Below are 129,691 nucleotides of genomic sequence, written 5' to 3' on the forward strand. Positions count from 1 at the left end.
CGCTTCTCCATTGGAATTCCTGGCGAAGCGATAGTCCGGCCCTTGGGCGGAGCAATTACCAGACAAGTACAGAGGTAAGCCCACGGCAAAACCAAGTCCGAGCCGAACACAATCGAAAACCCAGCTAGCGTGAAATATTAAGGCTCAAGCGGAATAACTGCACAGCAAAAAAAAATATAGATTTCAAATCTTCAAATGGAATTAAAACATCTCCTTTCACACATGGTTTTTTTAAGTGATTTATTTGAAAGGTGCTAAGTGATAATTATACAGACAATTAAGCCGCTTAAAAAGTAATTATAATTAACCGAAAGAAAAAACATTTTATGAGTGCACATTAAGACAAATCGTTTTGTTTCACTGCAACAGTTGAAGTCAATTAAAATGCATTTTGTGTTATAATCTGTTCTCTGATAACATAAAAAATATGTGTTGTATTAAATTTGATTGCAACAGAGTAACACAATCTGGTTGATATTTTTCCGAGTGCTGCTAAGACCTCTTCCCTTCACACCTGGCCACTGGCTGCGAAGGACTTTGACTCGGACGGCGGTATCCGACGGGACAGGACGAGGAGTCCTCCTTGGCATCTTGGGGAGACGGCACCTGCGGAATGCCGCCGACGTTCGCTGGAATCTCTGTGAAAAATATTTCTATGCACTCGCTCGGTCTTATCTAGCTCCTTTTCCTGCTGCGGATCTCTTCACCCCGGAGTCACGGCCATAACTCTGCCAATGCGGGGAGATATATAAATTTGCTGTGGCCAGACAGGTGTGTAATTTATTGATTATTCCGCTAGATATGCTCGATACATATATACATATATACACACATACACCAAGACACACTCACACACACACACTGCCCTCGTTGAACTCCCACTCACTTGTTTAGACATTTTGTCATCTTCAATTTGTGTCTGTCACTCCCGGGCTTCCTGGAGGCAGGCGACTGCTCGAGGGGATCTGGGTGAGTGCGGTGCATTTCCGAAAGTGGATTACAAGCTGAAGGCACTTGTAATCGCTGTGTTAAGCCAGCGAGCGATGGGGATGAGGGCTGGATGCTATTGAACCGGTCGGAACTTCCTGCTGCTGGCCCCCAAAAACTTGGCAGATGCCACTGGATTGCTGGCTGAATGCTCTTGGTTGCTGGCGTGGCATCCTCATCTATGTATTTGCCCGGCTTCGGCAGGCGGCGTTTATTGAGTTTTAATTGGATAAGTTATAGATGCTCATGTTGCATAAATTCCGCAGGCTCCTTTGTTTTGACACCACCAATCCGAAGGACCACGAGCAGCTGCACATCCTTGGGCGGAATTGTGCGGTCGTGCGTCAAATGCCGGGGAACGTGCAGCTCATTTACCTGACCAAGGAGACAGGGGAGGTCCCTTTTTTCCCTTTTCTTCAAGGACTACTGTCATCCCCACGTCAGCACAATCGATGAAAGTTCGCCGGGAATCTCGCTTAATTAATGTCAACTATGAAAAGCGTTTGCCGAGCTCATTTTCATTATATAAACGCAGCCACTTTGATTTCCATACACACAGCAGGGCGACGGGAAAAAACGCCGAAAACAAAAGCAATAAATATACAAAAGCTGGGGAAAAACAAAGGCGGCGAGAAGGGAAAACAAAGGAAAACATTTTACTGGCTTGTCGCTGTCTTTATTGCCGCCTAATCGCAATGGACCGCGCCGAAGTTGTTCTTTTTCCAGGCTGCACTAGGGCGGCATCATCAGTCATGCTACTTCATTATTATCGCTGACACTGCCACCCCCTCCCCCCCAAACACCACCCACCCACCGCTCTAAACACCCCACTTCCTCGCCCGCTTGTCGCTTATAATTCATTTCTATTGTGCCCCGGCTGAAAGTCCTTTTTGATCCAGCAGACTTATTTGTCTTGAGGAAACTCGCAGTAAAATTGCTTTTCCTACTACGCGCTCACTTCCTGTTGCCGCTTGTTGCGCTCTGCTCTCGAAAGTCTGGCGCTGACGCAACTTTTCCATTGTCTTGCCGCCTTTGTGAGGACCGGCCAAGTCGCAAGGATCGGTGTTAATAGACGCCTGGCTGCCGGACTCGCCTGCAACAAGCAGCATCAGCAACAGAAAACAGCAGTAGAAGTAGCGTAAGCTTCGCTACACTGGCCAAAATATCACTGACACAATTATACAAAAAATAATATCAAATACTAAGATTTTTGAGAAATAAAAGAAGCTCTATACCTTACCAGCTAATTATAAAATGAACAAACCTATTTTTAAAATCCTATAAAATATACAAGTTGCTTAAGAAAAAAAGCATTTAAACTGTTATTAAAAAACCAAAGTCTTTTTTCTCTTTGTTTCACTATTATTAACTTCAAATTGCTTAATTATAAACTCTTTTTTTTTTGAGTGCCTCACCCTCAGCAGCGGACGCTTCAAGTTGGCTCTTCATTTGTCGCTCTGTGCTTATTGTCATTGCGCCCGGCTTCATTTTCTTGTGATTAATGTCGTCATTAACTGCAATTAACTTTTTTAGTTGCCAGCCGCGACAAATCTTTGCCGTTTTTGCCTGAACTTTGGTCGCCAACTTGACTGGCATGTTGAGCAATGTCAATTTGAGTCCTCCTCGCCATCCTTCACTGGACGTCATCAGTCATGTGTGTGAGTATGGGAGAGTTCTTACGGGCGACAACTTAATAGTTTTTGCCCTAATTATTTGTCAAGCATCCTGCTAATGGCCTGGGTCGACCTTACACCACCCACAGTTCTCAAAGTTGTTCGCAAAAATAAAAAGGGAAGCGCCAACAATTTTCGCCTAACGAATCTCACATGCACTCGACAACTCATTGGGGAAATTGCTTCTGAATGGCGGCTTGAATGGGAATCCACACATGAGCCAAGTTCGCTTCATTTCAAGGGAATTAAAGTTCTACTTATTTCAAAGTCGAGAAGAAAGACGACTTAGTGAATTTATCAGCTTAGTTGCGAAGGCAATTTTAATATTAAATACGGACTTGAAGGTTTACTTTTAATCTTTCTTGGCAATCAATAAGGCAATACAAACTAATTATTTAAGTACACATAATTTTAAAATCCACAGACTGCCAATGTACTCACCGAACCAAAATAAGATCGAGATTACTTTCTGTGTGATAGAGCCGAAACAACTTTGGTCCCGATTCGCGAGCCGTGGGCGAGAGTAATTCCACTCCGGGCAAGTGCACGAAAATGTCCTGCTAAGTACGAAATAAAAGCGTTACGTGTGTGTCCCGACGTGCACTTGCCGTGGCCATAAACTGGCCGACTTCCCGTGAGTGCTGGATTGTACGGATGGCGATGTACAACTACAACTGCGGCCTCGGTGAACTTATGTATTTACAACGTGGACGCACGCGTGCTCCACTTTCCCGCCGGCGGCGCAGCCTAGAATTATGCTACAAATTTTATAATTTCACACCTAAAGGAGGCGGAAGGGCAGCCTCCCAAAACGGAAATGGCTCGTAAAACAGCGCCAAACGGCATTGAGAAGTTTTACGCCACGGCTTTTGTTGTTTCACCCGCCAAAAAACTCCGCCATAGGTAGGTACTTTTTGGTTATTTTTTTAGTGCTCCGCCGCTCACTTACACACATACACACATACACTCGAACACTCACATTCACTGCCAGCTGGGACTGGCTTGCATTTTTGTGTTTTAACTTTCTTACAATAAAGTGATGTTATCTTGTGCTTGCCAGCTACTTTGCGGCTTAGGCAACAGGCATGTGGGCGAGTGGGCGTGGCAGCGGTGGTGGGTGGCGGTTGACAGGATCTAGGGGAAATTACTCTGTGCTTTATCGTGCATATAAATCTATTTGCTCAGGTGTTTTTAGCTGCTAATATGTTTGTGATGACTTTATTTTGCGTTTACCGCCAGCTTTGCCTTCATCTGGCTTTTGGCTCCCGGCATTGCTTTGCCAGTTTTCTTTATTTTCCCATCGGTCCGCCCACGGTCGCATTTTTCCTTTTAGCCACCTTATTTAGATTGGGCAAGGGCGGCAGCTTAGCTGTTTTTGGTTTTTTTTTTCGGTTGCCTTCTTGCCTTTATTTGGTTGCTTGCGCTTCGGAAAAGTTGTAAAAAGGTTTTTTGGCCCAGACCAGATGCGCTGCAGGCTTAAGAGAACCGCACTCCCGGAAATAGAGAAAATATTCCAAGGCTGCCTTTAATATTTCTGCACCCGGCCAATGTGGCGTATGCGCAATTTGGTTAAATACGTGACGTACCCCGGGCAAATTAAAAGGGACGGGCATTAAGCTAAATGTTTAAAGCACTTAGCCGGCATGCATGTTGACATCAGGCGGAATGAAATATTCATAGCGGGAAGCAAAAGCCGGGCCAATATGTGGGCTTTGGGGCTCGGGCTCCAAAAGACTCGGCAAGCTTTTAAGCCTTTTTTTAATGCCTTAACTACAACTAGACCAGGTTGTACAGCCCATCCCCACAGCCATTCGTAAGCACACACGCATCGCAGTGATGTCGTCGCGACCACAGAGCATTTGCTCAGGGGATTAACTCTAAAGATCTTAATGCCTCTATTTCGACGGTCTTAAGTAAACTTCCGACCAGGCCGGGTCCTGGCCAACAACAATGTGTGACAAGTCAAGCAGCGCCGGGCCATCATCCCACTCTCCTTGAGAGGAGTGAGCCCAACCGACGGCTACCCCTTGGTTTTTGGCTTTTTATTTGTGTTTGTATTTGGCCCAGTGTTTGTTTTGCCCACTGGTTCCTCCACTCATGCCGCCTTCCGACTTTCCTCAGAGAAAAAAATATTTAGAGAAATTTTAGTTATAAAAATTAAGATTTTTAAGATATTAAGTTGAAGAATTTATAACTGAAAAAGGACAATGAAACGTAAAATGTTTGGCAAACAATATTCACATACACATCAACAATTTGAAATTGTTAAATTATTTTTTTCCAGGATTTGTTTTGAGTGTAACTGTGATTCTAGCGCGGCTGCTCTTGTTGCTAAGCCTCAAGCAGCACTTCCGCATCCTGGCCTGTGTGTGCCTTGTTGTGGCCTTTGGGCCTCCTACTCATACTGGGCCACATATGCGCATTGTCACTGCCAAGTACCACTAATATTATTTACTTTTCGTTAGGTTGTGTTGTGCCAGCTCAATAGATAAACACGTGTCGCCATCAGCAATTTCTCTTCTGATGGGGGCGATTTGGGTTTGGGAACCCCACCTTATGCTTATGACATACCCTGTCATTCGTTGGAAAACTGCCGGAGGCAACAATTATGCCAAATTAAGTGCTGGAACTTTGCCTGCATTCTTTTGGCCCCGTTCAATAAGCCAAACTTTCCGCGAATCGAGAAAACGTTAAAATTGAAAAATCAAGCGGCAACGCGAAATAACAAGAAGCGAACAACATCCAGATGGTGCCCACAGCCAGCCGACAAGGCCGGGTGTAATTGAAAAATATAAAGTATCGCCGCAATCTGATTAAAATTACATTTAAATAATAACAACAAAAACAAGGCAGGAAAGTGGAGGCGGGAAAAAGGGCAGCAGCGAGCCACAAGCGAATTTTCTGTGATGTGCGTCAGGCACGAAACTTGCAATTACAGCTTGTAACGCGGTGCCAGGTAAAAAACTTTACAAAACTTTCCAATTGCTTTTCATTGAAATGTTATCGATAGTAAAGAGAAGGAAAAAATCCAAGGGAAAAATGACCGAGGCAAAATACAATACAGAATAAAGGGAAGAGGCTATCTGGTTAGAAGCCGCAGGTAAAAGTCTTTAACTTAACAAATTTAATAAGTACTTCTAGGAACCTCTTGCTTTTAAAATTTAAAGTGAATCTCTAAACCTTAGTTGTTTATTTAACTAAGAAAAAAATAAGAAAAGTACTTTCCTTTACTTATTGATTTATTAATAAATAAAGACTTAGCTTACAAAGTATGGGTCGTTTAAGGCTAAGGCTTTGATTTGTTGATGTGTGTGGTATACATATAAACAGATGTATGTAATGGTTTGAACAGACTTCTGAAGTTAGTGAAAAAGATGTAGCTCAACTGATTTTATTGCGAAGATAGTACTTGATGAGCTGAATGCATACCTCCGCATCTTCGGCACTGTCGTGGCCGGCCTCTATAAGTAATAACAAAAGTATAGAATTACTTCTTGAAGCTTAAGTAACAAATTAAGTATTAAATGATTAATTACACTTGTGATAGACTCACCGTTTTCCTGTATGATACGCTTCAGATTTTCGATGCATAGGGTCTTAAGAGCGCGCTTCTTTGGTGGTCCCATTTTATGAGGAAACAGCACCGAGGTGTCTACCACAACGTCATGAATGAGTTTAAGCGCCTTCAGGTCGCTCTCCAAACTGTGACCAACGAGCACTGTTTTGGCATGAAACATGGACATCAACACGGCTTGAACGTCGCGTATGTTGCGCGTCTCCTTCGCAAGCATGGTCTCTGTGATGCCCGAGTAGCTGAAATGGAATATGTTTTGTTACTAGAAAGAAATAAGGTAAACTAGCTAAACCTACGTGGTATTATAGTCTACAATCTGGTTGTCCGGCTTGACCAAGGCGTCGTAAACGCTGCGTCCATTTATGTCCACTACGGTGACGCGCGTCAATTCAATTCCATGAGTAGTGTAGCACATCTCGCAATCCAAAGCGAATATGTCCTTTTTGGTAGGTACTATTTCATCACCCCGCTCGATTGTTTTTACAAAACAGGTGAGCTTTTCCGGATCGTAGTAGTCGCTTACGTGGTAATTGGCATAGGTGCAACCTGGAGTGCCAGCTGGCTGCTGGCAGCAACGGTGCTGATTATCCGTAAATCCTCGCCGGTAGCCCGTGCTCTTCGGATGATAGTTGCACATGTCAAAGCCCTGATGCTCGTAAATGTCCAAGCTGAAAACCTTTCCGCAGCGGGAGCAGTAGCGTTCGCTCTGGTTGGGTCTTCTATTCGGACGGCAGGCGCGTATCACCGCTGAGCCGCGCTTTTCCCCAGGACGCGGATATCCATTCTCCACCAGCTGTTCCTCTGTCAGGCGAAGATCGAAGACCATTTCGTATGCTTTTTCTGCGTCCAAAGCATCGAAAGGTTCGCCATTGCCCAAGGAGCTTAGTTTTCTGAAATAAATAATTGATTATTTATTTGTTTAGTTAAACCATCTAAGAAATAATTGATACTATAAGTTGTATGCAACAATATTCCCGGTTGAAAATAAGAACCCACTCTTTTTTTCAACGCTCCATGAGGTGGTTAGCGCTCGCTTGCCGCCTAGCATCATTTCATGAGACACCGTCTTGCTGGCCACACTCGGTCTGTTTCCCGCCTCGATGGCCTCCTTGCGGAGCTTGTTGATCGCCAGCATGCAGCTGTTCTTGTAAATGGCAGGCGTGTTGCACTTCTTGAAGACGGCCAACTCCTCCACCTGGGCTCGTTCCCAGGCATCTGCTAGCTGCGGATAGATGACGGTGCAGTGCTTCACCATCATCTCGTAATACTGAATGCGCACGTTGTAGGAGATCTTAGAGCTGCTGGGTTCCAGTACAGTTGGTTTTTCTGCACTAGCATCGTTGGCCACCGGAGCAGCTTTGTCCAAAGCAACCGTGGGTTTGTGGGCCACTCGGCCGGCGCCTTTGAAGGATTGCGCAGGTGTAAAGGCGGGCTTCTTCTCGGCCTGCAGCTCCTCGATCTTCTTTTTGGCCCGAGCAATAGCCACTATGTTGGCCACGGGGGCAATGCTGCGAGCTGAAAAACATATAAAGTGTATTGTTCGTTTTTTCATGTTGTAAATATCAGATTACTAGTTATTATATTTTGAAAGCCTGTGGCTGTCACACACACCACAAGTAATAAACCACATAAGATTACACTACATGTTTTCATAGTCTTGCGAAATTTAGATTTTTGTTATCAGCCTGATGAAATTTACGCGTAAAAACGAAATTGTTTCTTGAAAGAAACATAATAACTATAAAATCGTACTCACCTGAGCGCACTGGAGGAGTCAAAGCACTTCGCGGGATGAGAGGCGTGAGATTTGAGTTAACCTTGGCCAGGCGAAGCTCTTCCTGCGCTTGGCGCACCCGCTCCTGGGCCTGTCTAAGCTGCTCGGCAGCAGCTTCGGCTTGCAGTTTTTCCTGACGGCGAAGCTCTGCCCGCCGTTCGAAGATCGCCTGCATTGCATTGCGAACGTGATTGGGCTTGCGTATTGCTACCGAAGGAGCCAAATGGGGCTTTATCTTGTCCGCGTTCTCGTGGGCCACCCGTCGCTTCTGCAGCGCCGCAGTCGCTGCTTCAGTGAGTGTGTCAATGTCCGGCGATGGAGCCTTCCGTTTGCGTGAGGTCTCAGGATTGCCTTCGTTGTTATCATCCTTATGCATCTGGGCGAATTTTTTCTCCATCTCGTCAAAGATCATCTCACACTGACGCACAATTTCCCCCTCCGAGGTGTCCATCTCGAAGTCAAAGTCCAGATCATCCTGGTAGTCATCAATGTGATCTGGTGGCGCCGCAGCAGCTTCAGTTTCTTTTTCCGCCTCTGGTTCGCTTTTCGATGGGCCAGTGGCGTTGCTGGATGACGAGCTGCTCTTAGATTTGGATCGTGAACTCGAGGAACTGGATTTGTGGTGATTGCTTTTAGAGGTGGTTGATGAAGAGCTGCTTTTGTGCCTGCTGGAGCTTTTCTCGTCGCGATGTTTGTCGGTGCTGGAGGATTTTTTGCTGGAAGAGGAGCTGGAAGACTTGTGCTTAGAGGAACTAGAGGTATGTCGCTCCTTAGAACGTTCTTTGTCGGTGTGAGATGACTTTCGCTTTCCCTTCTCCTTGTCCTTTTTATCCTTATCCTTTTCCTTGTCTTTGTACTTATCCCTGTCTTTATCCTTGTCCTTTTTTTCTTTGTCCCGGTCTCTGAACTTTTCCTTCTCCTTTTCCTTGTCCCTTTCTCGCTCCTTGCTGGACTTGTGATCCCTTTTGTGGGTCCTTCTTGCGCTCGTTGGCTGTTCCTCCGGCTCCTGCTGCTCTTCCTGTTCATCCTGTTCCACCTTAACATTCTGATGAATCTCCTCGTCGCCAAGGTCGCCCTGGTCTGGCTCTTCAATCTCCACTTGCATTTGCTCGTCAATCTCTCTATCAAGATCCGCCTGCCAATCGTCTGTTCCGTCGCCATTTGTGGCGGATGGCTGACCCGGGACATATTTGGGGGCAAGGTCAACGGTCGCCTCTTGTTTCTTCTTCGCCGGCGAGGCGTTTAGACCCGGCTTCTCCGGGTGGTATTCTAAATTTGACTTCTTCTTGGGAGCACTCAGCGTAATCTGGGGCAGCGGAAGAGAGAGCAGCTTGGGCGCCGGCTTGTACTCTGGCACGGAAGCGGGTTCCGCAGTAGGAGCGGCCTCCACATCGTCTGCAAACCGGAAGTAGTTAGCATTTAATGGAAATTAACTGGAACTTCTCACCTTTGCGGGCATGCTTAAAGTGACAAAAAGGACGACGGCAGGCCGATTCATCGTTGCTGTCGAAGTAAGGGCACAAGAAGCCCTTAAAGAGGCCAGTGGACGGCAGCATACCGGCTTTTGGCGAATTCTCGCTATTTATTCGAGTCGCTCAATAAAGCAAGCGTCCCAAATTTCCTTCTGTTCTCTGGTGTTGCCGTCTATTTCTTATTTCATCACTTGTCAGCAGCAGCTGTTTGTCGGCGTTGCCAGATGCATGCAATGAGATTTTGTTATTGTTATTAGTTTTTTGGTGGAAACATAACAAAAAACGAATACATAATACTTAAAGCTAAAATATCAACTATTAAAGTAAATATGTATATGGGAATTGAAAATATAAGAAACATATATATATATAAATAACTAGAGGTCCTGTGCCCGCTTCGCTGGTCAACACAATTTAACAACATAATAGTCAATGTTGCACGTCCAATTCCTATTCGTCTAACAGCAGGCATTATTTCAAATTGTTAAAGCTCGCTCTATTTTTTGTTTAAATATTTTTTTACCGACTTCATCGATACACAAAATCAACGCAGCTATGATCTTTTTTTTTACATACAACATTGTGTACATCTGTTGAGCCGCTAGCGACTTTTCCAGAAGGTTTTCCCAAAATTTTCTTATGCTTAAACCTTCTTCTGGTTCTAAGCTATCTCCCTACCAATTTTCAGCCAAATCGGTCAAGCCGTTTTCATGTGATGCGATTGCGCACATATTTTGTCTCCATTTTTATATATATAGATATAACTTTAAAGGCCTTTTCGGTCTCGTGTACCGAAGTATACAAAAATTATAAGTATTTTATAGTTTTTGTTGTTGTTGATACTATGCATATAAATAAAAAAAAAATAATCACGAAAAATTGAAAACTCTGGCAATCAGCTGATTGCACTGTTTATTTTCCACCGGGTATGACGCTTGTAAACAAAGTTTGATAATAAAATCATTAATTGAACAACGACAAATATCGGTCTCTTATCTACTTAAATGCACCTGATAACTGCAACGGCGGACTAATTGCTGCCGTTTAGGTAAATCATAAAGTTCAGGTACAAAATTCAACTGCCGGCCCAATGCGAATACATACATATGTGGGTGTGTCTGTCGGAATCACAATCTAGAAATCTACATACTCGCATATTGAAATGCAAATAAAACTGGGGCTTATCAAATGCCGACGCTGTCTGCCAGCCATCGGTAATGATTGTGGTGATATACTACCAAACTGAGTCAGAGGACGCGGGTGGGGGCTCCCGCGAATGCGATAATGCATTGAACTATGTACATATTTAGAGCTCCAGCGAGGTTTGCTGCGATATCGGCACAACCTTTAGATTCAGTCGTATCACGGCAGTCTAGCGAATCGGGTGTCTCCGGTAAAAGTGAATTCATCCAATTCATCAAGTCCAAAGGTCAGTTGCTGAGAAGTTGGCCAGTGATTTCACTACGGGTGCCCCGGCAATTCTGTGCGAATATAAATATTTATAAAGCGACATAATTCGGACTTTGCTCCGCCGATCGGGGAAGAAATTCGTGTGCCGGTAGCATACATTATGTTTACTTTGAATTGCACAGGAACACCACTTCATTGCATATCAAATTACCATTAACTTGTGATATTTATTTGCCGATTTAAGCAAACTGATTAATGTTTATCCTGGAATATACATATTTATTTATCAAGTTACTTGCACTGTTAATGTACCTAGGCATATATTGTTGGAACTTTGGACTCACTAAGCGCGAGAGTGGCTCTGCATATTTTGGTTTTTTTTTTCGAATTCTAATCTGGATGTACCTAGGCCTTTTTCAGGCCCCACACGCAAACTAATCTAAGCGATTCCCAATTGACGCCCGCAGATAAACCAATATGGATCGAGCAAGCCTATATTTCATGAATAAGGATGATAAGAACACGTATGATTTTGACGAGACTCTGCCCTCGCTTCCGCTGCCGGATCTAAAGGACACCATGGAGCGGTATTACGCCTGCATCCAGCCTTTCGGAACGAAGGAAGAGTTGGCTCAGGCGCGAAGGACGATTGATGACTTTCAGAATGGAGTGGGTGCCGAGCTGCATGAACAGCTCAAGAAGAGGGCGTCAACAATGAAGAACTGGCTAGGGACTTGGTGGGAGGACTATGGGTACCATCTCATTCGGATGCCGTTGCTTCCCTACCAACTGATGGTCATGCCATCTCAATTGGAGATGGTGGGTGTGCCGGAGACCCCGGAATACATGCTTAAGGTGAGTTTTCACTTCTGTGCGGCTCTGATGGCCTGTTAAAAAAGGTATTCTCTCTAATATCTAAAGCCCTTGCAACCCATGCTTCAGCAAAAACTTTTGAGAACTTATTGTGTTTAAAGAAACCGTTTTGTAATTGCATTTAACATTTGGTTTGCAAATTTCAATTACAAATTCATTTATATTAGCCTGAGCAAAGGAGCAAATTCATATAATTCCTAAAGTCTAAAGCTAAAATGGCTCATTATTTTGAATCTTCTTGACGAAGTCGTAGGCTTTACTAATTGACTGTATCATTTTGTAGAGCTTGGCTCGCCACATCTACCACACGCTTGAGTTTTGGGATCTAACCCGCTCGTCAAGCATCAAGCCGCTCTCGTCGAACGGTGGGAAAATCAAGTACTCATCCGCGCTGTACAAGCGCTTTTTCTCCACGTGCCGCGTTCCAGGCGAGGAGCAGGACCACATCGAAAATCACTTCCGTACGAAGGACGAGGGCAAGGGCCCGATTCACATCCTAGTCTCTGGCAAGGGACGCCAGTTTATCTTTGATTGTGTTCACGATGACGACACGATCCTGACGGCTCCAGAGATCCTGGTAATCCTGCAGCGGCTGCGGAGCATCCTGGATTACGAGCCCTTAGGCGATTGTGTGCCTACTTTAAGCCATGATGAGCGGACAACGTGGGCTCGCAACCGAAACAGGCTGAGGGAACTCTCGAAGGAGAACAAGGATACACTGCTGCTGGTTGAGAGTGCCAGCATGGAAGTTTGCTGGTACGAGCAATCGCCCAAGGACTATGAGGAGTCCTCGCAGCTGGGACTCTATGGCGACCTCCATTCCCGCTGGGCAGATCGCAGCAGCAGTATAATCGCCTTCCGCAACGGTCGGTGCAACTGGACGGGAGAGCACAGCTGCTACGATGGCACTGTCAGCATCAGTTTCGCTACCTTCATGCAGCTTAGCTTTATGGAGGTGCCGGAGCCTGACTGGTCATTGGCCGAGAACTCGCATGTGGTGGAGCTCAAGGAGCTGCAGTTTCAGCTTGATGATACCCTCAAGAGCGAGATAAAGCGCGTCCAGCAGGACATCGATGATAGGGTATGCTAAGTGGTAGAGTACTGAAAATCAATTATCACTTATTTAACTTCTTTACTTAGGGCATAGATGTTACATCCACTTTCACTGTTTTCGATGACTACGGCAAGGACTTCATGAAAACCCACCGTCTGCATCCGGACTCCTTTGTACAGGTGGTCATGCAGTGGGCTTATTACCAAATGCATAAAGAGTGAGTTGTTTTAAGGATTTCCAGGAAACAATGTTAACTTACTTCTTGTTCCACAGAATTGCTCCCACCTACGAAACTGCTCTTATGCGACAATACTACAACGGGCGAACGGAAACGCTGCGATCCTGCACTGGTGCTGTGGCAGAGTTCCTCAAGGCCTCCTCCAACAAGCAAGTCGGCGAAATGTCACTGGCCAGAGCCTTCCGCAAAGCCGTCGATGAGCACAAGCACTTCATGAACGAGGCCCGCAAGGGACATGGCATCGATCGCCACTTGTTCGGCTTGTGGTGTGCAGCGTACGAAAACAAAATGGACATTCCCGCCTTTTACGATGATCCGATGTACACCAAGAGCGGCGGCGGGGGCAACTTTATACTCTCATCTAGCACTCTTGGCTTCACTGCCAACGTCGGTTTTGTAGCGCCAATGGTTTTCGACGGCTACGGCGTATTTTATTCCATCACCTCTGAAGCGTAAGTTTAATCGTATTTATTGTTAAATCCCAATTGATTTCTTTATTCTCTCTCTCAGTGTGTTCATTAATACCACCGCTTATCGGGATAGCTTCAAGACGAGCGCCCGCAAATTCAACGACATGTTCAAGGAATCATTCCGCCGCATCAGCGTTTTGCTGGAGCAGCTGGCCAAAGAGTCAAAGTTGTGAAGCGCATTTATAATATTAAGAAGGGATTTAATTTTAAATAATGTCGCCACAAAAGTCCGGTTCTCGTTTTTGATTCCGATCATAACATTAATTCCAATTTTAGAACCAGAAAAAGATCCTGAAAATACTTTTCCTTGTTTTAGTTTGACTGAATCAACATGTTTTACAATTACTTTTTTAGCCCACCTATTGATCGGAATTTAATTGAGAACTTGGCTTTTAAAAGTAGTCTGTAAGTTAAAGTGTCAGCAATGTGAAACATTTCCAAGTGTGTGGTTTTGTGTTAAACGTTTATTTAAATTCAATGATCGATTAGTTTACGCAAATACATTTCTTTCGATAATTCATTCATGTTTCAACTCTAAAATGCGGCTAAATAAGCTAAGCGCCTAGCCGCTTTGATACGTTCAACACTTTTTGACTTTCAACTTAAAAAGCGAGCGCCGCAGCTGGCCCTAGAAACTACGTACAAATAAATTGGAGCTCGCGCCGGATTACATATATATACTCGGTCTATATACGAAAACTTTTCGTTAGTAAGTTCGATTATCTGGGAGCTAAATGCTAATTACAAATGGTTCTTACTGCGTTTCTACAATTGGTGCAGCACATCGAGTCGCAGACCCGCGGACAGAATGGGGGAAAAAAAAACATCGTCAGATGAGCTGAGTTTCGGAGCTGGGCCATCCGCACTAGTGCGGCGGGGGCGGAGGTCGGTAGTAGCCAGCGTGCGGCGGCAGCATTGAGTAGCCGGCGGAGGAGTGAGGAGCAGCGATCCTTTGACCCCGTCTCTGCTGCTGTTGCGTCGGCAAGCCGGCGTACGCCTGCACTCATTCCTGCCCAGTGGCCGGCACCGGCTGAAGGTTCTGCTCGGCAGCCGGAGGAGTAGCCGCCGCCGGCGCCTCATCCTTCGATCCCCCGCCCGGGTTGGCACCCTCTCCGGTGGCCTGAAAGGCTGAGGGTCGCTGCACAAACATATTATCAATGATGTGATCGATGTTGTCCGAAATGCCCTCCTCCTTGGCGCCGCCCTTGGCCTTGTGCTTCTCGGATGGCGGCAAGATGGGAATCGCGTTGGTGGGACGACGCTGGGGCAGGGCAGCTGGTCGGCTGGCGGTCTGGGCCGGCGGCACAAAGTAGGTGGTGCCGCCCACCGTGTTGTAGTTCTGGTATGGCTGAGTTGCCTGTGCTGCAGTCGGAGCCTGAGCTGCGGCCGGAGTGGGCTGTGGCACCACCCGGTGGCGCCGCCTGAGCGTAAGCTACCGCAGCCGGAGTGGTGGGCAAGTAGGCAGCAGTAGCCGGACTAACATACGGTGCCTGGGGCACGGCCACCGGCTCCGTACCGGTCACATAGTAGGGTGCCGCCTGAGCCTGTGGATATCCGGCTGCCGGCGGGGCGTGTGGCTTTGGTGGCGCTGGCACTGCCCCTCCGGCAGTGGGTGGTCCCAGTTGCATGGTCTGCAGTTGGGCCTGCAACTCTTGTTGCTGGTAGGCAATTTGCATCAGCATGTGAGGATCCTGGATCATGATCTGCGACTGCTGTTGCTGTTGTTGCTGGAGGTGCAACTGCTGCTGTATCTGCTGTTGTTGCTGCTGCTCCGCCAAGTGCTGCGATGCCTCCTGCTGGGAGCGACGCAAACTAGAGTAGCGTTTGGGCGCATTTCGCTGTTCCTGATGCAGTGGTTGTTGTTGTTGCTGCTGTGGCGCCTGACTTTGGCTGGCCAGCGAGTGCATCTGCACGCTGCCCACGTGGCTGGGATCGTTGCGCTGCTGCACCTGCTGTAGGCGTTGAGAGAGGTTCGTCGTGGAAAGAGGCGTTTGTGGCGGCTGCGGCTGCTGGGGCGGCTGTCGCTGCTGCTGCGATTGCTGTTGGTGATGAGGTTGCTGCTGTGGTTGTTGCTGGTTGGAGCGTGGAGTGTTCGGCTTCTGGTTTCGGTTTTCCAATTGGTCAGGCCCCCTCTCTCGCTCGCGTGGCTGCTGCCCTCGGTTGTTCTTCTTAAACTCCATGCCATTCTGACGCCCTGGGGCACCGTTCATCCGGCCAAAGTTTCGGTTCTTGGGCTCGCGGTCACGTTCCCGTTCGCGCTCTCTTTCCCTCTCGCGGTCTGGCTCCTGGGATCTGTGCGAATTTGAGCCACTGGCCAGGGGTTGCTGCTTCTCTGCAACCAAGCCTCCAGCACCGCCCGATCGTCGGTTCTCCTTCTCCTCGCGCGAGGATGAGGTTCGTGGGCCGCGCGGCTTTCTCTCGTTGAGGGCCGGGAAGTCCTGGGGACGCGGCGGCTTGCGCTCCTTGTTGCTGGCCTTCAAGTAGGCCTGTTCGTCTTCCCAGTTTCTTGAGTATTTACTTGGGCCACGCGTATATCGTCGGCGACGTCTGGCTCGAGGCGGTGCATCCTCGTTCCTGATGTCGTAGCCGTAGGTCTGCAGCAGTTCTGCCCTGGATTTGGGTGCCTGCTCCGTGGCCTCAAAGCGATCGTGAGACCAGCGATCGCCGCCCGAAGCTGGCTGCCACTTCCGCATAGTTTTGGAGGCCTGTGAGATCTGTGGCGTTTGGCCACTGGGCGCGGCTCCAGCAGCCGTCAGTCCGTTAAGCTCGCCATTGGGCTCCGCCGGCGTCTGGCCAGCTCCGTTCTCAGTCTCGACCAGGACTTCACCCTCGTTCTCCGCCGTTCGGTCGTCATGCTCATAGAAAGTTCCTCGTTTAGGGATGTACTGAGGATTGCTTCGATCCTCGTCCACCTTTTTCTGGGCCTCGCTGTCAGCGACGGAGCGGTCCAGTGCCTGCTCCCCTTCACCGTCGTCCGACTCGCTGCCCACCTCGTCCTCATCGGTCTCCGATTCCTCATCCTCCTCGCTACCACCACTGGCACTCCCGCTGGCGCTCTCCTCGTCATCGTAATCCTCGCCGCCCTCCAGATCACTGGCCGTGTCGTACTCCGAATCATGAGGATGCGAATTGGAGTTTGGCTCCTGGGTGGGCGAGGTGCCCGGCTCCACATCCGCGATAGCGTCAGTTGTGGGCGATGTGGCTACCTCGCTGGCGACAGTAGGCGTGACCTGGGGGATGTCGGTCGGGGGCGTGGCCGCCTTTGGTTTCTCCACCTCGGCCATCGCGGGGTCTCTTCGATTTTCTGCCTCGCTGCTGCTGCTGCTTCTTCTGTGCAAATGGAATGGGATTGGAATTCTAGGTGTCACTGAGTTCGCTTCGCCATAGCGCCCCATCTAAGCTCACCTGCGAATCCGCGTCAGTGACTGACTCAGCTATCGAGTGTGCTTTTTGGAACGGTATATTTTGCAGACAATCTAAAATTTTCGCTGAGTTTTCTCGACAACAACGCAATCAGAAAATAGAAAGTCTAGGGTTACCTTTTACCTTTCTCTTCGCCGAAGTGTTGCAAAGTGCCACTGCATGAGTACGTCAGGGATGGGCGCGAAAGGGAACACGCTGTTCAGCACTAAACCTAAAGTTAGCGGTTAAAACACGGGATTCATGCAACCCATCTAAGCGAAAATCTTATTAGTTGTGCATTATCCTTGGAAAAGGAAAATAAAGAACGACAGTTCTAAATTTAATTTTTTTTTGCTTTTTCTGAATATTTTTTTCCCCAATTTAATCCAGACCATGGTATTCTGGCAACACTGGCGATACAATCGACGGTTTATCATCGCTGGCCAGCTGTTGGTGGAAAGAGAGAGGAAAGCGGAGTTCGAATAAAGCGACAGACGGTTAATTAATATCATTCGGAATCAGAATCAGACAAATAGCAAACTCCTCAGAACCGGAAAAGATGTCGAAGTTTCTGGGCGTGCCGCTGAAGAAGCCGTCGGAAGTAGATGTGGTCAAGCCGCTGAACAATCTTATCCAGAGCACCTACAATGGAGCAACGGAGGAGGAGAAGTCGAAATATGCAGAGGCCGTAAATGAGTTTTCGAAACAACGCAATACGGCAATTTGGAAATTCTTCGAGAAGTACGAGGCTTCACTTGAGATTGTTTATGCGTGAGTATTTTCCGGACCCTTTGTAGCCTTTTCTCGGGGATCTCCAGATGAGTCACCCGCAGAAAAGTCGGTGCTAATCACACCCATTCCACCTGGTGCTTCTGTATTTGTGCGGCGGTCAGACATAAACAACCTATCGGATGACGTAGTCGTTTACTAATGGGAATTATTCGCCTCCGGGTATTGTTTCCTCGCTTTCATTCGCAGCTATTATGACCAGATTTGTGCTCTGGAAACAAAAATATCTGTAAGCGAACTGCAGATACCCTTTAAATGGAAGGATGCTTTCGACAAGGGCTCCATTTTCGGCGGCAAAATCAGTCTAAGTGAGTGATTCATCCGTTGCCTAAAGAATTTCATCATTAAACTTGTAATCAATCTTTAACAGCACACACCTCCCTGCTATACGAGAAGGTATGTGTCCTGTTCAACATTGCCGCCTTGCAAAGCAGCATCGCTGCGAACCAGCCGTTGGATTCGGATGAGGGCCTCAAACTGGCCATCAAGCTGCTGCAACAAAGCGCGGGCATCTTCCAGTATCTAAAGGGAGCCACGCCGGCGGCGGTGCCATCAGAGCCCACGCCCGACCTCAGCCAGGATACTCTCACCGTACTCCAAGCTTTGATGGTCGCCCAGGCTCAAGAGGTGTTCATCCTAAAGGCCATTAAAGGTAGGTAGAAAGTAATCACAATATCAAAAATCAAAACCACAAAATGACAGCCTTATCTGTGTGCTAATTTCCCTTATTTACATTTGGCGATAAAACTATTTTATCATCTTTATAGAAGTCATTGTTATATGCACAGATATTTTAAAACATAACAATTTTAATTTTGATAGGCCCCGCAACCATAAATGGCCTATAAATGTTTTATGAAAAGGCTATTTCAAGAGTTTATTTACCTTTTCACTTCCTATATTTGTTACTTGATAACGAATCTTGGCATGATTCATAAATGCAAGTGAAAGATAACATTTCAATCACAAAGCCAGTTCATTTTAATAAATTTAAAACATGATGATGTTATTCTACATAAATCTGGCGCATAACCATAATGTGTATCTCTTACAGACAACATGAAGGACCAGATCATCGCGAAGCTGTGTTGTCAGGCGGAGGAGTTCTATGCTGATGTTCTCCGTGCCATGCAAAAGGAGTCGGTGCGCAGTTTGTGGGAGAAGGAGTGGATACCCACTGTGGCTGGAAAGCAGGCCGGTTTCCATGCCCTCACCCAGTTGTACCAGAGTCTCGTATGCCGCGCCTCCAAGAAAATCGGCGAGGAAATCTCACGCTTGCGAAATGCCATTGATCTTTTCAAGGCGGCTCAGTCGCGTGGCGGAAACGAAACCTATTTGGACGAATACTTTAGCCGCGCCAAACGCAATCTGGCTGAGTCCACCAAGGACAACGAGTTCATCTACAACGAAATTATTCCCGATATAAGTACTTTGGCTTCCCCAGGCAAAGCTCAGTTGGCTAAACCTCTACCCATCGGTGTGCCAATGGCGGCAAACTTTAAGGACATCTTCACCAGCCTGGTGCCCGTTGAGCTGCATCGCGCTTTGACTGCCTCCGATATGCGTCGCAACGAGATCGTGAATGTGGAAATTATGAAGCTGCGTGAATCCACGCAGACCTTGAACGCCGTGCTGGCCAGTTTGAATTTACCTGCTGCTGTGGAAACAGCTGATGGCAACAGTGGACTTCCACCGTCTCTTAAAGATAAGGCCACTGAGGTTCGTCAAAAGGGCGGGATTGAAAACATTCAGTCTTTGCTCAAGGATCTTCCTGAGCTACTGAGCCGCAACCGCGAGATTTTAGACGAGACCGAGCGTTTGTTGGACGAAGAAAGAGATTCTGATAACCAGTTAAGGGCACAGTTCAAGGAGCGCTGGACTCGCCTTGGATCCGATAAGTTGACGGAGGTGTTCCGAACAAACGCGAAGAAGTACCGCGAGGTCATCACCAATGCCATCGAAGCCGACAAAGTGGTTCGTCAAAAGTTCGAGGCCAATCAGAAGGGCATCCAACTGTTGTCCTTGCCTCCCGATCAAATCCAGCAATCCCTTCCCTCGGCCAGCGGCAGTGTGGATCCCAATTGCTCCAGCGTGCAGCGCCTTAAGAAACTGATGGACGATGTGGAGACCATCAAGGCAGAACGCGAGGCCATCGAGTCGGAGCTGAAGGGAGCCACGTTTGACATGAAGGACGAGTTCTTGATCGCTCTGCAGAAGGATGGGGCTATCGATGAGCCTGCCCTATCGTTGGCTCGAATTGGCCAGGTGCTCAATCCCCTGCAGCAGCAGGTGCGTGAAAGTGTTGGCCGTCAGCAGTCTTTGGTTGCCGATATTCAGAGCGCCCACGGTGACTTTGTCTCCGAGACGGGAAGCTGCGGCAGTTCGCGGGACACTTTGTACCAGGAACTGGCCACCGCTTACGATAGCTACATAGAGCTTACCGGAAACCTACAGGAGGGCACCAAGTTCTACAACGACCTCACCCAGTTGCTGGTCGTGTTCCAGAACAAGATCAGCGACTTTGTGTTCGCCCGAAAAACGGAGAAGGAGGAGTTGCTCAAGGATCTGACCACAGAGTCCAGTCGCCAGGCTTGTCCCGCCACTCCGGCACTGCCCTCGCACTTTGCCTCCACTTCGGGTAGTGGCAGCGGTAGGAGAAGTCATATAACTTATGTAAAAACTTATTGCAAACAGTCGGTTTTTCCCCGTATAGATATTACACCTGGCTCCGCACCCAGTGTGCAGCCAGCGGCACCGGCGGCCAACATTCCGTATCCGGCCCAGGTGCATGGTATGCCAGTTCCCTACGGAGCCCAGCCCGGTATGCCCTATCCAGCCTACGTGCCCGCGCCCATGCCGCAGAGCTTTAATCCGTACGCCACCTTGCCGTATCCTGGCAGTAAGTTTTACGCCACAACTTCCCTTATGTACTTCCAACTAATGCTTAAAACTCTCCTGCAGATTATCAGTACCAGGGGTTCCCGCAGGGACCTCCACCCGGTCACTATGGCACCTATCCCGGCAGCTATGCTAACCAGCAGGGCGGCTATCCCAACCAGAAGCCACCGGGCTGGTAAACGACCCACTAGCCTAGCAAGTTCATGTCCACATGTGCACAGCATGTTCCGCCCAAGGGTCAATCGCATGGCAGAGCCTCAGATGAGTCTGGATGGTGGAGAGGCGAGATGGATGGTATTCGGCATTTAATGCTCCGTGTTCTGGTTCTGTTTAGAAATTGTATCATACATGTTGATGGCTTATTGGATTTTAATCTCATATATGCAACAATATTATCACGTATCACAGTAAACAAAGTTCTGTCTCTAAAATTATGTTGTGTTACTTTGTCGCAGTCTTCGGAAGAACTCCCGCTTCATTCCGGCAATCACCCGCGGAGCACACATGCTGCTCACTAAGAGTTCCCAGGTGGAGCTAATGGGAGTTGGTTCTAAGGGAGTGCTAGCAGTCTGGAACCTTTTGGAGTTGTTCTGCAACAGAAGCTTGTACTCCTCTGGGGGCATCACCTTCAAGGGACGCACAGAGTGGCTAATGCTTATCAGTAGGCTTTCACAATTCTTTTGGCTAATGTAATCGGTTTCCCAAAGCTTTCGATTGCTCTGCCCGCTCTCCATATTCTGCACTGCCGCCTCAAACTGAGCAAAAAGTTCGCTGGGTTTGTCTGAGATGTCATTCAGTTGATTGGGATTGAGCAAATACTGCTTCATCTCATCGTTTTCACCTTTGACAAAGCTCTCGACGATGTGTTTGACCAGGAACTCGTCCAGAGCCAGATCCATGTCCACCTTGAGCGGCACCCAATAGTTAACACTCAGCGATGTGGACATGGCCTCTACGTAGTGCCACCAGTGACGAGGAACTACCAGCACATCGCCGGCCTGCAGATTGCAATGGTAGGCCTCTCGGCCAAGTTCTTCATAGTGCTGCATCTTCTCCGGATCCGGCGCATAAAAGTTATCCAGGCAGTACACACTGGACTCCTCGTATGGAACTCTAGTGCTCTGTAAAGGTGTTTCCGGAGGGAAAAGCAGCCAGGACTTGCAGCCGAAAACTTGCACTACGATGTTGACGCCAAAGGTGTCATAATGACATGGCGTGTTGGCTTGCTCCGATCCCAGCCAGAGGCTAAAGTCATTGCCGTGCTCCGGAAAGCCGAAGCAGGAGAAATCGATGCCCTTTAAGCAACTGGCAGGAATTTCGTGGGCTCTCTTGTACTGGTAAGCCGCCCAGTGTGTGTGATCTTCCTCTAGGACGCCATATTCCCGCAAAAACTGTTGCATGCTAAGATGGGTGGCTCTCGTTCTCTTTCGCTCCCATTGCGGTGTCCTGGTGTCCGCTAAGGACATCAGCTCAAAGGTCGGCGGGTCGCTGGCCTCATGATCAAACCAGTCACACCAATCGTGCAGCGAACCATCAAAGCACTCCCATTCCAGCGGGAACTGTTCAAGGATCAGAGGTACACGGGTGTTCAGGATGAGATCCCTCAACTTGGAGCTATGTGCCATGTGTTTTATGTTTATTTTTCAATGATGCTTGCGACAGTGTGGCTGATACCCAACCCATAATAAAATAACCTTTGTTATGCTCCGGTCACTTTGGTTTACAATAGTGTCTTGGCGGGAATTTTAAGTTTTGTAGATGAACATTTTTTATAAATTTATAAACAATTTAAAAAATATAAGAGTGACAGTGATAATGACATGAAATGCCAAATGCTGATTTGGGTCTCTTTTTGCGATTCATGGAAAACTAGGAAAAATCTGACATGAACAGGGGTCAAAAATGGACCATCACCGATCTGAAAAATTCATCACAAATTTATAAAGGTAATGTTACTGTGATCTGATAAAAATTTTTGGAGTTCTGGAAGCTGATTTGACAAAGTTATGCGCTATAAAAATTCCATCTCGGGTCGAAATGAATTGATCGATTTAACTTTTACAGTTTCTTTAATAGCTCTGTCAATTTGCGCCTGCTCTTGATTCCAGTTGTTAATGTCTGGAGTGCAATGCAAATACGATTAGGCGAAATGTTTGCTTAATTAGTAAGAATTTCGAATTACATAATTGCAATCAAGATTGCGTGAATAACTTGTTCTGCAGATCGAGTTGTCCAGTAGTTGCAGATAGCCCGCCAAACTGCCGCGCACGCAAACGAGAGTCGTAGATCGTGTTCCAGATCGGTTTGGCTTGGTTTGGGTTGGTCTGCACTGTATTGGGTTGAGTTGTGTTGAGTTTGGACTAGGACTCTCGGCTCGACCAACACTTTGAGATAATTATTCTGATATGACAGGCGGAAATGGCGTTAACAAGTGGCAACGACTGCGACAGCGATAGCCCGGCATTTGTTGCACATTGGCCAAAACGAATGTTATCCGACATTTGATTGCCAGAACGGTTATCTGCAAAGCCTCCCATGTTCCCTGATGACGGCCATAAAAAATCAATGGGAGTCCAGTCCTCAAATCTCGGCGGCAGTTGAAGGCATTTGTCATAAAAGTGATTTACGTCTCATTCGCCTGGCTCTTTGCCAGCGAAACTACAAGTCATTAAATCTACTTAAGCCGCGCGCACTCAATATGCCACGGATACGGGTGAAAAGTTCAACGCTCGTGAGTCAGCAGCCTTAGAATCGGGAAGACATAAGCTGCAAAAACAATTATGCGCCAGAGTCGCCAAAAAAAAAAGCAACCAAGCAAAAATACAAACGAGAAAAGCGAAATTAAGAAGGAAGAACATACAACATTATTTATGCGGCAGTTTGGAGGTGCGCCGTCTGTCTGCCCGATTTTTTGTCATTATGGGGCTGTTACTTATGGCGACTTGGCGCTGTCTTATAAATATGTATCTGAATCTCTCTGTCTGCGGCATTATCTGCCGAATGAGAAACTGCGCATGCGCACGCTCCCGCTTCCGTTTGGCGGCCCAATCTTCAATCTTCCCATAGGGTTTAGTCAGAACACGCCCGGACTATAGCTTCTTATATAATTAGCTCGATTTTTGTTGGGTTCTTTTTTCGTTTTTTTTAAGAGTGTTCCGCTGCCTGGGCAACCAAAGAACTTGGCTTGTGTCGCTGTCGTGACAGCAGCCAAATTCGCCAGACACTCACCTTTTCCCATTCCACCGACTCGAAATTTACCTTTGTCCAAGTCAATAAACTCGCAGCAGACAGTTCCGCCCCCTTTTGGCTCTTTGTCTGACTGCCAGTCACCTGAAGGGATTCGCATTTAAAAATCAGTCAATATTTATTTATCAAAACAAAATCGTTCATGCACTTAAACCTAGCTTGATTATGCCATAATTTATTGCTTGCCGTAGTTGCTTAGCTAAATGCAGTTTGGGCTGGTCTTTCGGAGGACGTCCTTTATAGGTTTTAGTTTTCCGATCGAACCGATATGTCTTGTAGTCAATTCAAAATACTTTAAAGTTGGGTGTCATTTAATAACGCCCAAGAAAATATATAGTTCTTCTTTAGGATTTGATTTGTCAAGACGAATAAAAACTTTCTAAGGGATCATAGAGAGCTTTAGCTGTACTTGAAAAATATTTTGATCTGACTGAGATAAGAATTTTTAATACGTTAAACTAAAAATAAACTGACCCCTTCTGTGCTGATATGGTTGACCATTGATTGATGTTGGCTACTCCCTCCTTGGACCAGCCCATCTGTTATTGTATTCATTGCCGTTTTATAAAAATAGACTTTGCCGCTCACAACTGTTGGACAGTTGGCGAAGAGCTCAGATGTAGTCGGAAAAGGATTCCAAGCTGGAAACTGGACGGAAGAGGGGAAGTCCCCTTGCTAGAAGGATTGAAAACAGAACGCCCGGCACCGCAGTCTTTTGAGGGTATTTAAGGGGCTAAGTACAACCGTATTACGATATGATGTTCTGGTAGAACTGCGGCTTGCTCTGGTGCTCCTTGATGACGTAGAAGCCCTTCGGCTTCCCGTTCCCGGCGAAGTACTTGTGGAAACTCTGCTTGCTGACCGCCTGGGAGGGTGCGTAGTATGTGGGTGACTTGGGCTTCAAGGACTTCCGGTACTTGGCCTTTCCCCCGCCGGCACTGAAGCTCTTCTCGATTGTCTCGTTTTCCCAGGGCTGGCGCCACGTGGGCACACTCTGGATGTCCAACAGCCGGTTGCGGTCCGCCGCCGAGACATGGGCGAAGTGGGGCTTCTTGGCGAGAGCCTCCTTGAGGACGGGCAGGTTCCAGTGGTAGATGCGACCGGGGCGACCGTTCGAGCTGAAGGGAAACGAGACCTGCAATTGAAAGCGCACTGATTAGACAACATTACCCGTAGACCGCGACTGGCGTCCCATAAATCAGCCGTGCTCTGGCGTCTAAATCAGGAATACCAGGCGTACGCAGGCCCACTTCATCTAGCGGGCCCACTGCAGCGGGCTAAAAACAAATTGCATTTTTAATTGAAGCTCGGACTTGGTTAATGGCCTGCATATTAATTTCTGGTTCAGTCGTGAGAGCGTAATAATTTTCGTGCCAGTGCCTGTCCGACATCCACTGACATTGACACTTGCCGCATTAATTCAGCGCCTCGGCTTCACAAAGGCCATGTATTACAGCCAGGAATGCTGTATGTTATTGGGTTCATGGATCTCTCTGGACTTCCAGATACCCACTGCCTTCGCTGACCCTACAGAAGAAGCTATTTATAGTGCAGCCAGCCGGGCCCAATATACCCATTTCGGGGCATTGGGGGTAACACGCATAAAAATAGCAAGCTGCAACCGGCAGCCAAGTGGCATGTTCTGTTGGCCAAGTCTGTTGCCAAGTCTGCTCTGCCATCGAACCAAATGGGTAATCCATTTCGCTTCCACTTCCACTTCGTCTTGGGTGCTTCTCTGGATTCTCTGGATTCAGTGGATGTTGAGTCTTCTGACTGTTTTGCAATTTGTTTTATGCGCATGCGCGGCGATGTTTATCGCGGTCTAGGTCCAAACCTGGCCAGATCGCTAGACTTGGATGAGAGCCAGTTTGAGCAGCCATGGCCAGAAGGGGCCGTCGCCGACCATTGTGTGTGTCTATGGTGTAACCTAATGGAATCCCGTTTACCTTTTTCCCGTTAGCTTTCAACGCCGACGCCTCAGAAAGCGATGTTGTTGCTGCTGCTGCTGCTGCGGCTGCTGCTGAAATGCTTGATGTTGCTCGTGCGTCCGCCGATGTTGCTGCCACTGTCATCTTGTTGGGTGCGTTAGTGTTGCTCTTGCCACCACCCGACTTGTCCCTGTGATCCCCGAGGGAATTCTTCGCAGCGGGTCCTGCATAGTAGTGCATATTTGGCGGCAATTTGATGATGAACATGTGTGAATCATCGCGCGAGGAATGGCGTCGTGACTCAACCGCCAAACGCTTCCTGTTGTGGCTGTTGGGCGCCTTCACCTTCATGAAGCCCATTTGGCTGCAACGACCGAAAAGAGTTTGTTTTTGATGGTATTCGCCAGAGGGGGAAATTCTGTTCTGTTCTGTTCTGTTCTGCCGGACAGAGTGTCTGGCGAACGTAGTAAGCGTTTTCCATAAATATTTCATTACATAATTTATGGGTGGCTGAGTTGCACCAGACACGGGACTTTAATTAAACCCAAAATGGGAGGTCTGTACTTAGCTCGCCTGTCTTGTTCGGCAGTGAGAAAAATATAGCCTTAATCGCCGGGTATTATTCAAATTCCCAAAGAAGCGTAACTACTTGTCACACGTCCAAGAGTTACCTATACAGTTTTTTACGTCCCTATGATTACTTAATAAGACAGCTTAATTACGACAGTGAGTTATGGCTTAATTTTAGTTAGAACATACGCGCACTGAGAGCGAAGTGTTACAGCTTACAAAGATAATGGAAATAAATATACTTCATAGAAAATACATTAAAAATTATAAGTGGCTTTTATGATGAAATGTTTACTTTGGCACCGTAATGCTAAGAGGAGAATTAAATGATGAGCATATAAATAATAAGTACAAGGGGAGTATGGGCTATTCTTTTTATGGAAGCTATTAAAAAACACGAAGTGATTACAGGATATTTCTTTTAAAACTAGTGATTTATGGTTCTGTTTTTCGCCAGTGTGCCAACTCACCTGAGCAGCTTCTTGTTGAGTCCGTGAGCGCTTCTGGCCAGTTGTTTGGGCTGTTTGATGGCCGTCAGAGGACCCGCTCCCGTTCCTGTTCCCGCTGCCGCTGCCGCTGCCACTCCCGATCCCGATCGTCTGTCCAGCCTCTTGGTCTTGTGCATGTGGACCACATCCTTGGCCAAAACTGGCACTGTTGCCGCTCCTGAATTACTAACTCCATGTGCCATCGCAACCAGGCAGAGGAGGCAGTAGAACCTGCGGAGTCGAAACAGCTTTTATGGCCTTCGTTTTTATGCCCTAGGATTGCTCGTTTTATATGCGAAATTCTGTAAGGGATTAGGCTGCCTGCGGTTTTTGATTGGACCCCAGGTCCAAGGGTTCAGGTTCAGGGTCATTTTGGCGGCACTCGCTTTGACAGGTGAGATGGCCCGAGGTCTTCATTTCAAGCCGGTTCCGTTCCGTTTTTTATTCTCCATTTGGGCTGGGGGGGTCCCAACTTTAAATAGATGTTTTAACCCCCTGTGAAACTGAAACCACTACTCGCTGTTGCTCGAGTGTCAAGTAATAATAAGGAAGAAAGCGGAAAACAAAGCAGATAAAAATGCAAATAGGCACGTACAATTACAGGGAAAAGCGGCAAAGGGGGAAGGGGGGCAAGTGCGGATATCAAACGTTCTGGAGCTGGGAAACTCTAGAGGCATGGGAGCATTAGAGCCAGCAACATGCATCCATCTCCCAGGGGGTGTTGCAATCACCGATACCTTGCCTTTTAAATGCCACATTTTGCGATTATATTGCTGGACTTTCAGCAGGTCTTAAGGTCTTCCATCTAAGCTCCTTCTCCTCGTCGACTTTGTCAAGCGAAATGCTATTGACCGACTAAGCGGTGGGGTTCCACATATCCACAAGATACAGTACTATTTCTATTGCAGCCCGTTGGCGGTCTTGCGCTCGTTACAAATTATCATGGAAATTGGCTGGGCTTTATGCAATAAATGTAACCGAAGGCCAGCCGACGTGCCCGGCATTCTGAGCCGAGTCTCGGCCCCCAAGCTGCCGAACATATAATGCATGCAAAAATAAACTAAAACCGAAAAAAAAAAACAAGAATGAAGAACCTTAGAAGCCGAAGAAGCTGCATAAATTTCGAGTGGAAGACAGCGAGGAAACTGTGCCTCCAGGCGGGATTAGAGGCCAGTCAGGAGCTGATGGACTTGGACTGGAGTGGGAGCCCAATCGATTTTGTGGATTGCAAGCAAATCCATGGGAGCCCAATGGCAAGCGCCCAAATCAACACGTACTTAGCAGTGGCCACCACATGCTGCCATCGTCTGCAGTTGGGGCACCCAAACCGTATCCCATGCTTGTGTCCATGCCACATCCTCATCCTCATCCTCGTCCTCGTCCACATCCCGATTCCGATTCGAAGCAAGGCAAACAAACACCCCGGGCGGGTTGCTCCCACTCCCTTTGTGTCCTCTGTGTCTGCGCTGTGGTTTTTGTGGCCATTTTCATGTTAACTCGGTATTGATAAATTGCAGAATAAGTGAATGCATTTTTGTTTCTCCCTTTTTTTTTTTTATTTGTAGCCGCCGCTGCTGTTGTCCTCGTCCTGGGCCCCAACATATGCGGCATTTTTGAATTATTAATGAATTACCAGCACAAAGGAGCCCGCAGCCATACAACCCATGCAACAGCAGCAACACGAGGTTGCGTGTTCCTTCGAGACAATGTATCGCAAAGGGTTTCGTGTGAAAATTCGGGAAAAACGAGAACATCACAACACCTTTGAAAATATGAACGCACAGATATATAAATCAGTTTATCTCTTAGGAATATTAGCACTGTTTGAACGGCTTGTCAAAATTATAAGTTGTATAATAGTTGTGAACAGAAGAGGATCAGTTGAAAAAACATTAAAATGTTCGTTGATCTTAAGAAATTACTGAAGACTTGCAGTATGATTCCCGCGGGTGAAGTTATTCGTCGCCACAAGAGATTTAAGTGCGGGAAAGCAAGGTGAGTCCAGTTTTAGGGTTTAGGTTCATTGGTAATTAATCAATATTAACCCCGAAGTTACGTGGTTCACTACGAGCTGCAAAATGGGGAGCTGCACATCTCTCACATGAGGAAAATTCGACGAACTCCCACTTTGAGAAGCCAATTGCAAAAGCGTCTACTTTGTGTGAAGCGAAGGTTGAGTAGTGGGAAAGGACTTGGACCTAAACCATCAGTAACCTGCGAGGATAAAACTACTCAGACCTTCCTGAACAAAGACGTTACCTCAAAAATAGAGATGAAGTTGGAGAGCACCGCAAGTCAAACGGAGGAACAGGAATTTATTGATTTCAAACCACAAGTGAAATGTGTGGATGGTTTCACTCAAGCCACGCTGTTCAATAAGGGTTCCACTGTGATGGTGGAAAATTCCTCCAGTCAAACGCCTCATCTGGAGTGGAGCAGCTGCCAGGTGGACACTTCCGATTTATTAGAAACCATTCCCAAGGATCAGTTGATTTACAAACCCATCCAGCAAACTTCAACGATAGCAGTGGGAACAGAAGTAAAACTAAAAAACACATCCAGTCAAACCAAACACCAGGAATGGATCAGCACCCAGGTGGACACCTCCGACTTGATCCTGACCCATTCCCGGGATCAGCAGACATTGAATCCTGGCCAGCAATCGTTGAGCAGCCAGACAGAACAGCAGATCTTCAAAAATTGCTCCACTCAAGCGGAGGTTAATGCCAAATGTAGAGCCACACAGACCAAACTCGTTAGGAACTGTCTGGGCACCCAAACGGGTGTTTACTGTAGCAGTGCGGTGGTTCAAACCGATACAGACTGTCAGCACTCGAACACTCAGACTTGCGACGACGAGGAGGAGCTCATCAAGCCCCATCTCAATGCTTTGTATCTCATCTACGATTCCATCAAGAACCAGAGCGAACTCATTCACAACGAAGTTCTGGATGCTGTTAACCAACTGACTGATTTGACTCTTCTCTCGGTAAAGAACAAGTGCCTGAAGGAGGATTTGCCCCGAGAGGCGACATTGGAACCACTGACTCCTTGCGCAGAAAACCAATTCGGGGATAACTTGCCGAAGGAAAAACTCTTATCCGAAGCGGAGCTCAAGAAAGTTCTATTGAAGTACGGGACTAATAGGTATGAAATAAAAGTAGAAAAAATTGAACCCCATTTTGATTTTGAACCAGCTCGTTTTTCTTGACTCACAGATTTTTTCAACGAAAGAACAAATTACAGAATTAATCAATTGGCCGTAACAAAAAATAAAACGAAAATGCCCAGCTGTATTCATCTCATTTTAGTAGTTTTACATACGTCACAATCATTTACCTAAGGCCAACTTTACATACAAGCACAGAAATTAGGAAAACTAATTAAAGTTTGGAATTTTGCAACAATGTATGTTAGGAATTCCATTATTGCAGTTTCCTGTTTCCCACGCCCAATATGCAATTTATTTATTTTGTAAAGACATTTCGTGAAATTTTTAATAGGCTTGTGGTCTTGAGGCGAGCACATTTTAAAGAAGAGAAACAGCCTCGTAGACGTTTTTCTTGTGGGACACCTTTGGTGGAACTTTGCCAGACAAATAACAATAAAATGTCTCATCCTAGCTGATTTAGCACCCAACTAAAAGCCCTGCCTCTCCGTCCGCAGAGTCAGCAAATGCAAGAGGCTTCTGGCCGGTCCCTCGTGGAACTGTACGCTGAAGTGCAAGCGCTGTGGTCTCCACATGCACCGCAGCAGGAACCTATTGGCCAGCGGGTAGGTGACTCAGACGTCCAGCCACAGACTGCCCAGTTCACAAGGTCCCCATTTCCCCCTTAGAAACCAAGGAACCCAGACCGAAGAGGAGGAAGCGAAGGATACGGTGGCCAGGGAAGAGGTGGCCACGCAGACGGTGAAGGATCGGGTCCGCTGGACTCTGAAACGCAGCTAAGGAGCCCCAATCGCCCCAGACCTTCGAACTTACCCCAGCAGCCAGGCTGCCGTTCTCATCCAAGTGGCACTCATATTAAAGAACTTTTGTTTTGTGGTTGGCACTTATTGGATGTGATTTAAAGTAAATGTAACCGAATCAAAGTCTCAGAGTCTTTTCGTTGTGGCGCCAAACGCTGAAAAACTGCATCTAAAATTCGCGTGAGTAACGAGCGGGGTTTGAGTTTCGGTCTCGGAATTTGCTATTCGGATTCAAGTTCGCAAGTCAGCCGCAAACACGTCCGCACACGATAAAATCTCGCCAAAGACTGAATGAAGCGGGCCGGTCGTCGTTGTCGTTTGTGCCACAGAACAGAAACCACCGAGTGGGTCCGGGTATTTCAGCTTACTAACCGCATTGGATTGACCCTACTTTCCTTCCAATCACTCGGGTTCTCGGAAAGAAACCTCATCCGAAAAGCCATTAGGAATTCTTTTGGAAATTGGTATGCAAATAAGTATTACTACTACTAAAACTAGACTTATTTGTAAAACACTCTTGGTTAATTTTAAGGAATAAAACATTTCCCTTACAATATTTGCTGAATTAATTAGAAATCGATTAGTCATAAAAAGTAGTAATAATAGTAGTAGTAGTAAATCGTTAAGATAAATGTCCTTCATGGCTTGTGTAAAAATCAACAGCAGCTTTGTAAAACTGTATCATTTTTTCCTTACACACAGCTGATGTCGACACAATTTTAGCCGAATGAAATAAAATCCACATATTATTTATATAATTTTTTGCGTTGTACTTAAAGGGTATTTAGATTGCAACATCTTTAAAACAAGTCACTTTTCTTTCTTCTCTGTCTTTGGTTATTCGTGGAGTGGCTTCGACTTCGAGTTTAGAGTTCGGCTTTTTGTTTACGTTCCCGTTCCCCATTCCCCAATCCCCAGCCCGCTGCCCCTTTCCAATTCTTACCCATTTTTCCGACGGTATGCAAAAAGCAACAAACAACAATAACAAAAGTCACGCTTAACGACTGTGACGTCGTCGCGACTTGGCCAGGTTTTTTTAGCCCCTGCCGCCACTTCTGGCACTTCGGCCAGCAATGTTCCAGCATTGCTTTGTATGGACTGTGTCCAGTCTGCAGATCGGGACCGGCTTCTAAAAGCCAGGCCAAATAATAAACATGCAAGTGCCGCATGGCGTGGCATAGAAAAGAGTAAAGAGTGGCAGCCGAAAAGTCGAGAGTCGGGGTGTGAACGCCGAGACATCTGTGACATCCCAGGAAACTTGGCTCAAATCCAAGCCGGTAGCCTGGCCCGCTGATTGATTACCAGGACGGTCCATGGCCATGGGAAACGCCCCCTTTTCGGCATGAAAAGGGGTTGCAGTTTAATTGAGATTTATTTATGGTATGTGCGCGGCGAAAGACAAAAGAACCCGCTCTGCCCAGCCCATCGGCCAACCCAGGTCAGGTTCCCATCAGGAGGCACTTCCATAATAACGAGCAAACAATGCGCCGTGTTCCCGGGGATCCGGAGATCCGGGGATCCGGGGATCTGGCAATATTTGGACAGCGGGCAATCGAGGAACTCCAATTGTGTGGCTGCTGCTGCAACGGTTCGGGTTGAAAATTGGGCGGACGCCGCCTGCTTGTTATTGTCAATTGTTGGCTATGAGTGGCATTGGTTTTGGCTCTTTTGCCTTATTTTTGTTTTTGGCCTCGGTAGTGCCACTGGCAGCCTTTGTTGGACAAGTTAACAGATTGCAATTGCAGTCCCAGGTGGGGAGTGTGCATGAGTGTGCGTTTGCCTGCCTCTGTGTGGGTGACATTCTAACTGTCTGAATCTGGCCCGGAATTTGCGGCCATTCTCAACCCATATACTCGCCATTGATTTCTGGTTGGGGGCTAAGTGGCATGTTGCGGTCCACTCATACAGCAATTTTGGGCCATTTCACTTCAACTGGTGCACACAAAAAATAAAGCACCTCAACTTCATAAGACTTTCATGCTTTCTGATGGATGAAAATAATAAAGAAAGGAGTCCTCAAGTAAGGAATCCGATTATAAGTAAATGCAACAAGATTCTCATTATGAGCTGTATACATTTATTTTTTCTAAGTGGACTATACAAGATATCGAATACAGGGTAGTAGTGATAAGCAAGTAATTACCATTAAAATACCAATTGAACTGAATTTGAAAGTAATCCAAGAATTGTTTTCTCTGCAAACCTAATATCAAAGTGAACGCCCACCTTGAGCTGAGCTCGTTAAGCCCAATTAGGCATTCGGAATTTCTGGCTGGTCAGCTCGTTCTAAAGCGGAGCACAACTTTCACTTTAACCGCGAACAATGGCTACAAATTCGCAGACATGAACTTACATAAACTGGACAAAAACCACAACAAAATGGCGCAGACAGCGAGCAACAAAAGCAGCAGCAAAATGGCGTCTGCTTCCTTCCGGTCCACCGCCGAATGATTGAGTTGTGAAAAAGAAAAACGAGACACACACACACACACGCAAACACCCGAAAAAGAATCGAAGAAAAATGGAAGAGGGAAACTTTCGTTTCAACTTTAACTGGGCACGGCATCCTGGCCTCTTGGCCGTAAACCACCTTCCATAAAGCTGCCATAAAAAAGTGTGCTGAGAGGCAATCATTTCCGAGAAGTACCTGGTGCACCACGTACTTGCAAATTTCCGCAAGCGGCCGCCAATGATTAATGTAAATAAACGCTGCCCGATGGAAAAGCGCTGGAGTCATTCAAGAAAGCAGCTAGCCGTTTGCCAATTCTGTAGATCCAACCATGTGGGTCGTGAACCCGCCCGTTCGTCGGCCACAAAGAATCGAGGACAGCTCCGATCCACAAGCGTCGTGTGGGTGCACAGGTTCAAGTGGTGCGATGGTGCTGGTGGATCTGGCGGCGCTGATGGTCAGGTGCCTCGTTGGATAACCTCGATAAGTTGAAAATTGCCGGTATACATATAGATGCTGCAATTACGGCCGCCATGAGGCAGCAATTTGGTGTGAGCGAAAATCGGCCACGCCTACCGGCCACGATAATTAGCTGGGCGATCTAATGAGGAATTCGAAAGTGGCAACGCCTGCACCTTGGGATATGACAACAGTTTTTCTTCCTATTTTTTTTACTTACCATTTTTTTTTTACGTTTTTTTTCAGCTTTTTGTTAGCTATGCCAGGCATGTTCAGCAATTTCTCCGCTCGTTCAAACGGCGGCGGCATTTGCCTATGGCTTTATATGCCACGTCACTCCCGCCGCACATGCGCATTGCTCAGCCAGTGTGACAGGTGAGCCAGGGAAAACCTTTTGGCTTGGGAAACCTGGGAGCACGCGATCCAATCCGATCCGATCCAAAAGTAATGGAATGCTCAGCGCAAGGGTCATTGTCATCGCATGCAGACCGAGGTATCCAGTTGGCGGGCTGTAATTCAATTACTGCTGTCTGCATTCTCGGCCCCACACAGCGTCACCAAGTGCAGATATTCCCATTCAGGCGCAATTTAGCTAACGGCGGTTCTGCATTTAAGCCATATTTGGCTGGATCCGGTAAACGCTCTCCGTCGCCTTGATTGACAGCCGCAAGAAATCGAGGAAATTGAGGTGTTGACAGCGTGTCAACCGAAAAGGATCTGGCGAGTCCAAATAAAACTCGGGGGTCCACTTGATCGGCTATCGAACTTAGTCCCCAGCAACCAAGAGAGTTTCATTTCAAAATCATAAGCATTGCATTTGAACGTTTGCTGTTTTTTACACACATTCTTTCTAATAGCTTTATATTTTGTGAGCGTGCTTTTAAGCAAATAAGATCCCTTAGCTCAATAAAAAATAGTATTACGCTCCCTTTCCGAGAAATGCCTTAGCTATTGCTTTAAAAACATGCAGTTGTACGTGTTTTGCCAGATATTCGAGTACGTTGTTATTTTCTATCATAATGGTAGTGAATAGTTTTTATAGTAAGTATACGAAGTACATTATGTTTTGATGAACGAAACTAAAAAATTTGCAACAGCTTATCTAATTTTTAATTTTTATTGGTTTATATAGATAACGACAATTACTACCATTTTTAAACAAACGCGCCAAATCATGTTCTAAAAAAATACTAAAAATACCAAGTACATTTTTTAGGCCAAATTTGATATTGGTATTATTGAACAGTCCGGCGACGGTCACACTACAAGCCAATTTGGAAAATCTAAGCGAAAATTTTAGAAAAAATAGTGTTTGTGTATTGAAAAGCCTCAGAATTGGTGTGAAAATGACGTCGCTGGACCCGGCGCCGAACAAAACGTGGGAGCTGTCGCTGTACGAGCTGCAGCGCAAGCCGCAGGAGGTGATCACAGACAGCACGGAGATTGCGGTGTCTCCGCGGAGTCTCCACAGCGAACTGATGTGTCCCATTTGCCTGGACATGTTGAAGAAAACGATGACCACGAAGGAGTGCCTGCATCGCTTCTGCTCCGACTGCATTGTTACCGCATTGCGGTCTGGAAACAAGGAGTGCCCCACATGCCGAAAGAAGCTGGTCTCCAAGCGCTCCCTGCGCGCTGATCCCAACTTTGACCTGCTCATCTCAAAGATCTATCCAAGTCGCGAGGAGTATGAAGCCATCCAGGAGAAGGTGATGGCCAAGTTCAACCAGACGCAGTCGCAACAAGCGCTGGTTAACTCCATCAACGAGGGCATCAAGCTGCAGTCCCAGAACCGGCCACAAAGATTCCGCACAAAGGGTGGCGGCGGCGGCGGTGGAGGTGGCAATGGTAATGTTGCTAACACTGGTGGTAGTGTGGCGGCTCCTCCTGCTCCTGGTGCGCCCGCTGCTGTGGCCCGGAATGCTTCAAACCAACTGCATGTCCACGACACAGCCTCTAATGATAGCAACAGCAATACCAACAGCATCGACCGCGAAAACCGCGATCCCGGACACTCGGGAACCTCTGCGGCCTCGGCTGTTACGAGTGCCTCAAATGCAGCGCCCTCCTCGTCGGCCAACTCGGGTGCCAGCACTTCCGCCACCCGGATGCAGGTGGACGACGCCTCCAATCCGCCCTCGATGAGGAGCACACCCTCACCGGTGCCGTCCAACTCGAGCAGCACCAAGCCAAAGCGCGCCATGTCCGTGCTGACCTCGGAGCGGTCCGAGGAGTCCGAGTCCGACTCGCAGATGGACTGCCGCACTGAGGGCGACTCCAACATCGACACCGAGGGCGAGGGTAATGGCGAGCTTGGCATCAATGATGAAATTGAGTTGGTGTTCAAGCCACATCCAACTGAGATGTCCGCGGATAACCAATTAATAAGGGCGCTTAAGGAGAACTGTGTGCGCTACATCAAAACCACGGCCAATGCGACAGTCGATCATTTGAGCAAGTATTTGGCCATGCGGCTGACCCTCGACTTGGGCGCTGATTTGCCGGAGGCGTGTCGCCTGCTCAACTTCTGCATCTATGTCGCTCCCCAGCCCCAGCAACTGGTCATCCTAAATGGCAACCAGACATTGCATCAGGTCAACGATAAATTCTGGAAGGTAGGAGTGGCGTCTGTCTGTATTTTCTTAGACTCAATCTTATCATCTTCTTTCAGGTGAACAAGCCAATGGAAATGTATTACTCGTGGAAGAAAACCTAAGCGAAGCGAATGATTTTTAATTTTAAGCCGTTTATTTCCAAACTGGAAATATATTTCTAGATGTAGAGCTTAACAAGTATATAAAACATCCATAATAAACGAAAATAAACTTGATTCTAAGTAAAACTAAAACGGAAAAATTTTGATTTTTATAGTTTATATATTATGTTTAATATAATTTATTTCGTTCGCATTTAGAATCAGTTAAACTTTTGGTTATATCTAGTGCGCTACAGCATCAAAAAGCGTACAAAATACAAGACATGTATATATTTAACGTTAAGTAAAAATGTTCTGTTCCGCATCTGTGGGTTTAATTAGAATGTGAATGTATGATGAGCCTGGACTCTAGCACGTATCGGAAGCCAGTGAGTTTAGGAGGACGGTTTCCATTTCTTCGTTGTATGACTAGGACTATTCAAAGTGGTGATTGTGAATGCCCCAAGGCACTGGGAAAGGTTGAGGGAGCGAGGTTGAGTGCGGTTCTACAAAGGTACACTGAACACAAAAAGCTTTAAATTGCACCGACTGCATGTATATCATTTCGGCACCCGACGCATCTTATCGGCGATGGCGTCTCTGAAGTCTCGGAAATCGCTGCTGGCCTCAATCTCGTTGCGACATTTGCCCTGGATGCGATAGAGACCGCGATTGATGTCCGTCCGATCGGCGCTGAGCATTCGCCTGGACAGATCCTGCTCCAGATCGTAGGGCAGACCCATATCCACCAGTTCATCCACCTCGTCCTGAGTGAAGGTGCGCTGGTGCTCTGCCAAAAACTCGGCGCACTTCTCGTAGATCTCCAGGTACTGCTCGGCTTCATTTTTGTCGCCGGAGCGTCTCGTTTCCATGAACTTCTGCAGAAGTCTTGTGGCCTCCGGATCAAGAAGGGTTTCGTGAACACTGTTCGACAAGGTATAGATCCGTCGAACCTCGGAGATTGTCATGTCGCTGCACCCACAAAAGCATTTTATCAGCTGCACGGTCTTGTTCTATCGGAAATATATGTAAAACTTATGATTAGCCACTTCCTTTAACCATTTCTGAATGACTACGCACTTTGTACGAGCTGCAGGCCATGATGAATTTTCCTTTAATTTTAAGTGCTTACTCAACGGCAGGTGGAAACATACTCCTTTTATATTCCCGGTCAATTTATTGTTTGCTTTGCTCCACATATATATGGTCAATAACAAAGTGTGATAGCCAAAAGCTAAGTAAAAAATACGGTGTGTCTATTTTGGGAACTAGTTCTTCTCAGCCTAAAAGCGCTTGAAAAGCTACCCGCAAATTTTAAAATTGATGGATGATTGATGGGTGACCATTTCGGATTGATGACGAATAGTTCTTGTTAAATATATTTACATATTTGAACAAAAACTGTCAATCGATTTTTAAATTTGTTTAGTAAAAATTTTAAAGAATTACATAATTTATTAAGGGAACACATCAAATCAAAATTTTTAAAACAAAAAAGTAGTCTGTAATTTAACTCCTTCTACAGCTTGGACTTTAGTGCCTTCATTAGCTTCTCCAGCTTGAGGGCCTTCTGGAAGTCGCCGCTGATCTTCAGCTTGCCGGTCATGTAGGCAGGAGCCGCCTTCAGTTTCCCGGAGAACATGTCGAAGAAGTTGTTCGAGTTCATGGACAGCGTGGCGTCCGGAGAGGCAGGTGGTGTGCCGGATCCACAAGAGCCGGAACCGTTTTTCAGGTCTAGGAACCAGGTTCCTTGCTCGGCGCCGGTTATGTTAAACTGGAAGACGGCCTGCGTCTTGGAGACAATCTCAGGCGAAAGGAGAGATTCGATTTTCTGGAACAGCTGGGGTATCTTCTGACTTCCTCCGGTTGCCGGAGCTGCAGCGGCGCCTCCTGTCGGTGCCGCATCCTCCAACGGAGCTCCCTTCTCCTCCACAAAGAAATCTACCATCAGTTTGTCGGCATTCTCGCGGATGCAGGCGTAGTCCGTGAGATCCGTAACGCCCACGGATTCCAGAACCTCGTCGTCCACAAAGAACTGACCGGTGAACTGCCTGGGCTCGCGGCTCAGGATGGCGTAGGCGGCATCGGCCATGATCTCCGGCTTGCGAGACCACTGGGCGGAGTCGGGACCGGTAAGCATCTCGATGGCCGCCGTGTGGATGGCAGTGCGGGGCCATAAAGCGTTTACGGCGATTCCCTTGTCCTGGAATTCGGCAGCCATGCCAAGAACACACATGGACATGCCGTACTTGGCCATTGTGTAGGCTACATGGGGTCCAAACCACTTGGCCTTCATGCTCAATGGCGGTGAGATGTTGAGGATGTGGGCGTGGTTGCTCTTCTTCAGATAGGGCAGGCATTCCTTGGACACCAAAAAGGTTCCACGGGTGTTGATGTTGTGCATCAGATCGTAGCGCTTCATGTCCGTATTTGGGGTGTTCGTCAGCGAAATAGCACTGGCGTTGTTCACCACGATGTCGATGCCTCCGAACTTGGCCACTGCTGCCTCTACAGCACTTCGTACCTGTTGCTCATCCCGCACGTCCACCACACAAGGATGGGCCTTTCCTCCGGCCTTCTCGATTTCCTCAGCTGCCGTGTAGATGGTTCCCGGCAGTTTTGGATGCGGTTCCGCTGTCTTGGCCGCCACCACAATGTTGGCTCCATCGCGTGCCGCTTTCAAAGCAATCTCCTTGCCGATTCCTCGCGATGCACCCGTGATGAACAGGGTCCTGCCTGCTAATTTTCCCGTGTTAATCATCTTGTTCAAAGTTTATAAACCGTGCACTGTGAGATCTTGATTCCCACTGGTAATGGTGATAGTGCTTGAAATCAAAGATCCAAGAGAAAGTCCAAAGTGCAGATTCAACCGATTGATCCAAACAACAAGTCGTCGCGAGGGAGAGCGGCAGCGGCATCTGGCTCTCTCTTTTTTCTAAGTGGGGTCGTGCCCACTTTAGTGATGGTTGCGTGCAGTGTTGCCAGTTTAACTTATTATAAGCTAGTTCTAGCATATTTAAAGCTTGTTAAACTTCCATGTAGCTTATAGCTTGAAATATGGCTTATTTTTAAATTCATTTAGCATATTCTAGTTTTATATGTACATGCGACATCAACAGTTTGTTTTGTAACAAAAATATGCTTTATGGTATGAAAATATCGGAGCTTGTTTTTTTTTGCCGATGGTTATGTGCATTTCATATGTGAATTTATTTTTAATCGATATTTTGGCTGAAGTTTTTCCACCAATAATTTGGAGTAGTAAAATCTAATAAAGCGTTTGCTAAAATGCCGAAAGTAATAAATAAAGAAAAAGTACATCATGCTTATAAAAAAAATTAACTAATAATAATAACTAATTTAATTTAACTGCAAACTTTAAGAACATATTTATACGTAAAGTTTTAATAATAAGATTTTTGTTCACACTTACAAAAAATTATTATAAATTCATCAACAATCACCTTTAAATTTATGTTTTTTCTTTCGGAAACTTTCGAAATGGACATTTGAAGACCTAATCAAAAATATTGCCCCTATGATTTTTGCCACCCACATAAAAACATAATAAGGTTTCATGATTTCTCTAATTTGAGTGTAGCTTGTTTTTAAAATTTTTTTTTTTTAATTTAAGCTTATTCTAGCTTATTTTTTAAAAAATTTAAAAGCTTATACGGGCGCTCATCACCTGGCAACACAGATCATAACTATTATGAAGGTGGTCGCCGAAAAGTTTCTTTAGTTTCTGTTGAGCAGACTTTCTACTGGGCATTTGGCGATTCCAAATGAGCAGATTTTGTACTGGGCACTTGGCGATTCAAAATGATCAGATCCGGACCCCCCGGACACCCCCTGCGTTCACCCCTGAAACAAACCGTTGTTGATCTTACTTCAAATAACTGCCCTTAACCCATTCCAAGCACAATAAAAGCCATTTGCCTTTAGTTAGTTAAACGAACGCTGCCTCGACTAAACACTATTTATTTAAAAAATTAGTTCCTATGGAATGTACAGTTCGGGACGCTGGGCCATTGGTCATTCGGATTCCAGATCCTGGCCAGCTCCTGGTCGCGATTAGTGGCCTACCGACTCCGCTTCCTCCGGCAGGCGCCGCGACAATTGCACAAAAATACGATGAAGGTGACGAAGAAGACGAGCACCGAACCGAGGACCAGGGCCATCGAGGTGGTCTGGTCATAGCTGTCAGTGGGATCCAGCACGTGCTGCTGGGGTAGCAGCTCGAAGTCGACTAGCACTTGGGTGCCGTTGGGCGGCGGGCAGGGCTGCTGGACAATGATCTCCTGGTGCTGCACCTGGTTACGTGGGTATATATAGTATTTCAATAATAACGTATGGAATTAGAAATTCTTTTTGGAGAACACTCACCTGCTTGTTGCGGCACAACTGCAGTCCGGCGGAGTTGGACAAGGTCTCGGCACTGTACTCATCCTGCACCAGGACAGGAAGCAGCCATCTTTCCGGGGAGACGAACTGCAGCCAGGACCAAAACTTGGCCAGATTTTGTGGATGCACTAGGTAGCCTCCCACTGAGGAAACTGCCAGGCTAATTAACCCATTGACAATGCTGGCCCAAACCTTGCAGGGCAGCAGGTGGGCACAGAACAGGGCCACCGTCTGGATGAGCGTCAAGTAGAGCAGCATGTAGCCTGTGGATCAAAAGGATTAATTACCAGATAGTTAGAAAAATGATTATGGTAATGGCTGGCAGAAGAACTCACCCATGTACAAGTAGATGCCCGTGTCGCTGCTGTTGGAGTAGGTGTAAAGTCCAGCCATGCTGTGGGCAGGAAGTAGGTAGGCCAACCAGATACACAGACTGGGGAACAGGCCCAGAAGACTCTAAAAGATATTACATGTTAATAAAGAATTATAAGGATTTCTTACTTGGCTATGCAAAGTAAATCTCCCCACCTGCACTATGATGTAGAGACTGCGAGTGTATAATCCCAACCGGATGTCCCGCTCCGCATGACGACGATCCTCCTGCGTGTCCCGAATGGTGAGCATGACCAGTGGCCAGTACATCAGCACCATGACGCAATGGTGGTAGCCCAGTCGATCGTGGTAACTGAGCTGCGGATCCGAGGCCGGCACATCCCAAAAGATGCATCCAATGCAGAGGGAAAGCACAGCAGCTGAGATGAGCTTGCTGATCCAGGTGAGCAGCGATCCCGGCTGCTTGTAGCCAGCGAATCGTTTGATCAGGGCACTAATCTGGCCAAAGAATCCGGCCTTCAGGGTGAAGTTCGGCAGCGAGGCAGGCGGAGCAGCCAGCGGAGGCTCCGAGTTGATCTGGTCCCAGGCATTGGCCAGGGATTCAATGCGCGCCGAGGACTCCAGCATGGCGGCTGCCGAGAGGTCGTCCAGGGTGACCAAGTCCACTGGAAAAATATTCATTATTTTCTGACTTTATGCAATATATTTGATAGAACTCACAGTAATAATCCGCTGGGTTCTTGAAGGGCGGACAGGGATAACCCAGTTCACCCATGTGACGCGGCAAGTCCGCTCGACTGCCGGAGAAGACGGTCCTTCCGCCGGAGAGCAGCAGCACGCCGGAGCACATGGACAGGATCTCAAAGGTGGGCGGCTGCAGGGTCATGATCACGATGCGACCGCCGCTGCACCACTGGCGCAGGTACTCCACCAGGAAGAAGGTGTCGAAGATGTCCATGTTGCTGGTCACCTGGTCGAGGATCAGCAGCGAAGACTGCGCCAGCAGCTGGCAGGCCACGCTCAGCCGCTGCTTCTCCGAGTGGGTCAGAGTGGACACATTGGAGGCCCGCACCGTATTCAGCCCCAAGTCCTCGATGAGCACATCCATGCGCTCCTCCAGATCGCTGCGATCCAGCGGACCTCGCAGCGCAGCGTGGAAGTTCAGGGTGCACTGGACACTCATCCGGGGATCCAGCGAGGAGACCTCCAGGGCCGGCACATAGCTGCAGAGCTCCCGCAGACCGCGGCGACTCACCTGCTGTCCGTTGATGAGGATCTCGCCGCCCAGCCGCTCGCTCAATCCCGCCAAGCACTCCGCCAGAGCACTTCCCTCCCGCTGCGAGGTGGCCATGATGGCGAACAGGTCCCCGGCCTTGGCCTGCATGGAAACGCCGCGCAGGCAGGGATTCACGTCGAGGCAGTGCACCTGGATGTTCGGGTAGATGAGGCCCATGCCCGACTGCTTCCGGCTGCCCGGATTGTGGCTGATTCCGTTTCCATTGCCGTACTGCCTGGAGCTGCCGTACAACCTGGCCTCGTTGTAGTCGTAGCCCAGATTGACGCCATCCACCTGGCTCAATCCCGCTCCCAGCAGATCCGCCTCGCTGTGCGACCTGTGCCCGTAGTGCTTGCCGTACTGCTGCTGCTGGTGCTGCTGCATCTGGTGGTGGTGCTGGCCCACCGCGATGCTCGCCCGGCTGTTCGCCTGCCGGAGCGCCGCCATGGGAACGCCTCCTCCTCCGATTTGAGCCCTGGACTCCGGACGCGAGTGTGGCATGCCGCCGATGGCACGGAAGTCGGATTCGCTGCGGTACTTCCGCAGGTTCGGCGGCACCCTGCTGCGGGTCGTCTCGTTGTCGCTGCTGTCGTAGCCACTGCTCCCTGCTCCCGCCGGCACTCCCGAGCTGTCCCTGAACGCCCGGTTCACCCGTCCCCGTACTCCGCCCAGAGCACTGGAGCCACCGTGACCGTGGCCAGGTCCCGATCCCGGTCCCGGACCAGGACGATGCGAGCGCTGCGATCCGGCGTTGGGTGGAAAGACGCGCGGCAGTCCAAACTTCAAGTATGTGTACATATTTGAGCCCAGGGGAGATCTGCAAAATAAAGATATAATGATAAAAAATTAATTAAATATTCAATTTACAAATATATCTTTATTTTAGATGTATTTCAAAGCTTTAAGACGGAAGCTGATTGTATATTTTTTCCACTCAGATTAAATCATTCGTAGTGATAGTCATAAACTCCAGTGCTGAGCTCATAGTACGGCATTATTAACGCTTGATTATGCTAAGTAATTGTTTGCTTAAATTATTTGGGGATTACTCACTTGGGTCCGTAGCGCGGATGGTTTAAGATCGATTGAACTGTGGTATCGCGTAGCTGGAAGTTTCCATATGGCAGCGGTGATTTGTCCGAAGACCCGAGAGCCGAATCGGTGAAGTCAGAGTTCAGGTTTTGCCTATTAATGTGGGTATTTGATGGGGATGGAAAGCTAAAGTTAATAGAGAGTTGCACTGGGCGGCTGCAGTTGCGGTCAGCTGGACATGATTGGAGGGCTTGGCCGTGGTCTTCAATTAGCCATTTATGGCATCTGAACTTCCGTTCGACTGCGGTTAAGTCAACCGTCAAAACTCCGATCGACAGGTGTGGTTCCTCCACCTCGTTTCTTTATGTTTCCATAACCGCACCCATGTCTGGGTTGTCTGGAGTTGGGGATCCCCCACCTGTCCACTTAACCACCCGACGAAAACTCACCTGTAGATGGACCAGGCGTGCAGGTCCTCGGATGCCGCCGGTGGCAGCGGAGTATTGGGTCCGTGGGGCACCGAGTAGCGTCGCTCCTCGCGTGACATCTTCTTGCCGCTCGAAAAGTTGCTCAGCTCCATGATCTGCGGAACACATGGAGCACACACGAAAACAGAGTTAGACGGGTTAGAGAGTTCGGGCCAAAATCGTAAGCTAATTCCGACTTAAACTGGGTCAAGAATGCTGCGAGAATGGCATCGCCATTATAACTCATAATTTGCGGGAATTAACCTAATGACAATGCCCACACATCCACACGCAGTCGCAGTCGCATTTGAAGTTGGCTTCCGAATCGCGGAGTCGCATTCACAACCATTGTCATCGCAGAAGCGGAAATCGTGTCGGATTTGATATGAGGCGAACTTGAGACACACTAACAACGAACCAGTCTCTAAATTATTCGGCAATCAAATTTAAAGAAATTTTAAATTCCCACAAAATTCCAATTAATTACTAACCTCATTAAAGCTTGCGTTTAATATGATTCATTTGAGATGCACTTCCGATAGGTATTTCAAATTTCTCATTAAAGATCCGTGTAAAATCAAAATTATATGGTTTATTATCTGTTTAGATGTTTCTTTTACCAGAAACAAGATATACCATTTGTCTTGTAAAACACGATGATCTTTGGGTTCTTTTGTTGTTGTGCAACCTTTATAGCTCTTTTGAGAGTCTTAATCTGAGCAAGTGCACATAAAACTGCCAAGACAATGATACCTAATCGGGTGTCGTCTTTCAGACTTCCAACTTGCTATCTTGAGGAAAAAATTTAAAACGCCGGGCGGGAGAACAAAGAGCGGTTCATTTCGACACGGCCTCTGGGTTTTTAATTGCCAATGCAGGCCAAAAAAAAAAAAAAAAAAAAAAAAAACAAACGGAAAAAATAGAGGCAAAACTCCATGCAAATGAACCTCGGTTCGCTCTTCAGCATTATGCAACCGAACGAAAGGCAAACAAACCAAAGCAAAGTGCTCCAAACGCTGTCGCCGCATTCGGTGGACTCCAAAATGGATGCAGTGCAGCCAGCCGTGCGGATTTCCGTTTTGCCAGCCGCAAATATTACGTAGTCGCAGTCGAGAGTTCTACAAGTGCCAGATGCTCCGAAAACCCGGGCGAAAGTGAGCGGTTTTGTGGATACTCGAAAAGTAATTGCAATCTCCACCAGACAGCGGATAGCAGACAGCAGCCACCAGAAAGTGAAGCTGGAACTGGAGTTGGGATTGGGATTGGGGGGCGGTGCCCAGAAGAAAGAAGAAAGCTTGGCGGTGGGATTACGGCATTCCACTGCAGAAATGCTTTCTTTCGCCCGTCCAACAGTGCAGATTGCTATTAGATATTAAACATTGTTGCCACGGAACTCGGCCGGTGTATTAACACTTTTAATTGCGTGTTAAATTCGCTTTAATTAAAATCACTTGTGGCATAATCGCATAAACGGATTTTACTCGCAGCCCAACGCATTTTACTCGATTTTGTTTGCCTGCCGTCGTTTTTGTTTATTATCATCATTTCTTTCCCCCAACAATTATTTGCCTCTGTTTTTTCTTGGCCGTAACCGTTTTGCCTTTCAGCCAGCACTTGGCTCAGAGTGAAAGTGGAAGTCAGGGAAGGTGGTTTTAATGCCCGCGAGAGCCTGATACCATACAGCTGAGACAGCCAGGGCATCACCCATCCGCCATTCCGAGCTACCTACACGTATCCAGATACGGGTACTTAGCATATGCACTAAAAGATATTGCTCGAATGGATTTATAGGTAGGGATACGTAAATAAGAGCAATAAATAATTAAGAGCATGTGCAGATTAAGTGTCTTATGTGGCAACTAACTTAAATAAACGGATAACACCAAACTTTAATTGTATTCAATTTGTATTTAAATATTTTGAGTAGAACAAAACCATTTATTTATTTTAATTTTTGTATCTGAGAGTACGCTTTACAATTCTTCTTCATAAGAGTTTGAACTACTTTTAAGGAACTATATTTTTAGTGCTATATAGTTTTTTCCAGTGATCTCCCTCTGCAAACTGGGCAGTCTTCATATAGGGGCCGCGAAGAAAGAGATGTGCGGCATCTGAAGCGTCGCTTTGTTGTGCTGCCTGTAATGAATGAATGGTATTGGGGGCAATGATACGGCTGCGACCACGACAGCGGCATTGATTTATGCGATCACGATGCTTCGATATCTAAGTATCTCACAGTACGCGTATCTGTATCTCTATCCATTGTTCGCACAAGTGCGTGAGGCAAAAACATTGCGATAGTCTGCTAGAAACTAACAGCTGTCAGTGGAGGAAAGTGAGTAAATGATTGAAGTGACTTTTAGTTTGTAGCTAATGTCCCGCATTTGTATTTCAAACTATGAAAAACAAGCTCATTACGGCTTGCAAATTGAAAAAACAACAAAACTGCCACTGATTGATTCAATTGTTTGCTTAAATGGCACAAGATTTTTGAAAGCGTTATATCTACAGAGGTAATTGGTTGATTTTCGCATAGCTTTCTGAGATTCATTGCAGTGTGTGCTTGATTACTTAAGATTGCTTACTAAGCTGTTAACTACTCATTATAATTATCATTAACAGCACTGCAAATTTCCGCTTCAGCACGTTTTGGAATTCGGTTAAAAAGATGTTGACACGGCCGAAAATTTTGTTTTGTTAAGATTAAAAGCGTTTTTATATCTTGTATTATGATAAATTAATAAATAGCCAACTAAATCATTTATAAGAAGCTTTGTGTTTGTTCTCCTTTTATACAGATAATCCCAAAATAGAAAATGAGTTAACCCGATTCCCATGATTTAAAGTATCAGTTGGTCATTGTTTTCCGCTGCCTTTGGGTGGCCTTCTATCAGTATCCATTAGCCAAGCCTTAGCTCACTTTATCAGATTGCGGCTCTCGAAAATCTGAGCTTGCAACACTCAGCTGGATAAACTGGATGCAGCTGTGGCCAAAATCCAGGCGAATATCCGCTGACTGAGACAGTTACAGCTGCAGCCTGGCCGGAATTATATCATAGTCTTGATTGGCTGGTGGCTCATATAGCTTATGGCTTATGGCCAAGTGGGCCAGCCGATTGCCGATCGTTGCATGATCGGTCAGAGTTACGGAAACCAAAGCCGAAGTTAGCGGATATTTGCCTGTCAACGAGGCCGGCCGGCTGCTGCCTGGTGTGAATAAATCACAATGCGCTAAGTAATTGGCCAACGGTTATTGGCAATAGCTTAGCAGGTCGATTAGGCCAATTGGCAGCTTGCGACGGTTGGTCGGCTGACTTGGTTGCATATGCAGACGGAGTCCCGTTGCTGTCATTCTGCATTCCCGTTGGCCAAGAAGTCGAGAAGCCAGCAAACCAAGAGACCGAGAAGCCAGCAATGCATGCGTCAGTTGACAAGTCGAAAACCGTTTGCTGGAGGAGCTTTGCTGTTCGCTGTTCGCTATTTTCTGTTCGCTGTTTGCTGTTCGCAGTTGCACTCACATGACCATTGATGCAAAACTGCAGTTAGACACGAGCTGCGACTTGCACTCCGGTTTTTCGGTCACTGGTCGCATGTGCGCACATTTTATGATTTAATGGAGCGCGCCCAAGTGACTCCAAGTGGTCCCGGCCATAACAGTTAGTGGCTCTCTCTCTTGGCTCGATTTTATGGGTGATTTTGTGGGCTGTTACTTGGCTTTTACTTGGACAAGATGTGTGATTGGGCTGCAAACGAGCCCTGACCTGCGGTTCACTCTGCTTCGGCCATCCATCTCCATCCATTCCATCGCCATTCCCACGCAAAAGCCAATTAAATTGGGTTGCTGGGCTCTTCGTTTCACTGGCCGAAACTCGTTCCCCGGACAGGTAGACAACAGGTAGGTCAGCCTCCCTCCCAATTCAAAAGCTTCTCCCTGATTGCCGCCGACAGACTGACGAACTGACTGAATGACTAACTGACCAAGTGACTAACTGGCGGACTGACAGACTGGAAAAGCACTGTCCAATAAAGATATCGCTGGCCCAGTGAGAAAGTGAAACTCTTGTGTGGCATAATTTGTATCTGCTGCTGCTGCTGGCTCGGCACACGGGGCGTATGATAAATGCCTACAAAATATTTCGCGACTGCAGCGGAGAGACTGCCACAAAGTGGGTCGCAGTTGCAGTTTTGTAATTTGCGATTAATAAAACAAGGGAAACTGCACACACAACGAAGCTGGAATGCACTAAAAGTAGTAAAGATTTATTTAACTGGGAAAATGCATTTTAAACAGAGAAGACAAAAGCGTTATTTCATTTTCACAAAAACGTAGGTTCAAATAGGGAAATCCATGTTCGATTCTTTGAATTGAAGACTTTAGAAAGTTGTTCACAGGTGGATAAATTTCCCTTCATTATTAAATTGATTAAACGAATTAAAGAAACCTCCATCAAATTCACAGTTCATTCCTGAAGTTTAACTTTGTATAACTTAATTATGTTTCTTCAAATAGTTTCCGATTGAGTGTTTCAAGATAAAAGCAAACCCAAATAGAGATGAGAAATCCCGATTATGTGAGATATTTTGCCTTAAATAAATGTTTATTGTCTCCGTGAGTCATGAAGAAGCTGGTAGAATTCTTGAAGAAACCGCAAACTGTAAAGAGTCACTAATGTGTTAGCCAGAAACCTGAAGGGGATCACGTATGCAGATAAATTTAGACTTTAACTTAGCTTGGCCAAAGCTGGAATACCCTGTCTCGGGATTGTCAAAAATATGCATTCGAAGGAGGGCGGAACGAATGAAATGGGCGGCAAACGAGAGCCGATTTCGAGCGCTGACTAATTCCGCTGGCAGATGCAAATTAATAACAAACAAATTAAATGATTGCCAGCCCGTGGCCAACATTCCTCGGCGACAGAGCGGTTTGTTGAACCTGCTCGTCGTCCGGTTTGGCAAGATGAAATTTTTAGTGATTATGCCCCGGGAGGAAAGGCATTCGAGATGTTTTGTGTGTGTGTTAATTGAACACTCGGGTTCCCGAGATTTTCGTTCGCGTTTTTTGTTTGATTTTTTAGCACGTTTTTTTGTTGTGCTGGCCGGCAGAAGCCAGTATGCAAATCGCTGGCCACGTTGTGCCATAGATGCTCACGCTTTCCGCCGCCGAGCGATAGCAAATACCTCTGGCCTCCACGGCGGATGAGCGACATGAGCGACAGTCGGTCAGAGAGACAGAAGGCACGCAGCGAGGAAATCTCGAAGCGGCCCAGCTTTACGACTTGTGAAAGTTTTTCGGCTGCGTAAATAGATTATGAGTGGGCAAACGTCGGCGAAACCCGAGCAGAGATGGGTCCCCAGCCCAGCAGGTGAATGAGTGGTGCACAGCGAGAAAATAAGTGGTTGACAAGTGGTTTGAGCCAAAAACATTATCAATTTATGTTTCATTTAACACTAAATTATATCTCAGCTATAGGTTTAGAAATAGTAGCATCACTTCGAACCTACTTTATATTCATCTTCTTTGTTTCTTCTTTGATTGATTTCATTCAATTTAACAATGCCCAAAAATGTTAAAAGCTAACCATTACTCTTTGGCACGCTTCTCTAAAGTTCTGTGTTTCCTTTTATGTTTGTAAATTAATTCCAATCACATACACAACATGCGTAATGAAAATCTTTATTCAGAAATTGAATTTCTAAGTAAGTAAGTGAGTAAGCTTGACATTAATAGCCAATAAATATTTGAGGAATGACAAGATTAGATGATTAAAGCTGCTGATTTGTAAAATTACTAAACTTTGAAGCCTTGTTACCCCATAAATCAATTAAAAAAACATAAACAACTCAATAAATGTGATTTCAAAGATTTCCAGCACATGAACTGTCAACAAGAGAAGTGAGAACAAATGATTAATTAAACGGCGACTAATGGGAACCCAAAGCTGACCCGATTTGTTAACCATTCGCAGCTAATGGATCTGGGCCACGAATTAGGCAACATCCGCGGCTGTAGAAATGAGTTGGCCGACGAGCTGGCAGAAATGCGAGCAGAAGAATTCCGCTGACGTCGCGCTGACTGTGACCCCAAAAAGTCGAGCTAATGTCATGCCGTCAACGAATATTCGTCATGGCTGCATAGCCCCCACCGCCAGCACCACCGCCACCGCCGACTGGCTGAAATGCCGTCGAAACCAGCGCCAAAACCACCGAGGTGGTCTCATTTCAGCGGATCGGCTTTCGGTTTCCAGCGCTGAGCGTTCAGTTTTCGCTTTGCGGTTAGAAAACCCAGGCAAGGTCAGTTTTATTAATTGCCCAAACGGAATACGAAACTTTGCCTCAGTTTCGGGCATCTTTACAGGCAATTAACGCCGCGCACAAACCAAAACAAATCCCCGCGACCGACCGACTTGAAACAAAACACTTTCCTGTGTTGCAACAGACTTGTGAAAGTGGCCAACAATTGTGGGTAAAATTTGCATGCCAAAGCCACAGTCGATCCCTCCACTCCCCAGTTGACTTTACACGTGTGCCACCAGCAGTCTAATTGACATAAATTCCATGCCGAGCCGAAAACAGAAAAAATGGCAATTTTCCCTGCGTTGCCATTGCATGCATAAAAATGCGACAGACAGGCGTATTTGGCCAAATTCCCGAACACACCCAGAGACCCAAAGACCAAAAGACCCGGTATTAGGCGCCAACCACACACTCAACTCAACGGAACTGGTTTGTCTCACTTTTGGTTGAAAAATGTGTAATTCAACATGTCCCGAACAAATTACACGCCCAATCGCAAATTATTGCCATGAATTTTGATTTGCATGGAGCATAGAGAAAACAATATTGTATTTGCATAAATAAATGGTTTAATGTAAGAAACAAAATCTGTTTAAATTCGAACATACTTGTTTTTTATATAAATTTTATAAATTTAATACCATTTGGTATAGGTTTTTTCTATATATATTTTTCTATATCTGTGACATGGATTCGACGACCGATTTATTCGGATCACGTCGTCTGGCTGGCAGGGCAAGTATCCATGTCAGAGAGGGTCTCATCCGCGCCGATTCTGATTCTATGTCAGACTCATGTCTGCGCGGTTGTCTGTGAACTTTGAGTGAAGTGAAATGAAGTGGAGTTCTCGTTTTACGGCCATAAAAGTCACGAAGTGTGTGTAGCAGCAGCGTCGTCGGTAAAAATGTACTTTCTTCGCCTAATTATGCAGCTGTTCTGCTTCTGCTTCTGCTTTTGCTACAGCGGCTTCTTCTTCATTTTCGTTTCTGTGTTAATTTAATTACAATAAAAAGTAAATTAACTCGCTGAGGCCCCGTAGCGTATCTATCAATGGCCACAATTTTCATGGTCGCAGCTTTTAATGGCTTTGGCAGTGGGAGAGATTGGCCGTGCAGGTGGGGATCTCGAATTTGCATTTCCTGCTCGTTAAGTTTTCACTTGGCCAGCGGCCAAGGGTCTCCGCCGCATCATACCGCTGACTTCATCCAGCCGGAGATCATTAAATGCAGTGATTCATCCGTCTTGGAATAGCCAGCCACTAAGTTCAATTGAAAGCACATTCGTAGTCGTACAGATTGGGGAGACCGAGAGAACGAGAACGAGTTTTGGCCAACAAGATGCAGCCACACCTTGGGAGAACCATTCGGAAACCCGCCTAGACTCAAGACAAAGACCAGATACCACCACCCCACTCCAGATTCGAACTCACCACAAAGCCATAACTGACAATCAATTCAACTTAAGCTGGCTTTTTGCCGCGCCTCGCTCTTTTTTTTGTCTAGACTCTGCGTTGCTGTCTTAAGTCTTTTGATTTGTTTTCCTTTTTCTATTTCTTCTACCTTTTCTGTATTTGTTTCTTTTGGTCAGGAATTGAAATTGTCCAAATTGAATTACGATCGCTCCAAGATCTTGTCACCTTGTCCGCTTCTAAAAAGCTTGGTCTTGTTTAGTGCTTGGTTTTTTTTTTGTTTCGGGCCCAAACAGCAGCCACAAATCATCGGGAACCGTTAGCGGCTATAATAATACTGTTAACTAATTTACGCCACTGCGGCGGCAACAGCAATAACAATGGGGGAAAATCTAGAAAAACAAAACACCAAGTCAGCGCGAAGAACCAGAAATCATTTTGGGACTTTTTCAATGAGCCATGGCCTAAACAGCGGCTTAAACAGCGTTCTAACGGTCCGGCCACCATGACTTGGCTAATTAGGTGCGAGTAATTTGTGAAATGGAAGCCAAACGGAGGCTGGGAATTTGCATTGCAAAGGGCCATTCGAGGCATTAGCTTAACAATGATCTGCAGTCGGAGCCCTGAGAATGGTGCTAAAGCCCCGATCCGAAATCGCCATTAGCCCACGGCTCGTCTTCGTCTTCGATGGGAAATCAAGCTCCGCGGCACGAAATTTTGAAAGTGATTGTGAGCGCAGATTGGCAGCTGCATCGAAATTGCAAAATGAATGTGAAAGTTGCTTAGCCGCGTGGTTATTCTTTACGAGCAGATATGGCAAGAGTACACTCAGGAATAAAGTATTATTTCTTCACAAAAAACGTATCGGATAGACCTGCTACGGCTTTCACATCTTGTTCCATATTGAACACAAAACGAAAAACATATTTTTATGTCGGATCGGAATGTGTGAAGAATATGATAAGATTATATTATAATTGATTCGCTGACTAGCAATGTTATATATATGAATAAAAGAATAGAATTAAACAAGGAAGCACCTTTCATATATTAAATGGAATGTTGCAAAAAAAGAGAATCATAAATAATTTAAACATTTCAAAGGGCATGCAAACAGCACTTTTGTGGTTAAACTATAAACATAAAAACAAATAATGGCGATAGAACTCTATCGTGAGTTTATGTATGTTTTTACGAGGAAGTGGCCGGACCAAGACGATGCTGGCATCTGCGGGTAGAGCAAATAGCCAACGATCCCCGGAGAGCCAAGAACCCAACTTGGCAAAAGCAAAGGCAGCCGGCCAAACAAACAAACAAACTGAAACTCGTATCTGTGGGATACACACTTGCACACAGAAAGAAAACGAATGATACATTTTATTTCAAAACTCATAGGTTGGTTTTAGCTTAACAAGTTTAGAAGTTTATATGATAAGCTATTAATCGCTTTCGAAAAATATCAAAGGGATATTTAAAATGCTAAGATAAATATATATTTTCAGTGCTAGAGAGCTATCAAATCCACGAAACTATAAAAAGAAATACAATTATATAAAGCAAAATACATATGTAGAATGATAAATCATTGAAAATGAAATTTGATTTTCAATCCACCTGCTTTTCTCGCTGTGCAGCGGAGCAGTGAGCTGCAGAGAAAATAAAAGACAAGACAGGCCGCGCACAAGGCACTTGGCCGTTTGCGCGACTCCGGCTTTGGCTGGCACTTGGGTTCTGGTTTTGGCTCTTCTGCTTCTGCTTCTGCCTCTGAGTTTGGCTGTGAGCCGAGAAGGGCGCAGAGCGAGCGGCTGGGGAGCGTTGGAATTATGGTGGAGGCTAAGATACGATACATTTGCTAGACAAACCCGCTCGCGGGATCTTTGACCTGCGCTGGTGACGACCGCGCGAGCAGAACAGAGGAACAACTCACAGAACCAGAAGGCAAGACCGAAGGAAAAGAACGTGCAGCGTGGTGGATACTCGGCGGCTTCGAGGTGGCAAGTGCTGGTCGCTTTCGGCTGCCGTTGTCTTAATACAATTAACAGTAAATACCAGTTGGTTGGACTCTAATTAGCCGCTCAGCGACACTCACTCACTCACTCATTCATGGCTTAGATACGTTTTTCGTTATGTATCTGCAACACTTACATTACAATGTCGATCTGCTGGCTACACCGATGTCTGCATATTTCATTTAGACCATATAGACCATACACACACACACACTTGCACTGCACACACGTCACTTGTATTTTTTGCCACTTTTCGTATCTATTGGATATTCCGCGAGTCAACAAGTAAGCACATTTGCATGCACTTCCCGGTGGCCATTAAAAAATATATTCGCCTTTGTGTATATATACTTTTTGCCCGTTAAGCCGTAAACATTTCAATTAGATTTCCATAAGTGTTGAATGTTTTTTTTATTGTTATTTTCTGCTGGGAATTCTTTGTTGGGGCGCCGAAAGAAAAAAACAGAGTGACGCGAACCGCGGATCGGTGGACACAACTCTCTCGGAGCTCGGCTCGCAGCGAACTGATCTGAACTTGGCCTCGGCCGCCATCTTAGCCCGACTGCCTCGCCTGGAAGCGAGAGAGCCGATTTCCAGGCAGAGCGGGCCATACCAATTGGAAAGGCCTCTGCGGCCAGGCAACAGTTTCAGTTCAGTTGGAACAGCGCGCTCAGTTGGTTTGGACGTGTTCGCGGAGGTTAGCAGTGTTACAATAATTTTATTAATTTTTTTATGTGTAAAAAATAGTTGAAGTGCTGAACAGATAAACAAAAATTATAGTGGCTGTTTAAAATAAATATTACTACTATTAAAAGTTTTTCTGATTTTCATAAATATGTTTTAGTTTTTTCTAACAAAGTTTTAATTCTGGTTAGTTTTTCTCTCTACACAAACCACTCTCTAAATTATTCTCTCTTTGTATTTTCTCTCTATAAACCAGCTCTTATCCAAGCCTCTCTTTAGCCACGAACAGAGTACAAGGCCCAGAGAGCACAAGAAGTATAAACAAACAAAAGCAGCTCGCTCAGTGGTGGCTATGAAAATGATCGGCAGCGATTACGTACTGGAAGCACACAACATTTTCCACACCACCGAGGTAAGTTTTCTTCTCTCTTAACTCGTGGAAAACCCCTCAACAATAAATTTTCTTTGTTTTCTTTTGGTTCTACCAACAACAGGTCGATGGTGGTGGCTGTTTTAATGGAGCCGGCAATTCGGCCCTGGTGCTCAAAGGCGTAAATCTCACCGTGCACAGTGGCGAGGTTATGGCCATTCTTGGATCGAAGGGTATATAAGAAATTTTCTATCTTGTGAATTAAATAACTAAAATATTTTTAATTTTTAGGAAGTGGCAAAAGAGCTCTTCTCGACGTAATCTCAAGACGAGCTGATGGAGCCACTCGAGGTCAAGTGCTCCTCAATGGATCTCCCCTTTCGAAGGCTTTGTTCCAACAGCGTTGTGGTTATGTCACCCAATCCTGCACCTTTGTTCCTGGACTCACGGTGGCCCAGACTCTACACTACACTCCCACCATTGTAAGTAGTTATTAAATACAAAATGGAAACCGAAATACACAAATTTTAGGATATATTTAGTAAGACAGGTAATTCAGATATTTCAGTTGGAAGTTTTTAAATTTTGGAAACTTTTATAAGTTAAAGTAAGCTTGTATTCTAGATATAATTTCGTATTTTAAGATCTAATGGCTGTATGCCTTGTTCAAAAAGATTAAAATACCTACATGGGCACTCTTTAAGACGTATAAGGTGGTACTCAAGGTATTATTTATTGAAATGAGGTAGATTCGTATCAGTTATTCGTATAGAAGAGTATTTGGAAAAAAGTTCTACTTATTTAATGGTATAATACATAATCTCTTTACAGTTAAGTGGTTATCTAAAGAGCTCCAAGGTGCGTCAAGTGTTGGCTGACTTGGCCCTTTCACAAGTGGCCCACAAGCGCGTGGAGTATCTCAATATCAGCGAGGCACGTCGTCTGGCTATTGGTATCCAATTGGTCAGGGATCCTGGTTAGAAATTCAAATATCTCTTAAAACCATTTAATAATTTCATATTCCTTTCAGTGATGTTATTGCTGGATGAGCCCACACACGGATTGGATCCCTTGAGTGCCTATCTGTTGATATCCATTCTGTCCAACACGGCCAAGAAAACAGGATGTGGAATTCTACTTTCGCTGGAGAAGCCGCGCTCCGATGTGTTTCCTTTCTTGGATAGAGCACTGTTCCTCTGCCTCGGTGGAGTGGTTTATTCCGGAGGCACTCGAGCCATGTTGGAGTACTTCCACGGCATTGGATTTCCATGTCCCCAGCTGGAGAATCCTCTGATGTACTATCTCTGTTTGTCCACCGTGGACCGTCGTAGTCGGGATCGGTTTTTGGAGTCGAGCCAGCAAATCGAAGCTTTGGTGGAGAGATTCTCAAGAGAAACTCCCATTTCGGATGCGCCGTTAAATAATATGGGATCTGGCAAAGTGCCTCTGGCATATGGTAAGCCTGGAGAACTGAAAGTGTGGGTTATGCTATATCTGTAAGTATTTTTTAGAAAAAAATTAAACAACAGAAAATATAAATATTTCCTTATCTAGAAAACTACTAGCATCAACCTTCTCTTGTGGACTCGTGGGAATGAAAACACTATTCCTTCGCATGCTGCTACTTCCTTTGGCAATGAGTATCCTTTGGGCCTTTTACACAGATGTTGGAGTAGGTACACCAATACCTTATTTTAGTTATGAACTGATTAAAGTTTCCTTTCCAGGATGATGCCCATGGTTTCTTCACCAAGAACGGGATGATCCTTAATATTCTGGGTTTGTCTTACGGCTGCGGTATCCTGACCACCATATCCCTATGTAAGTAGTTTCCTCTACTCTTAATACGTAACGCCTTAACGTCTTTTTCCTGTTCTTCAGTTCCCATATGGCGTAAAAAGTTTTCACAGGACACCCCAGAAGGACTTTATTCTGGCACTACTCTTCTGATTGCCTACAACTCGGTTTCTATTCCCTTTTCCGCAGTATCTGCCGTGATTGCCAGCTGTGTTATTTACCCGTGAGTTTTGTTTTAATATTGTAAATAAGTTCCAAAATTACTTGATTTATTATTGCAGTCTTCTGTTGGATACAAAGTACAACAATGGCCTTGTCTTTGGCTATTTGCTGGTGGCCCTCTGGTCTAGTTTTGTACTCGCCGAACAGCTGACGATTGCCTTCCTTTTGGTGGTCAAGGTTCCTTTCAATGCAGCCATTGCAGTTACCTATGTTTTAGTCATCAGTATTGCATTGGCCAGTGGTACAGTGCGGTGAGTTAACAGCACATCTGTTAGATCTGCTTATAATTTATTGAATAATGTATATATTATATTTATTTATGTCATTTCTGTATTTAGTTCCTTCAAAGGACTCCAGCCCTGGTTGCAGGATAATACCAAGGGAACACACACACGATATGCATCTTCCCTGCTGCACAGCATCGCTTTTCAGTCGCGGAAACTCAACTGCACTCCCACCGCATCCGTGATTTGTCCCAAGGCAGCTGATTTTATGCACGAGCGTTTGGGATTACCAGATCCTGATGTAAGTATAATTCAAATATAACAACTTATCAGTTGAAAAATAATAATTCATTCACCAGGAAACCATCGATGTAGCAGCCTCTTGTGCATTTGCTGTGGGTTTGGCAGCCTTCAACATGCTAGTTTACCTATTTCCCATGCCGCGATGTGTTCGTCAGAAGTTTAAGGACTGAGGATTGTCAATTTTGCAATGCAATATTTAAACTATAGTTCTTCTAGATTTTATTTTAATTTAATAAAAAGAATCTCTGAAACTCATTAATATTTTAATGTAACCCATTTAAAAAAGGCTTTTTTACGAATTACATTTCATTTTATTTACAAGAAAACTTAAGGCTAATACAATTTCGTAGTGAATCCATTGAATATAAGACAACAAGTACAAAATAGTTCAATGCAATTTCTGAAAACAATCCTCCTCCTCTCCGGTCATCGTCGATACGGTTTTCGCTGCCAAATCGCTTCAATTCAACAATTGTCTAACGACTAAACATATATTCGCTTTATTTAAATAACTAGATACACGCATGGAAATTCATTAGAACGCATCTGAAACGGATTGAATGAATGTACGCGAGTGTTAATGTGGGTGTCAAGCGGTTCGTAAGTAGATATGTGTGGTGTGTGCAGATCTGATGAGCATGCTGTTTTCAGGGACTTTAAAATACTGTGGCACCTATTAAGTGGATGGTTTGGATTGAGGGGGTTTACTGGGTGTGTGTGTGTGTGGTTATGCAAGTGGTTAGTGCGAGTCCTGGGCAGGATAGCCGCTCAGTCCGTATCGTAGTAGGCGTAGTCGTAGCTGGTGTCCTCGTCCGCATGCGGAGGCCTCTTCCCAGCCGGCCGATCCTTCTTCTCCAGCTCCTTCTGCACCTTCTGCTCCTTTTTGCTCTTGCCCGACTTCTTCGACTCCACGGGTGGTGCACTGGTGGTGATGGTGGTTGTGGTCCGGGCCGTGGTCACCGGTCGTCGGGTGGTGGTGCTGGTCGTGGTGCTGCTGGTGCTGGTGGAGGAGCTGCTGGCCTGCGGACTAGATGCCGCCAGCTGTGGACTGTACTGCGAGTTGTACTGCTGCGAGGTCTTCTCCGCCTTGTAGATGTCCGCCCGCAGCTTGTTTATGCTGGCCGCTCCGAAGTTCAGCGACTGGGCGGTCTTGAAGAGCTCCTCCTCGTCGCTGAGGTCCGACTCCCTCTCCCGCTCCCGCTCCTTCTGGTACGTGGACTGTACGTGGCTGTGTGCCTGCTGGAAGCCGTGTGGTTGTCGGCTGGAAATCGCGGGAGCACTGGTGGTTGAGGTGGTGGAACTGGTGGATCGGTTGCGCAGGAAGCGAATGCGGTTGCGGGGGAAGTCATTTTCGTACAACTCCGGGTGGTACTGGCCGTCATCCTCGTCCACTGTGGAGTGGGGATTGGCAGTGGTAGATGGAGTCGCCGAGGTGGTTGCCTTCTTGATCACTCCCTGCGTGGGTCGGTGGGTCAGCTGAGTCTGGTAGCTCTGTTCGTAGGGCTTCTTGTACGTGGTGGGCTTGAAAGTGGTGGGAGTGTAGGGCTCCTTCACCCGCTGAGTAGCACTTGTGGTGGGGTAGTACACCTCCTGGTCCGCATAACGCTCGGTGGTGGCCTTGTAGGTAATGCTACCTCGACTGGTGAAGGATCTTGGCTTGGAACTGGGTGCAGAAAACGGAGCAGGTTCCTGGGCACCCACTCTAGTCACTTGAGGCTTGTGCCGCTGGTAATGCGGTTCCAAATGGTTCTGTTTGTTATTCTGCGCCACCTGGAAAGGCTGTGGCTTTTGTACCTTCGCCAGGTCAACAAACTCATTTTGATTGATGAAGTTCGATTCCTGGGGGCCCAGTTTCTGTTTTCGCACCGCTGAGGTGGTGGGCTTGCTGCGCTTCTCAAAGTCCTGGACTCCTTTGCCGGTTACCTTGGTGGAACTGGCTGGGGGAGATGTGGTCTTGAACCGATAGGCACCGTTGTTGGGATTGTAGGTGGTGGGCTGAATCTTCTCCTGGGTGCCAAAGTCATTGGAACCGAAGCTGAAGCGACTGGTGATGCTGCTGCTGGGACGAGGAGTGGTCACCAGACTGTAGGAAGGTCCCTTGGTTTGGGGAGAACTATCCAGGAAATCGGTGTTAAAGGTGGCATGCAGGGTGATCTTCTTCAGGGACTTGGTGGTTCCGGGGGCAGCGGTGCTCGATGACACGGGCGTACTTGGTCCACTGGTGGATCGCTGTGCTCCCCTTGTGGGCGTGACCCGCGTGGTCTTGCGCTGGTAATCCGAAAAGTCATTGGGCTTGGGACGCGCAGGCTCCTCGTCGTATTCCCGACCCCCGTGGCGATTGGAGAAGAAGTGCGAGCTGTGGGAACCCTTGAAGATATCATCTATGTCTTCTGCGGATGGGAACGTGATTAGTTTCTTGGAGGCAATGCATTTTGTCGGAGGCTCTATTGTTTCTTACGCTTCGAGTCGTCATTGTTGCCGTAATTGTGGTTGTAATAGTTGCGCTCCGTCGTGGTTGTGGTCGATGTGGTGCTGGTTGTAGTGGTGCTGCTGCTGGCCAATGTGGTTGGCGTGTAATAGGTGGAAATGGGTCGCTTGCTGGGTTGCGTGATCTCCAAATTGGGAGTCGAACTCGAGCTGGAGCTGCCACCTGTTTGGGCGTAATTGTTGCGGGGGCGTGACTTCTGTTCCCCACGACTGTTATGGTTGTTGTTGCTGTTGTGGTTGTTGTTGCTGTTGTGGTTCTCCTTTGAGCGGCGGATATCGCCTGCAATTACAGATAACCCTGGTTAAAATAACTCCAAGTCACGGATTATATTTTCTTGAAATAAGTCTTTGAGTTTTCTTTAATTGTTCTATTAAAAGATTATAAACTTGTTAATCCCGTATATCTTGAGTATAGGTTAATCATTAAATTAATTTATTTAACAATTATTTTAGTGATTACTTACCAGTTTCGGCACGTTGGAGGTGGAAAGTCCCCTCCTCCTCGTGGGCGGATTTGCTATCATCTCCGCCGCGATAGAGATCGTTCAGGTGACCATTGTCGTAGAAGGAGGTGGCCTTGTCGCAGTCCACGTCCACCCAGTTGGCGCAGATCTGGAGCTCCTGGTCGAAGGCCGTCGTGTTGGGACAGAGGAAGCGGTAGTCCTGCACCTGTTGGACAAACGGATTAGCTCTTCGGTGAAGGAGCTGCGCAAACACACAGCGAAAGCATGAAAAGCACCAAAAACAGCACCATTAGATAGGCAGAGCACATGCAAAATTCAATGTTATAAGTGGATTCGATATAGTGATTTCGATAAAGCCAAAAGCAATTAGGCCAAGAACCAGGCAGCAGCTGCAGCTCTGAGCCAAAAATCACCTAAGTAATTAATTTATGCTATCGATTAAAACCCTCTTAAATGGTATCAAGTTTACACATTGCTAACAAAAACAAATAAAATATTGATGAATTGTATACTCCGTTTAGGTAACGAATATTTTTAATCAAAGTAAATGGTTAAACAAAAGATATTGAGTACCTCATTAAGAGAAAGAAAATCATGAGAAACTAGGAAAGCATTTCTTGTAATCACTTTTTTTAATTAAGAGTCAATGGTTAAGGGGTGAGCTCTCATTTCTCGAACATTCCCTCGTTTGGTTGATTAGCTTTTATGATCGCCAGTGTAGATGCACACATCCAATCAGTGGCTTCCTTGTGAGGTGAGCTTAATGCCACAGCAACCAGAAGCACTCGTTGGCCTGTCGCAAACTTTGGCATTTCCACTTGCCATTTGGCATTCAAGATGGCCCGAGGGGGAAGCTTCTGAGGCCAGCTGAAGTGAACGTTCTCGATCTGGTTCTCGAAGCCACCGCTCTGTCCCATTGCGCACAGTAGGCTAATTGACAGGCCGAAATGTATTTCACTACACAGGCACACTCCGCACAACAAAGCAACACACACGTACAACACAACTAGTTTTATCGTTTTTGTTTTCGTTTTCGTTTTATTTATTTACTATGCATTTGAGCGACGAAGGGTGTCATCATGGCCGGATACGAGTCTATCTATTCAGAAGGCTTGTGGTTGCCAACGAAAAGCAGAATGAAGTTAGTGAAGAGGCAGTCGCTGAGGTTCTGGATCAAGTTCTCGGAGGTCGAACCAGTACCATCTTCAGCTGCGGCGGAGTCTCTTTCGACGATCCCGCGGATAAGGTACACGACATCCTCAGCGAGCTCTTCACCAGCGTTTACTCGTTGGAGCAGAACAAGGAGGTTCATGTTTCTGTTCGGCATGTTCAATTCAGCGGGAAATCGAATGACCCGTCCGTGTTTTTTAAGCGAAGCAGTCGTCGATTCTCCCGGGATCACTTTGTGGCCACCGATCGAGAGGTTCACGCCTACATCGAAAAGGTGATGGGAAAAGTAAACCAGGCAGATGAACTTCCTCACTTCATTTTCACCGTTTGTGTGAAGCAGACACGTGGCGGACAGTCTCGTAAATGCAGTGGAAAACTGCAGTTGGTTTACCTAAGGCAACTGGCGGAGGATTCCCCGCCACTCGATTCCGACACTCCCGTGGACACGCTGGTGAATCTGTTCCAGGCCCTCGCCCAGAATCCCAAGACACACATTCGGTACCACAACATTAGGTTGGTTCTTCTGCTGAAGCAGCTAATGGGCAGCGGTTCCCGCACTGTGCTCGTAAATTATTCGCATGCTCCGGAAAGAAGGGACAACCTGGTGGTCCCCACATCTAGTCCTTTGCCCAACCAAAGTCTGCCCGCGGATGTCTGGAGGGCAATGTTCAGGCAGGAGCGAAGGAGGTACCAATGCTTGAGGAAGAAGGTCCTGGGAATGGTGGAGGGCAAGAAAGACCTGAAGGAGTTTCTTGAGAGCCTGGAGGCGAATAAAACTCCTGAGGAGGAGGAAGAACGGCGTGACAAGGAGAAGCAAGAGAGCTACGTGGAGCAGATGTTGAAGGAGATTCGCTCGGAAGCGGTCAAATCCATTAATTTGCTGCAGGATCTGCAGTCGAACATAGATCAACTTAAAGAGAGAAACTCTGCACTGGAGCAGCAGCTGGAGCAGAAGAATTGCCAGCTGCTTAGGCAAAGCTTCCTCCTCCGAACCGCCCTCTCAGAGCTCAAGGGTCGAAAGCGGAAGTTCCAGGAACACCTGGCCAAGTATTCGGACAATTTCCAGGACATGTGGCATCGACACAGCTTGGACATCCAGCAGCAGGAGCAAGTGCAACGGCTCCAGATATCGCAAGCCCTCGATGCCATCTGCCAGGAGGATAATCATCCAACTGAAGTTGCCGTCGCGGAAGAGCCCAGTGGAAGACCCTAGACTCGAGCGGTTTGCAGGCCACGAAGTCCCCGCTTAAAGGTCACCCAGTCGGTCGGCTTCCTCAGGTCTTGCCATCTCCAAAGCCATCCGGACCAGTCACGAACCATTCGGAGCCATCTCACACATAACCCAGCGCATCTGGCTGTGCTACTTTGCCATTTAGCTAACGCGGTGGAAACGAGCCGATGACTGTCGGCAAGTTCGTTGCCTAAGTCTTTCGTTTTGCCCGCCAGTTTTAGGCGCTGTGACGGTTGGGGATGGCAATGAATAGAAAAACTCCGTATCAGCCATTTACTTCTGTTAAATTCCCCGAGAAGTGCGCTTTTTTCCGTGTTTCTAATTTCTAGTTTCTAAACTGTTAAATCGGACTATAATCAAAATTAAATAGTTAAAATTTTGGAAATAATTAAAGAACTAGAGAACCCGCTGATGCTTTTTATAACTTGACCAATTTTCAGCCGACTTCAAAGTGTCATACCTCTAAATATTTGTGGCGGAATTTTAATAATAATCCAGTTCATGTAAGACTTTTTGTTCCAAGTTTCTCATGATTTCCAATAGAAGACCCATATCTGAACATCCAGACGCCATAACTTCGCCAATTTTAATCCGATTCCAAAGTGACATACATCTAAACGTTGGTAATGGAATTCTTGAACGAACTACATTTAAATCCCTGTTAATTTTTTCCAAATTAATATTCAAAGCTTGTAACTCAATCCACTCTAATCCTATTTGAAAGTATAATTACTCAAAATGTTTGTAAATATATTCTCATCAAATCTTTAGCAAGTACCTAGACTGTAGGCTATGTGACCACTGCTGCCCCGATCTCGGCCAGAAGCACTTGCACCCGGGCACAACAACACTCACCCCAACTCCGGGCAGCTTGACGCAGACGTGGAACATCTGGCACTGGGTTTCCGGGTCGGCGTAGTAGCCGCCGAGGATCTTGTCGTGGCAGGTGAACTGCGTCTTGGGCATGTTCTGCAGGCTGTAGGTGGGCCAGGGTCTGCCGAAGGCCAGGTCGTCGTCCTCGTCGAGCAGCTGGGCCTGCGCGAATCCGGATCCACTGCAGAGTGTCGTCGCTGCAAGAGGGGAGACAGCAAACAAAAACAACAATATAAATCAGAAATCGTGATCTGGTTAGCACCGGTCTGCTCTTCAAATGGCACTTTTGAGCGAGCACTGCTAGAATGGCTGTCTAGTGGGAACCGAAGCTGACTCCGAAGCCGATGCTGATGGTGATGCTGAGCTGACCTGGTCAAGTGACCTTCGGGCCGCATCACTTTCGCTTACAACTGCGAGACGAGCTCGTGATTTATGTGTGCCGGAGCACTTGCTGCTGGCTCCAAGGCTGTGGAGCCACCAACTCGGTTCTGCGAGTGCGCAAGACCGCTTTTTATTTACTTTTTCGGAGCATCGATTGCTAGATCGGTATGTCCGACTCTGACTCCGACTTCGATGCCGATGCCGAGCGACATCATTAACATTGTGGCCAGACGATATATGATCGCGGCGATCAGAAAACGGATCCACTGGGCACATGGGGGTCGCTCAATTAAAATGCCAAGTCAATCAGTATTGGGGATTACTGATGTCGTACATGTGTTGGGCATTAAAAGCATGCCTAATTACCCTGAGATTGTACAATGAACATGTATCTTTGTTGTCTCCCCGGTTTTTTGTATAAATATCTTCTCTATATTTTTTTTTTATTTTTTATAGCTTCTGTTCTTGGCGCAGCCAGCAGACAGCGGAAGATGGTTTCGCTGCAATTAAGGCAAGTGTAATTGCCATTGCAAGCAGCAGAACAAAGCTCCTCTTCTCTGGCTGCGAAATTGCAGTCGTAGGTTGCATAATCCCCCACTGAGCCCCCATTTATCATACCAAAAAAAAAAACAAAACAAAAAAAAATACAAAATCAGATCCATCCGAAAAGAAAAACTGTTAAAGGAAGCCCCAAATGCAAAACAAAGAGAAAACAAGCATGGTTCGAAGAAAAGAAAGACGATGGGGCAGCAACTCGACTCTGATTCGCATTTAATTCAAGTGAATTTCGAACCCAGCTTTTCTCCCATTGTTTGGCAGTGAACTATGACTGGGCAGATGGCATGGGGCCAAAAAAATAAAAACAGGCATCCAAGGCAGCTCTTTTGTTGCCCCCTCCAATGCAGATTGTTCGATTCCGATTTCAATTGCTCGCCTGCTGCAGTGAACCTACAAATTGGTCAAAACTTTGGCTCTTTGGCTTCCACGCAGCTGTGTAAATCCCCCGAAGCCACTGTTTTGGGCGTTGGCCCACTCCACTCCACTCCACTCCAGCTCTCACCGAAAACATAATTTACAGTATGGTAATTATGCTGATGACCCACTCTTAGCCGTAATTGCCATTTCTCAGCCTTGTCTTCATTTTGGCCTGCTGCGGGGGCTGCCAGTAAATTACGCTTCGTTTCAAATGTGATCGATATGAAACCCATTGAATCCCATTAATTTCTTTCGCGATGGACCTTGAACCAGCTGCGCGTTTCTATATGAGCCATGTTGAAAAACAAAAGCTAATGAGCATGCGATTTTTTATCTCTACCGATATGCCATCTTTAATGCTCAGACTGAATGTGCGATTGTTAGGAGAAGGTTGATAGTCTACAAATCAAACCAGAAAAAACCGTATTTTTCAGAGGGATAAAGGTTGGAAAGCTATAATCGAAATTTAATACCTGCTTTTTTGCCAAAGCCTATTTAATCATTTTAGTTTTAATGTATAGATTTTAAACAATTTTCTCCTAGTAAACTCTAAACAAAAGGAAAGCTAAAAGCCATTAAACCCGAAAAGGTACATAAATTAAAAAAAAATATTTTACTAAAAAAAGAACAAGTAAAGTAAATAAATGTATTCCCTAAATTGTTATTTCTATTAAGTCATTTTATATTTAAACAATTTAAGAGATTATTTTCCGTATTTTTCATAAACATTATAGAGTATATTTCAGTAATCCTTCTTGTAATCCTTCAATGTTTATCAGACAAGAATTTTACTCACCCAAAAGGAAGGCAATTATTGCACTTTTAATGCTCATCATGTCGTATTAGTTTTTATAATCCAAAATCAGGATGATATCCAATAGGTAATCCAGAGCAATTAAGCTGTTGGTTAATGTCGATTTTCACATGGGTCGCACTGCAAAACAAGAGGGCACAACACCAGAAAACTTATATGAGTATTGGAAGGGATTTGATTGCAAAACCCCGCAGCTGCACAAGATGTTTGTTTCTTTGTTAATTTTTGCTTGCTTTTCTTGTTGTCTTGTTGTTGTTCACTAACTCAACGCGAAAATCATCACCAGTTCGAGCGACTCATTTCCATGGCGAATATGCCACAAAAAGTTGTCTGTCATGTAGGAAATGAGCAGACGTCGGGGCAGAATTCTTCAAGCATCGATCGTGTATGTAAATGCGTACGAAATGTGTTTCGCAAGGTGCGAAAACTACGGAAAGCCCATTTAGAAGGTGCAGCGAAACGTTGAGAGACGTCTTCGTCTGCCTCTGCCGCACTTGGCTGGGCAAACGACGGAAAGCACTGAAAGAACCACCACCGACCAAGCCACCGAGGAGCCACCACCGAAAAGCAACCACTTGAACCAACCGCACGGAGCAGACAGGCGAACCAGGCGATATCAGCGGAAAGAGCGGAAAGAGCTCGCGATGCGCGATCTGTGACTTTATCGTCCACGTTGTCGAAGCGAAATGATTTCTGAAAGCGAAAGGAAAACCACTTGGAGCCCATCGCAGTGCGGCTGCCAAGGCAGCGGCAGCAGATCGAGTACAGTGGGACAAAAGTATGGAAAACTGTTTCCTTTTTATAAATTGCATGGATTACCAAATCCTACCATTTTGGACACTTTTGTTAACTATCACATCTAATACTGTTTACAGTTCTTCAGAAAGGGTTGATAATGTTTTCCAGAGCAATATTTGATTTCCTCTTTAGATTTTAAGCCTAAAAACGCCTGAACTTGAATGGATACGATGATATGATATGATATGACTTTTAAGTTGATAAAATTAAATTAATTTAAATTGATGAAAAAAAATATTATTGTTTTTTTTTACAATGAATCCCTATTTATTATATTTATATTATAAGAAAGTTAAATAGTAGTAAAATTACAAAATGCATAGGGGAATCAATATATCATGGTTATTTCTTAGCCAATATAAAGAGCCCACTGTGCAACGCCGACGACAGCAGCGCAGTGGCGTTCCAGCCTCGTCTAGCATCTTCGTGGTCGTCTGGCGTTCGTTCGAGTGCTTGGCTCTGTTTGTGTTTGTGTTACCACGGCTTCTTGGTTCTGTTGCCTTTTTGGTCGGGCCTCGCTGTCGTATGCTTAACGCGAATTACGCATACGCAGCGTGTGACCGAATGACACTTACCTGGCTGCATTGTGCGCGATACACCACCTGCCAGGAGTCGTTGGCGCTCATCACTTACGTCAACTGGCCGCAGGGCCAGCTCATGATTATGGGCAAGCAATCCCCCGCCCGATCAACGACCCCCACATCAATTACACCCGCTGCACACTAAACAAAAATACGAAGGAAGGTATTTTTACTTGTATTTCAGAAGAGTTAATAAATAAAATTCTTATAAACTAGAATTTTAGCAACGAATATATGTTGATATTATAAAAATAGTTTGCTTTCTTCATGTTTTTAATGCCGAAAAGTATGAATAAAAATAAAATTGAACTAAGCCAGATACTCCCATATTTTTCTGATTTGTAGTTTTATCTATAATACTTATATTTTTATTAGGTTAGGGTTTTCAGTATTGTAAATGTAAAACAATTTATAATTTAAAAACCTGTAACCTAATTCATAAGTATTACATTATATGTTCCTCTTTTTTCTGCCCTTTGAAGTTCTGTATTTTTGCAGTGCAAGTGCAGCTGGGCGCTCGTTCGTCGCTGGTTGCATCTTCCGCTGGGTATTATGTCATAGCCGTGGCGGGGCTTTGTCATTTGCTGCCCCATCTGCCGCTGCTGCCGCGGCTGCCACATCGGGGCAAAAGTCGCGGTGCCACCGCCAATCCGGTTATGTGTATATATGGGTGAGTGTGGCACGGAGCTGGGGAGTTCGAGGGAAGTGCGGGCGGCGGGGAGTTCCTCGGCATTTGCTGCAGTGTGGGAATTTACACGCCTGCTGCTTCGGCCAGATCTTCTGGCGGATCTTGGGCGTTGCTGGCTAGATTCTCTATACTCGCTGGGCAGGGAAGCTGGCTGGCTGGCGAACAACCTCAAGCTGTCACCTGGAAACGCGAGCCGAACTGGCAGCTTGGCATTTCAAAGTTGAGGTTGCCTGCCGGAAAAGGCCAGCCAAAGTCATGCAGAAAAGCGAGGCAGCTGGCGAAAAAATGTCAACTGGAGGACGAGCCTGTTCGCCTGACTGCTGCTGCTATGACTTTCAACCCGGAGCCCGGAGCCCAAAGCGGAGCCATCTGCCATCACAGCGGAGCTGTGGGAAGTGGCCGCCATCTTTCTAATTTGCTGGCAAATGCGATTGTGCAATCGCCGTGGCAATGCTGTTTGTAATAAATGTTCGCTTTACGATCCGACTCCTGTGTGTGCCCATGACTCACGCGATCCCTCTGCGTGGGAAAGGCCAGCAATAAGGAAGTCAGTCGTAGGTCCGAGATCCAAACACCCAATTGTTCCCCGAAGATGAGGTTCGACACGATCGCTGTCGCTGGCCATTACACAGCACCTAAGCGGATTGGATTCTAATTAGCGGGCGCTTTCAATTAAATACCCATCTATTCGATGGATACGAAACGGCGAAACGGCCTCGGACTCCACGCCTGACATTGATGAATGTGCTCGCCGACAAAGACACGAATTCGGTGTTCCACCTGGCAGCTACAAGCCAAAGTACACGCCAGAATCCACTGGCGGGGTAAATTATTTAATTTTTACTCATTATGTAAGCGCGGTTCGCCAGTAAGAGTGCCGAAAGCATTTGCACAACGTGTGGGAGCCGGTGGAAAATGCATTCACCGTCGCCAACAGCAGCTAAAAATTCAATTAAGCTGAAGATGCGCCTGAGCAGACTCTCGACTCTCGGCTCTCGATCCCATACCATCCCATCCAATCCCATCCATCCTATCCAGCAACGCGCCAAAAAATGCCAAAAAACCAAGCAGTAGCTGGTGTACAATAAGAGACGACTACAGAGAGAGAAAGATGTATCGATAAGATCATAACCAAAAGTATTTTTTATTTAGAATTACCTTTGGCCAAGAAAACACATCAATTGAAAGGCTGCAATTGAAGTGAACAGATGAAAATATATTTTTAAAATTTGGATACATCTTTTTCCCAGTGCATTAACGAGTGTCGGGGATTGCGATTGGGACTCGAGCGGGAATTGGAAACCCAGCTCGTTGAGTAATTGTGCAGCAATGAGCATGGGCTGCCAGCAGATTTTCCCGTTGATAAAGTGCAGCTCTCGGAAAACCTTTGGCAGCGTACCGCTCATAATAAGAAATTGCACAGGGTACATATAAATGTATTTACACACATATAATTTCCCATTGCTGAGATTGGGATGAGGATGAGGATTCGGATTTGGAATCATATTCGGGGACTCAGACGTTGCACGTGGCAGCGACAGCCGCAAATGGAGACGGAGACGCAGCTGTGCAATTTACAGTACAGTTTTATGGATGCGACGCCGCTTGCGAAACGCAAAGCTTGCTGGGATTGGATTGGATGGGATTGGAATGGGTCAGTCAGGCAGTCGGACAGTTGGCCACTTGGTCAGTGGTCATTGGTCGGCGGTCAGTGAATGGACTGCCTGGCTAATTTGACGCATCGCCGTGATGCGGCACATTTGAAAATCTGCATGCGGTGCACGTAAAAAGTCTCCATAAAAACGAATGACTTAGGAAACGAACTTGTTTCCGATACTAGCTACTAACTACATATATTTTTCGCTTACTAGTTTAACTGTTCAGTAAACGAAAATTGCTACTGAAAATCTGCAGGCTGATGATTTCCTATCTGAAATTAATTTCAATTATTTTAATCGCATTTACTTGCCTTTTCCAGCCGACTTAAGCTGTCATTAGCTTTAAAGCATCCTCAGGAAAAAGGGCATAATTTTCATGGCTTACCAAATAAGTGCAAACTGGTTTAATTGCTGAGCTTAACGAGAAAGGAAAACTTGTTGCTTTAAATCAAATGAACTGCACCGTTTTGAAGAATGGATTAAGGCGAACCAAAATTTTCTCAGTTAACCATAAAACAAAAGAATTTAATTTGCGAATTAAACTTTATGTAGGATAAGTACAAACAGGTTTATGGCCTGCGCCTATTGACAGTCAATAGATTCAAGCATTCTAAATTGCATTTGTTGGCACTCGTAAACCGACTTAAGCTGCCATAAGCAAAGCCAACACAGCCGAAATTTGCATAAAATGTGCATTAGCCACCCGCCTCCGCCGATCCGGCGACCTCGCCACCACCACCACCACCAGCACCACCGCCATCATCATTATCACCATGGAGCCATGGATGCATAGATGCATGGAGGCAACCACCGACTTGCAACTGGCAGCCAAGATCTCATACCATCCCAGCCATCGGAGCGGCCACACCAAGGCGCAACTTGTGCCGAAATCTGCACGACGAAACGTGAGAAAATGTTATAGGCATTGCAGTTGCTATGCCACGTACACACACATACACACACACAGGCGAAGGAAAATAAATAATAAAAAATAAAGAAAAATATTCGGTAAATTATGGGAATGAAATGGAGGAAGGAGCGGGAGTGCGGGGGTAAAGAATCCGGCGCTCCAACTTGCAGATGCTGCGGTCTCTGTGACTAATTGCATGCCCATACAAATGCACTTTTCGTAATGCTGGAATATGTGCGAATTATTATGCAGTCGAATCTTCATTGTAATCATGGTAATGAGCTCTCCGGAGCGGAGGCTTCGGCATTGTTCGTGATTCTTCTGGCCAGAGATTCTGAGCCAAATGCCAAATGGCTAGCGCGATGACCAGGATGTTGAGCTTGGGCTCTGTCAAGACAACTTTTATTTTATGTTAATTCAATTAGACGGCGACTTTTGTCACCCCGCCACAACGGCAGCCGCATTGTCTTTGTTTTCCCTTAGCTCTGCCCACCAATGGGTCTTCTTCTTTTGGCCAGCAAACATTTTGCACAAAAACGTTTTTGAGGAGCGCCACTTGCTGATCGTTTGTTTGCCAAAAAACACGACAACAACGCCAGGCAATATAGCAACATCCAGCGACAAAACAGCAACCACACTTACAAAAAAAACCTAGAGTAACAGAAAAGAACAAAAAATAAAACCTACTACAAAATATTTAAATAAATTATCTAATATTTATTACATTTAAACAATTTCCCTTCAATACAAGCTTTTATAACACAACTTTTGTTTGTAAAATTATGCTCTTAGCTTCTAACATCTACTTTGTTTTCAGTGCACAACAGCAACAGCCTGAGAGCTTCGGTCGTCGCTGATTTATGCGTTTTGCAGCATTTAAATTGGCATTTATGTCAAACTGAGGTAAGGGTAAGTAATATTTTGTATAATACATTTTGCTTTATTTGTTTTATAAGCGAGCGTCCTTGGGGTTTGTCGGCTTCGACACTTTTCCAGCCGGAGACTCTTTCCCATGGCTGCCACTCGCATCCAAAGATGACGATGATGATGGCTTTGATGCCGTTGCATGGTTATTTCTTTTATATTCGCTCAACGCTCGCTTTGACTTTATTGAGCCGAAACAAATTGGTTAATTGTTCCACAATCACTTGCAAGTTTGGCAATGCCCGACCGGGTGTAGATTGCCCATTACTCCTCTCGAGCGTAAGTGAACTTTGATCGCCTAGCATTTCTGGTCAGAATCTGCGAGTTGCAGCCATAACTTGCCGCTCACAAATCGCTGCTGATCCTCAATGCGAGATCTTGAGTCAGCGTACCGTATGCAGACAAAATGCCAGTGGCCTTGGCGCGAGCTGAGAATGTTGCTGATGCAGCAGCAACAGCAGCAACATGAGCACGGAACGGCAGCAACATCGGAGCAGCAGCAACATCACTTCCACTTTGACGCGATGGCTGGATCTTTCGAAAGCTGCCAAATCCGTTCGGCTTTCAATGGCCGTTATAGTTTCAGTGCGAGTGTACATTTTTTTTTGGCTTTTTGCTGGCTTATGTGAAAAATCACATCGCTTCTTGTCAACCAAACGAATTGCCCAATAGGCAGCAATGAAAATGTGTTGGCGTAATTAATTAAACAAATTATGTGCATTGCGCAGACGCATTGACGTTTTTGGTGCAGCCGATTTTTATTAATTTCACTTAGCGGTGGGAATGCACCCGAGCTATAAAAGTGCATCAGCGGCAACAACCGCCGGTCCACTTTTGGTCAAAATAGTGATTACAATTGCAACCGTTAACGTTTGGCAATGTGGCTTTTACGTTCGCCAGCCATATAGGCAATATTATGGGCGCACCTGGCATCTCGACTTCGGTCTCCCGAATCGAGTACGAACCGAGTACGAGTTCGAGTACTTTGTGCCATTTTCGGGACCCAAGAAATTCTTCAACTGCAGCTGCCCGGTCGTCAGTCATTGTTTGTGGAAAAGCGCGGCTCAATCAATTATTAATTATACGCCTTGTTGTGCCCGAGTGTTCGAGTGGCAGAAAGACGGAGTCCATCCATTGTCTGCAACATCTTCATATCGAACAAATCTCCGCTCCTCCGGCCATTTTCCACTTGAAGCCGCCGAGGTGTTTGGCAACATTTAACAACCGCATCAAAATTAGTTTCGTTATTGTGTTAGCCTTCGGCTGGCCAACTTCAGACTCCAAAATCGACTTCGCTTCAATTGATTTTTTACGTGCGTGTGCGGTTTGCCGTGACTGAGTGCGTGTGGGAAAGGGTTATTTACGGGCCAATTCCGAGTCCCGGAAATGCAGATGGCCCTCTTGCGGCTGCTGGCCAGCAATTACGGCCGCAAATAGGCGTCACCAGAAAATCCAGACTAGGCTGAGACTCAGAGCCAGACTGAAACTCCGATTCGGATCCACCATATGCCGGCGCGGCACAAAAACCATGACACAAAGCCACTTGGCTGGCTGGCTGGCGGCATTTGGCGATCGCTAAAAGTCACATTGTTGACCTTTTTGCGGTCTTGGGGCCGCGTGGAGAAAAGGTTTCTGTCTCCTCTGAAGTCCCTGTCGCTCTGCGCGGCTCATTAAAATAATATTTAACCTTTGGGTAGACAAATACTTGTTGAATATGTACAGCTATGCAGCGAGATCTTTTCGTTTTCGAACGAGCAGCTCTTTGTCGAGAGCCAACGAGCCGTGAGCAATTAAAAATTAACTATTTACTTTTAATGCGCAAAGTTTGACGCCGTCGTCGACCCCGGCCCCGCCCCTTTTTTCTTCTCATCCTCCCTCCGCTTTGGCTGTCCACCAGCAATTGAATTCCATGTTTAACGAGTTTTGACAGCCGCGTATCTGTGCCTTTTCCGTTTGCCTTCGTCTGCTCATTTGCAATGGAATCTCATGCAATTGTGATGGCACTGTCTTGAAATGTAAACCTCGAATATCTGAAGAGCTTAAAATTCCAAACGAATCGGAGAAGATTAACAAAGCTTAGTAATGACATCCTATAATTATAGTCTCTCCTATGACAGATTTGTTCGTTATCTGGCCCTTTAAATTGAAATATAAGCTTTCATATCACAAAAATTGGATGTTTTGCCCATCGTACAGATAAATAAACTAAAAGCGCAGTAAAATCAATGTTTTTAATACGACTTAGCTAGAGACTGCGTGTCTGTTTTCCTGTCACGGCTGACATTCATCCGGCAGCGAGTCTCAGCTGAACCTGACCTATACGCGCCGTTCACACGCTGAGTGGATTCTGCTGGTCCCAGAGACTTGAGTTCCCCACCAGCCATGACATTAAATGGCAACACACCCATCTCATAAAGCTAATTTAAGAATAGTGGCACGTGGTTTACTTTTCAAATATTTATCTCCCAACAGCACATCCAAATTTTTCAGTATTTCACCCTTATTCATACATACACCATTCACCAGAATGATAGTACGAATCGTTTGCAGCTACCTCCTCTGTATGACAGTCTACAGCTTGAACATGATGCAATACCAAGCCGACAGTAATGGGAAGCCCCGAAGCAATGACGATGACAGATACTGCATAAAACAACATAAAATAAAGTGAACCAATAACTCGCAGCGGCAGCAGCATATTAAGAATATATAGTTTTAATGAGGAGTGATACTATTTGGTTACGGCTCGTTTACGACTGCTTTTCCTTCCGCCTGGCCTGCAGCACGCTGCGCAGCATGTTGAAGGAACTGAGCACGGGCACCATGATGGGCAGGAAGAGCGGAATGTAAATGGCGTACTTCTGCTCGTCGGGGAAGTACAGCTGCGCCAGCAGACTCGCGTCGAAGAATCCCCGCTCCGAGGCCACGAAGGCCCGCTTGGCCAGCACCGAGGCATCAGACAATCGGTGCTCCAAAAGGGCAGCCTTGGCCGCCAAAATGTCGGCATAAGAGTTCGTTATTGCGGCGCCGACGTCGTCGTCTATCACAATATAGCTGATTTGATCTAAACGAGAGGAGGAAGCCAATAATAAACTATAAGGTCCAATTAAATGGGTTATTAAACTTCTCATGCAGTAAAAACTTAATGAAATATTAACTACCTTAACGTATTAAAATGCTTCTTTATCACAAAGATCTATAAAGAAGCCATTGAATGTCTTTAACGAAAGGGTCGTAAAATAACGTGCTTGACGTCTATTTTTTTTAAATCGTATACAATAATTAAATACTCATTTTAATAATTAATAATAGGTTTAGCTTATGCAAAAGATATGTTCAAACTACATTCAGTTTATACAGATCATTGGACACGAATAACTGAACGGTTTTAAAAATGTTTTTTGACTGCATAGATATTTAGTTTGTGTCTTGCCAAAGTTGCCCTCCTTTTTTTATGGATACAAATCTTACCCAACAATTTGATGAGGCTCTGTAGCGTGCTGCTGGCCGTGGAAATGTGGCGAATGGCACTGCGTCTTAGGTAAGCCTCATACTCCCAGCGACGCGGTTCCAGCTGCTCGATGTCCACCACCTTGACGCCTTCGATCTGAATCTCGCTGCTGATGTCGAGCAGCTTGTGCAGCTGGTCGAGCATCACCTGCATGTTATCCGTGGTGCTCACATGGTAAGGCAATGGCTGCTGATCGTTGAGGGCTGCCAGGCAAACATGTTCCGGGGGATTGGCGATGATGAAGCCTCCCCAAGGTGGCGAAATAAAGGCATCTACGTTGTTCCGCGTCAATCGCTGATCCTTGCTGTTGTAAATATGAAGTGGAGCCGTGTGGCAGGGTGGAATGTATACGACCAAGTTAATTGCCGGCTTATCTGTGGTGCTGGCGCTCAGATTTTGGGCAATCGAGGTGAGCAGATGGGGCAGCGCGGATTCCTGCAACGCGTAGTGTCGCCCCAACTTGCTCTGGTCGCGCACCTGCTTGAGATCTGCCTCAATGGACACGCGGTACTTCCACTGCGATCGCACTGTGTAGTTGGAAACACCAGACACCTGTGCCAACCAGGGCTCAATATAGGCTGCAGGAAAAGGAAGTATAAGTATTAAGTAACTATCTCTCTTACGTCCTGAAAGCTTACTCTTAACAGCCATGGCAATGTTCCACTGAGCGTGGGTTAGTCGGGGCTTGGGATTCAGAACGGAAACAATAACATCGTAGGCTGGCTGAGGAGCTTCCGATTTTGCTCCCATCCTCTCGTCTGTACTTAAAATTTGATTGATGCGATATGTCTGCAGGATCTTTCCGTGCAGCAGCTGTGCGATTTTGTTGGAAGCTGGAAAGGATTATAAATAGTTATTTGGTTAAAATTTAGTAGGAAAGAGTCTCCAATCGTTCACCTTCCTCGATAGTATAGTGGTTAGTATCCCCGCCTGTCACGCGGGAGACCGGGGTTCAATTCCCCGTCGGGGAGATTTATTTTATTAAACAGTTTTTATATTTAAAGGATTCGGAACTTTATTTTAAAATTAAAAAACCGATATATTTTTAAAGAAATATATATTTAAGCTTAGGCAAGTTGGTTATAAAATTAAATTGTATATTATTATAGAAAGACAAAATATTGAAACCAAAAAAAAAAAACCTCTACCTTCCTCCCCGACGGGGAATTGAACCCCGGTCTCCCGCGTGACAGGCGGGGATACTAACCACTATACTATCGAGGACGTTGAAATCCCTCGGTCCATTATTGGATATTTAAACACAACAAAAATATTGAAATTGAGATTACAATCTATTCCATTTATATTAATGTAATTAATAGAATACTGTGATATACTTACTTGTGTCACTTCGCATCAGGGCCGATCTTTCAGTGGTTAGCAGCAACTCTTCCTGCAGTTTGGGCCACTCAATAAACATGAAGTCACCAACGGTCTGGACATTCCCTTCCAGCAAGAACTTTTCCAGAGCCGCAGGAGTATGAGCTTCCTTGGTCTTGGTAGTCGGAGTAAGCTGCTTAAATTCAACATTCCAAATTTCTGAAGAAATAAATGTTTTTAATAAAATATCTATGAATGGAACTGCAATTACCCACCGCTATTGCTGAAGGCGCTTTGCAGTTCCGTGATGAGCAACTGTCCACGAGTTGGTTCTTGAGTGTAGATGGCCACCTGCACAGCCGTTTTGATGGGAACCTCGCTCAGACTCAGAATGTCCGATGAGGGCAAGTTGACTCTGTGAATGGAACAATTATGGATCATTCGGAAAACGCCTCCAGACATTATTGACTCACCTATAAACAGTGGTAGTGCGCCACCACATGGGCACGCCAATGCCGATGATGACCACGATAAAGGCAACCGTGGCCCCGATTCTGAACTTATCTGCAAAGTCAAGTAGAATTGTGCGGTTAGTTCCTAGATTGTTTCGGTTCTGTACGTTTCTTGGTCCTAAGCTTAAAACAACTTATAAGGACTTTTCACTTTTTTTTTAAAAAATAACTCGTTTGGGGTTTTTGTTAGATTTTATTATGTTAATTATTTGCTGTACATTAAAACGGTATGAATGTAAATATTGAAGAGTAATTGTGCGCTTTTTATGGTTAAAGATCACAGCCTACTCCTTGTAACTGCAGGAAATAACAAAAACAGGGCCCTTCTCCAGGGGCGTGTTGCGCGACACGTATTTGGTGAACTTGGTGGTGCCCTCGCACCGGTACACTATGTTCAAGGCATTGTCTACGGGCGTTATGGTGAGCAGAACGGAATCGTCCTCTTCCTCGCCTTCGTAGTCCGATTGTCTGCCGTCCATCGGTGTTTTCCCCGCTGGCATTTCGGCGTCGGGTGAGAGGTATGTGATCACCGCTGCTCCCTCTGCCGCGTTCAGGTAGTAGACCAGGTCCAAAGTATTCTCCTCGCCGGCCAAACCGTCTCCCAGCACTGTGTAGTTGCCGTGCGACCAGCGTTGCAACTCCACGCTGCAAGTTGGTCTCTCGGCTTCAGCTCCTGCCAAATCCAGATCGGTAAAATCTCGCAACAAGTCGAACATGGCATGGCTGCGGAACAACTGTATCAATTCAAGGATAGTGCCTCTGGCAGTTGTCAGATCCAAAACTTCATAGTTGTGCGCGTTGGCGGGACCCTGCCTCCACCACTTCAGCGTGTCTGAATCCGCTAGCAGCTGCGACCGCGCCAGTTCGAACTTTTCCCGCTTGAAGAACTCGTACAAGCAGATCTCGGAATTCTCCTCTATCCGCTTTTGAATGCTTCGGCGTGTGGCGCTCTTCAGATACACGTTATTCAGAAAAAGGCCGAGCGGTGGCTTGTTCAGGCTATCGGGCTGCAGGTAATTCAAGCGGGGAAAGGCGCGCAGTGAATCGGCCACGAAGGCCTCGTTAGTTTCGCCGTGGAACCAGCCGTTAATGGTGAGCCGCGGGTAGTCAAAAGTGGTCACTTCACCCACCTGATGGAAGGAGCGCGAGCCCACCTTAAAAAAGGCGAACTGGTTGTCTTTGGGGGCAATCTTTCGCTGCACCGGGAACTGTGGAAAGCACTGGTCGTCGCTGCCAAAGATCTCTAGGCAGCCGCCCTGCGCCTCCGTCCATTCCTCCGCTCCCTCCCACGGCGAAAGATAGTATATAAAAGCCACTTGCCGATCTTTAAGCAGGTCGTCGTGCACGAGCAGATAGTCGCCGCAGGTGTACATGCTGCAGGAGGCAGACACATAATCCAGCTTAAGGTTGGTCACCTTCTCCAGCCAGGGACGCACTTGCTTGCGAAGTACCTGCAGGAAGTTGGTCAGCAGTCGGCAAGTGGGCATATTGGATAGATCGGTGCTCTGGTAGAACTCATACAGGTCCATCTGCTTGCGCGACCACTGCACCTTCTGGATGATCTCGGCGACCAGCGCCTGGCTTTGACCCTGTTTCAGCATGCCGGGAAGCAGGCATATTTGGAAGGGATCGGCAAACACCTGTGCCCCCGTGTGTTCCTCCTTTATTTCTTGGGTCTTGCCCGCCGTCCAGGTCTTCTGCAGCCACTGCGTAACTTCCGGCTGCTGGTAGGTTTCGTTCAGAAACACTTCCTTCGCCTCGGGAGCGTCTGCCAACCGCAGGATCTTTCGTTGCGGCTCGCCTCCTTGGTCCTTGGAATTATCCTCCTCCGTGCAGCCATCTGCAATGGCAACATAGTGAATTGGTTGGCATTAAGATAGGGCAAACAGGGGCATACCTTAAACTTTAATTTGACTGTTTCTAACGCACACCAGCACTCACACACGCGTTATCAAAGGTAAATGAGCACCCGATGTGCCGGCACATCTCGGTTTTACGTTTTGGGGCGGGTTTCTCAGTGTTTCCACTTACCTTCGTCCTTGTCTTTTCGTCTGGGCTTTATTGGACTGGAGCTCGTGGTTTCCATTGTTCTGTGGGTCAAATTTTCGGGAAAAACGTGAAACTCAGCCAGGGAAAATAAAAGATTTGGCTTGTGCAGTTAGAGATGGGCGGCGGAAAGTATCGGTTGAGTCGTGCTAGGGGTTATTGTTTGGCTGGTTTCAAGAAATGTCGGTTTCTTAGTTGACAGCACTGATGACTCGTGCCTTATCACGAACCAATCCCATACCCGACAATTGCTTAGTTTGAATGTTTTCGAACACTAGTCTTGGCTAGATCGGCTCCACGTAAATAAAGTTTTGGTCCGCGGAACTTTATTGATTGCTTATCGCGGAGGCAAATAAGTGAATGTTTTATGGCTGTAAACCCCTACAACGGACGTGGATATAGCCGGTAAATGCAAAGTGTATGATAAAACATACTTGGCGGGATAAAAATTCTAATTGGAGCGAACCAATGCCGTTGAATGACCTTGGAAGAGGCGCAGCAACCAGTCAGCCCCATTAATCAACAACAACACTTTCGTGCGTTTTTCTGGAATGTTTATTTAGATTTGGTGTAAATAAATACGAGCTATTTGCGTGCGATAGTGTGTGTGTGCTTTAGGGCCAAACAGCTGATTCCGCATGCCGCCACCTGATATAAGGGGCTGGGGGTGGGGCTTTGGTGTTCTGTTTTCTCGCGATGATCTCATTCTCTTGGAATCGGAGCAAAAACTAACAGGCAACCCGACATGTGTTTTTCTGCCTTCATAGTTACCTAGTCGTGGATGATCCCGAGGAGGCGGAGAAGCAATGGGCAAGGATCAGCATTTATTGGAAGCATCGCGGGGCGGAGATATCAAGATTGTGGACAAACTGCTGGAGCACTCAAGCAAGCGACATGGTCCGCTGTCCAGGTGAGTCATTTTCAGTGCACCTGTTATTTCACCTGTTGCATACATACAAAAACAACCATATTAATTCGCAGTTTCCGGCGAAGTCCCAGCATCAACTGCCAGGACATGAATGGCTACACATCGCTACACCACGCTTGCCTTAATGGTCACAGTAACATTGTGCGGTTACTGCTGGCCCACAACGCCCAGTTGGATGTGCCCGATATACGTGGCTCCACGCCTCTTTTCCTGGCTGCCTGGGCGGGGCACCAGGATATTGTAAAGATGCTACTCATGCACACGCCCACGGGTGCTAATCCGAATGCTCAGACCATCGAGAATGAGACACCGCTGCACTCGGGTGCCCAACATGGTCACAATGCCGTGGTGGCTATCCTGTTGTCCTATGGTGCAGATCCCGCCATACGCAACAATAGCTTCCAGACAGCTCTGGATTTGGCAGCCCAATTCGGCCGGCTTCAAGTGGTGCAAACTCTGTTACGCGTTTACCCCGACCTAATATTGCCGTACAAGCGGTTGGATGAGGACGAAGATGAGCTACTGGGCTGCTCGCCCATTAAGCACATCTTCACACACACCTGCCTGCACCTGGCCAGCCGGAATGGACACAAGAAGGTGGTGGAGACACTGCTGGCCGCCGGTGTCGATGTCAACATACTCACCAATGCGGGCAGTGCCCTCCACGAGGCGGCTCTCTGCGGGAAAAAGTCCGTGGTGGTCACTCTGCTTAAGGCAGGGATCTATGTGAACGCCACCGATGGAAACGGTCGCACAGCCCTGGACATACTCTCCGATTATCCACCGCATGTGACGTACGACATTGTGGAAGCCATCAACGGTGCGTATAAGTGATATTCAAGCGAAGCTTGAACCAATTTACTTTCTGTGCACAATAATAACACACTAATCAGACCCAGTTTTGTAACAAATTTACCTACTTATTCCTTCTTTAAAAATTACTTTATAAATATGCGCATAAATGTTTTCATCCCATAACCGTTTAACGAAAATAAAATAAAAAAAAATGTATACTTAAAAAATGCTTATTTGCTTTATTGGTAAAAATTAAACTAATAAATTGTAATCGCAATCTTAAAGTTAAAAACACAGCATGTCTGTTCTCCAAATTAGGCCAAATTTACAAAACTCTAATAGTGTTTTACTCCCACGATCTTTTGCAGAGTTCACCCAAGCGGCAAGGGAACAGCAGAAGCCAATTGTCGTGGAGAACGGCACGCAGTCGCTGCCTAAGCGACTGTATGAGAAGAACTCGCAGCGCCAGAAGCTGCCGCCAAGGCAGAGGAAGTAAGCCCAGCACGACCATGCACTGCGACACTGAGACACACATCCCACATCTTTGCTGACCCTAATTAACTTAGCCCGCAGCTCATGTCATTCGGAAAAGCGCACTCATCCCCACTCGCACCCGTACCCACCACTTTCATGTCCACGCCCACTAGCCCTAGCACTCATCAGAAACAGAATCAGCTTCAGAATCGGTTGTGCGTCTCTTCAATTAACTGGTCTGGTCTCGTTTGGTCTCTCTTCCATAACCACCCACTCACCCCTCGCCAAGTAGAAAGCAAGATCATCAAGCCAACGGACTTTCGCACTCTTTAAGCTCGCTGGATGTTTTCACCAAGGTGCCGGAGAACTATCTGCACATGAAGCCCATTATTCAGCAGAAGTCCTGTGACAACATGAGCGACGTTCGTATGGAAGGCCCGGATCTGTGGGCCAGCTACAAACCGGTGTACAAGCAGCCCATCCTCCCCAGCTTTCAGACCTGCAGCGACATTTCTAATGGGTCGGTGCCCTCGAGATCGTACGAGTACATTAATCTGCTGAGAAATGGCTCTGCCAGCGATGACAATTCCGCCAGCACCAGTAGCAACTGTATGTAAAGCCTTTTGAACACCGTTGTTGTTAAACTAATGTTGGTTTATATTATATTTTCGGAAATTAACACTAAACAATAGGTTAATCTAAAATAGCCAGTGACTCAATAAAATTAACATCTGTTTTTTACGACCATTTACAGCTGCGGTGCGTCAACAAGCGGTGGCTTCGTACGTGGAGATGACGCTGCCTTCTCCTCCGGTTCCCAAACCACGCACTCGAATAAATGGCGAATACAATGACTACGCGAACCTGTTGCCAATCGAAGAAAGCAGCTGTCCGGCAGCTGTGGATAATAACAATAACAGCAATGGTAATGGCCCCAAATTGCGGTCGGTTCGTCATTCACCCACGCCGGATTATCCTCCACCCACGGTTACTGAAGCTGAGCGAACAATCTTTAATTTCATGCAGCCGGTAACGCTACGCAAGAATAGTCTGCTAGATCCAGGGGAAACCCCGCGGGCAACTAACTCTGCCAGCTCGGACCAGGTGGAGGAATTCATTGCCGACATTCCCTTCGCTGGTCTGTTTAAGGGATCCACTTTAAACTTGTCCTCGGATGTAGTGGATGGAAAAGGTTCTGTGCAGATGGATCGGGAGTATCTGCGATCGCCCAGCATGGTGAGGTCGGCCCACGCCCTGAACCACCGACGCAGCCTGTCCAAGCAGAGATACTCCGCTTTAGGGAGGATTTCAGTGCCTCACGTGTGTGGGCAGAGATCGATACGATTTTTGAGAACATTGGCAACGAAGTGTCTACTGTGGAGCAGGAAACCGAGGAACAATTTAGCGAACCACAAAGCCTTTCCTTTGAGGATTCTCGGCAATCGTTGCATATACGAGATCCGGCAGAATTGCTGCTGGGCAGAAAACAGAGCTCAGCCTCCAATTGGTGCCACTCGCCATACACACTTATCTATGGCGAAATAAGATATTCCCTGTTTGTAAGTATTCTCATCTTTTTTTAAAGCTAATTTTTTAAAGTAATTTGTATTTGTACAGTATCTCGGCTCAACAGTAATAAGACAACTGCAAGGCACCCTGTCAACGCGCAAATCTATCCAGAAGCTAAAGATCGATGAGAACATGAAATCGGCGGCGAGTGTCAGTGATTTTAGTTTGCTGCAGAACTGCACCACTTCCACAAAGTATCTGAAGGCTGCCAATCTTCAGACGCGACTCAATGTGGATATTGCTGTTTCCTGCATCGGCGTTAAATTCATAGATCATGAGAAAAAGGTTAATAATGCAGTGGTTTTGTATTTCCAAATTTTATGTAATCTTGGTTTATTTCGTAGACTGCCATTTGTTGTCATGACATTGAGAACATCAATTGCGTTTGCCAGGACTCGGATGATTTGCGCTATTTTGCCTACATAACCAAAGAACAGGACCTTCACTATTGCCATGTCTTTATGGTGGATAGCTTGGTTAGTAATTGCATTACTTATGTTATTCCCTATGTTCTAATTAACACGATAATAAATTATTCGTGCTTACAGGAGCTGGCCAAGGAAATCATACTGACCTTGGGGCAGGCCTTTGAAGTGGCCTATCAGTTAGCTCTGAGCAGGCAGGGAACGCCCCTGAACGAGGAGTGCTAAGCCATGGAAGTGCCACATATACTGATACCGATCGGTGTTTTATATTTATTTCATTGCATTTCACATGTAAATGTTTGTTTTCATTTGCTAGTCGTTGATGCCATCTCGATGCTGGCTTTGCTTCAAATAAGGCAGCTCACATGTTAAGTATTTTCAGAGTTTTTTAATAAATTTATAAATTTTTTCATAATTTAAAATAAACTAATAATCATTTATTGAGAGTATGTACATCTCAACTACTGCTTATTCAGAACAAATCAAAAACATAAAATTGATCTGTATGTTTAACACAAAATAATTGTAAAAATATACAATTTGAATAAAAACCGTTAAAATTTGTAAGCTTTACAGCACTAACAATATACCGCCATGGCAATTTTCAGCGGTACGGTAACGGTCACACTAAGCCAGCTTCAAAAAAAACGTACAGATTAAAACTGAATATCGGTAGCATTTTGCGTCTTTTTTAAAGAAAATCAAAGGGTACAGTTGAAAATGGACTTAAATAATGGTAAATACAATGGTTTTTCTAAACTTATATGGTGGTATTTATATCCTTACGCAAAATTACTGCAGATAATCAAAGAAAAGATGTTGGCGTCCTGGCGCCGAACAATCAGGAAAATGAGGACGCCAATGTCAATGTAGGAGTAACAGGCACTCCAATAGCCAAAAAAACCAGACGGGCGGTCCTCAGACGGATGAATGCCACATCGGAGAGCGAAACCCTCACAAGTCCTGATCCCCCGAAGACACCAGGAACCCTGGGAAATCCACGCCAGACCGCCGAAACACCACGACGCAGTTGCCGAAAAAGTGTGCGTCCCCCAATTGACTACGATGATATTATAGTGCGATCTGCCAAGAAAGTATTCGCCGAAGCACCAGAAGACAAACCCGAGGACGAGGAGGGCTCCACCCAAAAGTGGAGCGTTGCGGAAGTGGGCAAAAATTCGCGCAAGCGCAGTCGTAAGTCCAAACGTGTGGCCACCAAAAAGCAGAAAACGGAAAAAGAGGATCCACTGGATGAGGTACATGAAAATCCTAAATCGCAGCAAAAGATTCCAGAGGGTGAGGTCGAGCAGCGTCCAATTGAAGAGAATATTGCAGAGATGCAAGCAGAGGAAAATGTAAAAATGGAGAAGACCCCAACAATTAAAGCATCAAAAACTGATGATAAGCCACAGAAACCGGTTACTCATGAAAAAGCGGCATCTAAATTTATGTCTATGGTTGCTGAAGCAGATATAGATGAACTGGGCTTGTGTCCACTGGATAACGACGATCATGAAGAAGGCGATTTGAAAACACAGGCTGAAGAAACCATTAAAACAGCTTCGCAGGATGTAAGTGAGAACGAGGAGGTTCAAACTAAACTGGTTGCTGAAGCAGATATAGATGAACTGGGCTTGTGTCCACTGGATAACGACAGTCATCAAGGAAGCGATTTGAAAACACATGCTGAAAAAACCATTAAAACAGCTTCGCAGGATGTAAGTGAGAACGAGGAGGTTGAAACTAAACTGCGTTTAAGGTCTCTTGATAAGAGTAAGTCGCAGTATTCTGAAAATAATGAACCTATCAAAACATTTGCGCAGATTCAAGAAAAAGAAATTTCAGTAATTGACAAGGAAAACGAAATTGGCGCAGATGATGACGCCTTTCCAGAAGAAGAAATGCCTCCATTACTTATGGATATTGAAGACCATGAGGAACCAAACAAATCACAGCTCAACACAACGTTCGATGCAGATGACAAGCTGAACGCCGATGAAAGTCTTATTCTGATTGTTAATCCCGATAAACAGCCAGAAGCAAGTACTTCTGATCTCGATGCAAGTGTTATTCTCGTCGTCAGTCCAGATAAAAAGCCAGACATCTGTGCTCCCAACCCAGAAATAATTAAAGAGAAATCGACAATTAAAGTGGTTCTTACCACCGCCGATGATCAAAACCAAACCCTTTTGAATCTCGCAGATTTGGCTTCACCAAGAGCTTCAAAGCCCAAGAAAAATAAAGGCTTTCGGTTCCCCACGCCATACAAAGGAAAGCCCATGTTAAAGTTTACGGAAACTTCGGAGGAACTTCGAAACCTCGGTATTAAAAAAGAAGATCCGAAATATGAACGTAAACGTTCCAAGTCGGCCAGCGATTGGAATGATACCATGTCGCGCACAGTATGCTTTCAGAGTCCCATTGAAATTGTCCATGTAGATGATATTGATGAGCGCTGGAAGGGACTCCAAAAGAGCAGTAAGTTCTATTAGGTTAATATCAATACTATAACCCCTTACTAAATTCATGTTCTCAGATGTTAATAGCCGCCCCAGGCGTTCAAAGTCATTAGATGAGAATCGTTGCAATGTGAGCAGGATTCCCAAGCCAAGTAGAGGTACGTAATATAAAATGTAACACTTCCAAGTAATTGAATTGGTTTTCCCCTCAGGAATTTTGCCACTAAACAGGACCATCACTCCAAGCAAATTAAATAAGCGCACTAAGATGCCTAATTTCGCGGCTATGCATGAGAAACAGTTTGCTCAAATGGAGAGCCTTTTGGATCACGTCGAACGGAAGGCGGAACGCGCCAAAGTGCTAACCAATTCTGTAAAGAAGCAACTTCCAGGCTCGGCGGCCAAGAAACCCCAAAGTGTCACATCAGCGAGTGTGCACACCCATCCAAAAGCGTTAAAAAAGATCGATATGACTTCTGATCGAACTATAGTGGTTCCCGCCGAGAAGCTCAATTCGTCTCGATTGCCTTTAAAGATCACAGCTCCTGCCCACAATGTGGTTGCAAAGCCAGCCTTCAATTTGTCCACCACCACGGTGAAGTCCTTCAATGCCACGTTCACCGGCAGGCCGCTGGAATCGCAGGATAACAAGCTGGCAGAGCGCCGTCAGCGACGCATTGAAATGTTCAAGGGCAGGACAACGAAGGACCAAAAAGAAAAAGGACAGTTTATCCGAGGTGTGCGCCTGAATCGACGTTTTGAACTGCAGATGCAACATCGTCGACACCTGGAGGAGGATTAGTACCTTAAGTTTTTCATCGTCAATCTTTATTTACCCATATGCATACTCTTACATATATATTCGCTTTAACCAGTAAAGTTTTTTCGGGGAATTGTATTCCAGTGGATCAAATTATTATTATTATATTATTAATTATTAACTGAGAAAAAGCTATTGTTCTGTTTTAATGGTTCTTACAAACTTTAGTTCGAGATTTCAAAAAGTTACTTGTATATGCCCGAGTTCATTTATATGTACAAATAACTATCTCTGAATATTTAAACTTCACTAGTTTCTTTTGAAAATACCCTACGCAATCTTTAAAAGGTACAAGAACTATGTAGTTCCGTCCCCAATACTGTCTATTACATATTTTTACGCAACGGAGCAGGCGTGACAGCTTGCTTCGGACTTTTTCCCATATTCTGCAACCATTTGTACAAAGAACTTAAACAAATACACATGACTCGCGAGTTCTTTTGTTAATTTTTTTTAAATTTGTTTTGTTTTTTTTTTATATTTAAATTTATAAAACTTTAACGTGACTGCAACGATTTTTTAAAACTTGAATCGAGATCAGTTGGCATCCCTTTTTGAATAACGGCGCTTTTCGCGTTTGCCTTCCAGTTTTTTCTGTCCGCTTTGTCATCCTTTCGTTGTCTTTTTAGTTTAGTCTAGCTAAATTATGGCGTCCCAAGCAGCGAATCCATCAAAGCCCTGGCAGCTTTCCGGATTGGCTTACGGCAAAGGAATTCCGGCGCTGTGCCTGCTACACCAAGAGATCGAGCAGTTCTATAGCTATATCCAGTCCACTCCTACGGAGTTCTATTTGCGGGCGGAGGCAGTCCGTCGCATCGAGGAGGTAGTTCTTTTTCTGTGGCCAAGCGCATGCGTAGACGTCTTCGGCTCGTTTCGGACGGGACTAAATCTGCCCAACTCGGACATTGACCTAGTGGTGCACCATGGTCATTACTGGAACCCCGGAACCCCACTGCACGAGCTGAAAAGCGAATTGGTGGCCCGCGGATTAACGGAAATGAGTTCCGTAAGTGTTCTGGACAAAGCCTCCGTGCCAGTGATCAAATTTACAGAACGCGTCTCCCGGATTAAGTTTGACGTGACCTTAAATGCAGCTGCATCGGGTGTTCAGGCCGCAGAGTTGATCAAGGACTTTATGCGAAAGTTTCCCGAGATGCCTAAGCTTGTGATGGTGCTTAAACAGTTTCTCAGCCTCCAGGGGCTCAATGAGGTCTATAGTTCCGGCGGCGTTTCTTCATATGCCCTGACCCTCATGGTCATCAGTTTTTTGCAGCAGCAGGCGCGCAGTAACAAGCGCTATAATGTGAACAATAAACTGGGCTTGATGCTCCTGCAGTTTTTGGACTACTATGGCCGCAAGTTCGACTTCTTCAAGTTCGGGATTTCGGTGCTCGGCGAAGGCGGCTGTGTCGAGAAGGAGCGCCTGCGCTCTACGCTAGGCGAGAACAACTGGCAGTCGGTGCTCAGCATAGAAGACCCGGTGACACCCACCAACGACATCGGAAGGAGCTCTTATGCGGCGCTGCATGTGATGCAGGGATTCAAGGCCGCCTTCTTGAAGCTCTCCAAACTAGTGGACTCTGAAGCGTCGAAGATCGTTGGCCCTATCCTGGCCAACATTGTGGAGGTGCCACAAAATATTGTCAACTACAGGACTTGGGTGCACTACAACTTCCAACATTTATTGGCCCCGGAATCCTCTAGTCCTCCGAATCCTGGTGGTCAGCCGCCGCTCTCGGGCACCTCCAACTCAGCCTCCGAAGATGAACGCTCGGATACCCAGCAGACAGTTCGAAACGGATTCCGCCGATGCGGGGACGGACCGCCCCAGAATCTAGACTTAGATAACACCCTAGCCAACCTCAAGTTGAACTAAGGATATTTTTATGCTTATGCTACCGGTGATTTTACTTTTATACTCTTACTTTTACATTTTATTTGCATACTATTATGCTCGGCATATGAAAACTAAAAACGGAAAGCATTAACATAAGCTTTTTATTTATTAATTAGCAGCTAACGTTCAACAATCGAATAAGAGAAATACTGTCTTTGAGTAGGTAATGACTGCTGCTTATGTATGTAATTATAATTGACTTAAAACGGTCTTATAAATATATCTTAGAAAAAACCTTGTAGCGTAAATTTTTTGACATATCTTACACTATTATTAAACGTATGTAAATAATTTATACAATATCTGCATTATTGTTTTTCTTTTTAATTGAAAAATCAGAAGGGATCCTTAAATTTAAATTAATTAATAAATTTTATAAAAGTAAAACTCCTAACTGGCAAAATGAATCTATTGACAAGTCACGGCTAGCTGGTAACCAGTGACTAAGGTGAACTGCGATTTTCGCATCTCTGATGACTTTCCTGTGAGAGTGGTAACCCTGGTCGCTGTCATTTGCTTTTTGGTCCAGGCGTGTTGTGTAAACGCTGGCCCTCTTTTCTGAATCGCTTATTCCGGCGGACGTTCTCCGGGATTGTACATATCTGCATCTCCTATTTCATTTAGGACATGCTCAACCTCCTCCGTCGTCGTCCGGCGTCAGTGCCCCTCATCCGGGCCGCGTTCAGCGCTCCTTTGCACACATCGGACAACCGGCCGGGTTACATAGTGCTGTAAGTATGGAGACTACTGAAATTTTCCACTCGTATTAACTTATGCTACCTTTTCAGGGTCCCGGAAATTGGCGAGGAGGGACCTTTAGGCGAGGGCGTGCTAAAGCCAGACGGACTTCCCGCTTTCAGTGACATCACCATTGAGATGTGCCTGGGCGCTATTGGCCAGCAGGCTTCGCTGGTGGAGAACTCCGTGAAGGCGCTGGAAAGCGATCTCCAGAGTGGAAAGCAGCTGGACGCCGGCAGCATCTTCCGGGAGCTTGACACAGTTACAGGACCTTTGGAGACCACCTGGGGTGTGGCCAAGGCACTGTACCTGGGTAACTCCACGCTGATTCCCACAAAATCCTACATGAACATTCACGAGCGAGCGCGCAACGCTCGAGCAGCCAAGTTCTGCAACCTGACGGTGTACAAGACACTTAAAAATAGCTCCGCCGAATCCGGACCGGATGAGCAGCGTTTGCGCCAAAAGTTCCTGCTAGAGGGCAAGCTGAACGGACTCACCCTAGACAAGGACAAGCAGGACGGGCTAAAGGAGCTGCTTACGCATTTGGGACGCGAGAGGGCCAGCTTCAAGAACAAGGTCAACATGGCAGTGCACTCGTTCGGTCATGTGATTACCGACTTCAACTTAGTAAGGGACTTTCCACCTCCTCTGTTAGAGGCCACTGCACGCGATCCTGGCCAACCCCTGGAGGGTCCATGGAAGATCACACTTCAGCCTCAAGTGGTTGACGGCTTTCTCAAACACTGCCCAGAGCGACTGCAACGCTGGAATGTTTGGAGGGCCAGTGTGCTGAAGGCCTCCTCGCAGCAGGAGAAATCCCTAGAGAACAGCACCCACCTGGAGAAGATTCGCGGATTGCGCAAGCGACAGGCCAATCTGTTGGGGTACGCCAACTTCGCAGATATGTCTATGCAGACCAAAATGGTTGGCAGTGTGGATAACCTCAAGCAAATCTTTGCCAAGCTACTAAAGTTCGCCGGTCCGGCTCAAAGTGTGGAGCTGGAGAAACTGCAGAGCTTCGCCCAGAACAGTGGCTGCGATTACAAACTGGAGGCATACGACGTGGCCTACTGGCGCCGGAAGCAGCTGGTGGCGGAGCACGGCGTGCAGGAGCAGAAGCTCAGCGAATTCTTTCCCTTGCCCCGCGTTCTCTCCGGAATGTTTGCGCTTAGCGAAAAGCTCTTCGGCATTCAGATTGTGGAGCAACCCAAGGCGGAAGTGTGGCATCCAGCGGTCAAGTTCTACGATGTGTTCGACGCCGATTCGGGCAATAGTTCGACTCCGGTGGGAGGCTTCTATGTAGATTGCTACTCTAAGGAGCACAAATTCGGCAGAAACAACGGATGGATGGTGGGCATAAGGAATAGCAACAAATCTGCCAGTCTGACGCCCCTCTGCGCCCTGATCTTCAACTTCTCGGAGCCGCAGGGAAATCCCGAAGAGGGCAGGCCTCCACTCCTGGCGTACGATGACCTGCAGATGCTGTTCAAGACTTTTGGTAGCGGACTGCAGCACCTTCTCACCCAAGCGGGCTACAGCGACTTGGCGGGACTCTCGAACATTGAGTGGGATGCCTCGCAGGTGTCCGGTCATGTGATGAGCAACTTCCTGGACGACCCCACTGTGATCCGAGGTCTTTCCGGACACTTTAGCAGCGGTGAGCCTTTGCCAGCGGAGCTCTCCCAAAAGATGCGTCTACTGAAGACCCAACTGGCCGGCTATAATCTTTGTCAAGACCTTTACTTGGCGGATCTTGACGTGGAGCTGCATCGGTCGAATGCTTTTTGGCTAGAGATTGTGCGCAAACTGTGGCCAGTCTACCAATGCATGCCGCTCGACAAGAAGGACGCACACCCTTGTTCGCTCACGGACATATTTGCCGGAGATTGGGCGGCCGCCCAGTTCAGCCACTTGTTCTCCCGCCTGATAGCCGCCGACATATCGAGCAGCTTTGCGGAGCAGCGCACTGAGGAGAACTACGCGCAGGTTGGCCGGCGCTACAAACAGACGTTCCTCAGCTCTGGCGGATCCGTGCCAACGGCGGAAGTGTTCCGCCGCTTCCAGGGTCGCGATCCCTCCGGCGAGGCTCTCCTCAAGTCTCTGGACTTGTTCGAACCCTCCCAAACCACGGATAGCAATTGAGGGACATGCTCTGACCCGCTAAACGTTATCTTCTGTGTGTCGTCAACTGATAAGCCTGATCGATGGCTGCCCGAGGTAGTCGACTTAATTGGCTAACAGTCTTAGGGGAACGTAATCGTTGGAGTATTCGAAACATTTTAAAATTAGGTTTGCAATATATTTTGTTAAATGATTTTTAGTTTGGCAGAAACACATTAACTTACTTAAAGGAATTGTGTTTTAATTCTCAAATGAAAAAAATACAATGCAAGTCGATTCAGGGTACTTACATTATATATGATGGAAGAAATTGTTACTTTCCACCTCCAAGATACGTTAGTCAATGGTCGACTTACCGTTTATGGCAGCCGGATTATGTGATATCGATCGCGTGATTCAGGCGCGATCTTATCGCAGGTGTGCAGGTGGTGCCGCAGCCGGCATCCAGTTAAAACACACATTGTTGCTTTATTTAAATAATACTTTAATAATAAATTGCATAAATTTATAACATTTAACATATTCTCTCGCTCCTACCTCGGCTCTCTTATTCGGTTCGATTTATAATATATACACAACAAAGGCGAAACACGTATTCTGCGGAAAAGAAAGGAAAGACATCTAGTGGTTTTGAGCGAAAACCTGGAAAAGGAGATCCGCTTGTCGAGCCCTCGTTTGGATAGCTAGTAGAAGGGGGAACCGAAAGTCAGGCCAGAAATAAAGTAAATTTTGATGCCGGGGCATGGACCGAACTCGGTTAGTTTACAGGAATTAATTTATATATATATATGCACTAGATCGAAGTGTGGTACTACTATATGCGTATGTGCTGCTCCACAATTCGCCGGAGCGTGTCCGCTGTGGTGTGTGGGCTGTGTGGGTGGTGTGCAGTTGTGTGGAGGGGCTGCATATTAGAAATCTTTAGAATATTCGCTAAGGCTGCTCTGTGTGGTAGTGGCTGCAGTTGCTCCGACGGCTGCTCCGTTCGCTACTTTCGTCCTTGTCGTCTAGTAGATGTCCGGACAGCCCTCAAAGTCCTGCGCCTCCTTTGCCTCCCAATAGGTGTTCTTGAACACGTGCACATACTCCTCGCTGCCCTCCTCCTTCTCCCGCTTAAACCACATCGGTTCGTAGGCCGGATAAGGCCTGCCCTCCGCCGCCGCCTGTTCCGCCTCGTTCTCCCGCCGCCGGCGCTCCGTACGCTGCTTGTCCTCGAGGCGCAGCTTTTCCTTGTTCGACTCATCCCAATCGCCCTGCTCCATGAGCCGTTGGTCGGGACGACGGCGCGAGTCCGTCGGTGCCACGCCCTCCTCCTCTTCGTTCAGCTGGCAGGCTAGCGTAGTGAAGTTGTAGTACTTATCCGAGTCCGGAGGAGCAGGCCGACGACGCCAGGCCAGCTTAAACTCGCCCGTGGTGTAGGTTGGACTGCTAGCCGATCCCGATGTCGACAGCACTGGCGCTATCTCTATCTTCAAGTCCCAGGTGCCGCGCACCACCCACTTCACTTCGTTGTCCTTGTTCATCACCACGCCCTTCACACTGCGCTGCACATCGCGACTGAAGTACGAGTAGGGGATAAAGTTCAGCACGCACTTGTTGCCCTCCGCCGCCTGCGATCCCCGGATCTCCATTTCGCCATGTTGGTCCACCCACAGACGGCCTACGATGATGTTGTTCACCGTGGTGGTCACCTTCCTCCAGGAGTACCGCCTGCCGCTGTCTCGAAATTGCACATATACTCCGCCCAGTGGATTGATCTGCGGAAATTCAGTTGATTAAAAGGAGAACGCGTGTTATCATTGAAACGTATCCCGTGTATCAGTTATTTGCCTTGGATTATTAAACTTTGGCTGATTTCGAGAACATCCCCAGTTCGCTACTCACCTGAACGTACTTGCCGCGGAACTTGCTGGTCATGGAGAACTCTTGCCAGCACACCCAGTTCTTGCTCTCGCAGTGCAGCGCCGCCACCGGCGGGTGGTGGGACACCTGCTCAGCAAGGCACCGCCAGCCGTAGTCGTCCATGCGGTCGCACTCGAAGGTCTCGCCCAGCAGCGGATTGAAGGGCTTGCCGGTGCGATTAGTGGTCGTCGCATAGGCGGACACGGTGAAAGCAGCCAGGTAGGCCAGCTGCTCACACTCGTCCTCGCAGGTGGCCGCGTAGTCGAGAATCTCCGAGTACTCGTAGTCTTCCACCAGGCGCTGCAGCATCGACAGCGGCTCATTGAAGTTGATAGGCATGGGTATTTTGGACAGATCCTTGCCGATGCAGTTCTTCATGATGCCCCACAAGCTGATGGAGTGGTTCGGTTTGTCCGGTACTCGGTTGCGCCGCTTCTTCATCAGGTCCGGGTTCCAATTCCGTCCGTAGATCGAGTCGGTGCTCTGCTTGGCCGGCACCGCCTTGTCCACGTCGTCGTCATCTCCCTGCCCGCCGGAGGCCACTCGAGGAGCACTGACCAAGCACACCTGCTGCACCGTCTGCACGGTGCGCTTCTGCTCATCGCTCTCCGAGGAGCTGCCTTCCAACTGGCCCTCCACCTGGTCCTCGCTGCTGCTGCGCCGTTTGTGCATCTTCAGGATGAAGGTGCCACGCTCCCGATCCGGCGACTCCGCCGAGCGACCAGCTCCCGTGTAGCCATGCTCCTCGGCATCGAAGAACTCCATGTCATCGTCCGAAGTTACGAGGGAGCCGGCCGTACCACTTCCCGAACTAGCCGGCACCGGTTTGTTCTGGCGTACAAGGACGGCAGCCTGCTCCATCTGCGATTGCTGCTTGGCCATCTGTTCAACCATCTCCTCTAGCCGTTGGCGCTGCTCGCGCTCGTGATGCAGCATTTTGGACCACTTGTGGCCCTGGGCCTCTGCCGAATGCAGGTAATCTTTGCCAGCATTGATCATCGCGTTCGAGGTAATACGGAAGAGGGTGGCCCGCTCGTTGACGATCTTCGTACGGCTGGCCAGCGACTCCTCCTCGTTCGTTTCCAAATCGTTGAGGGCGCGTTGCAGGGCGGCGCCGTGCTTAGTGATCAGGTCGTAGCAGGTGCGCATGTTCTCCAGACGCTCGGTGAGATCGCGCACCACAGTGCTGATCTCCTGGCTGGGCACCACGTGAGCAGTTTCCGTCTCCTCCTCTTCCTCGCTCTCGATGGCTCGGATCGCCTTGGCTTTGGCCAGCTCTAGGGCGGTGACCCACGACTGGCGTTCTACCTCGGTACCGGCCTTGATGTGGAACGTCTGGGTGCCGCCGTTCGAGATAACAAACGTACACGAATCGACCGTGTGGATAAGGGCTCCGTGCAGCGAGATGGTGCCCCGGCACGTGTGGTTAATCTCCGACTGGTTGCGGTAGTAGCTCAGCACTCCCTTGGACAGCACGAACCACCGGCGCTGGTAGCCCTTGATGTAGTTGGTCCACTTCAGTAACCAGCCCTTCATCTCCGGAAGGCCCTTCTCGGCCAGCGCGTTGCCAGCGGCGTCCGTCATCGCGGTTCCGTTACCGGTTCGTCCTTCTTCTCCGGACGGATGGAGCACCTGCTACGAGATCGCGAATAACGCCACGTACGATGACTAGCGATTGGTGGTTGGTTCCGTTCCGAAACTCCGACTCGCCTCGAAAATCGAACGATGTGTTATTGGCTATTGGACGGCTGTGGCTGATTGCTCCTGGCCAGTTGCTAGCATCGCATGGTGGGCTCTTGGCCACCGGATCACCACCGAGATTCCGGTTACGTTACGGTCTCGAATCCGCCGCGCGTTCACTGCGAATTTCGTGTCGTTTCGCTTCCAATTTTCCTGCAGAAAATAAAGAAACTGTGGAAGTTGAGTGCGCGTCTGTGTGCGTGTGTGTTTCGTGTGAGTGTGTTGGCTGCTGCAGGTGTGTGCGTGTGCCGTAGTGGCGGAAGCCAAACCGATTCTGCAATCGATTAATCGATGCTTTCCATTTAAATAGACATCGACTTGAAATTTATAATTCGCAAATAATATTCAAATATGTCGCTTTTGAATTCGTTTTTTTATAACATGGTCTTTAAAACATTTTAATTTTAAATTGACATAAATGGAAAAAACATTCACTTAAAGTCTAATCCCTTTTATGAAGATCAAATTACTAAAGTCTAATCTAATTTATTTCCCAATGGAATTGCGGTCTTAAAGAAATATGCATTGTTTTATTACATAAAGAAAAGAGTGATTATCAACAATGAGTAAATTGTCATAGTCAACCATAGTCATTAAAATGAAAACCCATAAGACGCTTATCAATGGCTGATATAATATTACAGTCAGTCACAAAAGTATTCGTTGCAAAGAGGGTTAAGAGAAAAATGCAAATTTTAAATAAGAAACAGTTTTAAAATGGTAAAAAATGGTTTACGTTTCCAAAGATATATATTTTGTGAAGTATGTGGAAAAAAAAACCAAACAGAAAACGCTTTCCATAAAAAGATATGGACAAAAATACAAATATAAACCGTTTTGCAGGGTCACAAAAGTATTCGTTGCCTTACGAATTTTTTATATTTTAGTATTTTTTAAGTTAGCGAATTATTTTTTTTTTGTCATTTTGGTTGCGTTTCTATTTTAAAGACTGAATTCGGGGAAAAACACCATTTTTTGGCGTCATTCTTGGTGTAAATCTCTAGCAAAATGCCGAAGGGAACAGAGTTAAACTTTTCACAAAAAAAAAATTATTTTGCACCTACATAATGAAGGTCGATCCATTAAATATATTTGTGGGATGTTCGATAGAAGTCCTTTAACCATAAGGAGTCTCATTTCTCGACTGAAATCCAGGAATTCCCTGGAAAATCTTCCCCGTTGCGGCCGTCCGAAAGCATTAACCTGCAGAGAAGAGCGGAAAATCCTCGAAGAAAACAAGAAAAATCCGCACCTTTCGGCTCCGAAAATTAATAGTGTCCTAACCACATCCCTGGGAACAAACGTATCCACTGAAACCGTCCGAAGAGTGCTCAGGAGCCAAGATCTGCATGGGAGATGCCCTAGAAAGAAACCCTTGCTCTCAGCCATAAATATATCAAAGCGGCTTTCTTTTGCTAAAACGTATTTAGACCGGAATTTGGAGTACTGGGACAAGTAATATTTAGCGTTGAAACCAAATTCAATATATTCGGATCTGATGGAAAAGGAAAAGTGTGGCGAAAGCCCTGTGAAGAGCTTAAACTGAAAAATGTTGAACCAACGGTGAAGCATGGCGGCGGTTCCGTATTAGTTTGGGGCTGCATGTCCGCTCAAGGAGTTGGAGAGTTGGCTTTCATAGACGGAATTATGAATGCTGAAGGATATCTCAAAATATTAAAGGAAAATTTACACTCCAGTGCCACCAAAATGGGTCTAGAAGGCGGCAAGTTCATTTTCCAACAGGACAATGATCCCAAACATACGGCTTGGAAAGTCAAGAAATGGCTGTTGTTTAATACCAAGCAGATCCACACTCCTCCACAAAGCCCAGACGTCAACCCTATTGAAAATCTTTGGGCCCATCTTAAGCTAAAAGTCCAGGAACATAAGATTTCCTCCAAGAATGAGCTAAAAGAGATATTGCTGAAGGAATGGTCGAATATACCCGAAGTGAGGTGCCGAAAACTACTGGAGTCAAAGCCGAGGCGCTTACAACCTATTAAAGAAAACAACGGCTTGCACACAAAATACTAAATTTAAAAAAAAACATAAATATTTAATGCCGAAACAAAAAAACGAATACTTTTGTGAGACGATATTTTGAAGTTCTCTTATTTTCTAAAGGAAAAAAAAGCAATGAAGCTAATTTTGTAAAAAAATTTTGTTATTTTTTGTATGTTTAATAAGTGCGTTACCCCAAACAATAAATAAAAATATTAATTTGTTACATATTCATTAAAAAAAACATGTATTTAGTTGTAGGGTGCCTCGCAACGAATACTTTTGTGACTGACTGTATATCATTAATCATTAAACATTGTAAACAATATTTCTGAGTTTTGCTTACAATTTGGAATGTTTCATTTATCATTTCAATTTATATAATGACTTGTTATCCGCGTCCTATGATGTGATATAGACCGCTAAATTAAAAAGTCTGGATAGCAAAGGTGACTCATTGCCAACAGTAAAACAGATTGCGCTCTAAATTGGATTACACATTTTTATTTATAACTACACGGTCTGATAAATAGCAAAAAATACAAGTGTTCAAGGTGGGAACTTTTGTCAAGGCCTTCGGCAGGGTGGCGCTTTAATGCTGGATCACTTCTTGTACTCCGCCCATGAGTAGCGGAATGAGTGGATCATGTGGATAAGGCTGCAAATACAAATCTGGTAAAACGTCGGGCAGTGTTTCTGGGGAGGACTACACACGGTCTTTGAGTGACACAAGGACGGCACAGAGACAATCACCAGACGATGACGTATATACAATAAATCGTTTATTCGTAGGCAGTTCTTGCATAATATAAAATAAATATGTATACAGTTACAAGTAATTTAAAAGTACAAATACAGTTTCATTTCCATAGGTTGTTTTGTTTGCCCTCTCTTGTCATCTCAATAGTTCCATTCACACGTTGCAGACACAAGATCTTTAGAAGCTTTCACGGACGCCTCACACAACAAGACAACGACAACAAACACAAGGCATGAGGGGATGGTGGGTGGAGGTGTTCGATTGTTGGACAAAAACACACAAAATGGGTGATAGCGGGCAAATATATAAATACGTAAAGCGGGCGTGAGGATGAGGACGATTCCTTATAAGCTACGTTGTATGGATTGCAAGTTGCAAGTGGCATGTGAATGTTGCAGGTTGCAGTTTAGATGTTGTTAAGCAGAGCGTGGCCTTTACATGGTGTTGTAGGCGGCGGTATTGAAGCCTGTTTTGGGAGCACTTAGCCTGCTCAGCGGATGCGTCTTGCCATGCTGCGCCAGCCGCCGGATTTGCACCTGTTGCTGCTCCGGTTGTTGCTGCTGTTGTTGGTGGTGGTGGTGTTGCATGTTGCTGGTGTGACTGTGGCGTGCGGGTGCGGGCGGCGGACGACTGTCGCTGTAGTCGTGCGTCGAGCGGTTCGACAGCGAGCGGTCGTAGTAGGAGCGCGGGCGTTGCTTGAAGCTAGTGGTGATGGTGGTGCTGCAGGCGTGGCTCAAGTTGCTGCTGGCGGTTGCGGCGGGCGGCAGTGGGGCGCAGGCGACTGTGGGCGGGGCCGCCGCCTGGCTACTGCAGGAAGTAGTGGTTTGATATTTATGCACTAGACCTTTTACATTACGATCACAATTTTCGCTTACGCTGGAATCGGACGAGTTGGAGGCGGAGGAGTTGGAGTTCGAGGCGGTGGACACGTGGTTGGCATGTTGCGCCACCGGCGACGATGGCAGTGATTGGTGGCTGGTCGGCTTCTTGCTGGGATTCGTGGAGCTAGCCCCACCCACACCAGAGACCGATCCTGCTGCCGTGATGGTTGAACTACTACCCGATCCGGATCCAGTTGCCGTTCCACCGCCTCCTCCTCCTACTCCCGTGCCCACCACCCCCGCTTTGGCTTCAAAATTCTGCTTGAGTATTTGCACATTGCCCGAGATGCGCTGGTCGTCGGCCAGCGGCTGACCCTGGACGCGCAGCACCACCGTCGTCTCCTGATCGCTAGGCGTGGTGTTTTTGTTCTCAATGTCGCTTGTGTGCATCAGCTCCTCGCTGTTGCAGCGTAACGGCTGGCGCTGCCGCGGACTGTGCGCCGACGAGGCGCTCCTGTAGAGACCCGTGCCCCGCTTTTGTCCAGCGTCCACCGTCTCAAGCAGCAGCTCCTGGCTGTCCTCCTGGCAGCGCTTTTTCAAAGACGTGCTCTCTTCCAACTTCTGCTTGGTGCGCTTCACAGTGCCCTCGCCAACGGCTGGTTCCACTGTCACATGAACGCCCTCGATCACATTGCAATTTCCGCTGCGCTTTAGGTCCTGGATAACACCCTCAAAGATGGCCGTCGTGTTGCGGTTGCTGTCGTAGTAAGAGCCCGAGCTGGTCCTCTGCGGCAGGCTGCTCCGGTTGTCGCCCGATCCCCAGCTGGCGTGCCGCGAGGGCGGTTCCCTTTGGCGAGTACCACGCGGCCGCAGAAGAATGGCGCTCGTTTGGTGCTTCTGTTGCTGGGGAGGATGGTCGAGGACAATGCCGCCACTAGGACCGGATGATTCCGTCCAAGAGTGGGTTTTGCGACGTTGCCGCTTCTCGCCTTCCTCCTTAGCAAACACGCTGTCCACCTGCGTGGAAAATACATCCGAGGAGCTGGAATCCCGCCGCTGCTGAATGCTTCCGCTACCGCTGCCACTAATACTTCCTCCCAGGTTAGAGGTCTGCGTAATCAGCTTGGTCAGCGACGTCCACACTGGCTGCTGCTGCAGCTGGTCCGCCCGGTGCGCCTCGAGATCGTGAATCCGCGTGCGCACAGATAGAGGCGTGTGCTTCTGAATGTGCAGCACTTGGTTCTGGGTGACGCTGTAGTTCTCGCCGTTGCTGCCTGGGAAGCGCATGTTCTTAGGCTCCTCGGCCACGCTGCGCTCCGGTGTCAGGTTCTCCATGGACTGGCTTTGCTGTTTGGTGACCACTGCGGTTTGGGTTTTAGGCGAAGTGCTGCTTGACCGTCTTACCATGCGTCGCTGCGACTTCTGGGCGATGGACCGACGGTGTAGCCGTGAGCTAGTCTCCTCCTCTCCGTCTGGCGTGACGCCCGCCTCGCCAGTGGACTTAGACTTGGCCTGGTTCAGCGCCTGAATGAGGGGAGTGGGCTCGCTGCCGGGCAGCAGACGGGCGTCCTTTGTGCTCTTTAAGTTCGTTTCGCTCTTGCTGCGCTGCAGCTTCTCCTTGTTCTTCATGGCGTCTAGCATGCCGCTGTACGTCTCCAGCTGGTTGAGGAAGTTCTTGTTCGGCTTAATGCAGCTGCGCCGCTTTTTCACATGCTCCAGCGCTTGCTGGAACTCCCACTGGTAGGCCTTCATGGCATACGCAATGACCACTGAGGCCGATCGACTGACGCCCATCTTGCAGTGGACCAGCACCTTGGAGCCCTCGGCCTTCGCCCGCGAAATATAGCGGAACGTATCGTCCCAATACTTGAGCAGGTTTGTCTTCTCGTCGTCGTAAACGCGCACGTTGAAGTACTCGAAGGTGCCCGGAAAGAAGTTGTCAATCTCCCGCGTCACGTTCAGGATGTGGCGAACGCTGAAATTTGAAAGTTGTTAGTCAAAATACAATGCAGTGAAAATACTATGTACTAGCATATTATATATAAAATATTAACCTTATCCAACCAGCACTTCTGCCTTCAACATACCCATTTTTCTGTAACTCCTCCAGGTTGCTAGCGTTCCACTCAGAGCCCAAATACACGTGCTCGAATATCTTGGTGGGTGCATCCATTTGGCCGAGAATGACGAGCATCTCGGCGTCGATGAACGACTTATACTCGCCCAAATCCATGTCCAGGATTTCCTCGAGGCGACCACGTATGTATTTGGAGGTTACCTCGTCCAGGTCCACCGACATCATGATGGCCTTTAGCTTCATCTTAATGACACTTTCGGTTTCCTCCTTTTCGGGGGTCTGTCAATAAAAAGTGCATTTAAATAGAATGTGATTAATTAAGCAGATCGTTTGCCTACTTGTTTCGTATGGCATCAGGCGAAGGGGGTCGGCGGCTCTCGAGCGCGTCCATGGCATTCCACTCGTTAAGACATGATTGGTCCGACTCTATGCGCCTCTCGTAGCTGGAAAGCCAGTCGTGGGAAGGTCCGCTGGCATAGAAGTTGTTCTCACGAGCCTTCTTCGACACTTTGTGCAGCGTTTGCAGCGCGGACCTGCGGAAATATTAATGGATACAGTTACCACAGGAGAGGAACTAGTATCGGATAAAGCACCTACCACATGGCCTGCACTGAGACTGGTTTGAAGATGTGCGTCTTCTCGTAAACTTTGACGCTGAAGCCACTATATATAGTAAAAGGAAGTAAAATAGGATCAATCAATGAAAAAAAAAAAAAAACGGCTTAACATACCCATCCCCATCAAGGTGAATTGTGGTGTCCGCCAGGATGGGCACCACCAGGCCAATGGTGGTTCGCTCATTGCAGTCGATGCCCAGCAGGCAGGACTCCTCCATGCCTGAGGTATTCTTGTTGTCGCCGCCCGCCGTTGCGTTTTCCTTGTCCACTGATCTATCACATTTGCTGCTGCTGGTCTCCGTGGCGGAGGTCTCGACGGACAGCTGGCGCTGCGTAGGGACCGCCGTCGAGGAGGACGACGTGGTGCCCGCAGAACCGCCCACTTTGGCCGAATTGTGACGCATAATCCGGTGGCGCCGACGTTCGCTGGTTGCGCTAGAGCGACAGCAGCTGCGCGAGGCGATCACCAGATAGCGCGTGCGGTTGGACCGCTGCGACTCCAGCTTGACAGCCTGTTTGGCAAAAAGGATATAAGCATGAGCTATAGTAGTGTTCCTGCGAATACATACCATCTTGAGCGTGTCCTCGCGCTGCAACAGGAAGAACATGGACTGCAGGTGGAGTTGGATGTCCGAGTTGTTGCTCTGCGTGCTGTTGCTGGAGCGACTTGAGTCGGTGCTCAAGCGGCGCTCGCTCTGTGGCTGGGGCGGGATGTCCTTGAGGGCCAGGACCAGGGCGGTGCCCTTACCGGCGAAGAAGCACTCACTGCGATCGTTGCCCTTGCTATTGCCCTCGTCGTCTTCGGCCTCGCCATCCTGTAATTAAATAAATACATATTGGGTTACTTGTTGCCCTTTCGAGATTACTCCTTATTTCGCTCACCCAACTAGGCGTGCAAAACATATTTTAATGGGGCCAAAAACAAGACAACATAATAAATAGGGCAAATCGGGCAGAAAGTTGCTTGATTATTATTTGATTATTGCCTGAATTACAATTCCAAGGTCGATCCACAGACAGAAACGAGAGCAACTTAATATTCAACTACTTTATACAAATTTGAAAGCTGGCCAAATAAAATGTTTGCTACATATACACAAAAATGTTCAAAAGTACCAATTTGACATATTTTGCATATCGGTTCCATAACGACGTGTAATATTGATCATTAAATGATATGATACATTTTTCCCACTGTGCAGGCGGGCGTCAAGGTCTCGCGAACTATTTTTGGGCGGTGGGGCGGCAAAGAAAACAAAAACAAGCGGAAAGCGACAAAAACGACAAATAAGGCAATGCAAAAGTCTGTTGAAAAATAAAGACGTCGCGACGTCTGCGGATTTGCTTGGGTTACACCAAAACCAAAAAAAGCAGCACCGATGACGCTTCCAAACGCCCACACGCGAAAACCGAAACGTAAGCAACAAGCGGATAAACATTAGGTGCGCGTGAAACAACACAAAAAACACACAAAGGATCTTGGCCAAAAGCGGAACACGCACGAAAGAGCTTTTCCTTGATTGGCTCTCCCGGAAGAGAGAGCGGGGTGACCAAAACAAAGCACACACATGCACACGCGAGAGTGCGAGATTCTCACTTCCACTCTCACCGAATTCGAGCAGGAGCCTGGAACACTGGGAGAGCGCTGCACCGTCACCAGCGCCATTTGTTGTTGCCGTCCCCGTTGCCGCTCCTCCTCCTCCTCCTGCTCTTCCCCCTCGTCCACCACCTGGCGAAGATTGCGATGATGATGAGGCAGCGGCTAAGTCCTTTTTGCAAATCCCTTCCTGCTTCTGTTTGTGTGTGCACAAGACCGTATGTGTGTGTTGGTGTACAAGTGTTGTGGGCTAGGGCTACAAATGCATTTTCACGTCAATGCCTGCTGGCTGTTGTTTTCGCACTCTGCTCAGCGCTGTCGTCCTGTAATCCTCTTAATTTCCGCCTTTTGGTTGCTCTTGCCAGACAGTTCTCTTAAAAAAAAACAGCGTGTCCTCACAATTGTCAGACACGCACAACGCTGCTAAATAGTAAATAGACTACACGAATTTTTCTTAAAAGAAAGACAGTGAGGACGCCATTTCTAATCGATAACACTGGTATCGAAAGGCAATCGTTCTGGCAGGGCTGCCCAACTATCGGCTGCGAAAGCGATTATCAAGTAATCACTGAAATTAAAACGGAGTGTGTGAATTACAAATTGGCATGGGGTTGTTTAAATTTCCCATTCAAAGTTTTTGTTTTTATTAGTTTTAAGTTCAGGAAAAACAAAAAATTTTGTATTCCTTGTGAACAACTTTTTGGTTTCATATTATGTTACATTATCGGTATAAGGTATTTACTTAAATTTAATTTAAAATAGAAACGGGCTTGCAACCGATACTTCAGCTCCGTTAATCGAATGTAAGTCAGTGTTAACAGCTGTCTTGCACAGCTGTTCAGTGTTGAAAATAAAAAGCACTCAAACATATGATTGCGAAAATCAGCTGGCCAAACCATAACATAACATTCGAAGGCTGGATCGGAATCAGTAAAACTAGTCTTAAATACCGAAAAATGTCAGCTTTCATCGAGGAAACCAAGAGCCTGCTGCCGCGGATCGCATTCATTGCCTGTGGATGTTTTAGCCCGCCCACGCCGATGCACCTGCGGATGTTTGGTAAGTAAAACTTGATGGTGAAATTCCCCGGTGCCAAATCGATTATGATTACGCCGAATGATTCTGCTTACAGAGATAGCCAAAGATCACTTTGAAATGCAGGGGACCCACAAAGTGGTGGGTGGCATCATATCGCCCACTCACGATTCGTATGGCAAAAAGGGTCTCGCCTCCGCTTTGGACAGGTGTGCCATGGTGAAATTAGCTACGCAGAGCTCAAACTGGATCCGGCTTTCCGATTGGGAGGTACACCAGAACCAGTGGATGCGCACACAGGCGGTACTTCAGCATCACCAGAACTACATCAATAACCACATTAATTCTGGAAGAACAGGCGGAGGTGATGAGCCGGACGCTCACCTGGCTAGCTGGCTACCAAGGGGTCTGCACGATAGCCGGGATCCCGTTCATCTGAAGCTTTTATGTGGCGCTGATCTCCTTGAGTCTTTTGCTGTACCCGGCCTGTGGGCAGAAGCGGATGTATGTTTTTATTTTCCAAAAAAAAAATCGTCATTTAATATGATTTTTTGCAGATTGAGGACATAGTGGCTAATCATGGCTTGGTGGTCATCACCCGCGCCGGCTCAAACCCAGGAAAGTTTATCTTCGACTCCGACGTATTGACCAAATATCAGGTTAAAGGAAAACTACCTCTAAATATATATACTTAATACTTAATTTTTATTTCAGAGCAACATTACGCTTATTACCAACTGGGTGCCCAATGAGGTGAGCTCCACGTTGATAAGGCGGCTCCTGGGACGCGGTCAGTCGGTCAAGTACCTTCTAGACGACCTGGTTTTGGAGTACATCAAGCGCCAGCGCTTGTTTAACATTAAATCGTAGGTGGACCCCCTATTATCTCCCGTCTATCCTGCATGCCCACTCACATTACCCAAACCGATACGTACACTGATTGAGGCGCCACTTTAATACATTTCACACCGCAAAGATCCCAATTATCGTGCACCAACAGCAGTTCTTTGTATTGTCTCCTTTTGTGTCTCAAACTGCAGGCGGGATGCACCGGCTTCGCCCGAATGCGACTCCTGACGCGTTTTGCACCCGAAAGAGAAGCCCACGTCGCCCACCCGCTGCCCCGGCCACCTGCACCGTCATTCGCACCACTTGCCCCACCAGCACCATCCGCTTTTTGAGCCGTGGCGCCTCTTCATGGAGCGTGAGTGAGCCAGAGCAGACCAGAGTTCAAGTTCCTATTTGCGATGATTCTCCTTTAATGCATGTCTATACTTGACCCTTGTAAATACCCCTATTACGATTAGCTAATTTTATTCCGGTGGTCAGTGTGCGTATCCCTTACTTACTACGAATTGTTGCCAAATGTAGTCCCATTAAACTATAACCTTAACTTTGTTGCTATTGTACTGACCATGCCCGCCTAACCCGTGGATTGTAGTAAGTATATAACGGATGCAGTGCGTCCCAACCATTTGCTCTTTAACCATGCCTACACGGACAACAACAAGAACGCGAGCATCTACCCCATAGGCGACCAGCTGGAGCAGGACATGGATGAGTCGGACACTCCCAGCCCGCAGCTGCAGCAGACGTCGCGGGTATTCTGCTGTGGAGAGGGCTCAAAGCTGCTGCGATCCGGTCCTGGACAGGCGGTGCAGGTCATCACCATGCAGGCGGATGTGAAAGAGGAGGTGGGTATTGCATCTAACAATTTCTCTTTAAAGATACATTTTTAATACTTTCATTTACCTTTTAATGATTGTTTCATTTCAGAGCCAGGCGAAGAAACAGAAGATATCTCAGGTGCAAGTTTAAGAATCTACAGGACGAATCTCACACGGATCGATACAGGAGCGCTGGAAGCTATTTGTTAATATGTATATGTGCTTGTAAAATAAACACGTTCGTTACCAACTGCCCCTGATTTCGTGGGTCACTTCACGGAGCGGAGGGACAAGGCATTGAACTTCGCGCTACGTGCATTGGCATTGCAGCAATTGCAGGGCTTCACTTGGGGTGTCCGGTGTCAGAACTTGTTGATGGCAGCATGGTTGAGTCGACTCGAGAGTGGCCACCATTAGTTTGGGCTTAGAAGGTCGTCAGTTGCTCACGTCCCCTGGAGGAGTTCACATCGCGAATGTTCTTCTTCCGTCGCCAGAATGCCAAACCCGCGCCACGCCCCTCGCGCGCCCCCTCCTTTGCGCTTCCGAAGCGGCGCCCTCCTGTCCAGCTGACCCCCTCGCATCAGCACGACCAGCTGCCCTTCCTGCGGAGATCCCGGTTCAGCGCCCTGCCCCACTTCCGTGCCTACGAGGATGAGCCGGAGAATCTGTCCCTCTTCATTGCCATCCTGTATGTGGTAGATTTGTTCGGCATCTTTCCGTTTGTCACGCTGCCCGCGCTGCTGGTGAAACTGGGCTACTTCGGAGTGTTTCTGGTGCTCTCCATCATCTTCCTGCAGATCTACACATCCTTTCTGCTGTCGCAGTGCTGGACGATGGCCGAGTTGCTCGACCCGTCCATTCAGCAGAAGAGGAACTATCCCTATGCCGCTCTGGCGGAGTTGGCTTATGGTCCCTACATGAGTGTGCTGGTGTCCGTGCTCCTGGATCTCAGCATCTTTGCCATGGCGGTGCCCAGTGTGGTGATGGCCGCCCAGAACTTGGAGGGCGTCGTGCTGCGCATGAGCGCTGGCGAGTACAACTTCTCCTACTGCTATTGGGCCGTAATTGTGGGCCTGGTCATCTGCCCGCTCATGTGGCTCGGCAGTCCGAAGCACATGCGGTAAGATTGGAGTTAAGATAAGCTATTCCTCTTATATAATCAGTTCTATTATGTTCCCAGAGGTCTAGCCATCATCGCTGTTTGCGTGATGATTGTTATTGTGGCGCTACTTTGGTTTTGCCTCTTTGCGGCACCAGCAATTGGAGATCCTTTCGAGGGCATTTCCTTGGGTGGGTATGGTAAAACTTTTTTGGTACTTTTTGGGGATTATTTTGGTTGTTATCCTTAGAATTGCCTGGCTTTCTCACCGTGCTCAACAGCTACAGCATATTGGCCTTCCAGTTCGATATTCATCCTGTTCTTCTAACTCTTCAGATCGACATGAAGCACAAGTCACAGGTTTCCTGGGCTGCTCTTATAGGAATTGCTAGTAAGTTTTACAAAAAAAAAAACGATTTTAAGTAGATTTTTAATCTGGTTCCCTTGGTTAGTAACCTGTAGCGTGGCAATCTTTGGCTCGATAATTGCTGCCTACAAATTTGGATCCATGATTGCGGATAACCTTCTGCAATCCCTGCCCACAAGTGTGCCCTTTTATGTGATGTTGATCCTGATGGCCCTTCAGCTTTGCTTCTCAGTCACAGTGGCCAGTTCGGCCATGTTCCTGCAGATCGAGAACTACTTCAAACTGCCTGAGTGTAAGTCCCTTTCAATATTAAATATACTTTTATAACAAGCTAAATATAAAAGCGATTTGTTATTAACAAATTCACAAATGTTCTTATGTCATGAGTAACTTTGGTAAGTTTAACTAATGATCACCTGATCTGAGAATTCCGTTCTAGTGAAACCGAATCTTAATGAGTTCCGTCATACAGTTTTCGGACACATTAATCTAAGTCAACGTTAAGTTTTAAGTAAGTCATCTTCTAATCCGCAATTTTCCCTCCTTTTTCAGCGCTCTCCTTCAAACGCATGCTGATCCGCTCTTCAGTTCTGGCCTTGGAGGTCCTGGTGGCGGAGTTTGTGCCCAGCTTCGATGCTCTAATGGATGTTGTAGGTGGAACCATAACAGGACCCCTGGTCTTCATCCTTCCTCCCCTTTTGTACCGTCGAATCCGGCGAATGGAGCGGGTTCATCAGCGGATCGCTGCGGAGGCGAGTTATGGCAGCCTGCCACTGGACTTGAACTACGATCCAGTCGATCTGGAGATGGAACCCCTCCTGGTGACCACCCCGCCGATATCCCCGCGTGGCTGCTGGCTGAGAATGGTGAGGTTCCTCCACCGCATCGAGTGCGATGTGTCCTGCACGATGGCCGTGCTCATCTTCGGCCTGCTGGCCACCTTTTTATCCACCTACCTGAACATATTCAGCCTGGCCACGCTGTTTACCAATAACTCGCCTTGCATGAGCAATTTGACCAAGCATTTCTGAGGATCGGGGCTTTCCCCCCAATAAAAAAAGCAGCTTAGCCAAGTTTGATTGCCGTCCTTCGGCGAGTTCAAAAACCTACGCCTCTTCTCTACGGCTTCATCTTCATCTTTAATGCAGTGCTTAAGGTGTTTTGTATAACACAAACTACAAATTTAATAAATCTATTATATTACACCAAGACACGCACGTTTCGAGTGTTTTGAGTGGTTGTTTAATTAGTTAAGCTTTATTAAAACATCGCCAGAGCCAAACTATTTGTCCGGGAATTGCACACGCTCATCATTTATCATCTTTTTCGGTTGCCCAGTAAATGTTTGCCTTTTTGTTTGCCAAATTTATTTAGCCATTCGGTACGCGTTGTATTTGTTGTTTGTTATTCGTTTTTTTTTTTTTTTTTGGCTTGGAGTTGGCCGTTTGCTTTTGTTTTCGGTCAGTAATTTGAGACAAGAGAGGAGACGAGCCGGGCTTCTCCAGGTGGAAAGTAAACAGCCTGATAACATCTTTCGCAGCCCTCTGCTTTTGTATCTTTGAATCTCTGAATAGATATAGATTCTACTATTTGGCAGAAATGCCAGAGCGGCTTAGCTCAGGGTTTAAATTTAAACACACGAAGCCACCGGAGATTCTTGTGCGGAGATTCTGCTTGGAGATTCTTCGGCTGGTACGCAAATTTAATTTATTCCTCGGCAACTGCTGCTTACCGCCATGCATGGCTTTTTCTATTTGCGTATTTCTATTATATATAGTATACGTAATATCTGTAGGTATATGATTTTTTCCTGGCATTCATTTCCGTCTTCCATAATACGTTTTTAAGCGCGTTCCATGTTCCATTCGGTCGGGAGATGACTCAAGGCATTGTGTTGATAACCTCCCCGATTCATCTACACAGCCAATGCAAAAACCGCAACAACAACAACAACATTCGAGTTATTATTTATTTTTTCCATTCTCGGTGATTATTTATTAAAATTAATACCCAATTGTTTGATAGGAAGCCAATCCGTTGGACGCGTCATCGCTTTAGCCACCTGTGGATGGTGGCTGGTCGATGGTGGATGGTGCCTGGGATGCTTTTAATGGCTCGTTATTTTCAGTTGGGCTCTTTTTTTATTTTAATGGCCCGGCCCAAAGGTACGCACTCAGCTATTCGCCCTTTTAATTGCGACGAACTTAGGGTTTACTACCTCTGGTTTATGCTTTTTAGCCGTTTTTATCTTTTGTTTGCCGCATTTCAATATGCAGAAGGTCTCGTTTGGCACGAACTCTGTGTTCCGCGGATGATTCACGCTGGAGGCCAATTCAAAAAAGTACTTGCCATGCCACTCGGACATGGATCCGTGGAGTCGGATGAGCCGGCCAAGTGCAGCATAAGTCGTGCTAATTGATTATATCGCTGGGCCATTGACAGCCGTTTAGGTAGTTTACGGATTTATTTATTTGTCTCCATTAACAAATTACACAAACATGCATAATTAATAGTTATTAAATGGTGTTTGCTGCTTCCCTGGCCACAGAAAAGGCATGTGTAGAATTTTTTGACGATCGAGGGAGTGCCTATATCAATAAATTTTATTTATAAGGATGCAACTTGCAGCTGGACAAAACAAATTACATTTTTTAATTTATTTTTGTATTTATAAAACCTTTTTGATTGATGGTAACAGAGTTATTGGTTGCTAAAATTCAAGATCGAATGTCTAGTTTGGACAGCTCTTGCATGATTTTATAGTAAACCTTTTGACAGCCATTTCTCAGCTTTCGAAGATCTCCGGACAATTCCCGTCTGATTAAACAGCCATTGGCTGATCGACAGAGTGTCGCCTTTTCCACTTGAGACCTTTTCCAAAAGCCATTGCCAATTTGGCTTGGGGCCCATTCGATGGCTGTCAAAAACTGATTACACGGTGGCAATTTTCAAGTGGCCGGCACAAAGGCTTAACCCAGAATTTAATGATATTTAAATTGCAAGTTCCTTTGCCAAAAAAAAAGGCCAAGTTGGAAAAAAACGAGAATCCAAGACACACATTGTGGAGTACACAACAAAGGCAGAGAGCTTTGGGCATAAAATTTCACTTTTCATTTCCTATTGACCCCGATTCCCTTGGACGCACTTCTTTCTAATTTTCGCTGCCCCATCCCAGAAATCTTGTGAAGTGCCCGCAGTTCTCCGGCATTTTGGCTCCCCACTCTCCTCCTAATCGAATTTGGGATCTGCCGATCGGACGATCGATCGAACTGTAACGTCTTTCAAATGGCCATTTATGGTCGGTCACTTCTGGTGGCCGCCGGTTGCTTTCTGCATCAATTGAATACTCATTAGGCACACTCACACTTGCCGATCGCAGTGCCCAGATTTCGGCTCCTCGTGGCGAATGATGACTTTTTGATTTCGCCCAGAATCAGCACAAAGTGTTTTCGACTCTTTTTCGGGCTTTTCGCTGGGTGTACTTTTTAGTTTTCATACTCTTTATATATAATGCATTGTTTTGCATGTTGATTTGCCTATCAGACGAGGCCTGGGGCAAAAGCAGTTGAGAAACAAAATATATTTTTACCCAAGAAGCAAAACCAATAATAAGTACTCTCTATTTTTGATAAAAAAAATACAAGAAATTTATTTACAAAACTATACATATACGTAGACTCAAACGTGCTTAACAGAAACAATAAACATAACAACTCTAAAGTAGGAATGTGTTTACAAAATATTGAAATTGTTTTTACTTCCCCTTAACTGTTCTATTTGACCAACATTCGAGAAGTGCGGCAGTAGGGCGCGAAATCAAACACCAGAAATACTCTTGTTTTTCTGAAACGCACAGCCAACTTGTTTGTTGTTTATATCATTTACCATCTGAGCTTGGCACCTCGCAAAGAATAAGGTAAACAATTGAAATTAACATAAAACGCATTTTTACATAATAAATGAAATAATATGCTAAGGCGCTAATAATATTCTTTAAAAATAAATCGATGACGTTATGAGTGATTAACTCCTAGACAATACAAATTGTTTGCTAATAGACATGGTCAGCGTAGACTGGAATCGAGGGGGGATTCCGGGGGCGGGGGGCCGAGACAAGTCTATCTGGGGGCTAGAGATTCACATCGCTTTATTCACATAAATTATAATATTTGGCGAGCACAAAAACGTGAGCCATAACAACAGCAATAGCAACAGCAACAGCAATAACAATAACAAATAGCAACTACACAAATCGAGACTCGATAATAAGCAAATAAATTATAATTATACACAAGTTCAATAAATGTACAGCCAAGGACGTTGAAGGCCATTCAACGAGTGTTTTGGGGGTTGTACGGAACGGACTGCCCATCAGATGACCCATCAGCGGACTGCCCCCCGGAGTCATCAGCCACCTGCTCCTCCGGCGGAGCTTCTTCCCCCGATGCTCCAGCTCATCGACATGCTAATCAAGCCGCATGGGCATTAAGTCAGATTGATGCTGGCCCATAAATATGGATGCGCAGGGGTTGGGTGGCTGGCTGGCTCGCTTTTAGCCAACTTTGGTTGCAAGGCCGTGGCCAAACTGTAAATAGCTTGCAGCTCATTACCATTAGCCGATCGAAGTTGCCGGTTGCCCGAAGCCGTAGCTCTTCCATAGCTGAGCATCCTCAGTTTATTGTCTAAAAATAAACGCCGGACCACTCGGACTTGGCTTAGTTCGCCTCGGCTAAGAGCATGAATCTTGGCCACAAAAACGAAGCCTGAGCCGCGTCTTCCTGCTTCGCGTTCGCGTGCATTTTCGCTTTACTATTATTAATTAGTAAGGCTCAGTGGAGGAACGGCAAGGGGTGTAGAATTTTGACAGGAATGCTGCACTATTACAAAAACATGGGTTTTTTTTTTAAAATATTATATAAAGTTGAATGTATGGGGAAATATGAATCATCAAACATATAAGAAAATCATATGAAAGAAATTAAAATAATAGTAATAATAGTTCTCTGCTGAATAAATAAATCTATCATTAACTTAAATCAGAGAATGGGAATAGCTGAATAGTAATAGTTGTTAATTTTATTAACAGTGTTAACCTATAGGAATGTATTTGATTTTTTTCGCACTGTAATGTCCGCTGGCATGGGGTGTTGGCACTTTGGCGCCTCTCATCAAGGCCTCCAGACATCGGCGCACTGCAGCTGCCTCATCTTCAGCCGCATCCCCAGCCTCAGTGCCTCATCTGCAGCATTTGGCCAAAGACAGCAGCCAATTAATTGGCATTGGTTGCGTCCCAGCCCTCAGACCAGCAAGTAAGCCCTATGCCATTCGGAACCCTAAACAGGGGAGCCCGGCTTTAATGGCAACGCTTAGGAGATGCTATAAATAAAACTACGAGTGTCTGATGGCCACTCGGTGCCTCATTTCCATTGTCAATCTCTCGGAAGAAGCCCTCTTCGCTCCTAGCTGGGCTCATTAAAGAACCAGCGAGCGGCGAATGGCGATCGGGACAGCGTTGACTTTTTATTGATGCAATCAAAATGTGGCAAGAGACCAAAACCTTTTAAGTGTCTTCAAAATGCAGCCAGCGGCAATTCCTCACTTCTCATTACCGGGCCATGCCCTTCTAGGAATCGGATTCGGAATCGGAATTGGAATTGGACTTAAAATAGGAGATGGAATTGGAATTGGAGTTGGAATTGGAATTGGCGAAAAACCCAAAATGGTATTGACCGTTCGCATGGACCGTGGACCGGCTTTGCGACCACCCGACGCACCACCGAAGATCCATAAAACCTGACTGGGCTGACTAATTAGATGCCGAGTGGCTGTTAATGATGGATGCAGGAAATGCCAATTCTCTGGGTTAAGTGGCGATCGCTGGCCAGGAATGCGGCAAAGGAGCTCTCCCAGCTGCCAACTCCCAACTCCCCGTGACTACTGGCCACTTCACCAACTCCACCTTGGCAACATAAAAGCACCCCGAGAAGATCCAATAAAACCGCCCAGCTGCGGGCCTATCCCAATTTCCAGAAGCTTCTGTAGGAAGCCGACCAGATTTATTGTCCCACCAGTTTAGTCGGTGATTTATTTTAATATCTAAGCAACTGCCATTATGCGTACACCGCCCTATCTGCGGGATCCGCCAAGAGTGGACAGCAAATGGAAGAATTAGAGTTAGCATCAGCAGAAGAATCTGAATTAGAATCAGAGGAAAGAACGGATCCGAACCACAGAGAATGGGATGGAGCACTTGACGTGAGTTTAACTGCCGCTACTTCATTTCGGGTTGAATAAAACAATAAACAGAGGCGAACAAGACCGGGGGACTGGGCCTCTAAATTAAGCAGATTATTCATAACTTTTATAGTGCCGGACTCCCGAGAGGTTGGCGGTCCCCTTGCAGATGATTAGATAAAAAGGCACTGCGGGAAAAGATTTGATTTCTTTAAAATAAAAGAAATCAACAATAACAACAATAAGTATCTTATTTATTTTGTGTTGGATCTATATTATCTGAGTAATTCATATAAGACAATAAAATCTTTTGTTACAATAAATAATATCATCGGATAAGCTTGTATTGAATTTAATTATATTTTCTATTGTGCTTAAAAATAAGTTAAAATCTAAATAGCCTACTTAAACTTGTATTATCTTGTTGTTTACTTTTAAGCCCCATTCTTGCAATTGTAACTATTTTTTCGAGTGCTCATTGCCGCACGTTGACCGCGACGAACGACCCAGACTTCGGATTAGGCTTTTGGAAGGGGTGGGGTGTTCGGCAGTAGTTGGTAGTTGGTAGTTGGATTCGGAGGGTTACTAACCCTCCTCACGTAACCGGCAGCGAGTGAAGAGCTCTCGGTTCTCAGCACTGGAATTATAATTAAAAGCCGAGGAGACACTGGCCGGTCGGCCGACTTGGGGTCCATGGCTGAATTAGAGTTATGTTTCCTTAATGAGTGCCACTGCCGCCGAAAGAGTAACCGCTAAGCATCTTTCAATAGGGCCTGAGAAGATCGCCGGCTCTTTTTTTTTTGAGCGGGTTCACTGAACTTTTTGGCAACCGGAGCCCAGAGATCTCCGACCCGGCCACTTTCCCAATCCCAATCTGATCCGAAGAAACCAATCCAATGCACAGAACACCGAACAGAACACTCGAACTCGAACCGGCGATAACGCCTCTAACTGTAAATATATTTACAGATTTCTGTATTTTGCCTGGCTTTTTGTTTTTCCCCTAGTTTTTTTTTTTTGTTTTTTTGGGGCTTGTTTGGAACTGTTTGGTCCGCAAATTTGCATAAATTTCGGTTTTCGGTTTTACATTTGGAAATGCTGTGCGAATTGGGAGGTGCTTCTGATGCTGCTGCCGGTTGTAGTGTTTACATAACACTAAAAGCCCGTTCTCATGAATGAACCGTAAAGCAAACAGCCCGGGGTTTCCTAACCGACAAAAAAGAAAAGAATATATATATACCTAATATTTCAAATGCACTTAAAAAAATGTGAAGTTCCTAAAGTTTTATTAATAATTATTAGCATTGTAAAATTCCTATAATATCCATTGTTTTCTGGAATCATCTTACAATCGTGTTCTATTCCTCACCAAAAAAAACCCTATTAATCTTGGAAATGCCAATAACTTTTTTTCAGGGATTTGATGAATATGATTTCCATTTCTACATGGCTAAAACCTATTTCTGTATTGCCAAATATACACCTGTCATTAATTTAAATCCGTTGACCGAACTCTGGGCCAATCGATCATCGTTTAGGCAGCTTTTTTTCTGCGTGTGTGAATTTGCATCAGTTTCGACAGGCGAAATTAATCAGAGGTGGCTCGGCTCAGGTAGAGGGAACCTGTGGCCCGGTAGCGTTTACGCCCAATTACTCAGAACCTCTGACATATTTACTCAACAGGCCACAGAGATGCGCCGCCCCGGAGCGTTCTAATCAAAACCTTTAGCTATTCAGCTTTTCAGTTATTTGGGGCGCCGTCGTCATTTGGGCGTCTGCGTGAGCCGTTTGTGTGCCAATTGGCGAGTGGCTTTGTGAAATTCCCCGTGAGGCCATAAATCAGCAGCGAGTGCCTCGAAACCGGCGACTGCCCGCTGTAATTGTCGCATTAGAAACGCCAGCAAAACGCGCGAATAAATCAACTAAGCCCGGCAAACGCCCAACACCCAAAACACCCAACACCCAAACACCCACATATTCGTACGTGAATCGCCCGATTCTCGGCTATAACTTCTGTGTTACGAGAACCCCATAGCCGTTCTAACGCCTCGAATTTACATTCCCGGGCATTAGCAATTACCTGTACACTTGGGAAAAAAGAAACCCCGAAGAAGTAAATCAACTGAGTTGTAATTTCATATTTTACAGCTTGTAAGTTGTGCGATTTTATTGGGAGAAAGAACTGTTAGCTGTTAACAATATTCCATTCGTCGGGCCCTGTAACCATTAACCCATTTAATCGCCCATTTTACCCTGGGCCAAGTTTGCCATTTCAGAACCCGGATGCAGAAACATAAACCTAATGATAAACCATTCTTGTTTGGGATCAAACAGAACTCGGCATCACGAGAGCTGGATTTATAGGCCATGGCTCGAGAACTAAAAATGTAACTATATGCTTTCGGGTTAGATTCTTGTTAGATTGAATTAAATTGTAGGAAAAGCAAATGTGCTTAACCATAAACCATTTTATTTCCCTTCATTTCCTCGGGCTTTTTTTTTTCTAACTGTAGGCACACCATTTTCTGCTTTTGTTTTTACGGCTTTTTGGCGCATTTTATGGTAAAAGGGGAAGGGGGAGGGGAAAGGGGGGATGCGGGGGCGTTTGCTCGTAGCGAAACGAGCATAAATGTTAGCGCAGTCACGCCTCTTTTCATTTGGCATAATTTGTCGCCCATTTGGCGCAGTCTCGTAAATTTGACAAAGCTGCGCGTGCGCGAATGTCGCTCGGCCATTCGATGATTTGATGTATTTTTAGCGTGGGTGCCGACCGTACAGTAGCCACTGTGCTGGGTGTGCCTGTTAGTTGGCCAGCGCAGTGCACTTCCGCCTTGGCAATAAACATCATCGTTACACGGCCAATTCGAGGGAAGCAATTAGCAGCGACCATCGATCAAAGAAAATACAAAATAAACCCGGCTCAATGCAAAGCAAATATGATCGGTGTGTGGTTTTTGTAGTATGGTTTTTTTATTTCTTCTCGAAAAACGCTGGCCAAATTGCTTCGACAAGTATTTAAGTTTAATTGAATTTGACGATTTTCAGCCGCTCAGGCTGTTGTGCCTCCATTGTCGAGCCGTCGAATCGCCTTCTGCAAAACGCTTCAAGGCTGCTGCCTCCGGTTGGGTCGATCTTCGAACTTGGGTCTCCGACTCCCCGAAAGATAATCATCACTCTGCTCACCCAGACAATTAGTCAAAACAATATTTGGCAGCCCGTTTATTGCCGCACGAGTGTACGAGCATTCGATTATGGGCAATCTGCGAAATCTTCTTTGGCATCGGCGGTCTTAGCCAGAAGTTCTGCCCGAGTTCGATTATGCAATGTTACCCCTGCAATTCGAGGGGTTAAGGCGCTTTCGTCTGGCTATTTCCGTTTGGCGGATAGGTAGACGCCACCAGAGTATCGGAATTAAGTGCCAATCCGCTTTGTGATTCACAAGAGCGATTACCAGGCACTTGAGAAGCACTATAGAGTGGCTTTCGTGACTGGGGCTTGACAACCAGCGCCGCGGACTTTCATAAATCTAGCCAACATGCGAGTAATCTGTGAATTAGAATATCAATGGCACACGCAGCCTGTGAAGTTGGGCTCTTTCTCCTAATGGGATCGTAAATCTCTTCGTTCCTATCTTTTGTGTGATCAAGAATGTCGATTGGCATCTGAACAGACAGCTTATTTGCGAGCTTTAAACTTACGGGAGTTTTCATTTATGATTCTTTGCAGTCCCATTATTAATGCGAGTAAGAGTTTGGCGCTTTTTGTTTTTCATTCTCCTCCGCCTGATTTAAAGTTCTAACTTGGCTAAAACCAAACCAGTTTTCATTTCCAACTTATTTTCGTTTGTTTCGCATCAGTCGCCGCTGGCAGCGTTTTGTGTTTGTGTTTTCTCCGTAGGCTCTATTTTATTTCAAGGTTCAATGTCCGCATCTCGTGATCGCCTAATGGACACATTCGGCACTCAAATCGAAAGGCCGACTCCTCGCTCCTTTGGATGTCATTAAAGGCTTAAGGAACCCGCACTCTCGTAAACTGCAGGCGATGCACTCAACATTTGATCCGGCGATCCAAACCCCCAGGACTTAAGCCCCAATCCTCTGGTGAAGTGCCGCTGTCAAGCCCAAAAATGATGGCCCGTCTTCAGTGTCAGGGTCGCGATCTTGGTCAAATAAAAGGGGAAAACAAAGACCGCAAACCTGACAAGAGTCAACAACATTTGACAGCCGCTAATTGGCCAAAAAGCACATGACGGACTCACCCACACCAAAGTGTTCGCAGGTTGTGGCTCACGCCTCAATTATTAATGGCTTTTCTACTGACATGATTGCTACGCACGGCGGTCGCGTTTAAAACGCCACTCGCACACACATTTTTGCGCTCCTCAAGGCCAATTGCATTAATTTCATAATAATCGCGTTAGTTTGCCTGGAAGCCCCGCTCCGCTTTTCATTTGACTTGGCCGACTGCATTGTGGCCCGAATGCTTTGTCAATTCGCTCACGCCTCAGAATGGGCCGGCCGAAAATAGTTTTGGACTCCGAGCCGCCGAGCGCTGCCATTCACTTTTCACCCAGTCGAACAAACTTTCAAACAGTCGTAAAAATCGAATCCAGACCCCAAACAAGACCCTATACACTTACAGTAATTTTCCAAAAACAAAAAGAAGAGTTCGGGACGGTTTGCCCTACTTACGATTAAATAGTTGGTAAGAGGTAGATTATCTGTTTGCCAGTTCTAAGAAGCTTGTTCATTAACAAGTGTTCTTGTTCTTTGTTAATATTTAAATATTTTTTTTAGTTATTACGTATGACCAAGTTTAAATTTTAATATGTATTTTTAAAATAAGGAAACACATTTGATTCAATTTATAAAGTCTTCCTTGAGTTAAATACTACATCCTATTTCCTTGTAGAACAGATTTTAAATTTGGTTTGCCTTGTAATCCATTCCCTTTAATTCAAAATTTTAATATTCAAGCACACTTGAATTTCTCCAAGTGTACACAAATATTCCCCCCATCGATTCCTGGCCGTTTGGCGAGCAAGTTCAAGTGTAACGGTACTTTTTGTTACCATGCGCCAAGCAATTTGTTATTTGTATTCGTTCGTATTTGCTCTAATTTGTATGTTTGGACTCGAAAACGGGGGGAAGTGCGGCGGAACAGCTGACATTTTTGCTCGGGCACAAAGCAAATACCAAACTGTGCTCGGCATGGCTAATTAGAACGCGGCTAAGTGCGAGCAGTCGCTCACTCGCCGCCACGCATGCGCAGATACATTTGTATCTTTGTATCTCCCGCCTGACTTTAAACTTGACCCACGCGCCGCAGGAGATGGGTTCTTTCTGCGCTTTGTTTCTGTTGCGAATCTATTTGCCAATTTCTGCGCCACGGCTTGACAACATTTGTCGCTTCCCCCGCAGAAAAAAAAAAAAAAAAAACAAAAATAAATAAAAAGAAGGAGAATAGGGTAAAAGACCATTCATTTATCGGGCTTAAAGTGACAGACACGTTTACAATTTGGGCGTATTCGTCGTGTCTTAAGTGAACCCATTTCGTGGCTTTGTTCTGCAGTGGGAAACTGGGTCGACAGTCCAGCACTCCGACTCTGTCCATCGGGAAAAAATAAAAACACCTGGCCAAGTCGGGGCTTAATTAACCCACCGTCGCATAAAATGATGCGTGCCGTGGTCACTTTACCCCAGAAGCGCATCATCTTCCGCAAATGAAATTCCCCAGAATCCAGCAGCCGGGGGCATTTTTATTTTTAGTGCCAGTCTGACGTAGACGAATTGCATCCCCGGCATCCCACAGAAGTGGGCGTAACTTTTTAAGCAGACACGGTCCAGGCAATTAAAAAACATGGCCAAGATCGCCTCGGTTTGTTGTGCTTCTCCCGGATGAACCATGGCGAATGACCATGGCGAACCGTTGGATTTGTCAAAGAAATTATGTTTCAATTTGTATTTATGAACGCCATTTGTATTCACATTTCTCTCGGCTGTTCAGCTGATTATTCGTGGTTAGTTCCAAGAAGCTAGCGAGAAATTTCTTCCATGATTCAGGGGGACTTGTGGGGAATTCGAGACTTAGTTTGAGTGTGAAATCGAATTTACATATCATGCGTCGGTAAATAATTGCATTTGTTCAGCTCTGAAAAATGTGGTTTTTATTTGACAGAAGTGAATTTATCTACAGATTTTTTTCATCAGAATTTGTGGGTAAACAAAGGTATTTTTAAGCATACTTTCTTTCCCATCTGACCAATGCTTTTAAAAAATTATAAATATTCTTGGCAGCTCGTAAAACTGCAATAAATTCGGGCTTAAGCTTCGCATTAGCAACATTAATTGGACGATGAATTCGTTTTGTTCTGCGCGGGAACTTTCTCAATTCTCTTTGCCATTTCTATTTGCGTATTTCTGGTAATCTCAACTAACTGTTGGAATTTATTGCTTTCTTTGTCTTCGAATGCGTTATTAAAACGTAATTAATGGCATTTTAAATTAATTAATTCGGCATATTTATAAAACAATTAATGAAGTTCGCAGAGCAGTCAGTCAGTCAGTCAGGCAGCGCAGGCGAGTCATTAGTTCGATAGAAGAGGTTCCAAACAAAGGCCAGAAAACCGAAAACAGTCAAAACCCACAAATGGTTGGCTCATTGAGCACTGGAATTGGCGTGCGTTGAAAGTTATTTCTGATTGATGACAAAATGTGGAAACAGAAGAAATTAATGAATTCCTTGTAAGCCGTCCGTAAGCCAAAATCCGTAAGCCAAAACTAAGAACTCTGGCAGAGACAAAAAGCCCGCAAAATCTTGTTTTCAGCCTCCATTTATCAGATGCTTATGAAGATATTTGTTTTCATAGTTCCTTAATTGCTATTATGTTTACTCCGCGTCTCAAATTATCTTCGCCGCAGCAACTTCTCCGGGGGATTTGCATAGATCACGCAAAGGTCGCCGTCTAAGTTCATGAGTCATCGGAGCGGCGGCGTGCTACGTTTAGCATATTTCCCATCCAGTGGCTATTTTAGGACTGATTACAGAATTAATTAGCATCACAAAACACTGTTGACCAGGCGACAATTCTAGAGCGCTGACACGCCCCAAAAAAACAACAGAACGGAGAGCAAGTCGTTGACTTGTGCGATCGCCATTCTGTATCGCCAGTGGAAGCACCGTTTTGCCGATTCTTATCCGATTTGCGCAGGGCCAGAAGCGCCAGAAAACCCAGAAAACCCACATCCGCAGACCCACGGCCACCAATGGGTACAATTTGCTGATAATCGCCAGCAAATTCTGCGGGCTAACGACCTGCAAAAAAGGTTTGGGAAAAAACGAAAGCAGGCGCCAGAAATATAAATTAACTCCAAGAGATTTATTTTGACAAATTGAAAGAAATTCATTAATTCCTATCTTACCAACCAAAATATATGCAGAATAATATAAAATTAAGGAGACCCACTTTGGGAAAATATTTACTGCGATTGATAAGGGAGCAGCGCTTCCAATTTGCAAATGAGTCATAAGCATTACAATAAAACCCAAATCAAGTTCGTGTTCTAAGTCTTTTGTTTTGAGCGAGGCTTTTACAACCTGGACCGGGTACTTAACACCCCAGAATAACCAATAACCATCAAACGGCACCCTTAATGCCCTGATCATACCTTTAGTACCCATAAAACCGAATTTAAGGCAAACAACAAACGTTCAACTTAAAGCAATGCCTTTAAAATGTCACCAGTTTATATGGATGATGACGCCGACTTCGGCTGATTTCTGCTAACTTCTGCTGCCGCCGCCAATTTGTGGGTTAACGAACTGACCGCTCAGCGTTAATTAATGAATGCATAAAATTGGCCACCACCAAACAAGCCGAAAACATATTCACAACATTCGCAACATTGATAAGGCTCACAAATTAAATGATTCGTGTTAAACACAGGGAAAAAATTAAAAAACAAATAAAGATTTCAAGCAACTGTTTGTTTGACTTAATTGTAAAAATGTTGAGGCTTTATTGTATATATTAATAATATTTATCATTTTTGTGTATTTCAGTTGTTTTTAAGTTGGTAACAGAGTATAATTATTTTTGTGTGGCTGATAAATCTGAGATTCCTTAAGTTGCATCCGTTTAAATGCATTAGATACCTGTTTTAATTTAGTAGAAATATTTTTTCCAGTGCCGTGACTGCGGGAGATACCCGAAAACACACACCCGGGTGTGTAGCAAGTGTTGTCGTCTGCCTCGCGCCGATTCAGATGCTAATCGCGTGAAATTTATCAAAACGGAGTGTATTTGCATACATTTCAATCCGTTTGTGTCGATCGTTTATGCTTCACCCCGAGTGAATCTCGAATCGTTTCGCTTGCCAAAGCAAAGTGAGTTTTTCAATTTAAATAAAATGCGATTGAGATAAATTAGATAGCCGGCCTGAAGCTGAAGCGATTCGATGCCTTTGTTTTGGACGGCGTGAAAGCTTCTTCGAACATACATATTTTAGCCAAATTCAAAAGCCTTTCATTTCTAGACCGCTCGCCGGCTGTTTTGTCAGAATGGCCGAAGAATTGGGCGCAAGCGCTCGCGGACAATTGCAAAGCTAAAAGGCTTATGGGCTTATGGACACCCGTGGAAAGCGGCCTTAGCTTTCGCCCAAAACGCTCTGCTGAAGGTCGAATTTCTTCTTTGTGTTCCGTGGCCATGGTCCATGGAGAATGATAAAATAGCCGAGCGATCGAATAACGCAGAACGTTTGGCCATCCAAACGATATCTCGAGGCAATTGTCCGGCCATCACCAAAGAATCCAAACAAATGGCGTTAGAATTTTGATTTATTGCACTCCAATTTGCCAAACGTTTTCGCAATTAAATCGCGATAGCGGTTTGCCGAGTTTTTCAGTTAAACTAGATCGAGTAGCAGATGCTTTTGGATTAATTTAGCCAGAAGAAAGTAGAAAATGCCATGACAAATATTTTCATTTATATTTATTTGACGCCCAGGCGATATTTCATAAAACTGCATTTGCCAACTCACCTTGAAGTGTGATTTGTCGGCTGATTATGATGGGTACATTCGGAAGCCGGCGACTTGAACTGGATAGGCAAACAATATAATGTTGATTGATTAACGGACGAGATTTGCGATTCAAATGCAAATTGGCGATCGATAATTTTGCTTTTCACGCAAGTCTAACGAGTGGGCTGCCGAAAAAAAGCTGATCAGATTAGTGCGGAATTGTGTAACCTGCTGGCAGGCAAATATAACAAACAATCACGCAACGTGCCCCGGCCGGATAATCAAAGATTTTCATTAGTTATCTCGGTGGGCAGGAGCAATTGAACCGTTCGAGATACGGCACACATTTTTCGGGGGCCAGCAAATGGGTCAGATTCGCCAAGTGCACGCGAGGAATGGATGAGCCGGCTGGTCGAATGGCCGGCGAACTCCTCAAGAGTCGCCAAGTGTTTGGTTTGCATGGAGAAGGCAGCACAAACAGCACAAACATCCAACTGCCAGCAGCACATTGTTGTGGCCAAGAGCTGGTCATTCGAGTGGCGCTTAGGCGGCTTTCGGCCGGCTTTCTGTGTCAATTGTTTCCAGCTCGTCGACTTGCCCGCGGGGCAGTCCAGAAATGTTGGATCTGGAAACTGGGCAAATGAGTCGATTTAAATGCAAACAATCATGAGACGATCGACCGACCCGGCGACTTGCGAAAAATCAGCAAACTCAATTAACAGTTCATCAGCAATTGGCCGCCTAATTGAATCACGCTTTGTCTATTTACATTCTGCGGTTCTCGGCTGTGAGTTCCACCATTAATTACCGATTTGAGTGGCGGATGTAGTATGTAGGTAAGTTATCTGCTACCTTTGATCCCATGAATGGGATGAATACTCCCCTGGATTCAGTGATTCATCTTGAAGCGCATCTGCTATTTATAAACATGAGTCCCGCCACTCGACTATTCAATTCAATTCGAATCGAATCGAATCCAGTTATTGTTGTTATCTAAAGTGCAGACAGCATTCCCGCACTCGTACTCGAATCGAAGTAATTGCGCATAGGTCCGAAAGGCGTTCATCGGGCAACAGGTTGATCGGCTCCTAATACTTCCGCCGCACCTGGAATCCATTTCTCCATCGCCTGCGGAATTCTGGGCTCTGTGATTCAGACACGGAACTCTCGGATGGCCAAGGGAGAGCGGAAGGTGGCACCTCGACAACTTGGCAACCAGTCCTCGCCACATTTGCCTGGCTATTTTTAGACGCTGTTGCATTTATTAAAATGGCAAATTATGCTGCCCTGGCAAGAGTTATACACCTAGGAAAAACAAACAGGAGCATTGTCTCTAAATTTCGACCTTAAAATGACAATTTTAACCATAACTGGGGAAATAATGGTCGGAATGTGAAGTGTCATACCTCGGAGAACTCTGAATTCAATCCCAAATCAATTGGCATTAAAGCCAAAAAGAAAATTTTTTTGTAAAAAATTTGAAAAAAATTGTGATGGTACCCCATACAAAAATTGCAAAAATTGACAAAAATTTAATTTTTTGCAATCGGCCTAAAAGTGCCGGGATTCGTTTATTGGGGCTTCCACCTTTCTAAAACTATGCGCATTTTAGCTACAGTTCATTTTGTATCTCAGTTATTGCCAAAAACTCAACTAGAAGTGTGGTCAAATATGTTGATTTCTATTTTCCACTCTAAAATATTGGTATTTTGATCACACGATTGGCATAAACTTGTCTAAACATTAAATGATATACCACGTTGAGCTTGTAATTAAAAATTAGTTTAATTGACATTTCAGTCTAACAACATATCTTTTCAGATTTTGCCTACATGTGGCAGGGTTCCCTCATCAAAGATTTAAAAATTGAAAGAATTACTCAGTTTTCTGCTTACTTCTCAGTGTGATAAGTTGTGAGTGGAAGTGCGCGACTGCGACTCTGCATCTGTTTACTTTTGCCACATTCTTAATGCGCTTTTGATCGCTCGCCCCGCGCCGCAGGCAACTGGCTGAAACGCTTATTACATCATATTGGATCGGCGCGGCGTGTCCTCCGATCCGTTCTGGCCAAACTCTGATGCAATTCGCGAAACTCGTCTTACCGGCTCCACTGAGTTGCCATTCGGCGCATTCGATATGCGAGCGCCACAATTGAAGGCCTCAGTCCTCAGTGTCAATGTCACCGAGTCCACTTCCTAGACGAGATTGGGTATGGGATTGGGATTGGGATTTCGGCTGGGGGTTTACCACTCGAGAGCCGAGAGCCATGAGCTGGGAGCTCGCAGTTTGGGTTTTGCGTGCTTGTAATTTAAGCGGCTGTGTCATTTAGTTGTTGATAAGATGTAACGCTGTTGTTGCACATAAATTAGAAACATCTCTTTGGCCGGCTTGGCGTATCTGATAACCAAGAAGCTGAAAAGCTGAAGAACTGAACTGAGCTGAGAGGCTGCGAAGCTGCAAAGCTGAGAACCGGAGAATTGGAGTTAGAGAATTGTAGAATTGTGGAATCGGTTTCGGCTCCAGCCGAGAATTGCAAGCTGATAGTTGAGAACCGCTGACAGCAACAAGCTGCGAATTTGTTACCGCGGCCATTTTGATATACGGCCTCTATTTCCTGTTTATGCTGATGAGCCTGGTTTATGGTCAATGGTACCTTTCTCTCGATTTCCACGCGAAGAGCGACGAGGGCCCCAATCGAATCACCGAATGTGTGTATCACCCAAATCGTTTGGGAAACGCAATTGTGGGAAGCTGACGTCGGGAACTTTATGCATATGATTCAAATGACCCAAATTGCAGCGCAAACAGCTGCACCGATGGGCGAGAAGCGGCCAAGATGGACAAGTTAACACCCTACGTAAAAGATACTCTCGCACTTTCAAGAAGTTGGATGAAAATGTGAATAATACGCGGAAAGAAAGAATAAATCGCTGTCAATGATAAATTTTATTACAATCTATAAAAGTGTACGTTTAAATATTCATCAATTCATTTACTGCACCTTTTACTAACGAGGTATGAAAATTTTTATAGAAAGACTTAACTAAAAGGTTGAAACAAATCGACAGTTTATAGCCAGTTATTTTACTTTTATTTCCTGATAATAATTAAGTACTGATAAAATAAAAACATAATAATATACAGGAACAATTTTCTTCATTTCAATTAATTTAAGTTGTTTCACTTATCTTAAGATGCTTAAATGTGTTTTTTATTATTCATTTATTAAACAATAAAACGGCTTTCAAAATAGTCTGGGAAATGATTTTTGTAATATTGTAAATGGCTTGTAATACCATTTTGTTGGCAGAGAAGCACTCTTTTGTTTATTATTAATGGTATTGAGAACTCGCATTTTTTGTAACTACTCACAGTTGGTTAAGGTGTTGGCAATTCGACTTGCTCTCGTCTTAACCTGAGCCACCTTGTTGTTGTTTGAATTTGGCAAACAAAAACCACAGGAACGGGGCGGAGGCAACCTGTTTGCCGATGAGTTTAGCACATGGCCCAAAGAGAGAAGCGGACAGATCCCGGGTTGCGGCCAAGTTCGGAGTCAGAGTCACGGAGTCAGAGCCACAGCCTTTGGTTTAGCCTCAATAAAAATGCAGTAAATTCCTAGAACAAATGATTAATAAAAGACGAACGCAGCATCTACTATATGGCTGCACCCACTGGAAAGCTGTGAAAAAGCGCGTATAAATTTCAGAATTTTCCCGCAGTAACACTTGTTGTTGGTTGTTGGTTGTTATTGGTATTCAGTGTTCAGTGTTCACTATTCAGTATTTGGTATTTGGTACTTGGTACTTGGTGTTGCAACAACAGTTGCTGTTGCAGTTGCTATTTGAGTCGCTTGTTTGTTCCCGCCCTGTGTTTGTTGGAGAAATCGATTAGAACCGACCACAAACGACGGCGATTGTTGTTGGTTCTTTGGCTGTTGGCTAGTGATTTCTTGCAGCGCTTTTCCCCCTGGTTTTCCGCGGCAAGTGCAGAATCTGCCAAGTCACCGTTCCGTCCACTGGCGGACTTTGATGAGCTGCGTGGTCGGTGCTGCGTAAAGGTGTCAATTTTAGCACGCAGCTGCCAATTCAGAGGACGGCTTTCGCCGCATTCAGCTAATTAGCAGGACGGTCCTCAGGTCCTCAGGTCCTCAGGTATTCGCTTCCTTCTTTTCTTTTCTGGCCATCGGAACTGCGAGGCTGCGGAGCTGCAGAGCTGTTTGCACATCAATCAAGTGAAATCAAATGGCAAATTTTGGCATTGATTGAAAGCATCGCTCGGGGCGCTGAACAGCATTCATAGACTCCGAAGAACGTCAGCACTTAATTGCATGCTCTTCGCAGAAGGAGTTTCTGCGAGGATTTTAATTTGCTCGCTATGCAAATTGCACGCCAAACGATCCGCAATAAACATTGTGCGCCATTCGGTTTATTATTTCAAATTAATTGTGGGGCCAAACAAGTTTCCACCGCGCTTTTTTCGCCGCTTAATTTGAATAATAATTGCGCACTTGCCGAAGAATCTCCCGCATTGTATAAAAAACGAAGAGGGGGAGTGGCATCGATCCATCAGAGATCAGAAAACAGCAATCACCTTTCACCAATTGCCTTTCGCGGCCCATTAGAATAAGAATGAAGGAGCCCCCGGACTAATGAACGAAAGTGAAGTGAAAGTCATTTGCATATGCATAGCTGAAACTGAAACACAAACATAAAGCCAGGCTGAATTCGTTCGGTTTGGTTTGAGTTGGTTTGATGGCACTGGTTCGTAAAGTTTTAGTGCAGCGAAAGTGAAGTCGCAAAATGCAGTGCCAAAAATAGCGGCAAACCTATAACTCTTGGCCCGAGTTCAGATTCTAAAATTAAGCCAAGTCGACAGTTTACAAGAGTGCGAAACAGAAAGTAAATCGTAAATCGGAGAAAGTTTAAACAGCCAGCCATCATCTCATTTGTATATGCCGTAACCCTAGACGAGCTCCATTAATCATTTATTAGAACCTCTCTTGTTAACGATGAGCTTACTTTGGTTTGGTTGACTTGGTTGTCTGCTTTCTGGTTTCTGGAGGTTGGTGTAAATCTTTTTGGGGGTCCAAGAGCTGCGCCCATTGCGTGAGAAGAGTTCGGATCCCCCGGCTGAACTCTTCGGAATCGGGGGTGCAATGAACTCGCCGGGTGGAGACAAACTTAATAATAATACGAAAAGAATACGAATAACCAGCTTGGCGAAAAGACAATGCCGATGGAAGGGGAAGGCCGAAATAAAAAGAGCCCGGCTAAGAATGGCTGAGATGGCGCAAGAACCTTTTACAAGATTTCGGACCGAAAAGCGAAAAACCTTGAACCCGTGTCGTCGCCACTCGGCTTTCAGTCAGGTAGTAGCCACTTTATTACTGTTATAAAGCCGCGAAAAGTGAATGAAAGTAATGCTCGCTCGGATGCGAGATCGCCATTTTTTGGCTAATCATTTGGTTTTACTTTCTAAATTGGCATTTGCTATACACGCTCGAAATACGAAATGCTCGAAATGCCCGAAATGCGTCGAAGTATCTCACAGATGCCCATGGAGATTCCGCCGGTGATGAACTCTTCTGACCCAAGAAACCGCCACTCGTGCCCCGTATCAATGAGGTGAATCACACTTTCTCCATCCAAGAGCAGCAGTGTTTGCCGCAGCATCACCAGCATAAATTATGTCGCATTCAGAACATTGGCCCGCAAAGGCGGCGTCTGCGGCAATAATCAAGATAAATGTCGGACACTCGAACTCTCCCAGGGTGCGTTGCAAAAAAAGTGGAATCAAGTCAAGTCAACTCAAGGGGAATGAATACGAAGGCAGAAGAAATGCTGAAGGCAGCCAGAAAGAACCTTTTCGGATTCCGATTTCGATTACGGCCCCCGATCGACCTGATGATGACTAATGTCTCGGTTCTTGGCTCCACTCCACTCTCGACTTACTCACGGGTTTTTCACGCCATTTGCCATTTGCTTCTAGGGTTACATTTTTTTTGTGACGCGGTGATCAGCGAGATGCGGATTTCATGGGGATCACTTGGCCGGTCCAGTGAAACCGAGCAATGATTCCTCTGCGGGTTTATCTGGTGGCTCATCATCAGCATGTCTTTTCAGCCTAAAGAGTTTACAATAAGATATTCTTTTACTTTTGGCTTGACTGTAATTAAACAATCAACTCATAATCAGATAATAACACCCTTCATTTCCCAAAGTTTTTATTTAAAACTCAATTTCAAACATCTTATTCAATTTAAATTATAGCTGGCAATCTGTCATATCATTTTCTTTGGCATTTTGATTATGTTAATGAACAGTAGCCCCATGCTGTCGCCTTTCAAAATGTTTAATTTCGTATTGGAAACTGGATTTAAGGTTTCCATTTATCAAAGATATTTTTATGGATTTTAGGTATTCACTAAGCTAGTGTTATGTTTATTTCTTGAGAAAGTCTTTATTACTTCGTTACATCTTGTAAAATGATAAATTTCGCGGGATCCCCTTATCTGAATCTAAATTATAAAATTCTCTATGGACACTTCTTGTCCATTCCCGCAAACACGAAATAAATCCCGGGCAAAACTTTCATTTTAATTAGCCGTCTGGCCGGGAGTGACTCGACATCTATTTATTTATAGAACTCGCCAACTATCTGCACATCATTTAGCCGCCGTTTTGTGTCACTTAGGCAGTGGGCAACTCATAAACCAACTCAGGGCCAGTTGCCTCTTTCCTCTTGCCTCTTCTCGCTGCCTTCGGATGTATCTGTATCTGGCGCGTGTATCTGGGCATCCGTATCGCAGGCAGCCGAATACTTGGCCAGCTCCCCGGCCATTAGGCTGGCCATATCCCCTATCCCTATCCCATATTTCGATCCAAGTCGAGGCCATGGCTCTATAGTTTTGTCGTGCTCATGTCGCCGAACACACAACACACAACAGTTTTCGTTTTCAATGCTGCCGGTTGGCCCTAAAGGCGGCCAACTCCCAACTCCCCAACTTCCCAACTTGCAACTTGCAACTCCCAGCTCGCAAATGGCAAATAGCGACTGCCGCCGACTCCCAGGATGGCCAAAACAAACTGGCCGGCGGAAAAGGGGGCCAAGTGGCAAAGGGCGGGGTCCAGCGGGCCGACTATGCTTGGCATGCATTCAACACACGATACTTGGCATTCCAGTTGCCAGTTTGCCAGTTTGCCAGCTTGCCAGCTTGCCAGTTTCTAGTTGCCAGTTCTCAGTTCCCAGTTGCCAGTTGCCTGTTGCCAGTTGCCTGCGGCCTGTTGCCTGCGTGAGTTTGTGTCCAAAGTCTTTTGTTGTGCCATCTTCGTCTGCCGGCTATCGATCGGCATGATCGTCATCATGGCTGGCTGCTTGGACACACTTGCAGAAAATAATCTTATTCAATTGATAACCAAATGTTTTAGTCGAAATAAAAGTAGTAAGATAAGTAACTTAGTCTTGGTAATTATCATTGATAATATATGGTAATCTCTTACTCTATTAAAACTTGCTTATTGTATAAGAAATTAGAAAGGTATCACTACATTTATGCTATTTCATATCTAATTATCTTATCATATGGTTACGCATTATATATGACATTTAAATGTAACATCCCCTTAAATTAAGCCATTTAGGTTGTCTACAGCTTTGAATGGCATACAATTTCCCTTTCCTAGAACATTCCCCCATAATCATATTTGAACCCTTTTGCCGTAATTGGCCCAATCTCCTTCTGCGAGTGTAACTCAATGGCTAGCTGGCCAATGCTTGGCATGCTATTTTTATTACATTATTCTGCAAAATAGTAACAACACAGATACACACACACCCCCCAGTGGGGAAATCGAGTGGAAGGGGGAGGGGGGTAAATATGGTCATGTTGTCAACGCTTTTTGCATTGTTTTTCATGCGCAGTCCATTACATGATTTTATTAT

The 129,691-nt window shown here is 46.1% G+C and overlaps 23 protein-coding genes and 2 non-coding genes across 37 annotated transcripts; 13 read left to right on the forward strand and 12 right to left on the reverse strand.

The window, feature by feature from the left end:
• Positions 1 to 5,878: 5,878 nt before the first annotated feature.
• Positions 5,879 to 9,673, reverse strand: LOC108095957 (RNA exonuclease 1 homolog). Of its 2 annotated transcripts, XM_043209157.1 has the most exons (6): positions 9,456 to 9,669; positions 7,991 to 9,403; positions 7,227 to 7,749; positions 6,531 to 7,124; positions 6,214 to 6,473; positions 5,879 to 6,121 (listed from the first exon to the last, which is right to left on the reverse strand). In XM_043209157.1, the coding sequence occupies exons 1-6, from the start codon at positions 9,562 to 9,564 to the stop codon at positions 6,042 to 6,044; spliced, it is 2,979 nt and encodes a 992-aa protein (XP_043065092.1). In that variant the 5' UTR covers positions 9,565 to 9,669; the 3' UTR covers positions 5,879 to 6,041. The 2 variants fall into 2 exon arrangements, with proteins under 2 accessions (XP_043065092.1, XP_017052786.2); XM_017197297.2 differs by lacking the exons at positions 5,879 to 6,121; positions 6,214 to 6,473 and having other exon boundaries at positions 7,015 to 7,124; positions 7,231 to 7,749; positions 9,456 to 9,673.
• A 707-nt stretch (positions 9,674 to 10,380) lies between these two features.
• On the forward strand, positions 10,381 to 14,041 carry LOC108095803 (peroxisomal carnitine O-octanoyltransferase). 4 transcript variants are annotated; one of them, XM_017197071.1, is made up of 6 exons: positions 10,381 to 10,546; positions 11,358 to 11,745; positions 12,047 to 12,844; positions 12,904 to 13,034; positions 13,091 to 13,507; positions 13,566 to 14,041. In XM_017197071.1, exons 2-6 carry the CDS (start codon positions 11,368 to 11,370, stop codon positions 13,696 to 13,698), a joined length of 1,857 nt encoding a protein of 618 aa, XP_017052560.1. In that variant the 5' UTR covers positions 10,381 to 10,546; positions 11,358 to 11,367; the 3' UTR covers positions 13,699 to 14,041. The 4 variants fall into 4 exon arrangements, with proteins under 4 accessions (XP_017052560.1, XP_017052559.1, XP_017052557.1 ...); XM_017197070.1 differs by having other exon boundaries at positions 10,381 to 10,528; XM_017197068.1 differs by lacking the exon at positions 10,381 to 10,546 and adding an exon at positions 10,836 to 10,909.
• On the reverse strand, positions 13,970 to 17,103 carry LOC108095802 (protein CASC3). The gene is given in 3 exon segments (XM_017197067.1): positions 13,970 to 14,933; positions 14,935 to 16,855; positions 16,931 to 17,103. Coding segments are annotated over 2 exon segments (2,418 nt in total). The 5' UTR covers positions 16,810 to 16,855; positions 16,931 to 17,103; the 3' UTR covers positions 13,970 to 14,390.
• Positions 17,104 to 17,357: 254 nt separating this feature from the next.
• Positions 17,358 to 21,045, forward strand: LOC108095804 (programmed cell death 6-interacting protein). The gene is made up of 6 exons (XM_017197073.2): positions 17,358 to 17,698; positions 17,906 to 18,024; positions 18,087 to 18,368; positions 18,771 to 20,366; positions 20,430 to 20,615; positions 20,678 to 21,045. Exons 1-6 carry the CDS (start codon positions 17,487 to 17,489, stop codon positions 20,791 to 20,793), a joined length of 2,511 nt encoding a protein of 836 aa, XP_017052562.1. The 5' UTR covers positions 17,358 to 17,486; the 3' UTR covers positions 20,794 to 21,045.
• Positions 20,966 to 22,300, reverse strand: LOC108095805 (lysine-specific demethylase 8). Its single transcript, XM_017197074.2, has one exon. It carries the CDS (start codon positions 22,237 to 22,239, stop codon positions 21,046 to 21,048), a length of 1,194 nt encoding a protein of 397 aa, XP_017052563.1. The 5' UTR covers positions 22,240 to 22,300; the 3' UTR covers positions 20,966 to 21,045.
• Positions 22,301 to 23,959: 1,659 nt separating this feature from the next.
• Positions 23,960 to 31,089, reverse strand: LOC108095948. The gene is made up of 4 exons (XM_017197286.1): positions 30,829 to 31,089; positions 26,829 to 27,077; positions 25,807 to 26,152; positions 23,960 to 24,995 (listed from the first exon to the last, which is right to left on the reverse strand). The coding sequence occupies exons 1-4, from the start codon at positions 30,867 to 30,869 to the stop codon at positions 24,609 to 24,611; spliced, it is 1,023 nt and encodes a 340-aa protein (XP_017052775.1). The 5' UTR covers positions 30,870 to 31,089; the 3' UTR covers positions 23,960 to 24,608.
• On the forward strand, positions 28,627 to 30,938 carry LOC108095947. Of its 2 annotated transcripts, XM_017197284.1 has the most exons (4): positions 28,629 to 28,841; positions 28,899 to 29,993; positions 30,513 to 30,620; positions 30,684 to 30,938. In XM_017197284.1, exons 1-4 carry the CDS (start codon positions 28,744 to 28,746, stop codon positions 30,793 to 30,795), a joined length of 1,413 nt encoding a protein of 470 aa, XP_017052773.1. In that variant the 5' UTR covers positions 28,629 to 28,743; the 3' UTR covers positions 30,796 to 30,938. The 2 variants fall into 2 exon arrangements, with proteins under 2 accessions (XP_017052774.1, XP_017052773.1); XM_017197285.1 differs by lacking the exons at positions 30,513 to 30,620; positions 30,684 to 30,938 and adding an exon at positions 30,065 to 30,142 and having other exon boundaries at positions 28,627 to 28,841.
• Positions 31,090 to 34,955: 3,866 nt separating the features above from the next.
• LOC108095884 (E3 ubiquitin-protein ligase RING1) lies at positions 34,956 to 36,571 on the forward strand. The gene is made up of 2 exons (XM_017197195.2): positions 34,956 to 36,338; positions 36,395 to 36,571. The coding sequence occupies exons 1-2, from the start codon at positions 35,070 to 35,072 to the stop codon at positions 36,437 to 36,439; spliced, it is 1,314 nt and encodes a 437-aa protein (XP_017052684.1). The 5' UTR covers positions 34,956 to 35,069; the 3' UTR covers positions 36,440 to 36,571.
• An 8-nt stretch (positions 36,572 to 36,579) lies between these two features.
• On the reverse strand, positions 36,580 to 37,750 carry LOC108095886. The gene is made up of 2 exons (XM_017197197.2): positions 37,499 to 37,750; positions 36,580 to 37,431 (listed from the first exon to the last, which is right to left on the reverse strand). The coding sequence occupies exons 1-2, from the start codon at positions 37,517 to 37,519 to the stop codon at positions 36,979 to 36,981; spliced, it is 474 nt and encodes a 157-aa protein (XP_017052686.1). The 5' UTR covers positions 37,520 to 37,750; the 3' UTR covers positions 36,580 to 36,978.
• A 103-nt stretch (positions 37,751 to 37,853) lies between these two features.
• LOC108095885 (hydroxysteroid dehydrogenase-like protein 2) lies at positions 37,854 to 39,353 on the reverse strand. The gene has a single exon (XM_017197196.1). The coding sequence runs from the start codon at positions 39,177 to 39,179 to the stop codon at positions 37,938 to 37,940; it is 1,242 nt and encodes a 413-aa protein (XP_017052685.1). The 5' UTR covers positions 39,180 to 39,353; the 3' UTR covers positions 37,854 to 37,937.
• A 1,005-nt stretch (positions 39,354 to 40,358) lies between these two features.
• Positions 40,359 to 54,153, reverse strand: LOC108095891 (ATP-binding cassette sub-family G member 8). The gene is made up of 8 exons (XM_017197205.1): positions 53,778 to 54,153; positions 43,913 to 44,046; positions 43,485 to 43,616; positions 41,876 to 43,248; positions 41,351 to 41,820; positions 41,158 to 41,278; positions 40,805 to 41,085; positions 40,359 to 40,731 (listed from the first exon to the last, which is right to left on the reverse strand). The coding sequence occupies exons 2-8, from the start codon at positions 44,041 to 44,043 to the stop codon at positions 40,501 to 40,503; spliced, it is 2,739 nt and encodes a 912-aa protein (XP_017052694.1). The 5' UTR covers positions 44,044 to 44,046; positions 53,778 to 54,153; the 3' UTR covers positions 40,359 to 40,500.
• A 153-nt stretch (positions 54,154 to 54,306) lies between these two features.
• LOC108095901 (ATP-binding cassette sub-family G member 5) lies at positions 54,307 to 57,500 on the forward strand. The gene is made up of 12 exons (XM_017197223.1): positions 54,307 to 54,338; positions 54,582 to 54,737; positions 54,820 to 54,928; positions 54,987 to 55,177; positions 55,527 to 55,671; positions 55,726 to 56,191; positions 56,250 to 56,367; positions 56,423 to 56,516; positions 56,577 to 56,715; positions 56,774 to 56,965; positions 57,053 to 57,239; positions 57,298 to 57,500. The coding sequence occupies exons 2-12, from the start codon at positions 54,678 to 54,680 to the stop codon at positions 57,409 to 57,411; spliced, it is 1,815 nt and encodes a 604-aa protein (XP_017052712.1). The 5' UTR covers positions 54,307 to 54,338; positions 54,582 to 54,677; the 3' UTR covers positions 57,412 to 57,500.
• Positions 57,501 to 57,725: 225 nt separating this feature from the next.
• LOC108095900 (mucin-5AC) lies at positions 57,726 to 66,306 on the reverse strand. 2 transcript variants are annotated; one of them, XM_017197222.2, is made up of 6 exons: positions 66,222 to 66,306; positions 65,619 to 65,756; positions 63,449 to 63,663; positions 60,193 to 60,397; positions 59,700 to 60,008; positions 57,726 to 59,631 (listed from the first exon to the last, which is right to left on the reverse strand). In XM_017197222.2, exons 2-6 carry the CDS (start codon positions 65,656 to 65,658, stop codon positions 58,010 to 58,012), a joined length of 2,391 nt encoding a protein of 796 aa, XP_017052711.1. In that variant the 5' UTR covers positions 65,659 to 65,756; positions 66,222 to 66,306; the 3' UTR covers positions 57,726 to 58,009. The 2 variants fall into 2 exon arrangements, with proteins under 2 accessions (XP_017052711.1, XP_017052710.1); XM_017197221.2 differs by having other exon boundaries at positions 60,193 to 60,433.
• Positions 61,145 to 63,363, forward strand: LOC108095903 (kinesin-like protein klp-20). The gene has a single exon (XM_017197224.2). It carries the CDS (start codon positions 61,244 to 61,246, stop codon positions 62,573 to 62,575), a length of 1,332 nt encoding a protein of 443 aa, XP_017052713.1. The 5' UTR covers positions 61,145 to 61,243; the 3' UTR covers positions 62,576 to 63,363.
• Positions 66,307 to 73,858: 7,552 nt separating the features above from the next.
• LOC108095924 (prolyl 3-hydroxylase sudestada1) lies at positions 73,859 to 78,727 on the reverse strand. 2 transcript variants are annotated; one of them, XM_017197257.1, is made up of 7 exons: positions 78,570 to 78,727; positions 76,500 to 76,590; positions 76,302 to 76,441; positions 76,048 to 76,245; positions 75,345 to 75,539; positions 74,667 to 75,284; positions 73,859 to 74,259 (listed from the first exon to the last, which is right to left on the reverse strand). In XM_017197257.1, the coding sequence occupies exons 1-7, from the start codon at positions 78,622 to 78,624 to the stop codon at positions 73,946 to 73,948; spliced, it is 1,611 nt and encodes a 536-aa protein (XP_017052746.1). In that variant the 5' UTR covers positions 78,625 to 78,727; the 3' UTR covers positions 73,859 to 73,945. The 2 variants fall into 2 exon arrangements, with proteins under 2 accessions (XP_017052746.1, XP_017052747.1); XM_017197258.2 differs by lacking the exons at positions 73,859 to 74,259; positions 74,667 to 75,284; positions 75,345 to 75,539; ... (1 more) ...; positions 76,302 to 76,441; positions 76,500 to 76,590 and adding an exon at positions 76,719 to 78,378 and having other exon boundaries at positions 78,570 to 78,726.
• On the forward strand, positions 75,606 to 75,677 carry Trnad-guc. The gene has a single exon. It is a non-coding gene; the product is annotated as a tRNA-Asp (tRNA).
• Positions 75,859 to 75,930, reverse strand: Trnad-guc. The gene has a single exon. It is a non-coding gene; the product is annotated as a tRNA-Asp (tRNA).
• A 129-nt stretch (positions 78,728 to 78,856) lies between the features above and the next one.
• On the forward strand, positions 78,857 to 83,197 carry LOC108095770 (ankyrin repeat and sterile alpha motif domain-containing protein 1B). The gene is given in 10 exon segments (XM_017197015.2): positions 78,857 to 78,989; positions 79,352 to 79,494; positions 79,566 to 80,332; positions 80,676 to 80,799; positions 81,116 to 81,390; positions 81,536 to 82,081; positions 82,084 to 82,340; positions 82,399 to 82,635; positions 82,695 to 82,826; positions 82,899 to 83,197. Coding segments are annotated over 9 exon segments (2,544 nt in total). The 5' UTR covers positions 78,857 to 78,989; positions 79,352 to 79,390; the 3' UTR covers positions 83,001 to 83,197.
• Positions 83,198 to 83,382: 185 nt separating this feature from the next.
• On the forward strand, positions 83,383 to 86,261 carry LOC108095772. The gene is made up of 4 exons (XM_017197016.2): positions 83,383 to 83,511; positions 83,577 to 85,253; positions 85,312 to 85,392; positions 85,447 to 86,261. Exons 1-4 carry the CDS (start codon positions 83,496 to 83,498, stop codon positions 86,034 to 86,036), a joined length of 2,364 nt encoding a protein of 787 aa, XP_017052505.1. The 5' UTR covers positions 83,383 to 83,495; the 3' UTR covers positions 86,037 to 86,261.
• Positions 86,262 to 86,489: 228 nt separating this feature from the next.
• LOC108095775 (inactive non-canonical poly(A) RNA polymerase protein Trf4-2) lies at positions 86,490 to 88,253 on the forward strand. 2 transcript variants are annotated; one of them, XM_017197021.2, is made up of 2 exons: positions 86,490 to 87,060; positions 87,127 to 88,253. In XM_017197021.2, exons 1-2 carry the CDS (start codon positions 86,701 to 86,703, stop codon positions 87,928 to 87,930), a joined length of 1,164 nt encoding a protein of 387 aa, XP_017052510.1. In that variant the 5' UTR covers positions 86,490 to 86,700; the 3' UTR covers positions 87,931 to 88,253. The 2 variants fall into 2 exon arrangements, with proteins under 2 accessions (XP_017052510.1, XP_017052509.1); XM_017197020.2 differs by having other exon boundaries at positions 86,490 to 88,253.
• Positions 88,254 to 88,441: 188 nt separating this feature from the next.
• LOC108095774 (oligopeptidase A) lies at positions 88,442 to 91,331 on the forward strand. Its single transcript, XM_017197019.2, has 2 exons — positions 88,442 to 88,682; positions 88,740 to 91,331. The coding sequence occupies exons 1-2, from the start codon at positions 88,579 to 88,581 to the stop codon at positions 90,832 to 90,834; spliced, it is 2,199 nt and encodes a 732-aa protein (XP_017052508.1). The 5' UTR covers positions 88,442 to 88,578; the 3' UTR covers positions 90,835 to 91,331.
• Positions 91,277 to 94,688, reverse strand: LOC108095773 (oxysterol-binding protein 1). The gene is made up of 2 exons (XM_017197018.2): positions 92,698 to 94,688; positions 91,277 to 92,570 (listed from the first exon to the last, which is right to left on the reverse strand). The coding sequence occupies exons 1-2, from the start codon at positions 94,297 to 94,299 to the stop codon at positions 91,821 to 91,823; spliced, it is 2,352 nt and encodes a 783-aa protein (XP_017052507.1). The 5' UTR covers positions 94,300 to 94,688; the 3' UTR covers positions 91,277 to 91,820.
• Positions 94,689 to 97,221: 2,533 nt separating this feature from the next.
• Positions 97,222 to 102,822, reverse strand: LOC108095863 (protein phosphatase Slingshot). The gene is given in 7 exon segments (XM_043209042.1): positions 97,222 to 100,012; positions 100,125 to 100,393; positions 100,449 to 100,647; positions 100,712 to 100,777; positions 100,846 to 101,243; positions 101,301 to 101,546; positions 102,341 to 102,822. Coding segments are annotated over 7 exon segments (3,597 nt in total). The 5' UTR covers positions 102,398 to 102,822; the 3' UTR covers positions 97,222 to 97,650.
• Positions 102,823 to 102,945: 123 nt separating this feature from the next.
• LOC108096001 (nicotinamide/nicotinic acid mononucleotide adenylyltransferase 3) lies at positions 102,946 to 105,280 on the forward strand. Of its 5 annotated transcripts, XM_017197348.1 has the most exons (7): positions 102,947 to 103,131; positions 103,215 to 103,387; positions 103,461 to 103,867; positions 103,921 to 104,022; positions 104,078 to 104,229; positions 104,805 to 105,057; positions 105,140 to 105,280. In XM_017197348.1, the coding sequence occupies exons 2-7, from the start codon at positions 103,285 to 103,287 to the stop codon at positions 105,179 to 105,181; spliced, it is 1,059 nt and encodes a 352-aa protein (XP_017052837.1). In that variant the 5' UTR covers positions 102,947 to 103,131; positions 103,215 to 103,284; the 3' UTR covers positions 105,182 to 105,280. The 5 variants fall into 5 exon arrangements, with proteins under 5 accessions (XP_017052836.1, XP_017052838.1, XP_017052837.1 ...); XM_017197347.1 differs by having other exon boundaries at positions 102,946 to 103,387; XM_017197349.1 differs by lacking the exons at positions 104,805 to 105,057; positions 105,140 to 105,280 and adding an exon at positions 104,404 to 104,756 and having other exon boundaries at positions 102,946 to 103,387.
• A 223-nt stretch (positions 105,281 to 105,503) lies between these two features.
• LOC108095696 lies at positions 105,504 to 107,742 on the forward strand. The gene is made up of 5 exons (XM_017196866.1): positions 105,504 to 106,150; positions 106,211 to 106,320; positions 106,380 to 106,520; positions 106,582 to 106,788; positions 107,049 to 107,742. Exons 1-5 carry the CDS (start codon positions 105,504 to 105,506, stop codon positions 107,525 to 107,527), a joined length of 1,584 nt encoding a protein of 527 aa, XP_017052355.1. The 3' UTR covers positions 107,528 to 107,742.
• Positions 107,743 to 129,691: the final 21,949 nt, after the last annotated feature.

This window comes from Drosophila ficusphila, unplaced genomic scaffold (genome assembly GCF_018152265.1).
Source record: "Drosophila ficusphila isolate 14025-0441.05 unplaced genomic scaffold, ASM1815226v1 contig_791, whole genome shotgun sequence".
Lineage (NCBI taxonomy): Eukaryota > Metazoa > Arthropoda > Insecta > Diptera > Drosophilidae > Drosophila > Drosophila ficusphila.

Coding starts and splice junctions, on each gene's coding strand:
- LOC108095900 (XM_017197221.2), bottom strand. CDS start 65,658: ATGATGAGCATTAAAAGTGCAATAATTGCCTTCCTTTTGG. Junction 63,664..65,618: donor AATAATTGCCTTCCTTTTGG/GTGAGTAAAATT, acceptor CCCCTCTTGCAG/CGACGACACTCTGCAGTGGA. Junction 60,434..63,448: donor TCAAGCTGCCCGGAGTTGGG/GTGAGTGTTGTT, acceptor GTGTTTGCGCAG/CTCCTTCACCGAAGAGCTAA.
- LOC108095886 (XM_017197197.2), bottom strand. CDS start 37,519: ATGGCCTGCAGCTCGTACAAA. Junction 37,432..37,498: donor TGGCCTGCAGCTCGTACAAA/GTGCGTAGTCAT, acceptor TATTTCCGATAG/AACAAGACCGTGCAGCTGAT.
- LOC108095696 (XM_017196866.1), top strand. CDS start 105,504: ATGTTCTTCTTCCGTCGCCAGAATGCCAAACCCGCGCCACGCCCCTCG. Junction 106,151..106,210: donor GGCAGTCCGAAGCACATGCG/GTAAGATTGGAG, acceptor TTATGTTCCCAG/AGGTCTAGCCATCATCGCTG. Junction 106,521..106,581: donor TGCTCTTATAGGAATTGCTA/GTAAGTTTTACA, acceptor TCCCTTGGTTAG/TAACCTGTAGCGTGGCAATC.
- LOC108096001 (XM_017197347.1), top strand. CDS start 103,198: ATGATTGCGAAAATCAGCTGGCCAAACCATAACATAACATTCGAAGGC. Junction 103,388..103,460: donor GATGCACCTGCGGATGTTTG/GTAAGTAAAACT, acceptor TTCTGCTTACAG/AGATAGCCAAAGATCACTTT. Junction 103,868..103,920: donor GCCTGTGGGCAGAAGCGGAT/GTATGTTTTTAT, acceptor GATTTTTTGCAG/ATTGAGGACATAGTGGCTAA.
- LOC108095775 (XM_017197020.2), top strand. CDS start 86,701: ATGGCGTCCCAAGCAGCGAATCCATCAAAGCCCTGGCAGCTTTCCGGA.
- LOC108095891 (XM_017197205.1), bottom strand. CDS start 44,043: ATGGAGCTGAGCAACTTTTCGAGCGGCAAGAAGATGTCACGCGAGGAG. Junction 43,617..43,912: donor CACGCCTGGTCCATCTACAG/GTGAGTTTTCGT, acceptor CCACATTAATAG/GCAAAACCTGAACTCTGACT. Junction 43,249..43,484: donor CATCCGCGCTACGGACCCAA/GTGAGTAATCCC, acceptor TTTATTTTGCAG/ATCTCCCCTGGGCTCAAATA.
- LOC108095924 (XM_017197257.1), bottom strand. CDS start 78,624: ATGGAAACCACGAGCTCCAGTCCAATAAAGCCCAGACGAAAAGACAAG. Junction 76,591..78,569: donor ACGAAAAGACAAGGACGAAG/GTAAGTGGAAAC, acceptor TTGACTTTGCAG/ATAAGTTCAGAATCGGGGCC. Junction 74,260..74,666: donor GAGCCTCATCAAATTGTTGG/GTAAGATTTGTA, acceptor CCTCTCGTTTAG/ATCAAATCAGCTATATTGTG.
- LOC108095772 (XM_017197016.2), top strand. Junction 85,254..85,311: donor GAAGGGACTCCAAAAGAGCA/GTAAGTTCTATT, acceptor TCATGTTCTCAG/ATGTTAATAGCCGCCCCAGG. Junction 85,393..85,446: donor GATTCCCAAGCCAAGTAGAG/GTACGTAATATA, acceptor TTTTCCCCTCAG/GAATTTTGCCACTAAACAGG.
- LOC108095947 (XM_017197284.1), top strand. CDS start 28,744: ATGTTCGTTGATCTTAAGAAATTACTGAAGACTTGCAGTATGATTCCC. Junction 28,842..28,898: donor TTTAAGTGCGGGAAAGCAAG/GTGAGTCCAGTT, acceptor TTAACCCCGAAG/TTACGTGGTTCACTACGAGC. Junction 29,994..30,512: donor TTGAAGTACGGGACTAATAG/GTATGAAATAAA, acceptor CTCCGTCCGCAG/AGTCAGCAAATGCAAGAGGC.
- LOC108095803 (XM_017197071.1), top strand. CDS start 11,368: ATGGATCGAGCAAGCCTATATTTCATGAATAAGGATGATAAGAACACG. Junction 12,845..12,903: donor AGCAGGACATCGATGATAGG/GTATGCTAAGTG, acceptor TTCTTTACTTAG/GGCATAGATGTTACATCCAC. Junction 13,508..13,565: donor TATTCCATCACCTCTGAAGC/GTAAGTTTAATC, acceptor TCTCTCTCTCAG/TGTGTTCATTAATACCACCG.
- LOC108095804 (XM_017197073.2), top strand. CDS start 17,487: ATGTCGAAGTTTCTGGGCGTGCCGCTGAAGAAGCCGTCGGAAGTAGAT. Junction 17,699..17,905: donor TCACTTGAGATTGTTTATGC/GTGAGTATTTTC, acceptor TTTCATTCGCAG/CTATTATGACCAGATTTGTG. Junction 18,025..18,086: donor CGGCGGCAAAATCAGTCTAA/GTGAGTGATTCA, acceptor AATCTTTAACAG/CACACACCTCCCTGCTATAC.
- LOC108095773 (XM_017197018.2), bottom strand. CDS start 94,299: ATGACGGACGCCGCTGGCAACGCGCTGGCCGAGAAGGGCCTTCCGGAG. Junction 92,571..92,697: donor TCCGCGGCAAGTACGTTCAG/GTGAGTAGCGAA, acceptor GAATTTCCGCAG/ATCAATCCACTGGGCGGAGT.
- LOC108095774 (XM_017197019.2), top strand. CDS start 88,579: ATGCTCAACCTCCTCCGTCGTCGTCCGGCGTCAGTGCCCCTCATCCGG. Junction 88,683..88,739: donor CGGCCGGGTTACATAGTGCT/GTAAGTATGGAG, acceptor CTACCTTTTCAG/GGTCCCGGAAATTGGCGAGG.
- LOC108095901 (XM_017197223.1), top strand. CDS start 54,678: ATGAAAATGATCGGCAGCGATTACGTACTGGAAGCACACAACATTTTC. Junction 55,178..55,526: donor TACACTACACTCCCACCATT/GTAAGTAGTTAT, acceptor ATCTCTTTACAG/TTAAGTGGTTATCTAAAGAG. Junction 57,240..57,297: donor TGGGATTACCAGATCCTGAT/GTAAGTATAATT, acceptor TTCATTCACCAG/GAAACCATCGATGTAGCAGC.
- LOC108095957 (XM_043209157.1), bottom strand. CDS start 9,564: ATGCTGCCGTCCACTGGCCTCTTTAAGGGCTTCTTGTGCCCTTACTTC. Junction 9,404..9,455: donor CTTTAAGCATGCCCGCAAAG/GTGAGAAGTTCC, acceptor TCCGGTTTGCAG/ACGATGTGGAGGCCGCTCCT. Junction 6,474..6,530: donor ATTGTAGACTATAATACCAC/GTAGGTTTAGCT, acceptor ATTCCATTTCAG/CTACTCGGGCATCACAGAGA.
- LOC108095805 (XM_017197074.2), bottom strand. CDS start 22,239: ATGGCACATAGCTCCAAGTTGAGGGATCTCATCCTGAACACCCGTGTA.
- LOC108095885 (XM_017197196.1), bottom strand. CDS start 39,179: ATGATTAACACGGGAAAATTAGCAGGCAGGACCCTGTTCATCACGGGT.
- LOC108095903 (XM_017197224.2), top strand. CDS start 61,244: ATGCATTTGAGCGACGAAGGGTGTCATCATGGCCGGATACGAGTCTAT.
- LOC108095884 (XM_017197195.2), top strand. CDS start 35,070: ATGACGTCGCTGGACCCGGCGCCGAACAAAACGTGGGAGCTGTCGCTG. Junction 36,339..36,394: donor TCAACGATAAATTCTGGAAG/GTAGGAGTGGCG, acceptor ATCTTCTTTCAG/GTGAACAAGCCAATGGAAAT.
- LOC108095948 (XM_017197286.1), bottom strand. CDS start 30,869: ATGAGTGCCACTTGGATGAGAACGGCAGCCTGGCTGCTGGG. Junction 26,153..26,828: donor CTCAACAAGAAGCTGCTCAG/GTGAGTTGGCAC, acceptor CGGTCGTTGCAG/CCAAATGGGCTTCATGAAGG. Junction 24,996..25,806: donor TGAAAGCTAACGGGAAAAAG/GTAAACGGGATT, acceptor TTTCAATTGCAG/GTCTCGTTTCCCTTCAGCTC.